The sequence below is a fragment of the Silene latifolia genome, chromosome 4 (genome assembly GCF_048544455.1).
Source record: "Silene latifolia isolate original U9 population chromosome 4, ASM4854445v1, whole genome shotgun sequence".
Taxonomy (NCBI): Eukaryota; Viridiplantae; Streptophyta; class Magnoliopsida; order Caryophyllales; family Caryophyllaceae; genus Silene; species Silene latifolia.
Window position 1 is genome coordinate 85480009 of NC_133529.1, and position 144179 is coordinate 85624187.

The 144179-nt window shown below is 39.1% G+C and overlaps 2 protein-coding genes and 1 non-coding gene across 3 annotated transcripts; 1 reads left to right on the forward strand and 2 right to left on the reverse strand.

Annotated features, from left to right (window-relative positions):
- Positions 1-8841: 8841 nt before the first annotated feature.
- Positions 8842-74965, reverse strand: LOC141651715 (uncharacterized). The gene is made up of 5 exons (XM_074459416.1): positions 74571-74965; positions 72983-74285; positions 68925-69159; positions 9231-9332; positions 8842-9107 (listed from the first exon to the last, which is right to left on the reverse strand). Exons 1-5 carry the CDS (start codon positions 74963-74965, stop codon positions 8842-8844), a joined length of 2301 nt encoding a protein of 766 aa, XP_074315517.1.
- An 8922-nt stretch (positions 74966-83887) lies between these two features.
- On the reverse strand, positions 83888-86384 carry LOC141651716 (uncharacterized). The gene is made up of 2 exons (XM_074459417.1): positions 85157-86384; positions 83888-85038 (listed from the first exon to the last, which is right to left on the reverse strand). The coding sequence occupies exons 1-2, from the start codon at positions 86382-86384 to the stop codon at positions 83888-83890; spliced, it is 2379 nt and encodes a 792-aa protein (XP_074315518.1).
- Positions 86385-134706: 48322 nt separating this feature from the next.
- On the forward strand, positions 134707-134813 carry LOC141654086 (small nucleolar RNA R71). Its single transcript, XR_012547662.1, has one exon. It is a non-coding gene; the product is annotated as a small nucleolar RNA R71 (small nucleolar RNA).
- The last annotated feature ends 9366 nt before the right edge of the window (positions 134814-144179 follow it).

Sequence of the window (144179 nt, forward strand, 5' to 3'; positions counted from 1 at the left end):
CAGTAGGAAGCTTAGATAAAATGAAAGATAACTAATAACCTAGTTAACATAGGTTTAAATTGGAAAAGTAATAAGTTTAACGAAAATAAACAACACACGGGCTGTTTAAAGCCCATAATCAGCGAAACCACTCGATCGAGTGGATTAAAACCACTCGATCGAGCAAACACCTCAGCAAATCTACTCGATCGAGTAGATAATCAGTCGATCGAGTAACTCGTCTTTCTGCAACTTCAGGATCGAGTAGTAAACTACTCGATCGACCATCCTGGGACGTAAAAACCAATCGATCGAGTGGTAAAAACTGCTCGATCGAGTACTTTGACTTCAAATCAGCTCAAGTCCGCGCCTAAATACCTCGTAATCCGTGCCATGATGCTTCCAAATGCAGTATCTCACTCTGGAACAATCCCGTCTCCTCTAAATGCATGCAAAAAGGACGAAAAAGGGTACGATTCCACTACTTTCGCGTTCATTTCTACAAAATGGACAAAACGAACGAAAGTAGCCAATTCGGGGCAAAATACCATAGAAACAGTATAAAAATGTATAGAAATACGTGCTGAAATAGGCTAAAAAGACTATTTATTTGGCACGTATCATTCATCATTAACTTTTGTTTTCTTCCCTCGTTTGGTAATCCAAGCAGGGTTACCCTCAGTCTTATCATCATCTATGTCATCAAAAGCCAATCAAGGAATTCCTGTAACCTCCTGCATGGGCTTTGTTTTCAATACGTCCTCCTCTGATGGTCCTTTCTTACATGGTTCCTTCTTCTTCTCAGCACTCTTCTTCGTACCCATTGCCATGGTTAATCTACTAGATCTCTTATTCTTAGTCTTGCTTGATGAATTTCTAGCCATGGTAAGGGATCCAAGAAGCAAAACGAAGGTGTTCTAGAGTCGCCTAGCTAGGGTTTTCTCTAGGGCACATTCAAATAAAAAGACTTCAAACTGAACGTTTTAGAAACAAGTTTTAACGGTTATTTAATGGTGATTTTTGAAAGTTACAGCTTGACTTTGATTTCCGAAAACGCGAGTTTACCAAAGTTCAATATAAATGCTTAGTTGGCGTAAAGAGTACGGAAGCGAATAAATTCAACCAAAGATTTAAGAGAAATAATAAAAAAACAATAAAAATAACACCAAGATTTTTAGGTGGAAAAACGCTCTTTGAAATAGAGGTAAAAAACCATCGGCGAGAGAGCTAAATATTTCACTATAATGATTTATGGGAGAACAAGTATTTCCCCGATGGCCTATATAAAATGACCAAATAAATTACTCTGAGAGGGTTAAATGATATTGAACACCCACAATGATATAATATAGAGAGTAGGAATAAAGAGGAATTATAATGAGAAGTTTTATGTTGTAGTTTTGCTGTGTGTTATTTTGCGGAGGATTGAGCATGTATTTATATTGATTTATGAAGTAAATGTAATGATTCGTTAGTCTTTGATTTCCATTTGTTGCACACAATTTCCTTTACTTCAATTACGTTGCTTGTGCATTCCATTATTCCACCATATGTTTCATGCACTTCCATTATCATGCCATAAGTTAGAATAAGTTCTAACATCTTCTCATTAAAGGAGAGGCATAACTCCAACAACCTCCACCTTGACTCGCCTTCCCACTGAAACAGTCTCTCTCGCCAATGAAGCCTTGTTAAGTGTGAATAATACCAACTAAGTCTAAGCAATGGTCAAACTTAGCTGCTGTGAGTGGTTTGGTTAACATATTTGCAGGATTCTCAGTGAATGAACCTTTACAACAGTTAAATTTCCTACATCAACAATATCTCGGATAAAATGGTGCTTGATATCAATGTGCTTGGTTTTTGAGTGATGCTTGCTATTTCTGGTCAAGTGGACTGCACTTTGACTATCACAAAATACTCCAACAAACACCCGATGATTATCGGACTACAACATGTTTTGGAATCGCGGCGTTTGATCGACAGTTTGTGTACAACTTTACATCGGAAAACTTAAAACGATTTCAAAAATAAAACATTTCAAAACATTTCAAAAATACCTGGAGTGTTTAATGCACGACGACGGGGTCGCAATGACACTAACTAGAGTCAAAACCGACACCGGACCAAAAACCGACTCAAAAATTCAAATCCCGACTCCAACAACGAGTCAAACCGAGTCAACCACCAAAAACAAAACATTTCAAACCTTCTACCTTAAGTTTTCCCAGATTCATGAATGGTCAAGTACCAAACATGTGACTACAAAACCTAGGATAGAACAAATCATGATTGCGTTTGTTGTGAAAGCGACAACACACCTCGAAGACCCGCGACGTGGCTCGCGCCTCTTTGAGCAGCCCAGGTGGCCACGTCGCTTAAAACTCACACAACCACTCATTCTCCTATAAATACCCCTCAAATGCCACCCATTTGAGAGTTAAGCGAGAGTCCGCCCCCTCCTTCTCCCTTAAACTTCTAGACCCGACTTCCTGAGTCACAAAATCGACACGTGTTTACGACCTACCGATCGTAAACACAAGCCTTACACATTTTGTTTGGTACCGTCGCCGTGCATTCGACCGACCCATTCGACCAACTTAACTCATCAATCAACATATTTTAATTAACATATTTTCAACTCATTTTCAAAACAAAATCCTTTTTTAAGGCACACTTTTTAAACTTCTTGATCGTGAGTAGTTGCTACGAGAAAACTTGTCTCTAAAGTCGTCTACATTGCAAAATATCAATACACGTAAGTTTGAGGGTGTAAACAACTCACTTTATTTCATGTATTTACTGTTTTTATAAGTCTATAAGCATGAACAATGCATAACACGATTCAAACATAGGATAGACGAGCCAAAACCGAGTTTTGGCCTGAGACAGGAGCTCCTTGCTATGCAGGGAAGCTCGCGCCTCATGTAGGTGTCCAGGTCAGACTCATCCGTGTTTGTTCTCGTCTTTCCTCTTTATTTCATCTTCATATCTGTAATCGGTTTTACCATTTCAAACGTTCGAAATCATTTTTATGACAAACTTTTTAACCATAAATCATAATTACCCTTGGTTCCATATACCATAACGGTTAAATCCGTGACTCGGTGATGTTAATTGGTTAATTACATTTTAAAGGAATCTCTATTCTTTTATTTACCATTTTAATTCATTTTTATGATAAACATGTTTTGACCATTACAAAAATCATCCTTGGTTCTTTATACCATGACGGTTTATTCTGTGACTCGATGATATTATTGGTTAATTACATTTTAATGGGTATTTTAACCCCCTTTTATTTTATTTACCATTTTTCTCATTTGTTTACATTGGTAAATATATTAGTCATAATTCATAGTCATCCTTGGTTCTTTATACCATGTCGGTTTAATCCGAGTACGATGATTAACTTGACTAATTACAAATAATCGAACTTAACATAATTAGTTCAAATCAAATATTTTCCTTTTACACATTTTGCTATGCTTTTCAAACATGCAAATCCGACAACGAATATTACTAATATAATAGTAATTATTCCGAGTCATGCAAACAATACTTGCAAATTATTTAATCACAAATACGGTTTTAAACAACCTTTTCAAAAACCAGGAGACGCCCACTTGGGTCGGCTCATGGCTCGCGCCCCGAGTGGCCGCCTGTTTTCACACTTTAAAACCAGGGCAGAGCCCCTTCCATCGCCAATAGGCTCGCACCCCTATGGGGCTGCCTGGCATTGCTCTGTCTCGTTTTTAGCATTTGTCTAGGACCATCCCGATTACGGTTAATCCGAATACATGACGGATCAGATTGACAAGCTTACGTTTTTACACTGTCATTTGACACCCTTTTTCAATAAATGGATCGTGTTAAGCATCATAACCCGAATTTGGTAAATGGATGTTTAATTTCCGTTTTCACATGCAAATCAATCTAAATCAAACTTGACATCTTATGCTTGATATTTGGATTAACAAACCGACTTAGGAAAGCTCTCACATGTTAGGTTAAACTTTGATGTGCATTCATGCATTTACACCGTTTTATCAACTATTGCACTTAAACAACCACGATCGATCAGTAGAGGCCGCTAATGCTGGCGGGATTGGGAGTCCGATTAATAGGCTTCCCAATACGTACCCTCACCCCTTACTCAGAACCTTTGGATAGTGGATGGCCTTATCCAAGGCGTACGAGAGTCATTTTAGGCATATAATGCTAAAAGGGGGACGAGTCCTTATCTTTAGTACCTATGTCAAACACTGCTTTGTGCTTCGTTTGACCGAGGTATAAAGTGGATTCGAACGGGTTCCAAGCATCCCACAAATGCTTGGTGGCGACTCCGAACATCTCTAATCGATTCGAGACCTTTACCGAGACGAAACCGACCGATCTAAAGCGATCCGGTCGAAAGCATTTTTACGCCGCCGAGCGTGGCTTTCAAAAGACCGCTGCATGTCCACAGATTGGCCTGGCGTGCAGGTGGCCCGTGACCGCAGACCGGTAGGCGGCCTAAATCCGCAGACCGAGACGTGGCCCATATCCACAGTTTGGCGACTCCGCTGGGGAGAACTATGGATACGTAGGCAGCCCCCGACAGGGACACAACCGCACACCCGTTTCAATCTCAACCATCAACATCAATCCTCAAAACCAGCCCACCCAGCTGCAGAAAATTAATCTCATAACTCTTTACTGGGGGCTTCTTCCTTAAGACGTCGCCCATCCGTTGTTTAGTCAAATTCCCACCTTCTCACTCTGGGGGCTTCTCTTTCGAGACGCCACCCATCCTTTATCCTCAAACATCCTTTGAGTCTCAACTACAGTCCAAAATAAAACCGCCTTTAGCCTGGATGCATGTCGTTGTGTGCACCAAAAATAATATTTATAATACCTATTAAAACTAACAGAAGTTAGTGGTAACAGGGTCGAACCACAGAGAGGCGGGGGAGTTTCTATTGTTTAATATTCTAGTCTTAGGGTAACAATGAGGGGGATTTTGATTTGAAACTAATTCTAAGGCAAATAGATTAAAAACTAAATGCAAATAAAAGACAAAAAGCGGTAAAGAAAATGATGTAAACCAATAATAAAAAGGAGCTAGAATGATTGGGTCACTACAGCTTCGATGGCACATAAGTCTAGGTAGGTCTCGAAATACAGTCGTGGGTGATGGGTATGACAAGTCCTCTCGGTCCAAGTCAACTAATAGCCCCTCTCGGTCTATGCTATTAGTCCCTAGGTGTCACTAATACTAACTTTCGTTCTTGATTAGTAATCCTAATGCCTAAATCGCTTACCTTTCAGTCTAGCAATTTAGCCGTCTTAATTCATTAATCTAAGCCCTTCCCTATCTTTCGATCTACGGGTTGGTCAAAACTAAGCATCTAACAAGTCTCCGCTAGGTCTCATTGATAGATATTGCACTTAACGAATCAAACGAAGCAAATCAGACACGAAGGTGGTCGACCGACCAGCTACCCCAGTCGACCGACCACCCGACCCAGTCGACCGACCAGGTAAGCCAGTCGGTCGACCAAGCCTTAATCCGGGAGTCACCTATTCTAGTGCCATCTACGCTATGTTCGCCTACATCCTAGCAAGGGTGTTTTAGCTAGACATATTAATGATAATAACAACTATAAAATTGGTAATTAAAGTATACGAATTCATAATTGAAATACTAGAATAATTAAAGTGCATAAACTAAATCTAGGGTTCCAGGATTCTAAGCTAGCAATTTCTAAACTATAAACAAAGTAAATAAACTGTAGAATAAGAACAAGGATTACCGAAATTGGAACAAGTGAAGAATAGATCCGAAAGCAGTAAACCTTTATTGTGAATGAAACGTAAGCTAGATTATTGTTTTCTAGGTCTAAACTAAGGATGATGAAATAACTTGATACCGTTTACAAAGCATTGAGTTACGTTATATAGAGTTTCACGTAACACCTCCTCACTAAACCTAATTACAATTGGCTTAAATCACGTCTTTTAGTTTCTCGTCAGATTGTGGAGTGGTCTATCGACCACATGTATCAGTCTACCGACCAAATGCCAGGGTAACTGTAGCTTCTGACTAAAAATAAATCTCGTGCTTCAGTATACTTGGTCGGTCGACCAATGTATCCAGTCGATCGATCAAACGTGCTGTACAGCAATGCATTCTGACGAATTCTGCAGCGCATTCCGATCTTAAAACAGCTGCCATTTCTTCGTTACTTGGTCAGATCAGGAATTCTATGCTGCGTTGGAAAGCTAAGAGGATAAGCTTTCACCTCCAATTGGAATCACTCGATTATCAGCTCTAGAACTCGAGATATTGACATCTGAAGCAGGCTGCAATATCGTGAAGTGCTTCTTTGCTTGTTAAACTCGTACGCAACCATGCTTTTGCTATCTTTAGGCCTTGAAACGCGCACCAAGCTCATTCCTCGAGTCAATACCTCATGTCAAATCCTATGCTAAACACTCGGGAACGGATTCGGCTCATTTTCCGCTGGATTCTTCACATTTCTGCAATATTATACAAAAACACGAAAGTAGACGGAAATAGGGAAAATAGTAGCATAAACTACATAATTGAGCTCTGAAATGCGTGTAAAATAGGGTGTAAAACATCATATAAATGACACGTATCAAACTTCCCCAAACAAAACCCTAGCTTGTCCCCAAGCAAGAACTAGACTCGATCCTAAAACCTAGTGGAACGAGTTCAATCTCAGAGCGAAATGCAACCATAAAGCCTAAACCAATTTAATGCACAACTAACAATCAATTAGCATTGTGAATCATGCAAACGAGTTATGGAGTCGTTAAAAACTGCAGAACCGTCAATTATAGAGACTTATCAAATTGGACTCTCACGGGTCGCTCAAATCACTCAAATAAGCACAAGGTGAATATATGTAAAGATAGAAAGAAGTAATATTGTAATGACTCTCACCTAACTACGACCTATAAGAACATGCCTGCAGTTTAATATGAAAGTAATCTCTACAACCGTACATATGCATTCCAACCATCAAAGACCATTGACACATGCCGAGGCAAAATTTGGATATGTGAGGTATGGGTAAGAAAGGGCTAAGATAAATTTGGATAGAGGAGTTAAAGCCAAGCTAGTAACTACTAAATCAAATTATAACAACATCCACTTCCTTACTCAAAATTAAATCGATGAAACGGTGCTAATGACTAGCACTAAACTCACAACCCAACAACAAGTCAACTCCCCAACAATTAGAAATAATACATGGGAGTACAAAATCACCAACTCATAAGAATTGCAACATGTGATTTTTTCGAATTTTCTTTTTCTTTGAAGTACTCAGTCGATCGACCAATGTAGCCGGTCGATAGACCGATCTTTTTTTTTTTCGAATCTCTCCTTTCTTTTTTCTTTCGTATTCTGTTTTTTTTTTCTTTTTTCTTTCTTTTCAAACCTTTTTCTTTCCTTCCCTTTCACCATTTCACCAACATCTCAATAAAGAGTAAAATAACCAAACCGCAATAAACACATTCCCAAAAACTAAGACCACTAGCTTGACAAAGGCAGGCTAAATATAGGATGTAGTTAAGGGACAAAAGGCTAAATTTGGCTATGAGGGGTTTATGGGTAAGAATGGAATAAAGGGGACCTCTACCACATGTGTCAACAAACCACAAACCGAATGCATACATGTATTAAGCAGATTAAGTTCATATTTATGCAAATTTATGTAACATGTCTCATAAGGAGTGACTACTCACATCCTAGATAAACTGGTCATGAATGACACCAGTTATAAGCTTTAATAACTCAGAAAATGATGTAGTTTGCCAAAATTTAAGTCAAGTCTCAAGATTCAGCGAATGAATTAACGAAAACTCGTAGATTATGCATATATGATTCTACTAATAACATGTCAATAAAGCAAGGCTTAGGCATAAACAGCTGAAAATGCAATGTCATCATTAAAATACTACCGTTCCGACTCGACCTACATGCTAAAATAAACGTGATATTTGTTTGAATTTTTTCAATTATTTCAATTTTTTTCAATTTTCTGTATATATGAGAAATGAAAAAAACAAATGTAAACTGAAGTGTAATAAACGTGAAACACAAATGTAATAAGACATGTGAATGCAATGCAAAACCCTTCCCTAAACCAAATCACACAATGTCCCCATTGTGCAAAATCATGTATAAGAAACGAAAAAAGGAAATGGGAGTTTGCAATTAAAGAACTACAACTAAATAAAACATGAGAGAAAAAGATGTCGGGAACTCACAAGACTTCATGCGCGAACGGAAACCTCCCAAACCAATAAGCAAGATAGGAGGTTTTGTAGCGATGCTACCATAAGATACCTGAAAGACAGAAAAGCAAACATGGTTCGGAAATAAACGAATTTGGGCGGGAAAAATGTGCATGGAATTTAAAGTAGAAGAAAACGAAAATAAAAGTGAAAGGGAAAGAATAGAGAGAAAAACTCCCTAGAATGCCCATTCACGCTTCACGAGACGACCAAGCATGATCGCCAAAATAGGTAACAGCAGCAAGAAGGGTCGACCGACCGCAGGTTGTGGTCGACCGACCACTGCACCTGAAGCAGAACTCGTTTTCTTCGATTTTAACTCAATAAATTGAGTTATCATGGTCTACAAACCTGCAAATGCACAATATATACGGGCCCAAAATTCGCGCAAACCCAATAAAAACAGTCTATAGTCTTAAAAATTCTAAAGCAAACCAAACAAAGCGAAGTCTCGCGCAAACCAAAAACAGTAAAAAGTCTTAAATGCGATAAATTGTCTTAAAAACTCAAGCAATAAAATGTTTATCCGCGAAAAATGCGGAAAATCTCCGATCATGGCTTCTGGCTACACGAAGTACCCTCCACGGTGGTTATCTTCTCAGCACTCCAATCCACAACATCGTCTGGCGGATCTACATCTGACGCATCCTCCCACTTGTCATATGACTCCTCAAGCTCCAAATCAGAAACTGTAACTTTGGCTGGCTCATCCTCTTCAGGCTCCTCGTCAGTGCCATAGCTCAAGCATCCTAGGCCACCTCTCTGAACAATAGGCTCAACTAGAGTTACGGGCAGCTCATCCTTCCCCAAACCAGCTCCTGCAATAGATGAAACAGACAAATCGTCCTCCAATTTGCTCCCAATCCGGGGCGGAGGTGTCATAACAGGAATAGGCACAGGTAATGAAGGAGGAGTGTCAGTAATTACAACATAAGACTTACGAGTAGAAATCGCATTACAAGTCACATGACACATAACATCTTTCTTCCTAAAAGTCTGGGCAAAACTAATGGACTGCTTCCCCACCTTAAAGGTCAGTGTCCCTGAGCCAACATCAATAACTGCACCAGCAGTGTGCAGAAAGGGTCTACCCAAAATGATAGGGATATGGGCATCCTCGGGTATATCTAACACAATAAAGTCAACTGGGAAGAAGAATTTTCCTATTTGCACAGGAATATCCTCTAGGACTCCTACGGCCGGACCGCGTAACGATCACCATTTGCACCTTTGTCATATTAGTGACCGTAAATCTAGTCAATCCTAATCTCCTAGCAAGACTCAAAGGCATGACACTAATACTAGCCCTAAATCACATAATGCCTTCTCAATTGAGAAGGTACCAATATTACAAGGGACTGAAAAGCTACCCGGTCGCCTAACTGTGTGGAGAGCAGTGTGAGTCAAATAAGAGCTAGATTCTTCAGTTAAATTAACAAACTCGACCCTATCAAGTTTCCGCTTCTTATTTAAAAGCTGTTTCATGAATTTCATATAAGCGGGAACTTGATTTACCAACTCAAGAAAAGGTACTTGCACATTAAGACTATGAATGAGATTTTTAAATTTTTCAAAATATACCTCATCCTTCGTTGGTACTAGCCTCTCTGGATATGGGGCTTGTAAAAGTAACTTAGCCCTCTCCTCTTGGTCTCTCATACCGGCATCAGTGGACTTAGGCTGAAAATCCACTACTTTATCCTTGTTATAGCTCGAACCTTCTTCAGTCCATCTCAGGTATGAACCGTTGACCGCCGTAGGGTCATACTTTGGAATCGGAACGGACCCATCAACATCTGGATCTTGCCTCGATAATTTCGAAGCCGTCGTACCCCGAAACAAGAAGTCCCTCAAGTTGTCTGACATTGGAGGACGAAAAGGTTCAACATCAGCAGCGTTTTCAGTCGATCGACCAGTGAGGTTGGTTGATCGACTGGCTTCTTCAGGACCAGAAGATGCACTGTTGCGCGGACTGGTCGATCGACTGGGTGATGCGGTCGATCGACCGTGATTCTTGCTGATCGTCTTTTTCTCGCCCTTTTTCTTCTTCCCTTTTTTTCAGACTTTCTCGTGTCCATCAAGAGTAGACCCGCTCCTCGGCGTCATTGCATGTACGGTCTCAATACGCCGATTTAGAGTGAAATTGACTCAAGATCTCAAATTTGCATTCTTATCTAATATAGCAAATTGAGATTTCACTCCGTGATTCAGACCTCATTCGCCGCATTACTTTTCTCGTACCTCCACCATAAGCAAATGCACTAGACTCGTCAACTCGCAACTTCATTATTCGACTCTTCTTGGTTGAGTGGATGGTGGTGGGGCTACATAAGGAGGCACATATGGTTGATGCGGTGAAGTAGGAGCGTAATTATACGCATTGTCGAGCTTGAATTGATGAAAAGCAAATATCTTCTCATTAGGGCTCCTGCATGCATCAACTATGTGTCCCATTCCGCCGCATCTCCCACAAAACTCCACCTGCTGCCCCTGAGAATGGAACATGGGTGGACCCTTCTGAAGTACTGTAGATAGGACCTGTAGGACCTAACAAACAACACTAGAGGAGATGGTAAGAACTGCCTCAAGGTACTCAGTCTTCCCTTGAGGCGAAGCACAGACTAAAATAAAAAACAACTAGAACTAGCGCCGCCTCCCCGGCAACGGCGCCAAAATTTGATGCCTGTCGTTGTGTGCACCAAAAATAATATTTATAATACCTATTAAAACTAACAGAAGTTAGTGGTAACAGGGTCGAACCACAGAGAGGCGGGGGAGTTTCTATTGTTTAATATTCTAGTCTTAGGGTAACAATGAGGGGGATTTTGATTTGGAACTAATTCTAAGGCAAATAGATTAAAAACTAAATGCAAATAAAAGACAAAAAGCGGTAAAGAAAATGATGTAAACCAATAATAAAAAGGAGCTAGAATGATTGGGTCACTACAGCTTCGATGGCACATAAGTCTAGGTAGGTCTCGAAATACAGTCGTGGGTGATGGGTATGACAAGTCCTCTCGGTCCAAGTCAACTAATAGCCCCTCTCGGTCTATGCTATTAGTCCCTAGGTGTCACTAATACTAACTTTCGTTCTTGATTAGTAATCCTAATGCCTAAATCGCTTACCTTTCAGTCTAGCAATTTAGCCGTCTTAATTCATTAATCTAAGCCCTTCCCTATCTTTCGATCTACGGGTTGGTCAAAACTAAGCATCTAACAAGTCTTCGCTAGGTCTCATTGATAGATATTGCACTTAACGAATCAAACGAATCAAATCAGACACGAAGGTGGTCGACCGACCAGCTACCCCAGTCGACCGACCACCCGACCGACCAGGTAAGCCAGTCGGTCGACCAAGCTCTAATCCGGGGGTCACCTATTCTAGTTCCATCTACGCTAAGTTCGCCTACATCCTAGCAAGGGTGTTTTAGCTAGACATATTAATGATAATAACAACTATAAAATTGGTAATTAAAGCATAAGAATTCATAATTGAAATACTAGAATAATTAAAGTGCATAAACTAAATCTAGGGTTACGGGATTCTAAGTGATGCGACCATAATTGGCGCATATTTAGCCCCCGAATTACCATTGTTTCTATGCTTTTTAGTGCCTATTTGGGTCATTTCTTATCTTTAGATCTTTGTTTTGCATATTCTTTGAGATTTTGATCCCTTGGTAGGAAAGGAGTAAGAATCTTGCATTTTCATGGCAAAACGAGGCTAAATGGATCGTATTCAATGACCAAGCATCAAGGAGAGACAAGACTAGAAGGCCTTTGTACATAGCTAAGTAGAAGATCAATGTTGAGAAAGGATCCTTGAGTCCCCAAGGAAATCCCCAAGGATTCTATGAAGAAAAGGAAAGAAAAGAAGAAGGAATGACGCTGTAGAAGAATCCGAACGGATCATCCATGATCCGTCCGTCCGTCCGCCAGACTCAATCCGAGCGTCCTTACCAGATCCGCTCGGATCCCCAGGCCCAATCCGAGCGTCTTCGCCTTGATCCGCCGGATCGTCCATGCCCCATCCGTCCGTCTCGACCTCCATCCGCCGGATCACAAGACAAAGCATGGTTTCGTTCTTCAAGCTCCGAGAAAGACGCCCTTCTCTCGGAGAATCCCGGAGTCTCCTTGCTCAAATCTAAAAAGTGTAATTACTAGTTTAGCCCTTAGTTAACCCTAATGCATCCACCTAATTTCCACTATAAATACCCCATTTGTAATAATCAAATCATGAAGTTTTATTAGATTAGAAATTCCTCTTAGATTAGATTAGGAGTAGATTAGAATAGATTATCATTTAATCTTTCCACAAATTACACATTAATCTTTCCTTTAATCATTGTTCAAGTTTATTATTGAGGAATTCAAGTTTATTATTGGGTAATTAGAAGATCATTTGGGTTTATTGGGAGATTGACAACCTTCCATCAATCATCAAGTTCTTCTATTATTCTTTGCATTATTATTTTGGAATCTCCATAGGTATAATTCTCTTAATCCTTGTTTTAATTATTGTTAATCTTTCTTACTTGTTCATCATGTTTGGCTTTGTTAGTATGATTGACAACCTTATTAACATGTTAAACTTGACCATGAGTGAGTAGTTACTTAGCTAGGATTAGTGGGTAATTAGGGGAAACCAACATGGGAATGATTCATGCTTAAATTAATATGCTTCCATGATCTATTTGCTTGCTTGTTTTGATCTCAACTCATGCACATGTTATGTTTGATGAAATGCTAAGCCTATGAATCCTTGCATTTACTACCATCTCTTATCTTTTCAATGAGACTCGTAAGACATAAACCAACTCGAGTCTCATTAGACCATGCATGTTGTTGAGTAGGGAAGATTAAGTCGACTTGTAGGTGTTGTACAATCTAATCGATTCGGCTCCGGGACCCAAACTTTCCTAGGATTGTAAGATATAACCCAACTCAATCCATCACAACAATAATTGCTTGCTTATAATTTGAGAACATGTTTGTATGATCAATTCCCATGAATCCCCTATGACCCCATGATATCCTAGCATTTTTAATCCATTGTTTACATCTTTCCTTTTGTTGCTTGTTTATTGCATCTATTAGATTAGAATCATCATCCCATTATAATTGTGACAACCCCAAGCACAACCATAATTAGATTGAATAATTTGAGTAACCACCGTCCCATGGATCGACCTCGACTTACCACTAACTAGTTGTATGTTGAGTATTATAAATGTGTTTGATTGGATGAGTGACGACATCGTCCACATCAAAATGGCGCCGTTGCCGGGGACGGTGTTGTTTATTTGAATTGTTCTTTTGTCTAGTTTTAGTTGTGCTTCTTCTTGAGGAATTTTGGTTCCTTGGGAATTTATTTCTTGTACTTGTTCTTTTTCACATGCCCAACATGTCTACATTCACTTTTTGGCAATATGAAAATGAATCATTTGATAAATATGTTGCAAGATTTGAAGATTATATGACTCATGCTTGGCATCATGGTTTTACTATTTCAAATTATGAAGCATGTTGTGTTGTTTATAATGGCATGAACCTTGAAACCCGCAACTTGGCATTTCACTTGAGTGGTGGTAGGATATGTGAGATGAGTTGTGAGGAATTTTGGGAATTTGTTGAGTTCATGACCACCCATTGTCTTAAGCAAACTATACATGACATCTTTGAGAATGCCAAGGAAGGTATGGAAGTGATAAAAACCACATTTCAAAAATTCATTGAGGAAAACTATGATGAAAATGAGATTTGTGAGGATGAGAAACCTTCCTATAACCTTGAGTCAACCCACTTTGTCCACAAAATTACCCCACCTTGGGAAGATGGAGTGCTAGATGAGGAGAGTGATGATGAGGAGGAGTACATTCTTGATTGTGAAACTAATGCTTGGATGCCGTCATCCTACTCTTCTTGTGTTTCAATGAAATCAACCTCCATGGAATTTGATGTTAATGGGCAAAGTGAGAATGATATGGATGAGAGCTTGAGAGAAAACTCACCCTTTGAGGATGACATATTTGAGGGAGACAATTGTGTTGAGCTTGGTGAGCCTTGCTATGACAACCCCTTTGGTAATGGACCTTGTTGGGATGAGGAATTTGATGAGGACATTTGGGAACCCCAAATAGACACCCTTAAAATCACCTTGGATGATAATGAGAGTACTTGCATTGAATGTGGTGATTTTGACTATTTGGAGGATGAGTTGAGTGAATTGCCAACCAACTACCCATTTCATGTTCCTACCATCCATCATTTCTCTTATGATTTTTGTTATAATGCTCTTGATATGCTTGTCCGGTCTTTTACTTGGGCATTATTTCATTGCATAATCTTGTGTTGCTATGCATGCCTATTCATGTCCCACTCCCAAGAATTTGACCGACTTCTACGTGCTTTGAGTGCTAGTGATGATTTTCCATGAAATTGTTTATTAATAATCTTTGGTTTAAAGGAGTTCCTCAATAAACCATTAATTTGTATTTATGCATTTAGTGTAGTTTGCATTGTACTATATCTCTCATGATTCATGTAGTTAGTTGCATATAGATTAGAATTCATGCATAGTCACTAATGGCCAAACCTATTCATTTCTACACTAGAAATATTGTTTAAATCGGTTTGGGGAGGTTTGATCATAGGTGACCTAATCATGCATCACATAGTATAGTTTATATTGCATTCATTTGTTATATATGTCATATAGAATTGCATTTAGTTAGAGCATGCATTCATTCATACCATATCATTGCATTTGTACTTTATTTCAAAAATCAAAAATCCAAAAACATGTATTTCTTTTTTTATTCCTACTCCTACATGTACATTGAGGACAATGTCCAAAATAAAGTGGGGGATGGGAATTTATATTCCAAAAAAATGATAAAAATTGAAAATTTTTGAAAAATCCCAAAAATATGTCTTTTAATTTCATAAAAACAAAAACCATAAAAATTTGAAAAATTGAAAAATCCAAAAACAAGTTCATTTCCTTTGTAGTGTAGACTTGTATATATTGTTTTGTATATATTGTGTTTGTTCATCCTTTTTCACATTGATTGACTACGCCACATCCGAGACATGAGGATATTGAAGACCGCATGGTATGATCTTTCCAATCTCCTTTTTCCTCTTTATGTTAATGACTATGTGGCTTTATTTTGATTGATGCGGTATAACAATGTGAACTTAGGACTTGCATTTAGTTTATATGTCATATTAGTTGGTAGAATCATATGCATTAGGATGTTTATATGATAGTTGCATCATGGCATGTAGTTTGCATGTTAGAAAAATTTTGCGAAACCGTCTACTTGGGAAACTTGACAAGTGTATATAGGCCCTAGAAGATGCTTTTTCTTCTTAAGACTTTGCTTGTTAGAATGCTTATAAAACACCCTAGGATGTGTCATGCTAGTATCCTTTGACCCATGGATTAAGGCCTAGTCAAGAGTACCTTGTGGTGTGATAACTCCTTGGCTACCGTTTATTCCAAGGTGACCCTTGAAACCATGCATACATCCGTCATCCATGTTCTACCACATTTTTGTCACAAAAAGGGAATGGGCACAAAAAGAAATCAATTTGAGTTCAATGAAATGAAAAGTGAAAGAAAGTTTGCAAAAATGCATCAAATGAAAAGAGGAGCAAAAATAGACTCCTAAAAGCTTCAAATATGAGGCACCCTCACTACATATGGGGTGACTTTGAAAATGTTCAAAAAGAAAATGCAAAAAGTTGAAAGTTGTCAAGTGTTGAAAAGCCAAAAATCAAAAAAGAAATGGCAAGAAAGTGTTCTCAAATGTTATTTGCCACATGAAATTGGGGGGGAAAACAAAAATGAAAGCAAACTCTCAAAGTGAAACTCAAATATCTATCGATCCCTTTATCCATCATATCCATTTTTGTGCATGGTAGAGAGGGGACGACCCTTCTTCTTGTCTAGGCAAGAGGGGGAATTCCGCGATCCTCCAGTGTTTCTAACACCATAGGGAGTCTACTCTTGACAAAAGCATTTAACGATTGAGGACAAAGGTACCCTAGCTTGACACCTTTTGGAGGTGATTTATTGGTATCCTTCTAGGCTTAGTAGTTTGAACAAATTGCATCTATGAAGGATTGTGTACCCTTGAATTGCTTCCCTTGTAGATAATTTCCGCCACTTAGATGAGGAAAGTGGCTATTCTTTTGTAGATGCATCCATTACTTGATTTTGTGTGCTTAATGTTTGGATGTGTCGCCATTTTGGCAAGACCCACCTTGCCTTGCAAGAAGGCATCCTACCTCATGGTTGTCTTGTTGTAAGTTGAAGGGGCGGAGTGAGACCCGCTAATTGTCTCATATCGGCTATTATTATTAGGTTAGGTTAGTATTGGTCCTAGTCTTTGTCACCTCTTTACTCGGGACGAGCAAAGGTTCGGTTTGGGGATATTTGATGCGACCATAATTGGCGCATATTTAGCCCCCGAATTACCATTGTTTCTATGCTTTTTAGTGCCTATTTGGGTCATTTCTTATCTTTAGATCTTTGTTTTGCATATTCTTTGAGATTTTGATCCCTTGGTAGGAAAGGAGTAAGAATCTTGCATTTTCATGGCAAAACGAGGCTAAATGGATCGTATTCAATGACCAAGCATCAAGGAGAGACAAGACTAGAAGGCCTTTGTACATAGCTAAGTAGAAGATCAATGTTGAGAAAGGATCCTTGAGTCCCCAAGGAAATCCCCAAGGATTCTATGAAGAAAAGGAAAGAAAAGAAGAAGGAATGACGCTGTAGAAGAATCCGAACGGATCATCCATGATCCGTCCGTCCGCCCAGCTCAATCCGAGCGTCCTTACCCAGGATCCGCTCGGATCCCCCAGGCCCAATCCGAGCGTCTTCTGCCTTGATCCGCTCGGATCGTCCATGCCCCATCCGTCCGTCTCGACCTCCATCCGCTCGGATCACAGTACAGCATGGTTTCGTTCTTCAAGCTCCGAGAAAGACGCCCTTCTCTCGGAGAATCCCGGAGTCTCCTTGCTCAAATCTAAAAAGTGTAATTACTAGTTTAGCCCTTAGTTAACCCTAATGCATCCACCTAATTTCCACTATAAATACCCCATTTGTAATAATCAAATCATGAAGTTTTATTAGATTAGAAATTCCTCTTAGATTAGATTAGGAGTAGATTAGAATAGATTATCATTTAATCTTTCCACAAATTACACATTAATCTTTCCTTTAATCATTGTTCAAGTTTATTATTGAGGAATTCAAGTTTATTATTGGGTAATTAGAAGATCATTTGGGTTTATTGGGAGATTGACAACCTTCCATCAATCATCAAGTTCTTCTATTATTCTTTGCATTATTATTTTGGAATCTCCATAGGTATAATTCTCTTAATCCTTGTTTTAATTATTGTTAATCTTTCTTACTTGTTCATCATGTTTGGCTTTGTTAGTATGATTGACAACCTTATTAACATGTTAAACTTGACCATGAGTGAGTAGTTACTTAGCTAGGATTAGTGGGTAATTAGGGGAAACCAACATGGGGAATGATTCATGCTTAAATTAATATGCTTCCATGATCTATTTGCTTGCTTGTTTTGATCTCAACTCATGCACATGTTATGTTTGATGAAATGCTAAGCCTATGAATCCTTGCATTTACTACCATCTCTTATCTTTTCAATGAGACTCGTAAGACATAAACCAACTCGAGTCTCATTAGACCATGCATGTTGTTGAGTAGGGAAGATTAAGTCGACTTGTAGGTGTTGTACAATCTAATCGATTCGGCTCCGGGACCCAAACTTTCCTAGGATTGTAAGATATAACCCAACTCAATCCATCACAACAATAATTGCTTGCTTATAATTTGAGAACATGTTTGTATGATCAATTCCCATGAATCCCCTATGACCCCATGATATCCTAGCATTTTTAATCCATTGTTTACATCTTTCCTTTTGTTGCTTGTTTATTGCATCTATTAGATTAGAATCATCATCCCATTATAATTGTGACAACCCCAAGCACAACCATAATTAGATTGAATAATTTGAGTAACCACCGTCCCATGGATCGACCTCGACTTACCACTAACTAGTTGTATGTTGAGTATTATAAATGTGTTTGATTGGATGAGTGACGACATCGTCCACATCACTAAGCTAGCAATTTCTAAGCTATAAACAAAGTAAATAAACTGTAGAATAAGAACAAGGATTACCGAAATTGGAACAAGTGAAGAATAGATCCGAAAGCTGTAAACCTTTATTGTGAATGAAACGTAAGCTAGATTATTGTTTTCTAGGTCTAAACTAAGGATGATGAAATAACTTGATACCGTTTACAAAGCATTGAGTTACGTTATATAGAGTTTCACGTAACACCTCCTCACTAAACCTAATTACAATGGGCTTAAATAACGTCTTTTAGTTTCTCGTCAGATTATGGAGTGGTCTATCGACCACATGTATCAGTCTACCGACCAAATGTCGGGGTAACCGTAGCTTCTGACTAAAAATAAATCTCGTGCTTCAGTATACTTGGTCGGTCGACCAATGTATCCAGTCGATCGACCAAACGTGCTGTACAGCAATGCATTCTGACGAATTCTGCAGCGCATTCCGATCTTAAAACAGCTGCCATTTCTTCGTTACTTGGTCAAATCAGGCATTCTATGCGGCGTTGGAAAGCTAAGAGGATAAGCGTTCACCTCCAATTGGAATCACTCGATTATCAGCTCTAGAACTCGAGATATTGACATCTGAAGCAGGCTGCAATATCGTGAAGTGCTTCTTTGCTTGTTAAACTCGTACGCAACCATGCTTTTGCTATCTTTAGGCCTTGAAACGCGCACCAAGCTCATTCCTCGAGTCAATACCTCATGTCAAATCCTATGCTAAACACTCGGGAACGGATTCGGCTCATTTTCCGCTGGATTCTTCACATTTCTGCAATATTATACAAAAACACGAAAGTAGACGGAAATAGGGAAAATAGTAGCATAAACTACATAATTGAGCTCTGAAATGCGTGTAAAATAGGGTGTAAAACATCATATAAATGACACGCATCAAACTTCCCCAAACCAAACCCTTGCTTGTCCCCAAGCAAGAACTAGACTCGATCCTAAAACCTACTGGAACGAGTTCAATCTCAGAGCGAAATGCAACCATAAAGCCTAAACCAATTTAATGCACAACTAACAATCAATTAGCATTGTGAATCATGCAAACGAGTTATGGAGTCGTTAAAAACTGCTGAACCGTCAACTATAGAGACTTATCAAATTGGACTCTCACGGGTCGCTCAAATCACTCAAATAAGCACAAGGTGAATATATGTAAAGATAGAAAGAAGTAATATTGTAATGACTCTCACCTAACTATGACCTATAAGAACATGCCTGCAGTTTAATATGAAAGTAATCTCTACAACCGTACATATGCATTCCAACCATCAAAGACCATTGACACATGCCGAGGCAAAATTTGGATATGTGAGGTATGTGTAAAAAAGGGCTAAGATAAATTTGGATAGAGGAGTTAAAGCCAAGCTAGTAACTACTAAACCAAATTATAACAACATCCACTTTCTTACTCAAAATTAAATCGATGAAATGGTGCTAATGACTAGCACTAAACTCAGAACCCAACAACAAGTCAACTCCCCAACAATTAGAAATAATACATGGGAGTACAAAATCACCAACTCATAACAATTGCAACATGTGATTTTTTCGAATTTTCTTTTTCTTTGCAGTACTCAGTCGATCGACCAATGTAGCCGGTCGATAGACCAATCTTTTTTTTTTTTTGAATCTCTCCTTTTTTTTTCTTTCGTATTCTGTTTTTTTTTTTCTTTTTTCTTTCTTTTCAAACCTTTTTCTTTCCTTCCCTTTCACCATTTCACCAACATCTCAATAAAGAGTAAAATAACCAAACCGCAATAAGCACAAGGTACAACTCAAGGACGTATCCCGAAGATGCCTCGGATACGACTCCTTATCACAGCTGGCGAGCCTTTGCACGCACATAAGAAACAATTCAAGGACATATCCCGAAGATGCCTCAGGTATGACTCCTTCTTATGGCTGGCGATCCTTTATACGTAGTCTAATGGACTTTAAATGACCCAAATCGGAAGTCGACAGACTGTAAATGACCCAAATCGGAAGTCGACAGACTCTAAACTGTTCCCGACGGCAGGTCCTTGACTCGCAAACCCGAGTCGCCTCGACGTCGCCCTTCCCGACGGCAGGTCCTTGGCTCAAACCCTTTTGAGTCGCCTTGACGTCGCAATGGTCTTCAGGTTGTAATCTTCGATTGACCTGGAGATCATACTTTGATTTTCGCCCTGTCCAAGCCTCAGTCAAAGTGGGGGCTCTTTAGATACCCAGTATCTGCACCTTCCAAAAACCACCCGATGATGATCAGACTATAACGTGTTTTTGATATGCGTACGTGGATTGGCTATACATATGACGGTTTAATGCACTACTCGAATATGAAAAATGATTTCAAAAGTTTTCTAACTTCATTTGCATTAAAATAACCCTATTTAGAGTTAAAACTGTCTTCGGACCCAAAACCGACTCAGAAACCCGCAACTCGAGTCAACCTGAGTCAACCCGAGTTAACCCAAATCTCGGATGTCAAAAATAATGCCATGAATGTCTTTATCATGTCATTTACATTAAAATGACCCTAATTAGAGTCAAAACCGTCCTCGGACTAAAAACCGACTCAGAAACCCGCAACTCGAGTCAACCTAAGTCAACCCAAATCTCGAATGTCAAAAATAATGCCATGAATGTCTTTATCATGTCATTTCTATTAAAATGACCCTATTTAGAGTCTAAACCGACACCGAGCCAAAAACCGACTCGAAATTCAAATCCCGACTCACACGGGTCAAACCCGAGTCAAAGACACAAAATACCTACCCCAAATATCACCTAAGATGAAGCTTACACGGCTAAGCAACCATCAAAGACCACAAATCACAACCAACAAAACATTGGTTAGAACAAATGCAAAATCCAAATTTGCGAAAGGGACAGTACACCCCATTGAGTCACGGGGTGGCTCACGCCTCAATGGGGTGTCTCCTTAGTCTCCAAGCAAAATCGACCGACCTACCATCCCACATTTCTCTATAAATACCCACCATCACACACTATAATCCTCACGCGAGTGTCCGCCCCCTCACCTCTCTCTTAAATTTCTAGACCCGACTTCCTAAGTCATAAAATCGACAGGTGTTTACGACCTACCGATCGTAAACACAAGCCTTACACATATTGTTTGGTACCGTCGCCGTGCATTCGACCGACCCATTCGACCAACTCAACTAATCAATCAACATGTTTTAATTAACATATTTTCAACTCATTTTTAAAACAAAATCCTTTTCTAAGGCACTCTTTTTAAACTTCTTGATCGTGAGTAGTCGCTACGAGAAAACTTGACTCTAAAGTCGTCTACGTCGCAAAATATCAATACACGTAAGTTTGAGGGTGTAAACAACTCACTTTATTTCATGTATTTACTATTTTTATGAGTCTATAAGCATGAACAATGCATAACACGATTCAAATTTAGGTTAGAGGAGCCAAAACTGAGTTTTGGCCTGAGGCAGAAGCCCCTTATGGTGCGAAGTGGCTCGCGCCTCAATGGGGTGCCCAGGTCAGACTCAAACGTGTTTGTTCTCGTCTTTCCTTTTTATTTCGTTTCTTATTTGTAATCGGTTTTTACCGTTTCAAATGTTTCAAATCACTTCTATGACAAACTTTTTAACCATAAATCATAATCACCCTTGGTTCTTTATACCATGACGGTTTAATCCGTGACTCGGTGATATTAATTGGTTAATTACATTTTAAAAGAAATCCTTTTCTTTTATTTACCATTTTAATTCATTTTTATGATAAACCTATTTTGACCATTATAAAAGTCATCCTTGGTTCTTTATACCATGACGGTTTATTCCGTGACTCGATAATATTATTGGTTAATTACATTTTAATGGGTATTTTAACACCCTTTTCTTTTATTACCATTTTTCTCATTTATTTACATTTGCAAACATATTAGTCATAATTCATAATCATCCTTGGTTCTTTATACCATGTCGGTTTAATCCGAGTACGATGACACACTTGACCAATTACAAATAATTGACCTTAACATAATTAGTTCAAATCAAACATTTTCCTTTACCATTTTATTATGCTTTTCAAACTTGCAAATCCGACAAAGAATGTTACTAACATAATAGTAATTATTCCGAGTCGTGCAAATAATATTTGCAATCATTAATCACAAAAACCGGTTTTAAACAACCTTTTAAACAACCAAGAAACGCTCCTTGAGTCGGCTCAAGGCTCGCGCCTCAAGGCAGCTCCTGTTTTCATCTTTTATAAACCAGGACAGGCCTTATTGACTCGCCGTGTGGCTCGCGCCCCAATGGGGCTGCCTGGCACAGTTCTGTCTTATTTTGGCACTTGTCTAGGACGATCCCCATTACGGTTAATCCGAATACATGACGGATCAGATTGACAAGCTCACGTTTTTACACTTTGTCATTTGACACCCTTTTTCAATAAATGGATCGTGTTAAGCATCATAATCCGAATTTGGTAAATGGATGTTTAATTTCCGTTCTCACATGCAAATCAATCTAAATCCAACTTTGACATCAATTACTTGATATTTGGATAAAAAAACCAACTTAGAAAGCCCACATGTTAGGTTAAACTTTTGGATGCGCATTCATGCATTTTACACCGTTTTATCAACTTTTGCACTTAAACAACCACGATCGATCAGTAGAGGCCGCTAACGCGGGCGGGATTGGGTGTCCGATTAAAGGGCTTCCCAATACGTACCCTCACCCCTTACTCAGAACCTTTGGATAGTGGATGGCCTTATCCAGGGCGTACAAGAGTCATTTTAGGCATAGAATGCTAAAAGGGGGACGATTCCTCATCTTTAGTACCTATGTCAAATACCGCTTTTTGCCTGGATTTGACCTAGGTATAAAGTGGATTTTGAACGGGTTCCAGACATCCCAAAAATGCTTGGTGGCGACTCCGAACATCTCTACATCGTTTCGCGGCCCTTGCCGAGACGAAACCGACCGATCTAAAGCGATCCGGTCGAAAGCATTTTTACGCCGCCGAGCGTGGCTTTCAAAAGACCGCTGCATGTCCACAGATTGGTCGGGCGTGCAGGTGGCCCGTGACTACGGACCGGTAGGCGGCCTAAATCTGCAGACCGAGACATGGCCCATGTCCACAGTTTTGCGACTCCGCTGGGTTGAAAATATGCAGTCTTGACCGCCAAACAAGTGGCCAAGTTCATTCAAAACAACATCATCTGCCGATATGGGGTACCCCATGAAGTCATTAGCGATCAAGGCTCTCACTTCCGGGCGGAAACTCAAGCTTTACTGGACAAATACAAGATCAAACGACATCGGTCATCCCCCTACCGTCCCCAAACTAACGGAGCGATGGAGGCAGCGAACAAAACTCTTGTCACCATTATCAAGAAAATGCAAGACAACTACCGCGATTGGCCGAGCAAACTCCCATTCGCACTCTGGGATACCGAACCTCCATTCGAACGCCGACAGGCGCCACACCCTTCTACCTAGCATACGGTATGGAGGCAGTTCAACCAATAGAATTAGAGGTCCCATCTCTACGCATCCTACTTGAGAGTCAAGTCCCTGAGGCGGAATGGACCCGTCGAAGGTACGAACAACTCACTCTTCTAAACGAACGGCGACTCAACGCCTTACACAACGTCCAGCTATACCAACGATGTATACAACGGGCATTCAACAAGAAGGTTAAACCCAGAAACATCCAGGAGTGCGACTTGGTCCTCAAGTCAGTTCGAGCACCATTACCCGTCGATCCGAGGGGAAAATTCAAACCCAACTGGCCGGGCCATACCTGGTCAAGAAAATACTTTTGGGGGGCGCAGTGAGACTGAGTGACCTAGATGGGGAGGATTTTACCAACTCGACCAACCTAGACCAACTCAAGAAATACTACCCTTGAACCATAGCAACCAACGACCTAGCCTAGTTTTACAACTAGCAACGACCTCAACCCTTTTCAAGTCAAGTTCCTCAACGTGTTCTGATTTGAAATTGCATGGTTTATCGAGTCTAAGCTGCGGCACCTTGCCCGTTTCAAATGTCCTTTGATCCGTCAAAGGCAACGTCCATTTCCACTAAAAACAAAAAACCCCCTGAACTATGAGCATGGTTTGATTTCACCTCTTCAGGTGGATACGTAGGCAGTCCCTCTTATGCATGAGGGATACAACCACAGAACCCAATTCAAATTCACAAAACATTTCGAACTACGATCATGGTTTGATTTCACCTCTTCAGGTGAATACGTAGGCAATCCTTCCTTATACAAGGAGGATACAACCATTCCCACAATCAAAAACATTACCCACATACAAAAACATCCCAAAAAAAAGAGAAAGGGAAAACCATTCCTTTTCCCACCAAAATACAAAAAAAAAGCCTTTCTCCCTTTCCACAAAATACCACTTTCCCAAGTGCAAATGTTTAGGACGATTCAAATCGAATTGCCTTTACCAAACGGATGGAAGAAACAAGCGTCCACAATTTTCGACACGGGCGATTCTCTTATTTAATTAATAATGGGAGGGATTACAATTTCAACAACAAATAAAGCTCGACGAGTCTACAACTTGTCAAAGCTAAGGTGTCAACTAAAACACCTCACATAATAAAACTAGCACAAAACACACAACAACTAGCTAGTACAACATAATGAAAACTCACAACAATAATACAACATAATAATAAAGTGGGTAATGGAAGTCTTTACTCTTCCATTCTATCCTTGCCTTTTCCCTTGGGGTACATCTTCCCCTTGCTCTTCTTGTTGGCCCGCCTAGCATGGACTTCTTCCTCGGAACGGATCCTAAACGGATCTAAGACGGCGACGGCCTCCGGTCTAGCACAAGACCCCATATTCGACCCAAGAGAAGCCAATGCACGGCCCACCATATTCTTGGGACCGGAACTCCTCCTCTTCGGTGGTCTCATCACATCGGGAGTAGCTCCATCAACACACTCCTCGAAGAAGGCACGGTTGGCCTTGCCAACCTCCCGGTACTTCAAATCGACAACCTCGTCCTTACGAAATTTGGACCTCTCTTCCAAGGACGGAGCTCGTGACCACTTGACATAAGCGGGAGTCACCCATGTCGTGGCAACGGGGTTTGGTACCTCCCAAAGCGGCCGAGTGGCCCACCATCTTTTGAAGAACTCCACAAGCTCGGAGTTCCGGAAAACATTCTCTTGGACAAGAGTATCTTGAGCGGGCACCTTTTGTTGACGCCCCATTTGCCTCGTGAGCCTTTCGGGATAAATGAAGGAAACAACCTTCAAGCCCACCACCATCAAAGAACGAGGACTAGCACCCGAAGCGGGCAACCCCGTGAAGGACCTCAAGTGCCACCACGGCACCACCCAACGGATATGAGGACCACCCTTCTCCGCCAATCTTGCGGCCCAATAGGCCTCGGTGGAAGCAAAACTATCCGGGTACAACTTCTTCCTCATAGTAAGGAGACGTAATGAGTAAGAAGAAGGATTAACTGGAGGCTCTACATACCTTAGCCTCTCCAATAGCCACACTTGAAGGATCCTCGGGGATCCGAAAGAGGGAGCTTCTCCACAAGAGCCTTCCTTGTCCAAAGCTTGGATAATCTCTCCAAGCACCAACCATGATGGATCTCTACCATGCTCCATTTGCTCAATCACATGGATAAGGGTCATGCTACCATGGCATCTTGGCCCCTCCTTCTTCAAGACATCAACAAAGAGGTACACATGGACAAGGCAAAATGCAAGAGCCCTTCTCCTAGACACCTCCGAGACATTAGCATCTAATCGGTTTGAAAAGATGTTGATAAGAGCTAACATATCCACACCATGTGGAGCAAGAAGAAAGTTGATTTGGCTTGTTGATAAGCCCAACATGGAACGGAATTTCTCCTTGTAGCACAACCGAGTCGGAGGAAGCACCGGAACACAACCCGGCCACCCACCAATGGCACCAACTTCTTCGGCAAGAGGACAAAGCTCACCTTTCGAGAAAACGAAAACATGATGTTTCGAATCCCAAAACCGAGAACATGCTTCAAGAAATGAAGGTTGCACCTTGACTTGACGAAGCACCAACAATTGACCAACTCCCATGCAAGCGAGTTGATACTTTTCGGGAGGCGACAAATCCCGGCACCATTGTCGCAAGGCGTTCTCAAAAGCATCCATGAAATATTTTTGTGGAAGAAGAAGAGGTTTTGTAGAGATGATTTTGTGTTTCGGATGATGAAACAATGAAGCGCAAACGTCCCTATTTATACAAAATGATCAGCGCATTTTTCAGAAAAAGGGGAGAGCTGGCTTCCATCGCCAGGCTGCTCGCGCCTCTTTGAGGCTTCTCCAGGATTCCCGCTGTTGACTTGTCTCTTTCAACATGTGTTTTCTCCTGACACCTCAAACCTCCCGCCAGGAAGCTCGCGCCTCTTCGGGATAATCCGGGACATTTTGTGTTTCCTCACACTCACATTTCCTTGTTTTCGCGTTTTTCAAAATCCGACACGGTTTCCATGACGCAGCTTTAAACATACGGATTTTTCTTTCTCTTTTTTTAAGGGGGAAGGTCTAGTCGCCCCGATCCGCGATGGATCGTTTCCACGTCAGTCGAAATTCCGAAAATTTTTCGCTTTTTCGCAATTCAAAAATCAAAATCGAAGATTGATAACACGACATCAATTTTCCACAAAAATTCAAGCACTCACAAATTCGAGTCTTGACCTCAAAAATCAAAAATCAAATATACTCGCAAAAATCCTTTTCTAAAAATTCTTTCCTGACGGTTTGAGTTTGAATTTTCCGAGTCAATTTCAATAATTTCGATGCAATTTAATTCACGACACGAGTTAATTGCTCAAAATTTCAAATCAATTCATTTTGAATTCCGAACGTGACGAGTTGTCACAGAATTTTCAAAATTGATTTCAAAATTTCAATTTTAACTTCAAGTCATCTTGGTTAATTTTGATTTTCGATCAAATGCTTTACGTGTTTTCAATCAAATGCTTTTACGTGTTTGCGTTTATGCGTATGTGCTATCTGTTGCTTGTTTTCTACACTAACGATGCAAGAACTGGTGCAAAGCAAAAGGAGAATCAAACAGCCGACAGCGCTCCTACGAAACACAACACAAAAAAGCAAAAAATCACAAAATAAACCACAATCCAAAAACACATATATACAAACCGCCTTACGCAAAATACATCGACAACCGTCTATCATACAGACACTGGCCTAAAACAAATGTCTATCATACAAACACTGGCCTAAAACAAACGTCTATCATACAGACACTGGCCTAAAACAAACGTCTATCATACTGACACTGGCCTAAAACAAACGTCTATCATACAGACACTGGCCTAAGACAACGAACTGGGGGCTATCCGCCACCTACCGAACTAAGCACTCTCTATCCTCTTAAACAGAAAGGAAAGGGAGCAACACAAGAAACAAAGGAGCAACAACGGAAGCAGAGGTGATTACCATTATGGTAATACCCCATTCCTGCTCCACAACAAAAAAGAAGACAGTGCCTTGCAGACTTTGGATGATGAGGAGGCCAAAAACCATGATGCGATGCACCGCTCCGATACTGAACCCCACTCATCAGCAACCTGTCTATGAGCCACAACGAAAAGGACAAGCCGGCCGTATCAGCCGCCTCTCCTCCTCTACGGAAGCATCCTCCACCACCGCCTCGGATACGGCAGCCTCCTCGTGTAGGGTAATATCCGTATAAGACCCTTTAAATTTAGGACTATAACGTAAATTTAACATGCGATTTATGGTCATAAACGAAATACAATAGAAAACGATAAAGCATAAGAATCAACCTCGGGTCCTTTGAAATGCGGCGTAATGAACAAAAATCAAAGTAGATTTCCTCCTAATCGTTGCACCCAAGACCGTCTGAGACTATGCCCCTTGTGCTAGAAAGTACTCTCTAATTGCCTTGCAATATTGAGAGAGTTTATGTGAGGTTTTCTGATGTGAGATCTAGGTTTCAGAGAGAATTGCCCCGAAACCCTAGTTTTAGTGCAAATGAATTCCCTTAGGTCAAAAGGAGAGAAACTCCCCTTTTGTTCCATTCGGTCGACCAAACCGTGGGTTAGGGAGGAAGTGGGCTTTCCACTTTCTCCTTATTTTAACTCGTGGTTTGACTCGAAATTGCTAAAATGTATATGACGGGTTTTCAATTATAAATCGTCATCGGTTATCGGTTATTAACGTATCAACTAGTAACATGACTCAGTCGATATATTAATACATGTCCGACAAAGACAATATTGTATAATTAAATAAATTCAATATACATTAATTAAATATAAATCGTTTATATTCAATTTTATGAATTAACTGCTTAATTCGTCTTAGCCATTATTATTTAATCCGTATTAAATAAAATATCTCAACATCGCGTTTGACTAAATATTAGTCAATAACTCTGACTAACTGGTTAGTCATATTAGGCATCAACATGACAGTATTTTCATACCGTCACATCTCTCAAACGTATCCTATAGGTGTGACTTTTAGGGACCAGTTGATCACCGCCATCTGTATGACAATAACGTCAAACTTATCTAGCAAGCCAACCGTTATTGATAAACGTGGACCAACTGATAATAATACAAAAGTATACCCTTTGATCCTTTTAGAGATTTATAAGTCCTTGCACTAACTGTTAAGGACACCAGCCCCAACAAGCTCCCACTTGTCCGTACAAGTGTATGTGCAATGACGTTATCCGCACTAACTGGAGGACACAGCTCCAACAAACTCCCACTTGTCCGTACAAGTGTATGTGCGATAACCGATTCTCATATTCATTTAAAAATTTCTCCCACTCAATGTAAAACAATTTGCAGATCCGGATCCGCAAAGGTCGTATTTTACAATCGATCTGTATCAAGAGTGGTTTCCCCGACTAGAGAGTAACTTAACTGATAAAACGAATCCGTATCCGAGCATGGCCATGCATTTCGATTCTGACTCCTCGAGTGGCCCCGAGAAATATCGAGTGCACGATAAAGGCTGAATATTTCCTTCAACTCGACTCCTTCCGATCTAAGCACATCATGAAATGACCCAGAAAAAATCTACTTGGCCCCCTGTTACGGATGACCGTGAGAAAGAAACCAAAGTCACCCAAAATCTGCCTTAGTCTCAAGAGACAGTCGATAGTCAAAAGAATCGACTCTTAGGATCACCATGGAGGTCCTATCCACGACCTGGCACCGAATGTAATAAAACATTTAGGACTCCACGTCGATGTCACAATTGTGTCCTACGAGATATCCGTATAACTCACCTCTGTGATTGGTCAGTCAACCGTTTGACTTATGGCTTGTTGAACCCACCATCAACCAACGTCACAAAATAATTGCCTGAGTTATCAGCTCACGTGGGCAATTAAGGACTAAAAATATAATGTTTGTTCAGTTCACTTTGTGGTGTTCAAAATTGTCGCACAATTCCACATGAAAAACAAAATATATAAATATCAAAACGATGATGTCGTATAGAGTACAAAAGAGAATGAATCTAATCGATAAAAGAGTACTACAACTCAGGAACACGTTCAATTCTCATGGAATTAACATGCCCTTCATGCTTATCTTGTCGTAATGGTTTAGTGAGAGAATCTGCTACATTATCATTTGTAGGAATCATTTCTATTTCTACCTCCTTTTGCTCCACGTAATCTCGGATTAGATGAGCTTTCCGTTGTACATGCCTAGACATAGTACTCGGACTCAGTCGTAGAATCTGCTGTAACACTTTGTTTGGAACTCTTCCAGCTGACGGCAGCGCCATTAAGAGTAAAAACGAATCCAGACTGAGATTTCGAGTCATCTCGATCCGTTTGGAAGCTAGCATCGTAACAGGTTCGGTTGCGCATAGCTTTTGATGGCCTCCATAAGTCAATGCCCAATCTTTAGTCCTCCGTAGGTACTTAAGAATGTTCTTGACAGCCAGCCAATGTGATTCACTGGATCTTTGTTGGAATCGACTTGTCATACTCAATGCATATGCCACGCCCGGACGTGTGCATATCATGGCATACATGATTGATCCTATAGCCGAGGCATAAGGAATCCGTGTCATGCGCTCTTTCTCTTCCGGTGTCTCCGGTGCTCGAGACTTGCTCAAATGCACCCCGGAGCCATAGGAAGAAACCCTTTTTGGAGTTAGTCATGCTGAATCTCTCTAGGATTTTGTCTATGTAAGACTCTGGTGAGAGATAACATCCGACGTGATCTATCTCGATAGATACGGATGCCCAAAATTCTTTGTGCCTCACCCAGATCTTTCATCTGGAAATGGTTTTTCAACCATACTTTCACCGAAGTTAAGAGAGGTATGTCATTCCCAATTAGGAGTATGTCGTCAACATACAATATTAGGAAGACAATCTTGCTCCCACTCGACTTGATATATAGACATGGTTCCTCGACCGATCGAGTAAATCCATTTTCTTTTATCACTTGGTCGAAGCGATGATTCCAACTCCGAGATGCTTTCTTAAGTCCGTAAATGGAACGCTTAAGCTTGCACACTTTCTTAGGATGTTCTGGATCGGTGAAACCTTCGGGTTGTACCATGTACAACTCTTCCTCCAAATAACCGTTTAAGAAGGCGGTTTTCACATCCATTTGCCAAATTTCATAGTCATGAAAGGCGGCAATCGCTAAGATAATCCGAATGGAACGCAGCATGACTACGGGTGCAAAAATTTCATCGTAATGCAAACCTGGCACTTGGGTGAAACCTTTAGCAACCAGTCGTGCTTTATAGATATCTTGTTGACCTTCCACTGAATGCTTTATCTTGTAAAGCCATTTGCATTGAAGGGGACGAACCTTAGCAGGTAAGTCAACAAGATCCCATACATTGTTCTCATACATGGAGTCCATCTCGGATTGCATGGCTTCAAGCCATAGCTTTGAGTCGGAACTAGTCATGGCACCTTTATAGGTTGCGGGTTCGCTACTCGTTAAGAGTAGAATGTCATCTATGTCATGTTCCTCGACCATACCAATGTATCTGTCCGGAGGAATAGAGACTCTTCCCGACCTCCTAGGTTCCTCAGGAATATCAACCGCAGCCGGGATTGAAGGAACAGGTTCCTCCAATGGTTGCTCGGTATTTGGTTCTCTGGAATCTCCGACAGTTCGAAGGTTCTATCACTCTTTGCATTCTCGAGAAATTCCTTCTCTAAGAATGTCGCACTAGCCGCAACAAAAACACGTTGTTCGGTTGGCGAATAAAAGTAATGACCAAGTGTTCCTTTAGGATAACCTATAAAGCATGTCTTGACCGATCGCGGGCCGAGCTTATCCTCGTGTCTCCACTTGACATAAGCCTCGCAGCCCCAAACCCGTATAAAGGACAAGTTAGGGACCGTTCCCTTCCATAGTTCATATGGAGTCTTGTCAACAGCTTTAGACGGACTTCGGTTAAGTATTAGAGCAGCTGACAGAAGAGCATAACCCCATAATGAATCAGGTAACACCGTGTGACTCATCATGGATCGAACCATATCAAGTAGTGTTCGATTTCACCATTCGGACACACCATTCAACTGAGGTGTTCCATGTGGAGTTAACTGTAAGGCAATCCCACAGTCCTTAAGGTGTTGATCAAACTCGTGAGAAAGATACTCGCCACCACGATCGGAACGTAGTGTTTTAATCTTTCTACCCAGAGGTTCGTACCACTGTTCGGTATTCTTTGAATTTCTCAAAGGATTCACTTTTGTGCTTCATTAAGTAGACATAGCCATATCTACTTAAATCGTCCGTGAAAGTGATGAAATACCTATAGCCTTCTCGTGCGGTGATTGACATAGGTCCACATACATCCGTGTGTATGAGCCCTAATAGGTCAGCAGCGTGCATTCCAACACCTTTGAAGGAAATCCGAGTCATCTTACCGATGAGACATGATTCACACGTGCCAAATGATTGAATATCAAAGGCCGAGATAGCTCCATTTTTGATGAGCTGTTTTACGCGTTTCTCATTAATGTGTCCCATACGGCAGTGCCATAGATACGTTTGATCTTTGTCACCAACCTTTAACTTTTTATTCATTACGTGTAATATTTCGGTGGTCTGATATAAAACATAAATTCCGTTCATGGAGACTGCCTTGCCATAAATCATATTGTGTAATGAGAAAATGCAAGAATTATTCTCTATTACAAATGAAAAACCAAGTTTGTCAAGTGCGTAAATGAAATAATGTTTTTAGAAAGACTGGGTACATAATAGCGATTATATAAAGATAACTCAAATCCGCTAGGAAGAAGCTGGATCACATATGTTCCCCTCGAGACGGCAGACCACTCGTGCTCCATTCCCGACACGCAGTCCACCTCACCCTTTATTAGGGGTTCGATGTTTGAGCCCCGCACATGATTACACGGATGAGAACCACAACCAGTATCTAGTACCCAAGTTCCGTAACTTGCGTGGTTAATCTCAATCATATGAATAAAAGTAGAAGAAGAAGACATACCAACAGGTTTAACGCGACCTGCCTTTATGTCCTCATGGTATACAGGACATGTACGCCTCCAATGCCCAGTCTTGTGGTAATGATGGCATTCCATGTTACCATTCTTGCTCTTTGTCGCGCCTGATGAGTTTCTTGCCTCACCAGGCCCACTCTTACCTGATCCTGACTTCTTAAACTTCGGTTTACCTACTGCTAGGTTTTGCTGAACTTTGCCCTTACTCTTGCCCTTGTTTGAAACAACGAGAACATCATGTTTAAGGCTCCCACTAAACTTCATGTCCTTCTCGGTCTGTACGAGAAGGGAGTGTAGTGCGTGAGGACTTTTCTTCGAATCATTCATATAGTAATTGGCTCTAAAGAGCGCAAAACCATCGTGGAGTGAATGAAGCATGCGGTCAATCACGATGTTCTCATTGATCTTACAATCAAGTGCCTCCAGTTTCTCGACATTCTCAATCATGCTGAGAATGTGTGGGCTAACCGGTTTGCCCTTCTGGAGTCTCGCATCAAAGAAGCGAGTGGTATGCTCATAGGTCACGATTCTCGGTGCTTTCGAGAATTCCTTAGTGAGCGTGGTGAAAATCTTGTTTGCACCTTGGGCTATGAAGCGTTTCTGCAAATTGGGTTCCATTGCAAAAATGAGTACGTTCTTTATCGCACCCGCTTCCATGGCGAATTCGCTATACTTGGCGAGGTCGTTAATTCTAGCCGTGGGACCTGGGTGTGGCGGCATGGGCTCAATCAGATATTTGAGCTTTCCGTCAGCAGTGGCAGCATTCCGTAATGCTGCCTCCCAGTCCGCGAAGTTTGATCCATCATTCTTCAGTCGCGTAGACTGATTCATCTGATTCATGAAGATCCGAAGCCAGGACTCACGGTCCAATGTGACACTTGGCATTGGGTCGTCAGTAAGACCAGCCATTATGTTATAAGCAGTTTAAATGATCGTGTTCTACACTGAAAAAAGGAAGAAAAACAAACACGAAATAAGCAACTCATCAAGGTGATTTAAGTCTATTTAAAATTTATTTTAACGTGTAGACTCAAGCACTTGCATAATTGATCTTCCTCAAGAATGATACAAGTGATCCCAAGACTCAATTTCCGTAAATTGATAAGCCAACTGTTTAGCTAATTCTTCCGTAAGAACTCTTGGTCGATAGATTTCCGTAAATCCTATCTATAGTCCACCATAATCACAGGATCGTACGAGTGACCATAGTGTTGAGATAAAATAGGTCAATCGGTTCCAACTTACCCGACGTAGAAGGGGTCATATTATGCCTACCGACGAAGAAGGGACTCATTGGAGTTTGACCTATAAAGACAATTCTCAATTTTGGTTTATACGAGGAAGATCCCATCAACTTAATTTTAATTCATTTTAAGTGAACAAATAACTAGCGTCTGCGTGAATGAATTAATTTAGGTGATGGCTTAGCATAGATCGTGTGACATGAGAATGTCAAAGAAAACTAACTCGTGACCTCTATATGTGTCAGTTTTCATGCAATAATTAGGTGGTTTGGTTTTAGGCGGAATATGATGCAAATTATCGTTACGAAAAATAAATAAAAGAATGCAATACGTAAATAAAATTCCTAGTGTGGCCTATCCTAGTAAAAAGAACATGATACAACTTTGGAATCCACCGTTGGACCCGAAAAGCTTGTCTTGATGTTCCATCTTTGACCTTGCAGCGGGAGTGAGCATCCGATCTCCATCTTTGGTCTTCTCAAAATTACAATTTAAAATTTACAAATATAAACCTATTTACATTCTAAATACAAAAAAACTGTAATTACAAGTGAAAAATCCAAAACGGAGATACGCGATCTCAAAATACAACCAAGACCGTGTTCCATCATTACGGTAACACGTTCTACTAAGGCCACACTAAGTTACAACCGTTTGTAAAATAAATAAATACGTAATAAAAACATTCAAGACATTCAATAATTAACGATAAATAAAATGCGTCAACTAAAACAAATTTATTCGTGACATAATTCCGTAATTATGTTAAATTTATCCAAACCACCTTTTAACGATTAAAATTTATGTGATAAAACTGCTTCTATCAGTTTAATTTTAATCTATTACAATCCGTTACTTTAAATACGCTTTAAAATAACTCTATGGTACGTGTGTGAACCGTTTCACAATCATAGCGAGTGTACAATATCCGTATAAAGTACATATTAAGGCCAAAAGAAAATTTAAAACAAAAAGAATAAATTTTCAAAGTCGCCGAACAAAAATCCCTCGATCCGGGGACAAAAGTGCTCGATCGAGGAACAAAAGGGCTCGATCGATGAACGCTAGTCGATCGAGAGGTATGCTAATCGAAAGTACTCGATCGACGTGATCTTTGGAGGTCGATCGAGGGCTTTATCAAATCTGCTCGATCGAGTACGAGGACTTCTCGATCGAGCGGTGGGGTTTTAAACAGAGGTCGATCGAGTCTTCGCAATTACTCGATCGAGCAAAAACAACAAGGAAGGGCTCTCGATCGAGTAGAAACATGCTCGATCGAGGGCAAAACATTCTGAAAACATGAAACCCTCGTGAAGACGGTTTTTGTGAAACAAAAACATCTCAATTTTGATCAAAACCGCATCAAAACAATTTTACAATCTGACAAAACTTGACATATTGCTATAATCTCCGTATAAAATAACAATATGTAAAAGAACAAATCGAAAATAAGATAAATCAACCGTGTAAAAACATGTCACGGTTTCAACAAAAAAAACGAAGCACCGTGTATACATGGCACGGTTTTCGAGACAAAAACAACCGTTTCAAAATCGTTTTATGAAAAATCACAATGAAAATTTACGTGGCCTCGCTCTGATACCACTTGTAGGGTAATATCCGTATAAGACCCTTTAAATTTAGGACTATAACGTAAATTTAACATGCGATTTATGGTCATAAACGAAATACAATAGAAAACGATAAAGCATAAGAATCAACCTCGGGTCCTTTGAAATGCGGCGTAATGAACAGAAATCAAAGTAGATTTCCTCCTAATCGTTGCACCCAAGACCGTCCGAGACTATGCCCCTTGTGCTAGAAAGTACTCTCTAATTGCCTTGCAATATTGAGAGAGTTTATGTGAGGTTTTTCGATGTGAGATCTAGGTTTGAGAGAGAGAATTGCCCCGAAACCCTAGTTTTAGTGCAAATGAATTCCCTTAGGTCAAAAGGAGAGAAACTCCCCTTTTGTTCCATTCGGTCGACCAAACCGTGGGTTAGGGAGGAAGTGGGCTTTCCACTTTCTCCTTATTTTAACTCGTGGTTTGACTCGAAATTGCTAAAATGTATATGACGGGTTTTCAATTATAAATCGTCATCGGTTATCGGTTATTAACGTATCAACTAGTAACATGACTCAGTCGATATATTAATACATGTCCGACAAAGACAATATTGTATAATTAAATAAATTCAATATACATTAATTAAATATAAATCGTTTATATTCAATTTTATGAATTAATCGCTTAATTGTCTTAGCCATTATTATTTAATCCGTATTAAATAAAATATCTCAACATCGCGTTTGACTAATTATTAGTCAATAACTCTGACTAACTGGTTAGTCATATTAGGCATCAACATGACAGTATTTTCATACCGTCACATCTCTCAAACGTATCCTATAGGTGTGACTTTTAGGGACCAGTTGATCACCGCCATCTGTATGACAATAACGTCAAACTTATCTAGCAAGCCAACCGTTATTGATAAACGTGGACCAACTGATTTTAATACCAAAAGTATGCCCTTTGATCCTTTTAGAGATTTATAAGTCCTTGCACTAACTGTTAAGGACACCAGCCCCAACACCTCGGCCGCTACAGCCCCTCCAGGATCGACTTCCTCCCCCAAAGCCTCAACGACGGACCACATAGGTCCCAGACGATACCCTGCGGAAAAAAAAACACAACAACAAACAAACACGTCAGCCGAAATTTCGGCATTACGACGGCATGAAATGGATAAATCCAAAAAACAAACAACAACCTGCAATGCAAAACAAGGGCAATCCCGCCCAAAATTCAACAAAAAGACATTCACAACAAACAAACAAAAACGACTCGCCCATCTTTTCAAGCAAAAGACGAGTCAAAACCACAAAAAAACGGCATTTCAAGACCCCTACAAGGTCCGCCTACAAACCAAAATACATTCCCGACACAATGGGGTATTTTTCTACGGCTCAAAAGGCAATTCATACGCTAGTTCGAGCCCAAACCAGTCAAAATTCGAAAACGACCGCAAAAAGGCAAACGTGATTTTATCACACCTCAAAGTGACCTACACTACCGATGAGGTCCACTTCAAGGCAAACTGACTCAATTCAAGCCCAAACAGACGCTTATTTTGTCAGACGTAAGACCGTCGCAAAAGGCAAAAATCCAATTTTGCCCACAATATCCAACGAAGGTCCATGAATGGCGAATACGGGTTTTCCCAACTACAATGCAACCTAGTGGGACCCACTACCCAAGCAAATAAACTTGGCATTGCAAAATGAGACGGTTTCTCGCCTCACTCACGTTTTTCGAGCCTAGGGAGCGGGAACGGGGACCAAAATGCAAACTAAAAGCACCCTTATACTCCTAAACAGGTTTCTAACCTAATGCAAGCATCAATTTCACTCGAAATGGGCTCAATCAAAAACGCCCAATTCGATTTTTAGGGTAAATCTCGCCCTAATTCAATCAAACTAAAGATCAACAAATTTGAATGGATTCAAGAGGAAATACTTACCTTGAGATGACATTGTTGATGATGGCACGAGTAGAAGCTAACAAAGGTCCTTCAAATGGCGGTTTTGCGGGTTTTTGTGTCGAAAGGAAGAAGATGAAGTGAGGTTGACATGCGAACCAACCTCGCGTCTTTTACAGAAAAATAGGGAAGCCCCTTTGGTTCGCCAGGTGGCTCGCGCCTAAACCAGGCCTGCCCTTTGCTCTTTCAGCGGATTTTGGGCTTTAACCCAATTTGCCGTAATAAACTTCAAGTTTTCATTCGACGATATATAAGGTCGTCATTTTCTCAAAAACAAATAGTGAAAATTCAAATTCGCTATTTTCGAAAACTTTAAACGACGGCACATAAACCGTCCCTCCAATCGAATAATGAAAATTTAAATTCACTATTTTCGAAAATTTTCAAGCAAACGGCGATCAAAACCGCCAATTTCAAAAATAATGGTGAAATCAAAATTCACCATTTCCCTTCAAAATTTCAAAATTAATAGCGAAAATTCAAAAACCGCTATTTCTCCAAATTTTAAGCGACAACAATTAAAACCGTCATTTTCAAGATAATAGTTGGGAATTGAATTCCACTATTCTCATCAGATGTCAACGGCGGCACATAAACCGTCACTTCAATTAATAGTGAAGATTCCAAATTCGCTATTTCCACACATGTCAACGGTGGCACATAAACCGTCACTTCAATTAATAGTGAAGATTCCAAATTCGCTATTTCCGCAAATGTCAACGGCGGCACATAAACCGTCACTTCAAACGTAATAGCAAACTTAAAATTTGCTATTTTCCTTCAAAATTCAAACGAACGGCGATCGAAACCGCGACCCCAAATTCAAAGAAGAACGGCGAATGGTGAAAATTCAAAATTCACTATTCCTTCAAATACCAGCAGGGGGCTTCCTCGCGGAACCCGCTCATTCCAAACAAAACAGCGGCAGTGAAAATCCACACTCACTATTCCCACGGCGGCATCATGAGTTCGCTACTTTCAAAACAAGCCCATTCGACGCGGCTATTCCCGTGGTCCATTAATCGACCGCCTTACCTATGGCTGGCGAGCCTTTGTCCGCAACCTTTCGAGGACAGATCCCGAAGATGCCTCGGGTACATTTCCTTACCTACGGCTGGCGAGCCTTTGTCCGCAACCTTTCGAGGACAGATCCCGAAGATGCCTCGGGTACATTTCCTTACCTACGGTTGGCGAGCCTTTGTCCGCAACCTTTCGAGGACAGATCCCGAAGACGCCTCGGGTACATTTCCTTACCTACGGCTGGCGAGCCTTTGTCCGCAACCTCTCGAGGACAGATCCCGAAGATGCCTCGGGTACATTTCCTTGTCACGGCTGGCGAGCCTTTATCCGCAACCGTCCAAGGACATATCCGAAGATGCCTCAGGTATGACTTCTTCTTATGGCTGGCGAGCCTTTGTACGTAGTCTAACGGACTTTAAACGACCCGCACGGACAGTCGACAGACTCTAAAATGTTCCCGACGACAGGTCCTTGACTCGTACCCTCGAGTCGCCTTGGCGTCGCCCTTCCCGACGGCAGGTCCTTGGCCCGAATCCTTTCGAGCCGCCTCGACGTCGCTTGGGTCTCCAGGTTGTAATCTTCGATTGACCTGGAGGCTCTACTTTGACTTTCGCCCTGTCCAAGCCTCAGTCAAAGTGGGGGCTCTGTAGATACCCGGTATCTGCTGAGACTCCAACAAACATCCGATGATTATCGGACTATAACATGTTTTGGAATCGCGGCGTTTGATCGACAGTTTGTGTACAACTTTACGTCGGAAAACTTAAAACGATTTCGAAAATAAAACATTTCAAAACATTTCAAAAATACCTGGAGTGTTTAATGCACGACGACGGGGTCGCAATGACACTAACTAGAGTCAAAACCGACACCGGACCAAAAACCGACTCAAAAATTCAAATCCCGACTCCAACAACGAGTCAAACCGAGTCAACCACCAAAAACAAAACATTTCAAACCTTCTACCTTAAGTTTTCCCAGATTCATGAATGGTCAAGTACCAAACATGTGACTATAAAACCTAGGATAAAACAAATCATGATTGCGTTTGTTGTGAAAGCGACAACACACCTCGAAGACCCGCGACGTGGCTCGCGCCTCTTTGAGCAGCCCAAGTGGCCACGTCGCTCAAAACTCACACAACCACTCATTCTCCTATAAATACCCCTCAAATGCCACCCATTTAAGAGTGACGCGAGTGTCCGCCCCCTCTTTTCTCCCATAAAATTCTCGACTCGACTTCTTAAGTCACAACCTGACGCGTATTTACGACCTACCGATCTTAAACACGAGCCTTACACATTGTTTGGTACCGTCATCGTGCATTAAATCACTTGACCGACCATTTCGACCACTACACCATCACTAAACTTTTAAAACACTCTTTTACTTACCAAAACGGTTTTAAACCGAGTTTTTTCCGATCAAACGAGTTATTACACTTACGTCGGTCACTCGCCATAACCAAACATGTAAAGTATGAGGGTGTAAAAAACCTCTTTTATTATGTTTTTAATTGTTTCATGACTCTAACATGCTAAAACATGCATAACATGAACCAAAACATGGAATAAACGAGCCAAAACTGATTTTTGGTCTGACGCAGAAGCCCCTTAGGTCGCCAACTAGCCCGCGCCTAAATGGGGTATTCAAACCAGAGATCAACCGTGTTTGTTCTCGTTATTTCCCTTAATCCATTTTTCATATTTGTAATCGGTTTTCACCATTTCAAGTATTTTCGAACCATTGTTATTTCATTTCACATGTTTTAACCATAAAGCATTTTTCACCCTTGGTTCCTCATACCATGACGGTTAAGTCCGTGTTTCGGTGATAATATTTGGCTAATGACATTTAGAAGGTATTTTAAAGCCTTTTATTTCATTTCTTTATATTTTCAAACAAACATATTAGTCACCAACACAAAGTCATCCTTGGTTCTACATACCATGCCGGATTTTAACCCGGGTACGATGATGAGTATCGACTAATAACATTCAAATGGACTTAAAACAATTAGTCCATAATCATTTTCAAAACTATTCATGTCATGTTTGTCAAATAGAACCCGACACCGAATATTGTCAAAATAATGACGATTATTCGAGTCTAGTTCTCCAAATAAACAAATGCGGTCTAAACGACCCCTTCAAATCAAACCGGGTTCAAATAACCATTTTCAACACGTTTTATAACGTTTTCTAAAAGGTCAGAACACGGCATATAAACCGTGGGCTAACCCGCACCTAAACAGGCTCTCCATTTCTCATTTTCAAAACCAGAGGGAGGCCCCTTACACCGCCGGCTGGCTCGTGCCTCATATAGCCGTCTGGTACAGGGCCTGTTACCTTCCAGCATTAGTCGATGACGATCCCGACTCCGGTTAACTCGGATATAGGACGGATCAGATGACTATTTGATTATCCAAAACCATATTTGCAAAATGCGTTACTAAGACAAATGGATCATGTTATGCACCCTAAACCTAATATGGTAAATGGATGTTTAATTTCCGTCTTGCATGCAAATCAACCATTAATCCAACTCGACATCTTATACTTGATACTTGGATTAAATAAACCGACTTAGAAAGCTCCCACATGTTAGGTTTAAATTATTGGATGCGCATTCATGCATTTAAACCGTTTTATCAACTTTTGCATTCAACCAACCAAGATCGATCAGTAGAGGCCGCTAAACGCGGGCGGGATTGGGTGTCTGATTAAAGGGCTTCCCAATACGTACCTTCACCTCTCACTCAGATACTTTGGATAGTGGACGACCTTATCCAGGGCGTACGAGAGTCATTCTAGAGATAAGTTGCTAAAGAGGGACGATTTCCTTATCTTTAGTACCTATGTCAAACGCTGCTTTGTGCTTCGATTTGACCGAGGTATAAAGTGGAATTCGAACGGGTTCCAGGCATCCCACAAATGCTTGGTGGCGACTCCGAACATCTCTAATCGTTTCGAGACCCTTACCGAGACAAAACCGACCGATCTAAAACGATCCAGGCTTTTCACCAAATGGGTGGAAGCACAGTCATATGCAGTCTTGACCAGAGGGAGGCCCCTTACACCGCCGGCTGGCTCGCGCCTCATATAGCCGTCTGGTACAGGGCCTGTTCCCTTCCAGCATTAGTCTAGGATGATCCCGACTCCGGTTAGCCCGGATATAGGACGGATCAGATGATTATTTGATTATCCAAAAACATATTTGCAAAATGCCTTTCCAATTCTTATTTGACATAGTTACTAAAGATAAGGAAATCGTCCCTCTTTAGCATCCTATCTCTAGAATGACTCTCGTACGCCCTGGACAAGGTCGTCCACTATCCAAAGTTTCTGAGTAAGAGGTGAAGGTACGTATTGGGAAGCCCTTTAATCAGACACCCAATCCCGCCCGCGTTTAGCGGCCTCTACTGATCGATCTTGGTTGGTTGAATGCAAAAGTTGATAAAACGGTTTAAATGCATTAATGCGCATCCAATAATTTAAACCTAACATGTGGGAGCTTTCTAAGTCAGTTGATTTAATCCAAGTATCTAGTATAAGATGTCGAGTTGGATTAATGGTTGATTTGCATGCAAGACGGAAATTAAACATCCATTTACCGTATTAGGTTTAGGGTGCATAACATGATCCATTTGTCTTAGTAAGGCATTTTGCAAATATGGTTTTGGATAATCAAATAGTCATCTGATCCGTCCTATATCCGAGTTAACCGGAGTCGGGATCGTCATCGACTAATCTTTGGAAGGGAATGTGCCCTGTACTGCACGGCTATATGAGGCGCGAGCGCCTTGGCGGTGTAAGGGGCCTCCCTCTGGTTTTGGAAATGAGAAATGGAGAGCCTGTTTAGGCGCGGGTTAGCCCACGGTTTATGTGCCGTGTTCTGACCTTTTAGAAAACGTTATAAAACGTGTTGAAAATGGGTATTTAAACCCGGTTTGATTTGAAGGGGTCGTTTAGACCGCATTTGTTTATTTGGAGAACTAGACTCGAATAATCGTCATTATTTTGACAATATTCGGTGTCGGGTTCGATTTGACAAACATGCCATGAATAGTTTTGAAAATAATCATGGACTAATTGTTTTAAGTCCATTTGAATGTAATTAGTCGATACTCATCATCGTACCCTGGTTAAAATCCGGCATGGTATGTAGAATCAATGATTACTTTGTGTTGGTGACCAATATGTTTGTTTGAAAATGTAAAGAAATGAAACAAAAGGCTTTAAAATACCTTCTAAATGTCATTAACCAAATATTATCACCGAAACACGGATTTAACCGTCATGGTATGAGGAACCAAGGGTGAAAAATGCTTTATGGTTAAAACATGTGAAATAAAATAACAATGGTTCGAAAATACTTGAAATGGTGAAACCGATTACAAATATGAAAAATGGATTAAGGGAAATAACGAGAACAAACACGGTTTATCTCTGGTCTGAATACCCCATTTAGGCGCGGGCTAGTTGGCGACCTAAGGGGCTTCTACCTCAGACCAAAAATCAGTTTTGGCTCGTTTATTGGTGTAATTGAGGGGAATTCTCTCAAATCAATTTTTCGAGTCACCAAACGGAATTTACCGTCTTGACCCTCACACCTCAAGGTCCTAACAGTTAGCTTAGGCACACAAACACATTTAGAACTATAATCTGGTTTGATTTCGCAAACACGCGAATACGTAGGCAGTCCCCCAACAAGGACGCAACCGCATACCCCTTTCAATCTCAACCATCAACATCAATCCTCAAAAGCAGCCCACCCAGTCGCAAAAATTAATCTTATACTTCTTTACTGGGGGCTTCTTCCTTAAGACGTCGCCAACTCCTCAATTTGTCAAATTCCCACCTTCTCACTCTGGGGGCTTCTCCTTCGAGATGCCACCCACCCTTTATCCTCAAACATCTTTTGAGTCTTAACTACAGTCCAAAATAAACCACCTTTAGCCTAGTGCTCGATTCGGACGATGACGAGGTCTTGGTTCCGCTCTCCGAATCATCATACCTCTAGAAGGGATCTCAAACGAGCAAATGGTGGCGAGGATGTCTGGAGAAGATAATCAATTCATGTTCCCCAGCCGAGCGAACCTTCTACTCCAGGGATTTGATACGCGTTGTCACCCTTTCTTGGCTAGGAGTTGCACTTACATGTGAAAAGTCTGTCAGAGTCACCCTCGTGTTGTGTCGACACTGACTTTGTGTCACGTTCACGACTGCCCATTTGTCAGTCTGTCAGTGTGCGTCCGTGTGAGTCAATGTCACAACGGTCACATGTTTCCGATCTGTCAAATCGCGGATCTACGAGCAACAAATTCCAACTCTTAACCGCTTTTAAGCTTCACAACTTTCAAAACTCATATCTCCTCTCACGCGAGATATTACGTGCTAATTGCTTACATACTTATGTAATCATATGCTTATATTCTTACATGCTAGTTGCTTATATGCTAACTGCTCACATGCTCACATGCTTACATGCTTATGTGCTTATGTGCTTATATGCTTGCATTCAACGTGCTTGTCTATGCGACTGCGGATTTGTGTGGTCACTAACCATGCAGGTAATCTTGAAAAGGTAAACTCACTCCAACTGAGTACTGGGTTCTTTCCAACAAACGGCGACCCGTCAAGTCCAAGGGCTTTAACCACATCAATTACATGGCTTATGCTACCTCCCAACGAGCAGTAACTCATATCCCCGGCGAGTCCTGAGAAGTTTCTAACTCCCCAGCGAGTGCCGATTTTCAAATGGAAGTCACACAGGCTATTTTCCACAGTCGATCATTCGACCATAGATGGCTGGCGAGCCTTAAAACGCATATGGCTGGCGAGCCTTTGTCCGCAAACAAGATACAACTCAAGGACGTATCCCGAAGATGCCTCGGGTACGACTCCTTTTCACAAGCTAGCGAGCCTTTGTCCACAAATAAGGTACAACTCAAGGACGTATCCCGAAGATGCCTCGCGTACGACTTCTTTTCACAAGCTGGCGAGCCTTTGCACGCACACAAGATACGACTCAAGGACATATCCCGAAGATACCTCAGGTATGATTCCTTCTTATGGCTGGCGAGCCATTATACGTAGTCTAATGGACTTTAAACGACCCGAATCGAAAGTCGACAGACTCTAAACTGTTCCCGACGGCAGGTCCTTGACTCGAATCCCCGAGTCGTCTCGACGTCGCCCTTCCTGACGGCAGGTCCTTGGCTCAAACCCTTTTGAGTCGCCTTGACGTCGCAATGGTCTTCAGGTTGTAATCTTAGATTGACCTAGAGATCATACTTTGACTTTCGCCTTGTCCAAGCCTCAGTCAAAGCGAGGGCTCTGTAGATACCCAGTATTTGCACCTCCCAAAAACCACCCGATGATGATCGGACTGTAACGTGTTTTTGATATGCGTGCATGGATTGGCTATACATGAGACAGTTTAATGCACTACTCGAATATGAAAAATGATTTCAAAATTTTTGTAACTCCATTTACATTAAAATAACACTATTTAGAGTTAAAACCGTCTTCGGACCCAAAACCGACTGAGAAACCCGCAACTCGAGTCAACCCAAGTCAACCCGAATCTCAAATGTCAAAAATAATGCCATGAGTGTCTTCATCATGTCATTTCCATTAAAATGACCCTAATTAGAGTCAAAACCGTCTTCGGACCCAAAACCGACTAAGAAACCCGCAACTCGAGTCAACCTGAGTCAACCCAAATCTCGAATGTCAAAAATAATGCCATGAATGTCTTCATCATGTCATTTCCATTAAAATGACCCTAATTAGAGTCAAACCGACACCGGGCCAAAAATCGACTCGAAATTCAAATCCCGACTCACACGGATCAAACCCGAGTCAAGCACACAAAACACCTACCTCAAGTAACACCAAAATCATCTTATTAGATGCCCATATTGTTACACGACATCCTATTTGATTACCACAAATCAATAATGGATGGGGATTAGGCCACGTCCAAATTGAAAGGAACAGTACACCCCATTGAGTCACGGGTGGCTCGCGCCTAAAGCAGGTGTCTGCTTAGCCTGTAAGCAAACACAACCGACCTACCATCCCACATTTCTCTATAAATAACCACCATCACACACCACAATCTTCACGCGAGCGTCCGCCCCCTCCTTCTCCCTTAAACTTCTAGACCCGACTTCCTAAGTCACAAAATCGACACGTGTTCACGACCTACCGATCGTAAACACAAACCTTACACATATTGTTTGGTACCGTCGCCGTGCATTCGACCGACCCATTCGACCAACTCAACTAATCAATCAACATGTTTTAATTAACATATTTTCAACTCATTTTCAAAACAAAATCCTTTTTTAAGGCACTCTTTTTAAACATCTTGATCGTGAGTAGTCGCTACGAGAAAACTTGTCTCTAAAGTCGTCTACGTCGCAAAATATCAATACACGTAAGTTTGAGGGTGTAAATATCTCACTTTAATTCATGTCTTTACTGTTTTTATGAGTTTATATGCATGAACAATGCATAACACGATTCAAATATAGGTTAGACGAGCCAAAACCGAGTTTTGGCCTGAGGCAGAAGCCCCTTATTGTGCAAGGTGGCTCGCGCCTCAATGGGGTGCCCAGGTCAGACTCAAACGTGTTTGAGTTCGTCTTTCCTTTAACACTTTCTTTTATTTTTACTTCATTCCTTTTACGGTTTTTACCATTTCGAATGTTTCAAACCATTTTTATGACAAACTTTTTAACCATAAATCATAATCACCCTTGGTTCCTTATACCATGACGGTTTAATCCGTGACTCGGTGATATTAATTGGTTAATTACATTTTAAAAGAAATCCTTTTCTTTTATTTACCATTTTAATTCATTTTTATGATAAACATATTTTGACCATTATAAAAATCATCCTTGGTTCTTTGTACCATGACGGTTTATTCCGTGACTCGATGATATTATTGGTTAATTACATTTTAATGGGTATTTTAACACCCTTTTCTTTATTTATCATTTTTCTCATTTATTTACATTTGTAAATATATTAGTCATAATTCATAATCATCCTTGGTTCTTTATACCATGTCGGTTTAATCCGAGTACGATGATTAACTTGACTAATTACAAAGAAATGAACTTAACATGATTAGTTCAAATCAAATATTTTACATTTTTACTTGTAAACTATACTTTTCAAATATGCAAATCCGACAACGAATGTTACTAACACAATAGTAATTATTTTGAGTCATGCAAACAATACTTGCAAATTATTTAATCACAAATACGGTTTTAAACAACCTTTTAAAAAACAAGGAGACACCCCCTTGGGTCGGCTCATGGCTCGCGCCCCAAGAGGCCGTCTGTTTTCTACATTTCAAAACCTGGGCAGAGCCCCTTGTATCGCCAATAGGCTCGCGCCCCAAAGGGGCTGCCTGGCACTGTTCTGCCTCATTTTTAGCACTTGTCTAGGACAATCCCAATTACGGTTAATCCGAATACATGACGGATCAGATTGACAAGCTTACGTTTTTTTACACTTTGTCATTTGACACCCTTTTTCAATAAATGGATCGTGTTAAGCATCATAAACCGAATTTGGTAAATGGATGTTTAATTTCCGTTCTCACATGCAAATCAATATAAATCCAACTTGACATCTTATACTTGATACTTGGATTAAATCAACCGACATAGAAAGCTCTCACATGTTAGGTTAAACTTTTGGATGTGCATTCATGCATTTACACCGTTTTATCAACTTTTGCACTTAAACAACCACGATCGATCAGTAGAGGCCGCTAACGCGGGCGGGATTGGGTGTCCGGTTAAAGGGCTTCCCAATACGTACCCTCACCCCTTACTTAGAACCTTTGGATTGTTGGGAAATATGTCCTCAACAATAGTGCGATCACATGATTTAAATATCATTATTAAATCTCATACCAAGAATACGAAAGGGATGATACATAATATATATAGTCAACTGGTCCACACATATCGGTAATGATTGGCTGGCTAGAGTTTGACATTCTTGTCGTGACGGTGGTGATCGATTGATCCTCGAGGTCACTCCTAAAGGACGATTCCCTTAATTGAAAAGGTTAATTAGTTGTATACCGATACAGATTAATTAATTCCTTAAAATTGAACAATTCAATTTGTGAGAGATAATATTGATATCTTATTGTAATGGGATTAAATAAGATTTATTTTAGTAAATAAAATGCTTTATTACTAAAATTGTTTATTGTTTGAGAAACAATAAAGAAAAGAATGAATGGTTGATTATAATTACAAGATATTGTGAATTATAATTATATGACCCATTTTATTTATGTGATCAAGTATCACTAGTCAATTTGTTGAATGTAATTTAATTAATTTATAAAATGATATTTATGTGATAAATATGCATTTAATTAATTAGTAACATGTATCATACTACATGTGACATATTGTGTGACAAATGACCAATTGACAAAAATAATATGGTAGTCCATTTTATATAGATGGACCGAAATATGAGTGTTATGGGTGTTAATGGGTGAATTATTTTATGAGATAAAATAATCTAATGATACCTAACCTACACCTAGTCTTACAAGTCTAAGATTTAGAAAAGAACAAAAGAAAAGTAAAGGACCATATATTGGTCCTCCTCTAACCCACAAACCATGTGGCTTGCTCTCTTAATGAGAGTTTTGTTCTTTTATTATTTTACACACTCAACCATTAGAAAGACATGCAAAAAATTCTCTCTCACATGTTCATCTTTCTCCTTCATCAAAACATGAATTTTTGATTGAGTTTGTTCATAAGAGATTACTAAAATTATTAATGTAATATATGAGTATTAGTAATCAATTTTAAGGTAAACCACAATGTAAATATCTAGTACATATTAGTTTGTGGGATTAAGGGATAGTTATGGGTGCAACTAATTGGAGGGCTTCTATTTTGAGGTCATGTATGTTCATCCATTAATGGAAAGCTCAAGAACTAACAAGAAGGAGATCTTGTTGGTGCCCTATATGACCGAAATTATTATGGTGAGAAAATGTTTTCTTCTCTTATTTATTTTAGTTTGCATGCATAAGATTTGTAATTAATTTTATGACTAAATTAATTGAAACATATTTGAATATGTTAAATAATGAGATATAGATTTTCAACAAACGGTATCAAGAGCACAAGGTTGTTTGCATGCAAATCGGTTAAGTTTTTCCGAGTTATACGATTAACATATAAAACTTGTAATTTTGTGTTATTATGAAATATCACGAAATTAATTTTTCATATTAAAGTTTCTGATCCTAAAATGTATTTAGGATATTTTGGTTAATTTATGGATTTTTTATTGTTCATTTTATATAATATTGGCCTTAAAATGTGATTTTTATGATAAAAATGTCATTTTTGGACGAAAATTAGCTAAACTTCGAATTTTCCAGTGGTTTTTGGATATATTTTCACATATATTATCTTTAGATGATCTGGAAATTTTCATAATTTTATGAGTTCTTATGCTCGAAATATGGATTTTTCATGTTAAAAATCGAATTTAAATGAAAAATAGGTTAATATGAGAAATATTTCGAATCTGGTCATAGAAATTTAGTATGTTGTCACATGCAATTTTACAAGATGTGTGTAAAATAATAGGCTATAATGAAGTCTTCATGCATGATTTATGGATTTTTGATGAAAAATAGCATAAATAGTGACTTAATTAGTGAAAAATTGCTAAAACATACTCCATGACTTAGGAAAAACGTCAAATGTTGCATTTTATTATCTTTTTCAAATCTAAAATTGAAAAGTTGATGAATATAATTTTTCTCATGTTTTTATGATTTTTATTGATAAATCCGATAAACCGCAACATTGTTTTTCCCGATAACTTTCGAAATTTTTAACCTAAGTTTTTCAACATTATGAGTGTCATGGTATTTTTCCAGAATGTTCACAAGTTTTAAATTTTAAATTTTGAATTTATTTGAAATTTTGTGATTTATTTGAAGTTTATAGCTTTTTATTGTTATTTCAAGTCCTTTTATGAACAATAATAAGAAATATGAGTTAATTATGGTCAAATAATTAGTGAAGACTAAATTTTGAGTCCTAAGTGGTTAGGGTAATTAACTTATGCATAAATATGAATTTATGTATTTTTGTGATTATAAAATGTTGAAATCACGCAAATCCGTAAAAACCGAGTAATATACGATATTGGCTAATTAAAGGCGATTTAGCATAAAATTGGGCATGTTCATACATATTATAATGCTGCATTTTCTTTATGATTGTCATAATTTTACTTTATGTAATTTTGAATTATGTAATTTTTACTTAGTATGGCCTTAGTTTTTAATTGGTATTACCCGAAATGTATGGGAATATCGATTCGGTTGTAATTTATTGTGATCTCGTATCACCGTTTTGTAATTTAATAGATTTATTTTATTTTAGTTACAAATGTATAATAGGAAATTATGTAATTTGTTATGTAATTTTATTTATTTCGGAGTTCCCAAAGACGGATTTCTTCAAGATGGCGATACATAAAGACGGTGTTACCTCGAGATGCGTGTCACAACCGAAGTTCAAGGGACCAATGGAGTTGGTTTCCGAATATGTAATAGTTAAATAGTTTTTCTATTCTAGGAGGGCCATACTAGGATTTATTTATTTTATGCTTGCATTTTATTTTATGTCACATGCATCGCTAAATCGCCATAACTAAAACATGCATCTTCTTTTATCGAGTTTATCGACCGTGTCAATTAAAATTATCGTAGTTCACCGATTTAGTTCACTTAAAACGTGATAGATAATAAATTGACATGACCTCTCGCTAAAACAATTAATTGAGACATAGCCTTACCAAATAGTAGAAACCATGAAAACCTATTTCGCGAGGGAGTGCACTCGGCTACCCCGGGGTACAAACCTTGTTACGTAGGGGAAGTGGGTGATAAATGTCTATCCACCGAATTCATGTTGATGAGGGTTTCATCGGCTACCCCGTGCCTAAGTTAATGTGGGTTTGGATAATGGACACATTTATTCGAAATTTGGATTGAACTCAACAAAAGTTATTGATAAGGGTTTCATCGGCTACCCCGTGCCCTTGTTGATGTGTTTTGGGCTATAGATAAACATTAGAGTAATTTTATCGACCAAGAGTTCTAAAACTAGAATCGATTAAAAGGTTAATCCACCGAGTTATATTAATAAAGGTTTCATCGGCTACCCCGTGCCTAAGTTAATATGAATTTGGATCTTGGAATCATTTATCATAGTTGGGTAGAGGTCACTATGTAAATGCTTTACTTGTTGTTTACAAGTATTATTAAAACGATAAATGTTAAGTTTTCCACTATTCCGTTGTTATATTTTTCTATTTCTTTACCACAATTCATTACGATATCATTTCAATTTTTGATTCAAATCTCCATTAAAACATCGTAACTAAAGAAAAAATTTGAATTTTCTTCTAAAACCTCAAATGAACCATTGCTAAGGATCTCTTGTAAAGAGTATAGATTAAAGTTATTCATTATCAAACAGGTTTTTGATTCTTGACTAACACTTCTACTTACAATCGATTATGTTTCATATACTTAATTGAATTAAGTACCTTGAAGCGATAAATTGTTTTGGTAATTAGTTTTGTCAGAATTCGTAATTGACCAAAATAACGCAACCACTTCAATGAAAGTAATCTTTATAAGATTCACCTTTGCTTCTCTAAGTAAAGACTCATTGAAATGAGTGGGAGCATTCTCTTAAACCGTTAAGATGAGGACGAGGTTAAAGAAGTAAAATTAGAATGGAATTGATACAAGGTTATGTTAAAGGTAAAGTTGTTGAGAATGACGATACTAAACCTATCAATCCCGACCGATAAAGTTTCCATTGTCTTAAATGTTGGACACGAGAAAGGAAAGTACCCCAAATTATTGAAGAATCAACAAGTTAGTTGTGGGACATCTAATGGGATCTTCTTCTTTAAATGTTTATTTGATTAAACATAAATTTTGCTAGTACTACTTCGTCAATATTAGAAACTAGTTGAGGTTTTCATCATTGTATTCGACACATAAGATGATTAGAATATGACGACTAGCAACAATAATGTCGAGAGATAGAGTAATTGTGTACTCAATCTAGTTTTTGGATTTGAAGTTGTACTTAATTGTGACTATTAAGTGCATTAACTCTAAATAAGAATATAAACTTGTTAAGATACAAAAGAGGTTTTCACTTTTGTGACCCTATACACCACAATTTAATGTATGGCTAGCCCATTATCAAGGTGATAATATTCTAAACCAAACTAGAATGATATATCATTAAGATGATGCAAGACTCAATTTGGTAACCCAAGATTAAACCTTAAATTTTGGAATGATGAACGCAAAGAGTTATCGAGTACTCTTGAAACCATTAGATTGTTAATGGTATATGCGTATCTTGTATTCAAAGCAAGATGTCTCGTGCCTTTTGGTTAAAAAGGAGAACGAGGTTGTAAATCATCGATCCAAAATAGGTTGATCATTTTCTTTTACCAACGATTTAAGTTGACGCTAATGTGTTCACTTAATAAGGTAAATAGAAAAATCTTTGAAGAAGTTTAAAGAGTTCAAGGAATCACGATTTAATCGTGATGGGATTATCAAAGTGAAGACTTTGATATAAGTCAAAGGAAATGTGATATAATATCACAAGTTAAGCTCTCTTAGCACGCATTATGAAATAATGTGTGGTTGGATAAGAAATCAAACGCTATTCGATATGGTTTGGACTTCAATCAAGTTACTTTGAGTTACTTGATCCTTTTGGGGATTTTATCATTTTTGTCTAAATTATTTTTCCACTAAATCGAATCATATGAGATATGAAATGGTAAGGATACCATGTTTGTAAGTTTTCACAAGAAACAAATGCTCATTTTTCCCTTTTCAATTATCACGAGTACGACGGGTTTGCGGCTCGTGAAGCTGTCTTTCTAAAATACAAGTTTATTTCTAGAAGACAGAGTGGGAGAAATTATTCAAGAGCCACAAAGAATGCCACGGAGAATGTTATGTCGCAAGAAACTGGTCTTTGTTGGCTACATGAGACGGTCTTTCTTGGCTACATGAGACGTTTTGTGTAAGACATTGTTTCTTCAAAACCTAGGAGGTTAAATTCGTCACTTTTTAAAAATGCTGAATTCATGCTACTTTTAATAAAGTAAAGAGCTTATAACTTACAAAAGAAATTGTTTGATTCAAGTTGATTACTTCTAGAAAGTAATGAACATATGACTTACATAAGAGTGTTTAAGACACAACTCAATACAAGGCTTAGAGCCATGAAAATCCGAAACAAAAGGGCTTGATTAGTGACAAAGGGTTTTGCACTAATAAAGAGAGATTTCAAAGCAAGATTGGTTGCAAAGGGTTTTTGCACTAATTGAAATGCTTAAGTCTATTTTGATCTTCTTAGGGATTGTCTTTCATTATGAGGATACGCATACAGCATGTGAATCTAAAACCCACTTCTTCAAAAGAAGGAATGTATTCAATACAAGTCATGAGTTTTATAGATTCTTGCAATCCTAAGATAATGTGCAACTTAAGAGATGGTCTTAAGTAGTACATCAATGAGTTAGAATCAATGTTTTGATCATGTTATAAAACTTTTCTCGATAACTCGAGAAGTTGTGTTTATACATGGAGTTTAGTGGGAGTTACGGAAATTTTTATTAGTCTTATATGTGTATGACATATTGATCATTGCGAGTGATTTAAGACTTTTGGAGTATTATAATACATCTTGAATATCAGGTTTTATGAAGATAAATCCACATGATATTAGCGTCAATAAGAAGTCTTATGTTGATAAGATTCATGACTAGTTCAATTAAATTGAACATATTTGATTGATTTCATTTGCTTCCGCTGCCGGATCAATTAAATGACTAATGATGTATAACACTTCATATACTTTGAGTATGATGAGTTGTTTTCAAAATCGAATTTAAGTAATCTTTTCCAAGTAAGCCATAAAGATTACCCTTAAGTGCTTGCAGTAGCATTAAGGCATTAAAGCAAAGTGTTTATGATGCAATTTTGTGTAAGGGTGTTACACAAGTGACAATTGACAATTGAGATTGTGCATGGTTTCCGACAAAACCATAATCAAAACACATTTGGATGGTTAAGATACCATTGTGGTTATGTTATTTAAGAAATAGATTTTCTAGAATCGTTCTAGGAACTAAAGAACAATGAGAGATATTTATAACGGAAATTGAGTACACTTGCAATCATGAGATGTGCAAGAGAATGAGTCCCGCACACTGTGAAAACAGTGGGAGCTATTCTTAGGCTAGAGGGCCTATGTCTTGATTGGATCTCGACACGTACTCAGGAAGTTTTGTAATGCAAATGTATACATTACAAAGAAAAACGAGTATGTAGTAAGGTTGAGTAAGGTACAAGAAGTTGATAAAACCTACTAACCAAAGCCTTCTCAAAGGCAAAACATGATGAGTCATGTCATTTCAATTAAATTGAAATGAACAACTGCGTACAAGATCAAATTAGATTATAGAACATGAAATAGTAATCAGGCATTGACTATTCATATGTGATAATCACATTTGTCGTTCGAGTTTTACTTTAAAACTCTTTTGTTATACTTTGTTACATCCAAACGGGTTGTAGAGACAACATTGAACCCCGTTAAAGTGAACACGGATTAGCATTGTATTCGCCCATAGTCACTTGTATGAGGTGACGTCTCGAAGTGACTAGAGTGTGATGCGATTGATGGCAAGTTCAAGTGCCATAGAGTCATGTGAGATGACTAGTCGATCACATAGGCAGACTGTTAGGAACACTTTATCGGGTAGTGACCGCTTATAGAGTTCTGGCAAATTTATATAGCCTGGTCGTGGCGAGAGCTACTATAGTATTCTAATGAGTCGATTCTTTTGACTAAAGACTGTTCACCTAAGATGGCACAGTTTCAGATTAACTTTGATTTGTGTTACTACGACCTTCGTAAATGGGGTCAAATGGGCATATTTTGGGTTATTATGGATGTGGCTAGTCGAAGGGAATAAGTGCGATATGAATTGTCCACCCCTTTGTCAGGGTTAAAACAATATCTCAGGGCCACTCGAGGAGTAATGAACTGGAAATGCGTGGCCACGCTCGGAAAGTATCTATGACAGATAAATCCGGTCAATCAGTTATTCTCCAGATCGAGGAAACCACTCTCGATATGATCACTTGCAAGTACGACCCGAAAGACACCTTGCATTGAGTGGGAGATAGTAATAGGACAAGAGAATTAGTGACGCACACTTGTCGAGAACAAGTGGGAGATTGTTGGGAAATATGTCCTCAACAATAGTGCGATCACATGATTTAAATATCATTATTAAATCTCATACCAAGAATACGAAAGGGATGATACATAATATATATAGTCAACTGGTCCACACATATCGGCAATGATTGGCTGGCTAGAGTTTGACATTACTGTCGTGCGACGGTGGTGATCAGTTGATCCCTTGAGGTCACACCTAAAGGACGATTCCCTTAATTGAAAAGGTTAATTAGTTGTATACCGATACAGATTAATTAATTCCTTAAAATTGAACAATTCAATTTGTGAGAGAGAATATTGATATCTTATTGTAATGGGATTAAATAAGATTTATTTTAGTAAATAAAATGCTTTATTACTAAAATTGTTTATTGTTTGAGAAACAATAAAGAAAAGAATGAATGGTTGATTATAATTAGAAGATATTGTGAATTATAATTATATGACCCATTTTATTTATGTGATCAAGTATCACTAGTTAATTTGTTGAATGTAATTTAATTAATTTATAAAATGATATTTATGTGATAAATATGCATTTAATTAATTAGTAACATGTATCATACTACATGTGACATATTGTGTGACAAATGACAATTTGACAAAAATAAAATGGTAGTCCATTTTATATAGATGGACCGAAATATGAGTGTTATGGGTGTTAGTGGGTGAATTATTTTATGAGATAAAATAATCTAATGATACCTAACCTACACCTAGTCTTACAAGTCTAAGATTTAGAAAAGAACAAAAGAAAAGTAAAGGACCATATATTGGTCCTCCTCTAACCCACAAACCGTGTGGCTTGCTCTCTTAATGAGAATTTTGTTCTTTTATTATTTTACACACTCAACCATTAGAAAGACATGCAAAAAATTCTCTCTCACATGTTCATCTTTCTCCTTCATCAAAACATGAATTTTTGATTGAATTTGTTCATAAGATATTACTAAAATTATTAATGTAATATATGAGTATTAGTAATCAATTTTAAGGTAAACCACAATGTAAATATCTAGTACATATTAGTTTGTGGGATTAAGGGATTGTTTTGGGTGCAACTAATTGGAGGGCTTCTATTTTGAGGTCATGTATGTTCATCCATTAATGGAAAACTCAAGAACTAACAAGAAGGAGATCTTGTTGGTGCCCTATATGACCGAAATTATTATGGTGAGAAAATGTTTTCTTCTCTTATTTATTTTAGTTTGCATGCATAAGATTTGTAATTAATTTTATGACTAAATTAATTGAAACATATTTGAATATGTTAAATAATGAGATATAGATTTCCAACATGGATAGTGGATGGCCTTATCCAGGGCGCACGAGAGTCATTTTAGGCATATAATGCTAAAAGGGGGACGAGTCCTTGTCTTTAGTACCTATGTCAAACACCGCTTTTTGCCTTGATTGACCTAGGTATAAAGTGGATTCGAACGGGTTCCAAGCATCCCATAAATGCTTGGTCGCGACTCCGAACATCTCTGTATCGTTTCGAGACCTTTACAGAGACGAAACCGACCGATCTAAAGCGATCCGGTCGAAAGCATTTTTACGCCGCCGAGCGTGGCTTTCAAAAAGACCTCTGCATGTCCACAGATTGGCCTGGCGTGCAGGTGGTCCGTGACCGCGGACCGGTAGGCGGCCCAAATCCGCAGACCGAGACGTGGCCCATGTCCACATTTTGGCGACTCCGCTGGGGATTGTGGTGCAAAATGGCTTCAACATTATGGAATGTGGAGCTTGGTAATAATGGTTTGTTTGACAGATAAAAATATGGAGTTGAGCGTCACGACGGAAAATTCCGTTTGGTGACTCGAAGTTTGAATGGAGATAAATACCTCTTGATCATGAATCGAAGAGGTGTAATTTGTGAAAAAGTTCCTTATCATTTGAGCACACTAAAAAGTGGACTCTAAGGGTAGATTAGGTATGTCCCGTTCTCGATAGCAAAGCATTCGAGGACTCCGTGGGGATTGTGGTGAAAAATGGCTTCAACATTAGGGAATGTGGAGCTTGGTAATAATGGGTTTGCTTAACAGATAAAAATCTGGAGGAAGAATTTTGTGGTGTTTAGGGCGAAGGGTAACGACTTGTAGTGTGGTGCGGAATGGGGTCTCCGGCTTGATGTGGCCTGAGCACGAAATGGTTGGTAAATAACATGGGATCAGATTTCCATGTCTGGACCTTAAAGGTTAAGGTGTGATATTACGAGCTTGAGCGAAACCCTCAGAAGCCTAGATAGGTCTCCCTGTAACAGTCTCTAGAAAGACTTAAGGGTGAAGCGATGTTGGTTATGATCTTGAGGGAAATCCCCAGGATCCTAGATAGGTCTCCCTGTAACAGTCTGTAGAAGGACTTAGGGGTGAAGGCGTTTTGGTTGAGGTTTTAGTGTTTGGTGTTTGGTGTTTTGGACTTGTCGGTCCGGGGTTTGGTGTGTTGGACTCGTTGGTCCTGGGTTTTGGACTTGTTGGTCCTGGACGTGGTATTTTGGACTCACTTGTCCAGGATTTGTGTGTTGGATGCTTTCTTTGGATTTTGACCTTTTTGGGAAAAGGGTTTCAATTTTGTTTTGTTTTGATTTTGGCTTGGGTCTTGGCTATGACGTTGGGTGAGTAGCCTTTGGCTTTGGTTTTTTTTGCTTTGAGAGAATTGATTTTGTCTTTGTCTTTTGCCTTGAACTTTGGCTTTGGGTGAATGGATATTGGCTTGGCCCTTTGACTTTGGCCTTTCACTTTGACTTTGGGTGGATGGCCATTGGCTTGGGCCTTTGATTTTGGCCTTTCGCTTTGGCTTTGGGTGAATGGATATTGGCTTGGGCCATTGATTTTGGCCTTTCGCTTTGGCTTTGGGTGAATGGCTGTTTGCTTGAATGGCTTTTGGGCTTGGGCTTTAGCTTTGGCTTTCGCCTTTCGCCTTGGCTTTTGATTTATTGGTTCTTTGCCGTCCTTCGTTCGAGGTAGGTAAAGGTGCGGACGGGGATGTACCCGTTGGTGAAAGGTTGATAATTTGTGATGGGATGTTTTTTGTGGGGAATGGGCTTGCCTTCCGTCATTGATATTAACAAGGAGATGTTCTGGTTTGTTATCTATGTTTGTCGTAGAATCCCTTTGATAGAAGCTCGTTCTAAATTGGGTGCTAATGAAAGGTTTCTATTGCCAGACATGGATTAGGTAAAGAGAATGGACACGGAGTTTCGAGTCCTCTGCTTACTCGGTACGGAACGTCACTCGAGTGTACTCACATTGAATTGGAACATGTTGTTTGTTTTAAATCAATTCTCAAATCAATTCTCGTTGTCAACGGGAAATGGTAAAGAGGAGAATATATGATAGCTGAAAATCGTGCTTTTATTTAGATAAATAAGATGTTAGTACAGACTCGATGAATACATGTGACTCATGGGGACAGCCCCCAGTTGCGTTTAGGAATAAAAGGACAGACCCTAAGACTCGGACTCGGACTCAGACTTAATCGTAGATACAAACTCCTAATCATCATCTTCCTCCTCGAAGGTCTCTTCCGCAGTGTCCAGCGGCTTGAATGTCTGGTCTTGAGCATTGACCCACTTGAGCACTTCACTCTCATTGTTGGGAATGATATGAGGACAATAGTTGATGAGGCTTTTATCTCCTTGCAGAAAGAGATATTCATGAGGGTTATTTTCATCACTTGGTTGGCATAGGGATGAAGCTATCAGTTCATGATTGTCGATCATATTTTGAATAACATGTTTTAGTTTGAAGCATGTTTCCGTATCATGACCTTTTCCTTGATGATATTGGCAATAGGCACTGTCGTCCCAGAAATAGCTTTTCTTGCATTCAGACGGGTCCGGAGTGGGCCTGATTGGTTGTAGCTTCCCTTCAGTCATGAGCTTTTGAAGAGTTGCGGCATAGGTTGTGTTGAGGTTGGTGAATGTCCTTTAAGAACGTTCAACCTTGCTGTTTGATTTGAGACATTCAGGAGGATTGTCTTGACTGAGAGGTGCGACTATGATTTTGCCAGTTTCGATCATATCTTGAATGGTATGCTTGAGTTTGAAACAGGTTTCGGTGTCATGGTGATGTGACCATAATTAGCGCACATTTAGTCCCCTAATTGAGCCTATTTTGCATACTATTATAGCATTTCTTGGCCATTTTATCCGTCAAAACCTTCCTATTTGCTTTTCTATCGCATTTCATATGTTTTGTAGAAAAGAAGATAATAAGGCGGAAATTCCCGTCTTCCGTGCATATTTGGAAGCTACTTGACGATAATAGATGGACTAGTATGAAGAGGAAGCAAGGACTAAAGACCAATCTCGAAAGACTAAAATGGAAATGAGCAAAGAAATGAAGAAAAGAAGAAGGACCACGACTGAAGAACAATCCGAGCGGATTGTACCTCAATCCGCCCGTCTCCGCTGAACAATCCGAGCGTCTTGCTCTCTGATCCGCTCGGATTGCCCCACCTCAATCCGCCCGTCTTGCTCCCTGATCCGCTCGGATCCCTTTGACCAATTCCGGCCGTCCCAACTCCCAGCCGCACGGATTTCTTCTCAGCACGGTTTCATCTTCTCCAAGTTACAAAGAAGGAAGCCCTTCCCTCGAAAGATACCGGCTTCTCCTTGCTCAACTTAAAAAGTGTAATTACTAGTTTAGCCCTTAGTTAACCCTAATGCATCCTCCCTAATTTCCACTATAAATACCCCATTTGTAAATAATCAAAGGGGGCTCCTTTATCAAGTTTTATTAGATTAGAAATTCCTCTTAGATTAGATTAGGAGTAGATTAGAATAAATTACTCTTTAATCTTTCCACAATTTACACATTAATCTCTCCTTAATTATTGTTCAAGTTTATTATTCAAGTTTATTATTGGGTAATTGAAGATTATTGGGTTATTATTGGGAGATTGACAATCTTCCATCAATCAATCAAGTTTCTTCTATTATTCTTTGCTTTATTATTTGGATCATCTCAAGTTGGTATAATTCTTTTACCCTTTTACTCTTTATTGTTTATTTCTTCATTCTATTATCATGTTTATACTTGTTGTGATGATTGACACCATTAATGACATGTTTCCCATGATAATGAGTGAGTAGTTTCTTTAGCTAGGATTAATGGGTAATTAGGGGAAACCAACATGGGATTGATTCATGCTTAATCTAATGTGTTCACATGATCAAATTGCTTGCTTGTTGTGATGTCAACTTTATGCACATGTTATGTTTGATGAAATGCTAAGCCTATGAATCCTTGCATTTTTACCATCTCTTATCTATTCAACTTGACTTGTAAGATATAAACCAACTCGAGTCTTGTTAGACCATGCATAGAAGTTGAATAGGAGGAAAGTAAGTCGACTTGTAGGTGTTGTACAATCTAATCGATTCGGCTCCGGGACCCAACTCTTCCTATGAACCGTAAGATATAACCCAACTCGGTTCCTCCACAACATTAATTGCTTGCAACCTTGTGAACATGTTTGTATGATCAACACCATGAATCCCCTATGACCCCATGATATCCTAGCACTCTTAATCAATTGTTTACATCCTTCTTTTATTGCTTGTTTTACTATATTGCTTGCATTAGTCTAGAACACAACTACAAACCCCATCAATTGTGACACTAGCATAAATTGAGATAGATAGACTTAGAACCCAAAGCACACCGTCCCATGGATCGACCTCGACTTACCGCTAACTAGTTGTATGTTGAGTATTATAAATGTGTTTGATTGGATGTGACCCGACGACACCCCACATCAAAATGGCGCCGTTGCCGGGGACGGTGCTATGTGATTAAGTTCTTACTTGTTTGTCTATTTTAATTGTGCTTTCACCTTGAAGAACTTGTTCTTCAAGGATTGTTCTTACCGTTTTTGTGTAGTTTCCATGCTTGTAGTTGTTTCCTTATCTTAGTAAAGATGACTCAAGACATGTGTTATGGAGTATGTGGTAGATCTTTTGAGTATAATTATGGGTATGGGGAGTTTGAGGAGCAAGTCAACACAAACCTACCTTATTATTTGTACAATGAAAATCCTAACCACTACCCCAATTTTTCTCACCAAAATTACCACACCCAATATCAACAAACACCCACCCAATACCCATTTCACAATGAACTTCAATTGCCACAATACAACCACTCTCGCACTTACCCACAACAAAGAGATGAACCCATTCAAAACATGATTCTCCGAATGATGGGAGATCAACAAAACTTCTTCAAACAAATGCTAGAGGAGAGCCAAAAGAGGGACAATGTCCTTCAAGGCATTGTTACTCATGGTGAGGAGTTGGAAGTTCAAATTGCCCAATTAAAGGAATTCCAAGCAATTACTCACAACCGTTCTTTGGATATTGAGCATAAATGCGAGTTTGAAGTAGTAACCTTTGACATGAAAAATGAGAAGTGGGAAGAGCCAAGTTCCTTGAGCTCTTGTGACTATGAGAGTGTTGTGTTTGATGAGGAAGACATGAGGTTGAGTAAACCAAATGCTCTTAATCTTTGTGAGTATGAGGGTGTGTCCTTTGATGTGAACATTGAGGTGTTGGAAAGAGAGCTAGATGAAGCCCCCATTCATGATTTACGTGAAGATAGCAACAATGATGGCGAACCTAGAGGAGGAATTCGTAATATCACCTTGCTTGAGGAGCCTATCCTTGAGACATTTGAGATACCCTATCATGAAGAAGAACGTCCTTCCTTTACCCTTCATGAAGACCATTTGGCACCTATCATGGAGCCAATAATCATTGAAGAGGACATGTTAGATCTTCTCCAAAAAGCCAAAGTGTCTTACAAAAGTTATTTGGTGAAAAAGCTCAAGGAGAAAATTGCTCGTGAGGCTACTTGTGAAGATTTGGCACCCATAATCTTAACTCCCATGGTATCCAATCATCAAAGTCACGAAAATTCTCCTTCCACCTTGGAAGGATTGAAAAATCAAAATGCTATCACCGTCACCAAAATTGAAAAAGAAGGTGGTGAGTTGAAATCTCCGGATGAAAATAAGCCACACTTCATACCTTATGTTGACCTTGCTAAGAATCATGGGCTTCTTGGTTTGAAGCATTGCAAAGACTCAAGTGCTAAGGGTAAGGTGAAGAAGAGAATGGATGACAAGCTCCCTTGGCCAAGCTTCATTTTGAAATGGTTCAAACCTTATTCATGCCTATTTGAGGATTATGCTCAAGCCTTTGACCGGTTATTGAGAGCATTAAGCAACATGGACAACAACAAGAATCTCTACTATTTGAACTAGTTTGGTGGAGTCCTATCTCAAACCACCATTTGTAAGATATTTCTTGAACTCTTTTATTTTGTGCATTTGCATTTGTATTTAATTTCTTGCATAAAAGAGAGGAGAGAGAGAATTATCTTACATGATTTTTGAGCAAGCTTCAGAAAAAGATAAGGAAAGAGAGAAAATCAATGCAAAAGGGTTTACTATTTCACGAAAGAAGAAAGAAGAAGAAGAAAGAAGCAGAGACGAGCGTATTCAAGAATATCCGCCCGTCCTGGACCCACGGAAAAGAAAAAACTGAACTGATGAAGAATCCGTGCGGATTCAAAGAAATCCGCCCGTCCCAGGAGATCCGTCCGTATTCTTTGCGGGACGCCCGTCCCAAATGTCGTCCAGAAGCAAGATTTTATTATACGGCAGAACCCGTGCGGATTTTTAAGGATCCGCCCGTCCTGTTGAATCCGTGCGTCTTACAAGAGATCCGTCCGTCTTCTTCCTGCTTCCCAACAACGAAATTTTCTCTGTCGAAGAATCCGTGCGGATTCTATAGAAGACGCCCGTCTTGCCCAACAAGGATCCGCCCGTCCCGTGACAAATCCGCTCGGATCGCACTGTTCATACGGATAAAATCGGTTCAGCCCAACCCTATCCGTTCGGATTCCCCTTCTTTTTCTATAAAAACACCCCCTTTCTCCCTCATTCCCTCATCTCACCAAACCCTAAAACACTCCCCTAAATCCTCAAAACCCCATCAAAATCATCTTCAATCCTCAAAACACCCACATCACATTACCAACATGAGTTCCAAGGGAAAAGCCAAGAAATTGTTTGATTCGATCGGAAAGAAGCGCAAGGGATCCACTTCTTCAACACCACGAGAAGTGATAATGAGGGGAGGTATTGAGCAGCTCCACAACTTCCAAGAGGTGATCTTTACTTCCGACGACCAACGCGAGACTTTCGTCAAGCTTCTAGGTAAGAAATTTGAGCCTACTCAATTTGTTGATACTAGGGTGTTGGACATCCTTCAAATAAGGTACCCTACCGAGGCATTCTTCAATGGCCTTGGCATTGGGGACTTCTTCCATGCTCATGAGGAGACTTACCTTAGTCTAACGCTTGAGTTCTTGAGTAGCCTCAACATTGTGGCGGATTCCCGCAACAATTTAGGGATGGAGTTTAGGTTGTGCAACCGAGACCACTCCCTCTCTCTTGAGGAGTTTGCCTATGTTTTCGGTCTTGAGATACCCACCAACTATACCGAAAAGCCAGACAATTTTAATGTGGATCTCCTTTGGAAAGCTATCTCCGGGAGGGACTTTGGCAACATAAAGCGTTGCTATACTTTTGCCATTCAACACCCGGTGATCCGATTCACCGAACGCTTTGTTGCCGGATGCATCAATGGGAGGTACGAGCAAGATCGGTGTACCCTCCTAGACTTGACCTTTCTTGAGTCTCATTTAAATGTTCGAGCGGTGAGGCGTTATAACTTCAATACGCCACTTGAGATACTCACTAGGTTCCATGACTTTGCCCAAGGGACTTCTCCACTTAAGACCTTCGTGATGGGAGGTCTAATTACAATTTTGGCTAAGCAACTTTGCCCCGGGTTCAATGCCCGAGGTACCTATATTCCTCTTGAAGGGAGGACTTTGATTGATGAGCACACCATCTTCCATAGTCATCGATGGTGCACTTACACTCAAGATGGGAGTGTAGAATGGTTCACCAAGGGTTGCTCTTCTATGATCCTTGAAGGATGGAAAATACCGGGCATTGACCCAAGATTGAGTCCATACTCTCCCCCGCCAAGCTACCTCCTTGATATCCAAATTTTTGAAGATCCCCCTGAGAGGGAAGAGCCACGCCGTCAACCACTTCGTGGAGGGCCGGGGATACAAATGCGCCCATCTTCCTACGTCCCTATCCCACCTTACCCCTTTCCACATACCCCTTTCCAACCGGCAATCCCCAACACCCCGGGTATTAATGATTTGATGGCACTCATGAATAGAGTGGACCTTGGGGTGCATAAAGGGAGGGAAGACGACTACTTAGCCCTCTACCCCCAATTCTATACCATGGCTCAACAAGGGTATGTTGACCCTAACGGTCCTTTGCCCTCATGGGCACAACCGGAGCTCTTGTTCCCAAATTATGGGGACCAAACTAGGAGTCGCGGCAATGGAGGGCATTCTAGCCAAGGTGGAGGGTACTCGGGTCAAGGAGGAAGTTTTGACCAAGGAGGCTATTGGGGTCAAGCACCCGGACATGATCAAGCCGGGAGCTCTCATGGTTATGGCTATGACCACGATGAGGATGACGAGTGAAAGAAGCCTACTTCACCACTTCCATTTGTATGATACCCATCTTCCCTCCCTCTCTTTTATACCTTTATATTGCATCTAGTATAGTATTTAGCTTGCATTTGTATTGCATTTGCATTAGTTAGTTCATATAATATAGTTGCATTGTATATACCTCACATGATTCACATAGATAATTGCATATAGATTAGAATTCATGCATAATCACTAATGACCAATCCTATTCTTTTCTACACTAGAAATAGTGTTTAAATCGGTTTGGGGAGGTTTGATCATAGGTGACCATAGTTTACTAGAAATCATGCATCATATAGTATAGTTTAGATTGCATTCATTTGTTATATATGTCATATAGAATTGCATTTAGTTAGAGCATGCATTCATTCATATCATATCATTGCATTTGTACTTTAATTTCCAAAAAAAATCAAAAAATCCAAAAATATGTTTTCCTTTTTATTCCTACTCCTACATGTACATTGAGGACAATGTCCAAAATAAAGTGGGGGATGGAAATTTATATTCCAAAAATGCATAAAAATTGAAAAATTTCGAAAAATCACAAAAATATGTCTTTTAATTTCATAAAAACAAAAAAAAAAAAAAAAAAAAAAAAACCATAAAAATTGAAAAAATTGAAAAATCCAAAAACAAGTTCATTTCCTTTGTAGTGTAGACTTGTATATATTGTGTTTGTTCATCCTTTTTCACATTGATTGACTATGCCACATCCGAGACATGAGGATATTGAAGACCGCATGGTATGATCTTTCCAATCTCCTTTTTCCTCTTTATGTTAATGACTATGTGGCTTTATTTTGATTGATGCGGTAAAACAATGTGAACTTAGGATTGCATTTAGAATTATTTGGCATATTAGTTGGTAGAATCATATGCATTAGGATGTTTATATGTTAGTTGCATCATGGCATGTAGTTTGCATGGTTAGAAAAATTTTTGTGAAACCGTCTATTTGGGAAGCTTGACAAGTGTATATAGGCCCTAGTAGATGCTTTTCTTCTTAAGACTTTGCTTGTTAGAATACTTGTAAAACACCCTAGGATGTGTCATGCTAGTATCCTTTGACCCATGGATTAAGGCCTAGTCAAGAGTACCTTGTGGTGTGATAACTCCTTGGCTACCGTTTATTCCAAGGTGACCCTTGAAACCATGCATACTTCCATCATTCACCCATGTTCTACCACAATTTTGTCATCAAAGGGAATGGGCACAAAAAGAAATCAATTTGAGTTCAATGAAATAAAAAGTGAAAGAAAGTTTGCAAAAATGCATCAAAAGAAAAGAGGAGTAACAAAAAAATGAAAACTCCTATGCTTCAAATATAAGGCACCCTCCCTACATATGGGGTGACTTTGAAAATGTTCAAAAAGAAATGCAAAAAGTTGTCAAGTATTGAAATGCCAAAAATAAAAAAGAAATGGCAAAAAGAAGGTGTTCTCAAATGTCAAATGCCACAAGAAATTGGGGGGAAAAACAAAAACAACAATGAAAGCAAACTCCCAAAGTGAAACTCAAATATCTATTGATCCCTTTATCCATCGTATCCATTTTTGTGCATGGTAGAGAGGGGACGACCCTTCTTCTTGTCTAGGCAAGAGGGGGAATTCCGCGATCCTCCGGTGTTTCTAACACCATAAGGAGTCTATTCTTGACAAAAGCATTTAACGATTGAGGACAAAAGTACCCTAGCTTGACACATTTTGGAGGTGATTTATTGGTATCCTTCTAGGCTTAGTAGTTTGAACAAATTGCATCTATGAAGGATTGTGTACCCTCGAATTGCTTCCCTTGTAGATAATTTCCGCCACTTAGATGAGGAAAGTGGCTATTCTTTTTGTAGATGCATCCATTATGTGTTTTTATGTGCTTAAAGTTTGGATGTGTCGCCATTTTGGCAAGCCCCACCTTGCCTTGCAAGAAGGCATCCTACCTCATGGTTGTCTTGTTGTGAGTTGAAGGGGCGGAGTGAGACCCGCTAATTGTCTCATATCGGCTATGTTATTAGGTTAGTTTAAATAAAGGTCTAGTTTTAGTCACCTCTTTACTCGGGACGAGTAAAGGTTCGGTTTGGGGATATTTGATGTGACCATAATTAGCGCACATTTAGTCCCCTAATTGAGCCTATTTTGCATACTATTATAGCATTTCTTGGCCATTTTATCCGTCAAAACCTTCCTATTTGCTTTTCTATCGCATTTCATATGTTTTGTAGAAAAGAAGATAATAAGGCGGAAATTCCCGTCTTCCGTGCATATTTGGAAGCTACTTGACGATAATAGATGGACTAGTATGAAGAGGAAGCAAGGACTAAAGACCAATCTCGAAAGAATAAAATGGAAATGAGCAAAGAAATGAAGAAAAGAAGAAGGACCACGACTGAAGAACAATCCGAGCGGATTGTACCTCAATCCGCCCGTCTCCGCTGAACAATCCGAGCGTCTTGCTCTCTGATCCGCTCGGATTGCCCCACCTCAATCCGCCCGTCTTGCTCCCTGATCCGCTCGGATCCCTTTGACCAATTCCGGCCGTCCCAACTCCCAGCCGCACGGATTTCTTCTCAGCACGGTTTCATCTTCTCCAAGTTACAAAGAAGGAAGCCCTTCCCTCGAAAGATACCGGCTTCTCCTTGCTCAACTTAAAAAGTGTAATTACTAGTTTAGCCCTTAGTTAACCCTAATGCATCCTCCCTAATTTCCACTATAAATACCCCATTTGTAAATAATCAAAGGGGGCTCCTTTATCAAGTTTTATTAGATTAGAAATTCCTCTTAGATTAGATTAGGAGTAGATTAGAATAAATTACTCTTTAATCTTTCCACAATTTACACATTAATCTCTCCTTAATTATTGTTCAAGTTTATTATTCAAGTTTATTATTGGGTAATTGAAGATTATTGGGTTATTATTGGGAGATTGACAATCTTCCATCAATCAATCAAGTTTCTTCTATTATTCTTTGCTTTATTATTTGGATCATCTCAAGTTGGTATAATTCTTTTACCCTTTTACTCTTTATTGTTTATTTCTTCATTCTATTATCATGTTTATACTTGTTGTGATGATTGACACCATTAATGACATGTTTCCCATGATAATGAGTGAGTAGTTTCTTTAGCTAGGATTAATGGGTAATTAGGGGAAACCAACATGGGATTGATTCATGCTTAATCTAATGTGTTCACATGATCAAATTGCTTGCTTGTTGTGATGTCAACTTTATGCACATGTTATGTTTGATGAAATGCTAAGCCTATGAATCCTTGCATTTTTACCATCTCTTATCTATTCAACTTGACTTGTAAGATATAAACCAACTCGAGTCTTGTTAGACCATGCATAGAAGTTGAATAGGAGGAAAGTAAGTCGACTTGTAGGTGTTGTACAATCTAATCGATTCGGCTCCGGGACCCAACTCTTCCTATGAACCGTAAGATATAACCCAACTCGGTTCCTCCACAACATTAATTGCTTGCAACCTTGTGAACATGTTTGTATGATCAACACCATGAATCCCCTATGACCCCATGATATCCTAGCACTCTTAATCAATTGTTTACATCCTTCTTTTATTGCTTGTTTTACTATATTGCTTGCATTAGTCTAGAACACAACTACAAACCCCATCAATTGTGACACTAGCATAAATTGAGATAGATAGACTTAGAACCCAAAGCACACCGTCCCATGGATCGACCTCGACTTACCGCTAACTAGTTGTATGTTGAGTATTATAAATGTGTTTGATTGGATGTGACCCGACGACACCACCCATCACATGGCCCTTGCCTTGATGGTATTGGCAATAGGCATTAGGGTTCCTGAAACGAGTTCTTTTGTGTTCAAGTTTGTCCGGAGTCGGACCAATAGGTTGGAGCATTCCTTCTGAAGCAAGTATCTCCAGAGCGGTGCCATATGTTATTCCCAGATCTATGAATACCCTTTGATGTTTTCCCAAGGTTCCAACATTGGTGTTTTTTGGGATGTTTTTGTTAGTTTTGTTTTTGTTTTTGTCAATCCTGGGCGGAAGCAAGATTGGGTTGTTGTCAGTGGGAAGTTTTTGGGATGTTGCTTGATATTTTGAAGGGTATTTTGGTGAGGCAATTTCATGTTCTTTGTTTGTAGGTTTGTGGATGTGGGAACCATCAGATGACTCCTCAATTTCAACATCTGTTGGTTGGTGAATAGAGGGTTGGTTTTCTCCTTGATGGCCAGGTTCATTTTCGGCATTACCAATCCTTTTCCCCAAATTAGCTACTTGAGTGTTCAAATCATCGATAGCCACTTGCAGCTTTGAGAATATATTATTGGTGGAGACGGACATGTAAGTGCAACAGACACTGGCTATCGATAAGGTGGCTCTACTTTGACTTTCGCCCTGTTCAAGCATCAGTTAAAGTGGGGGCTCTGTAGATACCCGGTATCTACTGAGACTCCAATAAACACCCGATGATTATCGGACTACAACATGTTTTGGAATCGCGGGGTTTGATCGACAGTTTGTGTACAACTTTACGTCGGAAAACTTAAAACGATTTCGAAAATAAAACATTTCAAAAATACCTGGAGTGTTTAATGCACGACGACGGGGTCGCAATGACACTAACTAGGGTCAAAACCGACACCGGACCAAAAACCGACTCAAAAATTCAAATCCCGACTCCAACAACGAGTCAAACCGAGTCAACCACCAAAAACAAAACATTTCAAACCTTCTACCTTAAGTTTTCCCGGATTCATGAATGGTCAAGTACCAAACATGTGACTACAAAACGTAGGCTAGAACAAATCATGATTGCGTTTGTTGTGAAAGCGACAACACAGCTCGAAGACCCGCGACGTGGCTCGCGCCTCTTTCAGCAGCCCAGTTGGCCACGTCGCTCAAAACTCACACAACCACTCATTCTCCTATAAATACCACTCAAATGCCACCCATTTGAGAGTTACGCGAGTGTCCGCCCCCTCTTTTCTCCCTTAAAATTCTCGACTCGACTTCTTAAGTCACAACCCGACTCGTATTTACGACCTACCGATCGTAAACACGAGCCTTACACATTTTTTGGTACCGTCATCATGCATTAAATCACTTGACCGACCATTTCGACCACTACACCATCACTAAACTTTTAAAACACTCTTTTTACTTACCAAAACGGTTTTAAACCGAGTTTTTTCCGATCAAACGAGTTATTACACTTACGTCGGTCACTCGCCATAACCAAACATGTAAGTAGGAGGGTGTAAAAATCCTCTTTTATTATGTTTTCATTTGTTTCATGACTCTAACATGCTAAAACATGCATAACATGAACCAAAACATGGAATAACCGAGCCAAAACTGATTTTTGGTCTGAGGCAGAAGCCCCTTAGGTCGCCAACTAGCCCGCGCCTAAATAGGGTATTCAGACCAGAGATCAACCGTGTTTGTTCTCGTTATTTCCCTTAATCCATTTTTCATATTTGTAATCGGTTTTCACCATTTCGAGTATTTTCGAACCATTGTTATTTCATTTCACATGTTTTAACCATAAAGCATTTTTCACCCTTGGTTCCTCATACCATGACGGTTAAATCCGTGTTTCGGTGATAATATTTGGTTAATGACATTTAGAAGGTATTTTAAAGCCTTTTATTTCATTTCTTTATATTTTCAAACAAACATATTAGTCACCAACACAAAGTCATCCTTGGTTCTACATACCATGCCGGATTTTAACCCGGGTACGATGATGAGTATCGACTAATAACATTCAAATGGACTTAAAACAATTAGTCCATAATCATTTTCAAAACTATTCATGTCAAGTTTGTCAAATCGAACCCGACACCGAATATTATCAAAATAATGATGATTATTCGAGTCTAATTCATCAAATCAACAAATGCGGTCTAAACGACCCTTTCAAATCAAACCGGGTTCAAATACCCATTTTTAACACGTTTTATAACGTTTTCTAAAATGTCAGAACACGACACATAAACCGTGGGCTAACCCGTGCCTAAACAGGCTCTCCATTTCTCATTTTCAAAACCAGAGGGAGGCCCCTTACACCGCCGCCTGGCTCGCGCCTCATATAGCCGTCTGGTACAGGGCCTGTTCCCTTCCAGCATTAGTCTAGGACGATCCCGACTCCGGTTAGCCCGGATATAGGACGGATCAGATGATTGATTGATTATCCAAAAACATATTTGCAAAATGCCCTACTAAGACAAATGGATCATGTTATTCACCCTAAACCTAATACGGTAAATGGATGTTTAATTTCCGTCTTGCATGCAAATCAACCATTAATTCAACTCGACATCTTATGCTTGATACATGGATTAAATCAACCGACTTAGAAAGCTCTCACATGTTAGGTTTAAATTATTGGATGCGCATTCATGCATTTAAACCGTTTTATCAACTTTTGCATTCAACCAACCAAGATCGATCAATAGAGGCCGCTAAACGCGGGTGGGATTGGGTGTCTGATTAAAGGGCTTCCCAATACGTACCTTCACCTCTTACTCAGAAACTTTGGATAGTGGATGACCTTATCCAGGGCGTACGAGAGTCATTCTAGAGATAGGATGCTAAAGAGGGACGATTTCTTTATCTTTAGTACCTATGTCAAACGCTGCTTTGTGCTTCGATTTGACCGAGGTATAAAGTGGAATTTGAACGGGTTCCAGGCATCCCACAAATTCTTGGTGGCGACTCCGAACATCTCTAATCATTTCGAGACCCTTACCGAGATGAAACCGACTGATCTAAAACGATCCGGTCGAAGGCATTTTTACGCCGCCGTGCGTGGTTTTCAAAAAGACCGCTATACGTCCACAGATTGGCCTGGTGTGTAGGTGGCTATGTCCACAGATTGGCGACTCCGCTGGGGATTGGTAGGTAATCTTCCAATCTGTGGACATCGATGATTCATAGGTAATGCAAATTTGCCGTCTTTTCCGAGCTTTTCGCTCGTGTCAACTTAATGAACGCTAAGTTTGCTTATGACTCGTCTCAATTTAATTGCAATGCAATTCTGAATGACTATGAGGAATTTGACTTGAGTGACTACCCACCTCACTTAGCCAAAGAACTTGACAAACGGTAAACCAGAACCCCCATCATTGAGTAAACCGAACCTATTAACGTAGGAACCGAAAACACACCTCAAGAACTTAGGATAGGGACAACCCTGGACCCCTCGGAAAGACAACAGTTCATTGACCTACTCCACGAATACAAGGACGTGTTCGCCTGGTCTTACAGAGACATGCCTGGGATTGAAAAGAAAATTGCAGAGCACCGGATACCCATTAAACCCGGGGCTAAACCTGTGAAACAGAAGCTACGCCGGATGCGTCCCGAGTGGGCCCTAAAAATCAAAGAAGAAGTGGACAAACAGTTCAAGGCTGGGTTCATCAAAGTATCTGAATACTCGGATTGGGTGGCCAACATTGTGCCCGTACCAAAGAATGACGGAAGAATTCGGGTTTGCGTCGACTTCAGGGATCTGAACAAGGCGAGTCCAAAGGACGACTTCCCTTTGCCACATGTTGACATTCTGGTGGACAATACTGCCGAGCACGCTCTCCTATCATTCATGGACGGGTATGCTGGGTACAACCAGATTAAAATGGCTGAGGAGGACATGCACAAGACTGCGTTCACTACACAGTGGGGTACATATTGCTACACGGTCATGCCTTTCGGCCTCATCAACGACGGAGCAACCTACCAGAGAACCGCTACAACTCTCCTACATGATATGATGCACAAGGAGGTAGAGGTATATGTCGATGACATGATTGTCAAATCAAAAGAACGGGACGACCACATCAGTGCCCTCCGGAAATTCTTCGCTCGTCTGCGGAAATATAACATGAGACTAAATCCTGAAAAGTGTGCATTCGGGGTCGCCTCCGGAAAACTCTTGGGACATGTCGTCAGCAAGAGAGGCATTGAGATTGATCCAACCAAAATCAAAGCCCTTCAATAAATGTCTCGGCCTAGGAACGAGAAGGAGATTCGGGGATTTCTCGGTTAGGTCCAATACATCAGCCGCTTCATTGCCAAAATCACTATGATTTGTGAACCAATATTTTTTTTTTGGTGAAATGTGAGCTTTGATTAATGAAATAATCAGAATTACATGTAGTCCACTTTGGATAATACAACTAAGCTTTAAAAAACATTACATATTAAGTCCTAAGCTTACAAGCCAATCCTTATCCCCTACTAAAACAGGCCGAGTAACAACTTGTATCAGCCTTGCCTTCACTGTAGCTTTTATCTCGTCTGCAACAATATCAGGTCTTCTCAGTTTAACATCAACAAGATAATTGTTTCTCTCCATCCAGACTGCATACCAGCAAGCCAGTCTGATCACTCTATAAACCTTCTTCTGTATCTTAGATATACCAGTGACAGTGCTCAAATTAATATGTAACCAATCCTCTAGCACAGCAACAACCTTAGAGCTATAATCACAGCTCCCAAAGAGATGACCATGCCCTTCTTCTTCCTTCTCACAGAGAACACACCTGTTAGTATTACACAGGCCTAATGAGAACAACTTAGCTCTAGTGTTCAATGCTTCATGTTTGATAAGCCAGCCTATGAGAGAATGCTTAGGAGTAGCCCAGCCATCCCAAACATCCTTATACCAGTGGACAGGGGGGTGTGTTCCCTGTATCCACTGGTAACCAGAAGTGACAGTATAACCATTGGGACTTGCTAACCACTGAGTGCCCTGAAAACCAGCAGCTAGCATAGTCCTAACCTTACAGATATTCCTCCAGTTCCAGTTTGAATCTGGAGGAGGTTGATAACTGTTCCAATCTATCCCTTTCATATACACATGGTCAATCCATAGAACCCATAGACGATCAGCTTTAGTATAGATCCAATTGACAAGTTTACCCACTGTTGCAATATTCCACACCCTAGCATCTTTCACACCTAAACCACCTTCCTTCTTGCTGCAGCAGACTTTCTTCCATGCTACAAGAGGAACCCTTTGATACTCAGCATCACCAGCCCATAAGAAATTCCTGCAAATAATTTCAATCCTACTTATAACTCCTTTAGGAATCAGAAATATTGAGGCCCAGTAATTATGCAAAGTGTTAAGAACTGAGTTAATAAGAATAAGTCTGCCTGCATAGCTTAACTTTCTAGCTCCAATTCCCCTGATTCTGCACACAATTTTCTCAATCAAAACCTTGCAGTCACTTCTTTTTAATCTCACTGCCTGCACTGGAATACCCCAGGATTTGAAAGGCAAAGAGCATTCCTGAAAACCTGAGACTTGAATAATATCCAACTTGAGGGAAGCAGCTACACCATTGAACACAACTTCAGATTTTGAAGCATTAACCCTCAGTCCAGAGGAGGCAGAGAAGGTAGATAAAGCCCTAAGAAGTAGCATAATAGATTGCACATCCCCTTTACAAAACATAAGGAGGTCATCAGCAAAAAGTAGGTGAGTCAGCTTCAAGCTTTTACAAAGAGGATGGTATCTAAAGAACCATATATTAGTAGCATAATCCAGTATCCTTGATAAGTACTCCATACAAACACATAAGATAAGGGGGGAAATAGGGTCACCCTGTCTAAGCCCCCTCTTTCCCTCAAAATATCCAAAATGTGCACCATTCAAACTTAAAGAGTATGTAGGAGAAGAAATGCAACACATCACCTAATTCTTAAACTTGCTAGGAAAATTCAAAGCATCCAACATTTGTTCCACAAATTGCCATTCAATTGAGTCATAAGCTTTTTACAAATCTAATTTGAATAAGCACCTAGGGGACACCATACTTCTATTATAGAGCCTTACCAGGTCTTGGCAAATCAGAATATTCTCCAGAATACTTCTACCTTTAACAAATGCCCCTTGGTTCTTACTAATAATGTCTGGAAGTATAGCAGCCAACCTATTGCACATGATCTTTGAGATAGCTTTGTAAAGAACATTGCAACAAGAGATTGGACGAAAGTGTTTCACATTGGTAGGCATGTCCATCTTAGGAATGAGTGTAATTGTTGTAGCATTGATCTGAGTTAGTAGCTTACCAGTATCAAAAAAATATCTAACAGCATCACACACTTCATCACCCACAATATCCCATGCATCTCTATAAAATTGCCTAGTATAACCATCTGGACCTGGTGATTTTGTTGGAAATCTATATCTCATTAAACAACATATTCTTATATGTTACAAATTAATTTAGTCATAAAATTAATTTAAATCTTATGCATGCAAACAAAATAAGAAGAGATAAGAAAATTAATTTCTCACCATTTAAATTTCGGTCAAATGGGCACCAACAAGATCTCCTTCTTGTTAGTTCTTGAGCTTTCCAATATTGGATGAACATTCATGACTTCAAAATAGAAGCACTCCAATTAGTAGCACCCAAGACTATCCCTTAATCCCACAAACTAATATTTACTAGATATTTGTAATGTGGCTTACCTTAAAATTGATTACTAATACTCATATACTACTACTAGTATTATTAGTTATTGATTCATACAAATTAGATTCATCATACTTGATTTTATGATGAACAAGAGAGAAATTTATGTTTTTCTTAAAACATGAGAGAATAGGAAAAATTAAGAGAAAAACTCTCTAAAAACCCCTCACAAAACCGGTGGCCTCTTATGGTTTTTAGACCATAATTATTTTTCTTTTTGTCTTCACAAGACAAAATGTGTAAGCCTTTGTCCATAGTCATGTCACTATCAAGCATATTGGACAAATGAATAAGACAAATGGAAAAAGACAAAACTTCTCACAATGCCCATCAATTTCGGTTTATATGTGTAATATGGAGTCCATTTTATTTTTGTCAATTGTACAATTGTATGTCATGTGACATGTGACATGTCTTATGTCATGTTTTAATTTAAAATACATATTTAACAAATTAAATATCATTTATAAATTAAATAAATCATATTTAACAAATTGACTAGTAATTTAAAATTACTTTCTCATAAAATGGTCATTTAATTACTAGTTAGTATAATTCACAACATTTTGTAATTATAACTAACTTATCATTCTCATTTGCGTGTTTCGCAAACACCGATTAATTTTTAGTAATATAACTTCTTAAATTACTAAATAAAATCTCATTTAATCACATTATAATAAGATGTCATTTTCTCTCTTATGATAATAATTTGTTCAATTTTAAGGAATTAATTAATCTGTATCGGCATACAATTAATTTACCTTTTCAATTAAGGGAATCGTCCTTTAGGTGTGACCTCAAGGGATCAACTGATCACCACCGTCGCACGACTGTAATGTCAAACTCTAGCCAGCCAATCATTACCGATATGTGTGGACCAGTTGACTATATATGTAATGTATCATCCCTTCCGTATTCTTGGTATGAGATTTAAATATGTGATCAATATGATCAACAATTGTGATCGCATTATTGTCGGGGACACTTACTCCAACAATCTCCCACTTGTCCTCGACAAGTGTGCGTCACCAATTCTCTTGTCCTATTACTATCTCCCACTCAATGCAAGGTGTCTTTCGGGTCGTACTTGCAAGTGATCATATCGAGAGTGGTTTCCTCGATCCGGAGAATAAGCGATTGACCGGAGTTATCTACCATAGATACCATCCGAGCGTGGCCACGCATTTCCAGTTCATTACTCCTCGAGTGGCCCTGAGATATTGTTTTAACCCTGACAAGGGGGTGGACAATTCCTATCGCACTTATTCCCTTCGACTAGCCACAACCATCATAACCCAAAATATGCCCATTTGACCCCATTTACGAAGGTCGTAGTAACACAAATCAAAGTTAATCTGAAACTGTGCCATCTTAGGCGAATAGTCTTTAGTCAAAAGAATCGCCTCATTAGAATACCATAGTAGCTCTCGCCACGACCAGGCTATATAAATTTGCCAGAACTCTATAAGCGGTCACTGCCCGACAAAGTGTTCCTAACAGTCTGCCTATGTGATCGACTAGTCATCTCACATGACTCTATGGCACTTGAACTTGCCATCAATCGCATCACACTCTAGTCATTTCGAGACGTCACCTCATACAACTGACTATGGGCGAATACCATGTTAATCCGGGTTCACTTTAACGGGGTTCAATGTTGTCTCTACAACCCGTTTGGACGTAACAAAATAAAATAAAAGAGTTTTAAAGTAAAACTCGAACGACAAATGCGATTATCACATATGAATAGTCAATGCCTGATTACTATTTCATGTTCTATAATCTAATTTGATCTTGTATGTAGTTGTTCATCTCAATTTAATTGAAATGACATGACTCATCATGTTAAGCCTATGAGAAGGCTTTTGTTAGTAGGTTTTATCAACTTCTTGTACCTTACTCAACCTTACTACATACTCGTTTTCCTTTGTAATGTATACATTTGCATTACAAAACTTTATGAGTACGTGTCGAGATCTAATCAAGACATAGGTCTTCTAGCCTTAGAATAGCTCCCACTGTTTTTCACAGTGTGCGGGACTCATCTTTCTTGCACATCCCATGATTGCAAGTGTACTCAATTTCCGTTGTAAATATTTCTCATTGTTCTTTATTGCCTAGAACGATTCTAGAAAATCTATTCCTTAAATAACATAGCCACAATGGTATCTTAACCATCCTAATGTGTTTTGATTATGGTTTTGTCAGAAACCATGCGCAATCTCAATTGTCAATTGTCACTTGTGTAACACTCTTACACAAAATTGCATCAAAAACACTTTGCATTATTCCTAAATGCTTCTGCAAGCACTTAAGGGTAATTAATATGGCTACTTGGTAATTATTTCTTGATTTCGATTTTGAAACAATTCATCATACTCAAAGTATATGAAGTGTTATACATCATTTCTTATTTAATTGATTCGGCAGCGGAAGCAAATGGAATCAATCAAATATGTTCAATTTTTGATTGAACTAGTCACGAATCTTATCAACATAAGACTTCTTATTTGACACTAATATCATGTGGATTTATTTTCATAAATCCGGACATTAAAGATGTATTATAATACTCCAAAAGTCTTAAATCATTCTCAATGATCAATATGACATCCACATATAAGACTAATTAAAATTTCCGTAACTCCCACTAAACTTCCTGTATAAAAACAACTTCTCGTCTTATCGAGAAAAGTTTTATAACATGATCAAAACATTGATTCCAACTCATTGATGTCCTACTCAAGACCATCTCTTAAGTTGCACATTATCTTAGGATTGTAAGAATCTATAAAACTCATAACATGTATTGAATACATTCCTTCTAATTGAAGAAGGGGGTTTTAGATTCACTCGCTATGTATTACATAATGAAACACAATCCCTAAGAAGATCCAAATAGACTTAAGCATTTCAACTAGTGCAAAACCCTTTGCAACCAATCAAGCATTGAAATCTCTCTTTATTAGTGCAAAACCCTTTGTCACTAATCAAGCCTTTTATTTCGGATTTTCATGGCTCTAAGCCTTGTATTGAGTTGTGACTTAAACACTCTCATGTAAGTCATATGTTCATTACTTTCCAGAAGTAATCAACTTGAATCAAACAATTTTTTTGTAAGTTGTAAGCTCTTTACTTTCTTAAAAGTAGCATGAATTCATCATCTTTAACAAGTGATGACTTTAACCTCCTAGGTTTTGAAGAAACAATGTCTTACACAAAACGTCTCATGTAGCCAAGAAAGACCAGTTTCTTGCGACATAACATTCTCTATGGCATTTTTTGTGGCTCTTGAATAATTTCTCCCACTCTGTCTTCTAGAAATAAACTTGTATTTTAGAAAGACAGCTTCACGAGCCACAAACTCGTTGTACTCGTGATTATAATAAGAAAAATGAGCATTTGTTTCTTTTGAAAACTAACAAACATGGTACCCTACCAGTTCATATCTCATATGAATTGTTTTAGATTTAGTGGAAAAATAATTTAGACAAAATGAAAAATCCCCAAAAGGATCAAGTAACTCAAAGTAACTTGATTGAAGTCCAAACCATATCGAATAGCGTTTGAATTCTTATCCAATCACACATTATCCCATAATGCGTGCTAAGAGAGATTAATTTGTGATACTATATCACATTTCCATTGGCTTATATCAAAGTCTTCACTTTGATAATCCCATCGCGACTAAATCGTGCGTCTTTGAACTCTTTGAGCTTCTTCAAAGATTTCTCTATTTACCTTATTAAGTGAACATATTAGTGTCAACTTAAATCGTTGGTAAAAGAAAATGATCAACCTATTTTAGATCAATGATTTACAACCTCGATCTCCTTTTCAACCAAAAGGCACGAGACATCTTGCTTTGAATACAAGATACGCATAAACCATAAGATTAACAATCTATTGGTTTCAAGAGTACTCGATAACTCTTTGCTTCGATCATTCTAGAATTTTAAGGTTTAATCCTGGGATACCAATTTGAGTCTTTCATCATCTTCATGATATATCATTCTAGTTTGGTTTAGAATATAATCACCTTGATAATGGGCTAGCCATACATCAAAATATGGTGTATAGGGTCACAAAAGTGAAACCTCTTTTGTATCTTAACAAGTATATATTCTTATTTAGAGTTTATGTACTTAATAGTCATAATTAAGTACAACTATAAACCCAAAACTAGATTGAATACACAAAGACTCTATCTCTCAACATCATTGTTGCTAGTCGTCATATTCTAATCATCCTATGTATCAAGTACAATGATGAAAACCACCATTGGTTTCTAATATTGACGAAGTAGTCTTAGCAAAACTTATGTTAATCGAATAAACATTTAAAGAAGAAGGTCTCATTAGATGTCCCACAACTAACTTGTTGATTCTTCAATAATTTGGGGTTGTTTCCTTTCTAGTGTCTAACATTTAAGACAGTGGAAACTTTATCGGTCGGGATTGATAGGTTTAGTATCGTTATTCTCAATAACTTTACTTTTAACATTACCTTGTATAAATTCCATTCTAATTTTACTTCTTGAACCTCACCCTTTTCTTAACGGTTTAAGAGAATGCTCCCACTCATTTCAATGAGTCTTTGCTTAGAGAAGCAAAATTGAATTCCATGAAGACTACTCTTCAATTCATTTGTTTAGTCTTAAAACTTTCATTGAAGTGGTTGCGTTATTTTGGTCAATTACGAATTTTGACAAATCTAATTACCAAAACAATTTATCCCTTCAAGGCACTTAATTTAATTAAGTATATGAAAAAACAATCCATTGTAAGTAGATGTGTTAGTCAAGAATCAAAAACCTGTTTGATAATGAATAACTTTAATCTATACTCTTTACAAGAGATCCTTAGCAATGGTTCATTTGAGGTTTTAGAAGCAAATTCATATTTGTCTTTAGTTACGATGTTATAATGGAGATTTGAACCAAAAATCGTAATGATATCGTATATGAATTGTTGGTGAAGAAATAGAACAATGTGATAACGGAATAATGAAAACAAAACATTCATCGTTATAATAAAACTTGTAAATAACAAGTAAAGCATTTACATAGTGACCTCTACCCAACTATGATAAATGATTCCAAGATCCAAATTCATATTAACTTGGGGCACGGTGTGCCGAAATACCCTTTATTAATATAACTCGGTGGATTAACTCTTTAATCGATTCTACTTTTAGAACTCTTGGTAGATAAAATTACATTAATATTTATCTCTAGCCCGAAACACATCCGGAAATACGTCGTGAATACTTTCGTTGAGTTCAACCCAAATTTCGAATAAATGTGTCCATGATCCAAACTCATATCAACTTAGGGCACGGTGTGCCGAAATACCCTTCATTAACATAAATTCGGTGGATAGACATTTATCACCCACTTCCCCTACGTAACAAGGTTTGTACCCCGGGATGACCGAGTGCACTCCCTCGCGAAATAGGTTTTCATGGTTTCTACTTTTTGGTAAGGCTATGTCTCAATTGTTTATTTTTAGCGAGAGGTCATGTCAATTTATTATCTATCACGTTTTAAGTGAACTAAAGCGGTGAACTATGATAATTATAATTGACACGGTCGATTAAACTCGATTAAAAGGACAATGCATGTTTTAGTTATGGCGATTTAGCGATGCATGCAACATATAAATAAAATGCAAAATATAAATTAAATCCTAGTATGGCCTTCCTAAAAATAGAAAATCTAATTAACTATTACATATTCGGAAACCAACTCCATTGGTCCCTTGAACTTCGGTTTTGGCACGCATCTCGAGGTAACACCGTCTTTATGTATCGCCTTCGTGAGTGACACCGTCTTCAAGGAACTCCGGAATAAATAAATTACATAACAAATTACATGATTTCCTATTATACATTTGTAATTAAAATAAAATAAATCTATTAAATTACAAAACGGTGATACGAGATCACAATAAATTACAACCGAATCGATATTCCCAGACATTTCGGGTAATATCAATTAAAAACTAAGGCCATACTAAGTAAAATTACATAATTCAAAAATTACATAAAATAAAATTATGACAATCATAAATAAAATGCAGCATTATAATATGTATGAACATGCCCAATTTTATGCTAAATCGCCTTTAAGGAGCCAATATCGTATATTAAACGGTTTTACGGATTTGCGTGATTCAACCTTTTAAAATCACAATAAATTACATAAAATCATATTTATGCACAAGTTAATTATCCTAACAAACTTAGGACTCAAAATTAGTCTCCACTAACTTATGACAATAATTAACTTATATTTCTTAATATTGTTCATAAAAGGACTTAAAATTACAAAATAAAATGCCATAAACTTCAAATAAATCACAAAAATTTCAAATAAATTCAAAATTATAAATTTAAACTTATGAACATTCTGGAAAAATACCATGACACTCATAATGTTCAAAAACTTAGGTTAAAAATTTCGAAAATTATCGGGAAAAACAATGTTGCGGTTTATCGGATTCAACAATTATAATCATAAAAACATGAGAAAAATTATATACACCAACTTTTCAATTTTATATCTGAAAAAGATAATAAAATCCAACATTTTATTTTTCATCAAAAATTCATGAAGTATGTTTTAGCAATTTTTCACTAATTAAGTCACTATTTATGCTATTTTTCATCAAAAATCCATAAATCATGCATGAAGACTTCATTATAGCCAATTATTTTACACACATCTTGTAAAATTGCATGTGACAACATACTAAATTTCTATGACCAGATTCGAAATTTATCTCATATTAACCCATTTTTCATTTAAATTCGATTTTTATCATGAAAAATCCATATTTCGAGCATAAAAACTCCAAAAATTCTAAAACTTTCCAGATCATCTAAAAATAATATATATGAAAATATATCCAAAAACTACTAGAATATTCGAAGTTTAGCTAATTTTCATCCAAAAATGACATTTTTATCATAAAAATTACATTTTAATGCCAATATTATAAAAAATGAACAATAAAATCCATAAATTAAACCAAAATATCCTAAATATATTTTAGGATCAGAAACTTTAACATGCATAATTAAATTCGTGATATCTCATAATAAACACAAATTTATAAGTTTTATATGTTAATCGTATAACTCGGAAAATCAATAACCGATTTGCATGCAAACAACCAAAGGCTCATGATACCGCTTGTTGGAAATCTATATCTCATTATAAAACATATTCTTATATGTTACAAATTAATTTAGTCATAAAATTAATTTAAATCTTATGCATGCAAACAAAATAAGAAGAGATAAGAAAATTAATTTCTCACCATTTAAATTTCGGTCAAATGGGCACCAACAAGATCTCCTTCTTGTTAGTTCTTGAGCTTTCCAATATTGGATGAAAATTCATGACTTCAAAATAGAAGCCCTCCAATTAGTAGCACCCAAGACTATCCCTTAATCCCACAAACTAATATTTACTAGATATTTGTAATGTGGTTTAACTTAAAATTGATTACTAATACTCATATACTACTACTAGTATTATTAGTTATTGATTCATACAAATTAGATTCATCATACTTGATTTTATGATGAACAAGAGAGAAATTTATGTTTTTCTTAAAACATGAGAGAATAGGAAAAATTAAGAGAAAAACTCTCTAAAAACCCCTCACAAAACCGGTGGCCTCTTATGGTTTTTAGACCATAATTATTTTTCTTTTTGTCTTCACAAGACAAAATGTGTAAGCCTTTGTCCATAGTCATGTCACTATCAAGCATATTGGACAAATGAATAAGACAAATGGAAAAAGACAAAACTTCTCACAATGCCCATCAATTTCGGTTTATATGTGTAATATGGAGTACATTTTATTTTTATCAATTGTACAATTGTATGTCATGTGACATGTGACATGTCTTATGTCATGTTTTAATTTAAAATGCATATTTAACAAATTAAATATCATTTATAAATTAAATAAATCATATTTAACAAATTGACTAGTAATTTAAAATTACTTTCTCATAAAATGGTCATTTAATTACTAGTTAGTATAATTCACAACATTTTGTAATTATAACTAACTTATCATTCTCATTTGCGTGTTTCGCAAACACCGATTAATTTTTAGTAATATAACTTCTTAAATTACTAAATAAAATCTCATTTAATCACATTATAATAAGATGTCATTTTCTCTCTTATGATAATAATTTGTTCAATTTTAAGGAATTAATTAATCTGTATCGGCATACAATTAATTTACCTTTTCAATTAAGGGAATCGTCCTTTAGGTGTGACCTCAAGGATCAATCGATCACCACCGTCGCACGACAGTAATGTCAAACTCTAGCCAGCCAATCATTACCGATATGTGTGGACCAGTTGACTATATATGTAATGTATCATCCCTTCCGTATTCTTGGTATGAGATTTAAATATGTGATCAATATGATCAACAATTGTGATCGCATTATTGTCGGGGACACTTACTCCAACAGATTTGTCCTTAGGTATACTGAAAATGCTCTTCTTGACCTCATCAGCAGTGATGGGAGTGTCTAAAATGTTCCAGTGTGCTGCTGTACAGCAAGGTCCCCTGGTGACTACATGATGCTGGACTGCCACTATATCAGTGTGAGAACCTAGCAGGTTCTGATAATAATCTAGAAAAAGCCTTTTGTATAGCATCACCAGTGGTACAAACATTACCATTCATATCTTCTATCTGCATTACCTTATTCAGCATCACTCTCTTCTTGATAACTTGGTGAAAATAAGAAGTGTTGAGGTCCCCTGAAATTGACCAGTGAATTTTTGCTTTCTGAGAAAGGAAGCTATCCCTGGCCAAAGTAAGATCCTTGAGTTCATTAGCCAGGTCATACTCCTGCTGAATCAGGTCCAAATCCCCAGGAAACTCAACCAACTTTTTTTGAATTTGTTGTAGTACAGTACCAGCAATGTTAGTGCTGTTTTCAATATCAGAAAAACATTTTTTTTTTAAATTCTTGAGAATAGGTTTAAGAGCCTTCAATTTCTTCACCACATTAAACATTTTAGTCCCTCTATATGACTGCTTCCACACACCATCCACACTAGCACTGAAATGCTCAGAAGCTCCCCACATATTAAAGTACTTGAAGGATTTTTTCCCATTGAATTCAACTTTCCTGTCTACAATTGTGCATGGACAGTGATCAAACATACCCTCAGGATGGAAATGGGCCATGTACTCTCCATAATGACTCATCCATTCAGGGTTTCCCGTTGCCCTATCCAGTCTACTATAAACTCTGTTAGTAGGTGCTTGCTTGTTAGACCAGGTAAACAATGCCCCAGTAGCCTTAATATCCTCCATTTCACATAAAGAGACACATTCCTGGAAGTGTTCCATCTCTGCATCTGTAGTATTACCCCCTAATCGTTCAATTGGAGATAAAACAGTATTAAAATCTCCCACCCACAACCAAGGCATAGTGCAAGTAGAAGCTGTTTCTTTCAGAAACTTCCAAAGAATAGTTCTCTCCATCAGGTCATTAAAAGCATAAATCACAGTCAGTAGAAATTTCTTGTTATCCACTTTGGATTGAACCAACATATGGATATACTGAGAGCCATAGTTCAGAAATTGCACATCAAAACAAGTAGGGTTCCAGAGCAACCAAATCCTACCTCCTTTATGCCAAATACAGTTGGTAGATATGCTCCAGCCATCACAAATTATAGTTGCTTTATTCAGTAAATTACTAGGTTTAAGTTTAGTTTCTAATAAACCAAAAAGACCTACACCATTATTATGCATGAACCACTTAACAATCTTCTGTTTATTCAGGTCATTGAGACCCCTGACATTCCAAAATCCAATGCTATGCATGATTAACTTGATAAGGAGGGTCCTTACCCCTGTTCTCTACCCTGAGTCTAGGTGTAGCAGAACCATTCAAAGCATCCAGAAAAGTGTACTGACTGAACTTACCAGAGAGCCTTACTCCCACCATATTCTCCTGTCTACTGACCCGCATAATTTGTTTTGCAGGTGTAGCTTTTAAAGTAGGAGTGGACCTCACCATTGACAAGGGGGGGAACACTTCAGGAGTAAAGGCAGGAGGGGGCTCAGAAGTCTCAGCAGGTTGAGCTTTCTGTACAGGCCTCCAAATTTGTTTAGGCTTGGGTTTAGGTTGCTGCACTTTAGACCTCTGAATCTTAGGTTTCCTGCACTGGGACATGTCATGCCCTATCCCATTACAGCTAGAACATGAGATAGGATTCAACTCATACTCCACATTAACAACAACCACATGCCCAGACTCATCCAAAAACCTAACTTTATCAACAAGCTTCTGGTTAAAAGGCACTTCAACCATAACTCTTGCATAACTCAGACGAATCTTATCCTTAGTAGCATCATCCATAGGAATAAAATTCCCCACCAATCCAACTATCTTAGGCAAACAAGCCCCCCAAAATCTCAAGGGTATACCAGATAATCTTGCCCACACTGGAACAATATCAACTTTCTCCTTAATCAACTCAGTTTCAGGAAGCCAGGGACGGATAACCACAGGCTTATTATCGAACATGTAATACCCCGAGTTTAATAAAGCCTCCCTGTTCTCAAACTTAGTAAAACGAACAAGGAAGATTCCATTGTCTAAGAAAGAAACTATGTCTATCCCAAATTGATCCCAAATACGATACACCAAATTCTCAATAATCTCAGCAGGAGGGTTAGCACCCAAAATATAGCAAAAAACAGAGTTGTTCCAAAAGGCTACCTCTTGTTTAACATCCTCGTGTGTGAATTGCAGTAAGTCTGAGAGCTCTTCCTCCTCTGAAATAGTTTCCATGATTGGGATACTTTTTCCTTGGTGTTTCAGCATCCACCCATCATTGAGCTGTTCAGGAGCACCTTCACTTAGGTTCAGTACCGGGATTCCATTAATTTCATTAACAGACCTCGTTTTACCAGTATCAATAGATGAAGGACCCTGAAAGGTAGCATCTTTACGTTTGTTTTGAGTAGTATTTTGAATAGAAGGACGTATTATTGAGTGTTTAACAGGTGTTGTAGTTTTTGAAGAGGACATTAATGGCGAAAAACGGTTTTGTGTTGCCTTAACAGCCGTCATCCTCATAGAATTTTAGGTTAGAATTTCAGAGCTTTTTCTCTCTCATGTTTCTCTCTCTCTCTGATCATGTTGTGAACCAATATTCAAAAAGTTTCGCGCCTCCGATCACACCGATTGGGACGACGACTGTCAAAAGGCCTTCGACAGGATAAAGGAAATTCTATCCAAACCTCTTGTCCTCATGCCACCTCAACCAGGGATTCCTCTGTCCCTGTACCTGACTGTTACCAATACAGCCATGGGAGCAATGTTAGCACAAACAGTTGGCAACGAAGAGCGAGCCATCTACTACATCAGCAAAAAGTTCATTGAGTATGAGACGAGGTATACCTAACTGGAAAAGACATGCCTTGCCCTAGTATGGTCAACAAAGAAGCTGCGGCATTACATGCTCAGCTACACGGTCCACATCTACTCCAGGATGGACCCGGTCAAGTACATCTTCGAAAAACCCGTACTAAACGGAAGGCTGTCTAGATGGACACTGATGCTGTCCGAGTTTGATCTCAAGTTCGTACCCCTCAAGGTTATCAAGGGAAGAGCAGTCGCTGATTTCCTGGCAGAGAATCCCGTCAACGAGGATCCAACGACCGACACATGGTCACTTCCTGATGAAGACATCCATTGTGCCGACTCCGACGCATGGGACCTATACTTCGATGGTGCATCTAATCTGAGAGGCTTCGGGGGTAGGAATCCTTCTAATTTCATCAGAGGGAGAACATGTTCCGATCTCGGTCGAGCTAGACATCGCCGACACCAACAATGCTACGGAATATGAAGCATGTCTCATCGGCCTACAAGAAGCCATCACACTTGGCATCAAGAGATTGAGGGTCCACGGCGATTCCTCGCTCATCATCAATCAGGTGTCCGGATCATGGAAAATCCAATCTGACAGCTTAGCTCCCTACCGAGCAAGGATCAATCAAGAGACTGAGTTCTTCGACCAAGTCGACTACTTCCACTTGCTACGAGAGGAAAATCAATTTGCTGATGCCCTGGCAAAACTTGCCGCGCTCGTCAACATACCTGACGACATGACATCAATGCCCCTATGTGTCGAAAAAAAGGAGCAAGCCAGCTCACATTTGTGCCATTATCGACGACGAGGAAAGCCATGATGAACCTTGGTACCAAGCCATCCTCAATTACAAAACCAAAAACGAATTTTCTCCCAACTCTGATAAAAGAGGACAAAGAGCCATCCGTTTACTTGCATCACAATTCGTGATAAACCAAAATCAACTCTACAAAAGAACACCCCAAGGAATTCTCCTCCTTTGCATTGACCATCACAAAGCCAAGAAAGTCATGGGAGAGGTTCACGACGGAGAATGTGGCCCTCACATGAGTGCGATGATGCTTACACGGAAAATCATGCGGCTAGGTTACTACTGGACCACCATGGAAGCCGATTGCCGTAACTACGTCAAGCATTGCCACAATTGCCAAATCTTCGCCAACATACAACACATACCACCATCCCTTTTATACACCATGACGTCACCCTGGCCTTTTTGAACCTGGGGCATCGACATCATCGGGAAAGTCAACCCGATAGGCACCAAGGGGCATTGCTTCGTCCTCGTCGCCATCGACTACTTCACCAAATGGGTAGAAGCACAGTCATATGCAGTCCTGACCGCCAAACAAGTGGTCAAGTTCATTCAAAACAACATCATCTGCCGATACGGGGTACCCCATGAAATCATCAGCGATCAAGGCTCACACTTCCGGGCGGAAACTCAAGCTTTGCTGGACAAATACAAGATCAAATGGCATCGATCATCCCCCTACCGTCCCCAAACTAACGGAGCGGTGGAGGCAGCGAACAAAACTCTTGTCACCATTATCAAGAAAATGCAAGACAACTACCGCGATTGGCCGGGCAAACTCCCATTCGCACTCTGGGGATACCGAACCTCCATTCGAACGTCGACAGGCGCCACACCCTTCTACCTAGCATACGGTACGGAGGCGGTTCAACCGGTAGAATTAGAGGTCCTATCTCTACGCATCCTACTGGAGAGTCAAGTCCCTGAGGCGGAATGGACCCGTCGAAGGTACGAACAACTCACTCTTCTAGACGAACGACGACTCAACGCCTTGCACAACGTCCAGCTATACCAACGACGTATACAACAGGCATTCAACAAGAAGGTTAAACCCAGAAACATCGAGGAGGGCGACTTGATCCTCAAGTCAGTTCGAGCACCATTACCCGTTGATCCGAGGGGAAAATTCAAACCCTACTGGGCCGGGCCATACCTGGTCAAGAAAATACATTCGGGGGGCGCAGTGAGACTGAGTGGGCTTGATGGGGAGGATTTTACAAACCCGACCAACCTAGACCAACTCAAGAAATACTACCCTTGAACCATAGCAACCAACGACCTAGCTTAGTTTTACAACTAGCAACGACCTCAACCCTTTTCAAGTCAAGTTCCTCAACGTGTTCTGATTTGAAATTGCATGTTTTATCGAGTCTAAGCTGCGGCACCTTGCACGTTTCAAATGTCCTTTGATCCATCAAAGGCAACGTCCATTTGCACTAAAAACAAAAAACACCCTGAACTACGAGCATGGTTTGATTTCACCTCTTCAGGTGGATACGTAGGCAGTCCCTCTTATGCATGAGGGATACAACCACAGAACCCAATTCAAATTCACAAAACATTTCGAACTACGATCATGGTTTGATTTCACCTCTTCAGATGAATACGTAGGCAATCCTTCCTTACACAAGGAGGATACAACCATTCCAACAATCAAAAACATTACCCACAAACAAAAACATCCCAAAAAAGAGAAAGGGAAAACCATTCCCTTTCCCACCAAAATACAAAATAAGCCTTTCTCCCTTCCCACAAAATACCACTTTCCCAAGTGGAAATGTTTAGGACGATTCGAATCGAATTGCCTTCACCAAATGTATGGAAGAAACAAGCGTTCACAATTTTCGACACGGGCAATCCTCTTATTTAATTAATAATGGGAGGGATTACAATTTCAACAACAAACAAAGCTCGATGAGTCTACAACTTGTCAAAGCTAAGGTGTCAACTAAAACACCTCACATAATAAAACTAGCACAAAACACACAACAACTAGCTAGTACAACATAATAAAAACTCACAACAATAATACAACATAATAATAAAGTGGGTAATGGAAGTCTTTACTCTTCCATTCTATCCTTGCCTTTTCCCTCGGGGTACATCTTCCCCTTGCTCTTCTTGTTGGCCCGTCTAGCATGGAGTTCTTCCTCGGAACGGATCCTCAACGGATCTAAGACGGCGATGGCCTCCGATCTAGCACAAGACCCCATATTCGACCCAAGACGAGCCAATGCACGGCCCACCATATTCTTGGGGCCGGAACTCCTCCTCTTCGGTGGTCTCATCACATCGAGAGTAGCTCCATCAACATACTCCTCGAAGAAGGCACGATTGGCCTTGCCAACCTCTCGATACTTCAAATCGACAACCTCGTCCTTACGAAATTTGGATCTCTTTTCCAAAGACGGAGCTCGTGACCACTTGACATAAGCGGGAGTCACCCATGTCGTGGCAACGGGGTTTGGTACCTCCCAAAGTGGCCGAGTGGCCCACCATCTTTCGAAGAACTCCACAAGCTCGGAGTTCCGGAAAACATTCGCTTGGACAAGAGTATCTTGAGCGGGCACCTTTTGTTGACGCCCCAATTGCCTCATAGTAAGGTGACGGAAGGAGTAAGAAGAAGGATTAACCGGAGGCTCTACATACCTTAGCCTCTCCAATAGCAACACTTGAAGGATCCTCGGGGATCCGAAAGAGGGACCTTCTCCACAAGAGCCTTCCTTGTCCAATGCTTGGATAATCTCTCCAAGCACCACCCATGATGGATCTCTACCATGCTCCATTTGCTCAATCACATGGATAAGGGTCATGCTACCATGGCATCTTAGCCCCTCCTTCTTCAAGACATCAACAAAGAGGTACACATGGACAAGGCAAAAAGCAAGAGCCCTTCTCCTAGCCACCTCCGAGACATTAGCATCTAATCAGTTTGAAAAGATGTTGATAAGAGCCAACATATCCACACCATGTGGAGCAAGAAGAAAGTTGATTTGGCTTATTGATAAGCCCAACATGGAACGGAATTTCTCCTTGTAGCACAACCGAGTCGGAGGAAGCACCGGAACACAACCCGGCCACCCACCAATGGCTCCAACTTCTTCGGCAAGAGGACAAAGCTCACCTTTCGCGAAAACGAAAACAAGATGTTTCGAATCCCAAAACCGAGAACATGCTTCAAGAAATGAAGGTTGCACCTTGACTTGACGAAGCACCAACAATTGACCAACTCCCATGCAAGCGAGTTGATACTTTTCGGGAGGCGACAAATCCCGGCACCATTGCCGCAAGGCGTTCTCAAAAGCATCCATGAAATATTTTTGTGGAAGAAGAAGAGGTTTTGTAGAGATGATTTTGTGTTTCGGATGATGAAACAATGAAGCGCAAACGTCCCTATTTATACAAAATGATCAGCGTATTTTTCAGAAAAAGGGGAGAGCCGGCTTCCATCGCCAGGCTGCTCGCGCCTCTTTAAGGCTTCTCCATGATTCCCGCTGTTGACTTGTCTCTTTCAACATGTGTTTTCTCCTGACACCTCAAACCTCCCGCCAGGAAGCTCGCGCCTCTTCGAGATAATCCGGGACATTTTGTGTTTCCTCACACTCACATTTCCTTGTTTTCGCGTTTTAAGAAATCCGACACGGTTTCCATGACGCAGCTTTAAACATACGGATTTTTCTTTATTTTTTTAAGGGGGAAGGGCTAGTCGCCCCGATCCGCGATGGATCGTTTCCACGTCAGTCGAAATTCCGAAAATTTTTCGCTTTTTCGCAATTCAAAAATCAAAATCGAAGATTGATAACACGACATCAATTTTCCTCAAAAATTCAAGCACTCACAAATTCGAGTCTTGACCTTAAAAATCAAAAATCAAATATACTCGCAAAAATCCTTTTCTAAAAATTCTTTCCTGGCGGTTTGAGTTTGAATTTTCCGAGTCAATTTCAATAATTTCGATGCAATTTAATTCACGACACGAGTTAATTGCTCAAATTTTCAAATCAATTCATTTTGAATTCCGAACGTGACGAGTTGTCACGGAATTTTCAAAATTCATTTCAAAATTTCAATTTTAACTTCAAGTCATCTTGGTTAATTTTGATTTTCGATCAAATGCTTTACGTGTTTTCAATCAAATGCTTTTACGTGTTTGCGTTTATGCGTATGTGCTATCTGTTGCTTGTTTTCTACACTAACGATGCAGGAACTGGTGCAAAGCAAAAGGAGAATCAAATAGCCGACAGCGCTCCTCCGAAACACAACACAAAAAAGCCAAAAATCACAAAATAAACCACAATCCAAAAACACATATATACAAACCGCCTCACGCAAAATGTAAATATGTACAGACAAGAGTCCAAGACACAGACAAAGTACAAAAACTACTCGACGTCTCCCGTCGGACCAGTCCTGGTCTCACTAGGGGTCGCCGCCAACGTAGACACCAACACCTGCTCAGGCTCCCTCTCCGGAGAACTCTCCAGCGTCTCCTCTTCCATCACAACGCGAACCTCCTCCGCCGCAGCCAACTGAGCCCTGAGGGAGGCAATCTCCGTGTCTCGACTCCGCAGCTCGTCATCACGACGCCTCAACTCCTGGTCCCGACGAGTGATTCCCAACCCCTGGGCCTCGATCATCGACCTAGCTGCCTCCAACTCACCACGAACCCGAGCAAGCTCCGCCGGATCCGCAGTGCCCTACAAAACACAATAACAGATCCTCAAGATCTAAAAAAGTGAAATACAACACCAAACACACAAAAACAGCACACAAAACGTACCTGAGAAAGCCGAGCCTCCCTCGTAGCCAGGTCACGAGCAAGCGCCCTCCAGCGGTTAGCCATCCGCCACAAGTTCTGGTGACTAACAGTCGTCACCTGCAAAACAAAATGTCCTTCAATACAATGTAAGGCAAAGTAAAATTGGAGAAAGTGTTCAAAGTCGGGAACTCACCCTCAGAACGATCAACCTCCACTCCATGCCAGCATCGGTCACCTCGGCCGCCGCGGGCTCCGGTAAGCGCAACTGAAGCTCCTCGCCACCCGGCCCCTGAAAAGTGGTTTCCGTCGGGAAAGCTGGGGGCTGAGTCCTCATCAGCAGGTCGACTCCCTACCATTTGCATCCACATCAAAGATGACAAAACCTCCTATTAAGGGAGACAATGGAAACAAAAAAGGGAAAACATACCTCAATCGGGTACCAAGCAAGCCTCGACAACCGGAAGGTGTCGTAGTCAACGCCCCGCAGCAATAGCTCCTCACCTCCCCGACCGTGAAGGTGCTCCTCAACCTCGTCAGGTGTCGACTCTTGGAACAACACCCTAGGCGGGTCAACCGGCACGACGAAAGTCTCGGTAAAGCACTGGCGAACTAAACGCTCACCCAAGTACCAAACCGGCTCAATCGCCGTCTCCAGGTACAGACGCAGGGAGCTGCGAGGCCGCAAACGCTCCCTGATGGCAGCCGGCACACCCGTGTAGTGATCCCAAGGCCGCCCAACAAACTACACTCAAAGCAAAGCTATTCAGCTAACTGGGGGCTTCATGAGCTACCTAATCATCCTATCTCTATGTATTTCTATAAAGGAGAAGGGGAAGAGAGCGGGAACTTACATCAGCAACCCAAAGCTTGTTCACGCGACGCCTGTAGTCCTCGTAAGTCGACTTCTTCCGAGCCACCGTCCAACCCCTCACGGCAGGGTAAGCCGAAGGAACACCGTCTGAGGTCCCCGGACGCAGGGGAGTGAAGTAAGCATACAACCAAGCCTGTAATCAAACACAGAAACACAAATCAGCCAATTTCCCAAAAATTGCCAAAATCAAGATCAAAATCAAACTCAAAAAACTACCAAAAAAAAACTCGTACCTCAAAGATGAGGCCGGGACCAACTAAGGCAGGAGCACTACCCGCTCCCACTGTCTCCGGACGCACCGCCGCGTGCAAGTACCGGGTGAAACTCGCCAAAGCCGGTGTAACCCAGTCAAACCGACCTAAAGTGTCATGGTCGGTGAGGAGAGGAAGCACCTTGGTCGACAAGCGCTCACCCTTGTCACCAAAGTACGTGGCACCCAAGAAGTACCACAACCACAGCCGCGCCTCCTTCGTGTCGGCCTCAACCTCCGCCTCCGGGCTCGCCAACGGCGCCGGAGTAACACCTGCCACCCTCCCAGTGAAGTGGTCCTTCACGTACGAGCTCGCAATCAAGTACGGAGTGACGTCGGAAGGCTCCGGCAAGGCAGTACCGATCAAAGCAGTGACCGCAGAAGAGGACACTCTCTCCGGCGCCTCGGTAAACTCAATGGGCAACTCGCCACAGGGAAGGTCGGATACCATGGAAAAATCCTCTAAGGTCATGCCAACCTCCCCAAACTCCATAAGGAACGACGACGTCGTATCCCAGTACCGATCCAACATAGCGCGGATCAAACACAGGTTCGCCCTAATCGAAGACCTGTGAATGTCCCGCCAAGCGGCCACCAACGGCCCAAAAGCCGACCTCTCTATCAACGCCCTCGACCAGGCTCGGAGAACGTCGTAGAAACCCAAGCAGGTAGAAAAGCCCGAGAAAGTCCTCATAGTGCCAATCTCCTGAAATCAAAAACAGACAACGTCAAAATGCCTATTTAGGCCTGACACTTCAAAAGTGACAAAATCCAACCGGGGAACACGACTCACCATGCCCTCGTGAGCACGGTAGGAAAGGTGACGGTCCAGTCGAAGCAGCAACTGGCTGCCGTCAAAACCCTCGGCCCACTCAGGCGCCGCCCGTAAAAGCAACCCCCGCGGGGCCGTAACTCGCCTGGCTCTCCAACTCGCAACGTCAGCATCATCCTCGGCTGTCTCCACTCTCCGTCTCTTATGGCCGCGAGACTCGACGTGGTGGGTAGGGCCCAACTCAACGACCCTGTTGACATCCCGCAACGACCGTCTGGTCCCCCGAGGACGACGCTCCCTCGTAGAAACCCTCCTCCCGGAGGTACTCACCTCAGCCCCAGTCTGAGCTCTCCCAGTGCTAGCAGCCCCAACAACGGGCTCCTCACGCTCCTCGACGGCCCCTGAGGCCCCAACAGTCTGCTCAGGAGGCCTCTCCTCCTCGGTGACGTTCTCCACAACCACGGCGGGCGTGCTAACCGGGGTGCTAACCGGGCCCGTCCCAAACAACTCCTCAAGAGTCGCAGCCATGAACTCGGCCTGCCCCGAACACTCTCCTATAAACAAAAAACGTCAGCCGAAATTTCGGCATTACGACGGCATGAAATGGATAAATCCAAACAAAAACAACAACAACCTTCAATGCAAAACAAGGACAATCCCGCCCAAAATCCAATAAAAAGACATTCACAGCAAACAAACAAAAACGACTCGCCCATCTTTTCAAGCAAAAGACGAGTCAAAACCACAAAAAAAAACGGCATTTGAAGACCCCTACAGGGTCCGCCTACAAACCAAAATACATTCCCGACACAATGGGGTATTTTTTCTACGGCTCAAAAGGCAATTCATACGCTAATTCGAGCCCAAACCGGTCAAAATTCAAAAACGACCGCAAAACGGCAAACGTGATTTTATCACACCTCAAGGTGACCTACACTACCGATGAGGTCCATTTCAAGGCAAACTGACTCAATTCAAGCCCAAACAGGCGCTTATTTTGTCAGACGTAGGACCGTCGCAAAAGGAAAAAATCCAATTTTGCCCACAATATCCAACGAAGGTCCATGAATGGCGAATACGGGTTTTCCCAACTACAATGCAACCTAGTAGGACCCACTACCCAAGCAAATAAACTTGGCATTGCAAAATGAGACGGTTTCTTGCCTCACTCACGTTTTTCGAGCCTAGGGAGCGGGAACGGGGACCAAAATGCAAACTAAAAGCACCCCTATACTCCTAAACAGGTTTCTAACCTAATGCAAGCATCAATTTCACTCGAAATGGGCTCAATCGAAAACGCCCAATTCGATTTTTAGGGTAAAATTCGCCCTAATTCAATCAAAGTAAAGATCAACAAATTTGAATGGATTCAAGAGGAAATACTTACCTTGAGATGACATTGTTGATGATGGCACGAGTAGAAGCTAGCAATGGTCCTTCAAATGGCGGTTTTGCGGGTTTTTGTGTCGAAAGGAAGAAGATGAAGTGAGGTTGACATGCGGACCAACCTCGCGTCTTTTACATAAAAATAGGGAAGCCCCTTTGGTTCGCCAGGTGGCTCGCGCCTAAACCAGGCCTCCCCTTTGCTCTTTCAGCGGATTTTGGGATTTAACCCAATTTCCCGTGATAAACTTCAAGTTTTCATTCGAAGATATATAAGGTCGTCATTTTCTCAAAAACAAATAGTGAAAATTCAAATTCGCTATTTTCGAAGGCTTTAAACGACGGCACATAAACCGTCCCTCCAATCGAATAGTGAAAATTTAAATTCACTATTTTCGAAAATTTTCAAGCAAACGGCGATCAAAACCGCCAATTTCAAAACTAATGGTGAAATCAAAATTCACCATTTCCCTTCAAAATTTCAAAAAATAATAGCGAAAATTCAAAAACCGCTATTTCTCCAAATTTTAAGCGACGGCAATTAAAACCGTCATTTTCAAGATAATAGTTGGGAATTGAATTCCACTATTCTCATCAAATGTCAACGGCGGCACATAAACCGTCACTTCAATTAATAGTGAAGATTCCAAATTCGCTATTTCCACACATGTCAACGGCGGCACATAAACCGTCACTTCAATCAAAAGTGAAGATTCCAAATTCACTATTTCTTGCAAATGTCAACGGCGGCACATAAACCGTCACTTCAAACGTAATAGCAAACTTAAAATTTGCTATTTTCCTTCAAAATTCAAACGAACGGCGATCGAAACCGCCACCCCAAATTCAAAGAAGAACGGTGAATGGTAAAAATTCCAAATTCACTATTCCTTCAAGTACCAGCAGGGGGCTTCCTCGCGGAACCCGCACATTCCATAAAAACAGCGGCAGTGAAAATCCACACTCACTATTCCCACGGCGGCATCATGAGTTCGCTAATTTCAAAACAAGCCCATTCGACGCGGCTCTTCCCATAGTCCATTAACCGACCGTACCGTGGCTGGCGAGCCTTTGTCCGCAATATTTCAAGGATAGATCCCGAAGATGCCTCGGGTACATTTCCTTGTCTTGGCTGGCGAGCCTTTGTCCGCAAAGATTCGAGGACAGATCCGGAAGATGCCTCGGGTACATTTCCTTGTCTTGGCTGGCGAGCCTTTGTCCGCAAAGATTCGAGGACAGATCCCGAAGATGCCTCGGGTACATTTTCTTACCATTGGCTGGCGAGCCTTTGTCCGCAACCTTTCAAGGACAAATCCCAAAGATGCCTCGTGTACATTTCCTTGTCACGGCTAGCGAGCCTTTGTCCGCAATCTTTCAAGGACATATCCCGAAGATGCCTCGGGTACATTTCCTTATCACGGCTGGCGAGCCTTTGTCCGCAACCTTTCGAGGACAGATCCCGAAGATGCCTCGGGTACATTTCCTTACCATTGGCTGGCAAGCCTTTGTCCGCAACCTTTCAAGGACAGATCCCGAAGATGCCTCGGGTACATTTCCTTTTCACGGCTGGCGAGCCTTTGTCCGCAACATTCAAGGACACATCCCGAAGATGCCTCGGGTACATTTCTTTCCCACAGCTGGCAAGCCTTAGTCCGCAAACGCGCAAGGACATATCCGAAGATGCCTCAGGTATGACTCCTTGCTATGGCTGGCGAGCCTTTGTACGTAGTCTAATGGACTTTAAACGACCCGCACGGATAGTCGACAGACTCTAAACTGTTCCCGACGATAGGTCCTTGACTCGTACCCTCGAGTCGCCTTGGCGTCGCCCTTCCCGACGGCAGGTCCTTTGTCCGAATCCTTTTGAGCCGCCTCGACGTCGCTTGGGTCTCCAGGTTGTAATCTTCGATTGACCTGGGGGCTCTACTTTGACTTTCGCCCTGTCCAAGCCTCAGTCAAAGTGGGGGCTCTGTAGATACCCGGTATCAGCTGAGACTCCAACAAACACCCGATGATTATCGGACTACAACATGTTTTGGAATCGCGGCGTTTGATCGACAGTTTGTGTACAACTTTACGTCGGAAAACCTAAAACGATTTCGAAAATAAAACATTTCAAAAATACATGTAGTGTTTAATGCACGACGACGGGGTCGCAATGACACTAACTAAAGTCAAAACCGACACCGGACCAAAAACCGACTCAAAAATTCAAATCCCGACTCCAACAACGAGTCAAACCGAGTCAACCACCAAAAACAAAACATTTCAAACCTTCTACCTTAAGTTTTCCCGGATTCATGAATGGTCAAGTACCAAACATGTGACTAAAAAACCTAGGATAGAACAAATCATGATTGCGTTTGTTGTGAAAGCGACAACACACCTCGAAGACACGCGACGTGGCTCGCGCCTCTTTGAGCAGCCCAGGTGGCCACGTCGCTCAAAATTCACACAACCACTCATTCTCCTATAAATACCCCTCAAATGCCACCCATTTGAGAGTAACGCGAGAGTCTGCCCCCTCCTTCTCCCTTAAACTTCTAGATCCGACTTCCTAAGTCACAAAATCGACACGTGTTTACGACCTACCGATCGTAAACACAAGCCTTACACATTTTGTTTGGTACCGTCGCCGTGCATTCGACCGACCCATTCGACCAACTCAACTCATCAATCAACATGTTTTAATTAACATATTTTCAACTCATTTTCAAAACAAAATCCTTTTTTAAGGCACTCTTTTTAAACTTCTTAATCGTGAGTAGTTGCTACGAGAAAACTTGTCTCTAAGTCGTCTACGTCGCAAAATATCAATACACGTAAGTTTGAGGGTGTAAACAACTCACTTTATTTCATGTATTTACTGTTTTTATAAGTCTATAAGCATGAACAATGCGTAACACGATTCAAACATAGGTTAGACGAGCCAAAACCGAGTTTTGGCCTGGGACAGGAGCTCCTTGCTATGCAGGGAAGCTCGCGCCTCATATAGGTGTCCAGGTCAGACTCATCCGTGTTTGTTCTCGTCTTTCCTCTTTATTTCATCTTCATATTTGTAATCGGTTTTTACCATTTCAAACGTTCCAAATCATTTTTATGACAAACTTTTTAACCATAAATCATAATCACCCTTGGTTCCATATACCATGACGGTTAAATCCGTGACTCGGTGATGTTAATTGGTTAATTACATTTTAAAGGAATCTCTATTCTTTTATTTACCATTTTAATTCATTTTTATGATAAACATGTTTTGACCATTACAAAAATCATCGTTGGTTCTTTATACCATGACGGTTTATTCTGTGACTCGATGATATTATTTGGTTAATTACATTTTAATGGGGATTTTAACTCCCTTTTATTTTATTTACCATTTTTCTCATTTGTTTACATTTGTAAATATATTAGTCATAATTCATAGTCATCCTTGGTTCTTTATACCATGTCGGTTTAATCCGAGTACGGTGATTAACTTGACTAATTACAAATAATCGAACTTAACATAATTAGTTCAAATCAAATATTTTCCTTTTACACATTTTGCTATGCTTTTCAAACATGCAAATCCGACAACGAATATTACTAATATAATAGTAATTATTCCGACGCATGCAAACAATACTTTCAAATTATTTAATCACAAATACGGTTTTAAACAACCTTTTCAAAAACCAGGAGACGCCCTCTTGGGTCGGCTCATGGCTCGCGCCCCAAGTAGCCGCCTGTTTTAACACTTTAAAACCAGGGCAGAGCCCCTTCCATCGCCAATAGGCTCGCGCCCCTATGGGGCTGCCTGACATTGCTCTGTCTCGTTTTTAGCATTTGTCTAGGACGATCCCGATTACGGTTAATCCGAATACATGACGGATCAGATTGACAAGCTTACGTTTTTACACTTTGTCATTTGACACCCTTTTTCAATAAATGGATCGTGTTAAGCATCATAACCCGAATTTGGTAAATGGATGTTTAATTTCCGTTTTCACATGTTAGGTTAAACTTTTGGATGTGCATTCATGCATTTACACCGTTTTATCAACTATTGCACTTAAACAACCACGATCGATCAGTAGAGGCCGCTAACGCGGGCGGGATTGGGTGTCCGATTAAAGGGCTTCCCAATACGTACCCTCACCCCTTACTCAGAACCATTGGATAGTGGATGGCCTTATCCAGGGCGTACGAGAGTCATTTTAGGCATAGAATGCTAAAAGGGGGACGAGTCCTTATCTTTAGTACCTATGTCGAACACTGCTTTGTGCTTCGTTTGACCGAGGTATAAAGTGGATTCGAACGGGTTCCAAGCATCCCACAAATGCTTGGTGGCGACTCCGAACATCTCTAATCGTTTCGAGACCTTTACCGAGACGAAACCGACCGATCTAAAGCGATCCGGTCGAAAGCATTTTTACGCCGCCGGGCGTGGCTTTCAAAAGACCGCTGCATGTCCACAGATTGGCCTGGCGTGCAGGTGGCCCGTCACCGCAGATCGGTAGGCGGCCCAAATCCGCAGACCGAGACGTGGCCCATGTCCACACAAACCAATATCAGAAGAACCCTTCAGATAACGAAGAATCCATTTAACAGCTCCCCAATGTTCTTTGCCTGGACTGTGTATAAATCTGCAAACCACAATAACAACATAAGCCAAATAAGGCCGAGTAAACACCATGGCATACATAAGACTCCCAACGGCATTTGAATATGGGACATGTGACATTCGCCTTTTGTTATGATCCGTCTTTGGACACTGTTCAGATAACAACTTAAAGTGAGTAGCAAGATGAGAATTGACAGGTTTACTCTCTTGCATATTGAATCTGTCGAGCATTTACAGAAATGCATCTCTTCTGTGATAGTATTAAAGTGAGCAGCAAGAGGAGAATTAACTTTCACCCCCATTGATGATTATATGGTGAATAATGTTAATAATTTTAATGTCTTTAACTCTTCTTATGAACCACGTCACTATTTTTCAACACAACTTTCACGCTCGTTATGGCAACCTATACGACACCATGTGAATTCTAGTAATGGTTGTGAGGTAGAGGTTATGATGATTGAATGTGATTATGGATTGATTGAGGCAAATTGTTTACTTGAAGAGAAAGTTGTGGAGCAATTACATTTGAATGAGTTGGAGTGTGTATCATTTAAGGTTGATCATGAGTCATTGGGAAGAGAGTATGTCGAGAGAATGATTCTTGAGTTAGAAAGGAAAAATGATGGTAAATATCGTGAGGAATTTGAGATTATTGATAAGCCTTATGATGAAGTGTTTATAGGCTTGACTTATGATGCGGTCGTTTCTGTACCAAAAATAAATACTAAAATATACTAACGGAAGCTAGTGATAAGTAGGGTCGATCTCCACAGGGAGGCAAGATATCTATCTGAAAGTCCGTCTATCTAGGTCACAAATGGGTGGTTTTGAATTGATTTTCTAAACTACTGAAGATTAAAGGCAAGAGAAGTAAAGCAAGAGTAATAAAGCAAGAAAATGAGATCAAAGTGATCAGATAAAAGAGAGTATGTCAGGATTTCGGTTCACCATGGCAGTCTATCGACTCAATCGTAAATAGCCTAGACAATCTACAGTGAAAAGGACAAGAGAAGGTCCTTTCGGTCCGCTATCCACCCTAGACAACTACTAACTTAACTTTCACCCTCATTAGATAGTCTACTGTTCATAGCAGGTCTGTTCTTCCCAATCTTTCGATCCAGGGGCGAAGTTAACCGAATTAATGTTATTTAGAAGCGTGCACTCAACTAAATAGCTGTTACAGTTATATTGCTATGGGGACAGATTCTCAGCAGCAAGTTATCTAGTCTATTTACTACATCGTCACAATTCTACCATGGATCCCCTAATCCTAACATAGAGAAATTAGCTGCTCATGTTCTTAGGGCAGTCAATAATAACAACAAAGAGCATGCTAATAAGAGACATAATAAAGAGATGATAATTAACCATAAACAAGGATAAAGGAATAATTAATGAAAGCAAATAAAGTTTAGATTAAAGAGGGAAGAATGATTACAATCCAAATCCGAGAGAGAAGAGGCAGAAAAGTTTTAGCAGTCAAAAGAGAGCAAGAAGGTAATTAAGCAGAGTTTTGGAAGTGTCCAAGTCTGTTTATTAACCTAATCCCGACTCCCATATATAGGGGAGCGAAAATTAACTAAAATAAACCTATCACGGATTAAGATGACCCGTGTAATCTAACAAATCACTCGATCGAGTACTTTCAGACTACTCGATCGAGGTCTTCTCCTGTAAATATACTCGATCGAACACTTCAGGCTCTCGATCGAGTAACTCCATAAAAGCTCATTTCGATCGAGCAGAAAGAACTACTCGATCGACCTTCTGTTCCTGCCAAACCACTTGATCGACTTCCAAAACACCTCGACCGAGTGGAATTCCAATGCATCAGCCTCAAACTCGTCTTGGCAGCTTCTTTTGACCACCCTTCACGCACTCCGAGGTACAACTCTTGCACCAAAATCTCCGTCTCCTTACAATGCATGCTAAATGGGACGAATAAGGGTCGATTCCGCTACTCTCGGGTCCATTTCTGAAATTAAGACAAAACAAACCAAAGTAGCCAATTCGGGGCATTTTGCAATACAAAGCGATACAAAAAGGCATAAAAATGCGTGCAATAAGAGGCTAAAAAGTCTATATAAATTGCACGTATCAAATCTCCCCAAACCGAACCTTTACACGTCCTCGAGTAAACTAAGTGCAAACTAATGGAACGGATATGAAAACTCAGAGCTAGCTATAACTTGTCCACTTAAACCATTTAATGCAATCAAAATTAACAGCTATAGCTACAGCAGTCGATACACAAACGAGTTGTATGATGTCTATAAATAAGCTGACCTATCGACCTTGCGAGACCATAAAAATCGGACTCTCACGGGTCAGTCTCCTATCATGAAGCATAGGGTGAAATTATATGTGTAAGAGAGAAGGAAAAAATAGTCACTCACCTAAACTACGACCTACATAACATGCATGCAACAAAAATGATAGACGATTCAAGTACTATACATACATTCCAACCAACAATGTCCGTCACAGCCGAGGGCTTACAAAAGATATGGGAGAGTGAGGTTACAGGGAAGAAAAGGCAAAACAGATTATGGAAATGTGAAGGTAAAGCGTCAAGCTAGAACCTAAACAGGACCATTCACGACCATCTAATTCTCAGCTGTCTAGAAAATAAAGGACAAGTGCCCTTCATTGGCACACAACTCACTACCCAAAACACTATCTCCTCAAAAAGATATAAATAAGAGTGGAGGGGTAGACCGTCACAAACTTCCCTTTTTTAACACGGTCTAATTTCTATTCAAAACAACTAACTCTTTTTTTTTTCTTTTCTTTCTTTTTCTTCTTCTGTTCACATTTTTCATCTTTTTTTTCATTTCTTTTCCTTTTTTTTTTTGTATTTTTCATCCTTCTCCATGCTTTTCTCATTTTCCTGCCCACGTTTCTTTCTTTTTCTACTAACTCCATATAAATAAGAATAAACAAACTAGCAGCAATAAAAATATACCACAAAAATTACACTAAACTAGCTTGGCAGGCAGGCTTAATTTGGGTGTAGCTAATGGGTCAAAAGGCTATTGTGGCTAATGCGGAGCTAAATTGGTGAAAATGAAAGAAAGGGGGAAATTGTAAGCACCTCCCTACATGTGACACCGACCACAAACCCGAATGTATGCAAGTCACAAGCAATCGAATTTCATAAACGTGCAAAAGTGATGAACATGTTGTGCAAGGAGTACTACTCTCAATTCCTACATGAACCGGTCATGAATGACACCAGTTATATGGCTCTAAAACTCAGAAATTGTAAAGTAGGTTGCCAATTTATCAGGTCAAGTCTACACAGTCAGCTATATTTTCAACATTAACTCGTAGATATACGCATGACTAAACTAATAACTGTCAATTAGATGCAAGGCCTAAGTGATAGGACAAGTTAAAGTGCCTTTTCATCATGGAAATCTACAGTTCCGACTCAACCTATGTGCAAAATGAAACGTGATTATTTTTGAATATTTTTGAAATTTTCTAATTTTTTTTTAATTTTGATGATTTTTTGAAATAAATAAATACAAATGCAAACAGAAAAGTAAACGTGAATGCAAAATCAATGCAAAATGCAGACTCAAAGGATGCATTACCCTCCCCAAACCAAAACGGACAACGCCCTCGTTGTCCTCCAGCATACACCAGCAGATATATAAAGGGAAAGGGATATACAACAAATAAATGAATGAAATACAATAAATATAAAAAGGAGACAAAAATAGATAAACGAGCAAAAGTACATACAAAATGACGAACTTCCCCAAACCAGCCAGAAAACTGGGGAAGTGAGTAGACCAGCAGGTACTCGTCGTCCTCCTCCTCTACCACCACGAAGTCAGGATCCCGCTCTTGCTCCCTCCTCCTCCCCTCCTCCCCTCGTACTCTCCCCCCCTCCTCGGCGGTGTCTACCTCGCTGGCTGGCTTAGGGTACCCCTCCGCCGGGTACCGGTAGAAATATGGGTGTGGCCAGCCCACAGGAACAGGGCATCCTCGTCTCATGTGATACTCGTATAGAGGGAACAAGGTAAGTGCAATATCCCGCTCCATACGAGCTTGCCTGGTAAGAAGCTCGAAAAGCAAACCGTCACGGCGCCCTTGGTCAATGACCTCGGATGCCTCAAAAGGTGGAGGAGGAACAAAATTAGCCGGGTAGACCGGCTGTGTAGGAGTAGGAGTGGGAATAGGGATCGGTTGAGGCGTGGGCGTCGAAGACTGCCCAGCCTCAGTGGTCTGTGTGGATCCCTGTCCAGTCTCAGGTCTCTTCCGCTTCTTAGCAGCGGAAGTAGTGGTAGGTGGAGCGAGTGGAAGGTGGTAGAAGGGCAAAGGTTAAGGTATCCTACCCCTAACAGTAGGTAAAGAGACAAGACGGGGTAGGGTGGTGCAAGGTAAGGTCTCGGACAAGGAACCACAAATCTTCTAAGTCTGCTGGTCAAAAGCTAGCCAAAACATATACAACATGGCAGGAATATCAAGGTACCTATCAGTATCAACATGTTCCAGGTCACGAGGGAAGACAGGGAATATAGAACGGGCAAGAAAGGTAGCTATGCCACCGCAGACAATGGTGCCCGACTTCTTCTTCCCAACAGTGTTAAAATACTGAGCAGTCAAATAAGCAATGTTAAGAACAAAGGGGCCCTCGCTATCGATGTTCAGATAGCCCCCAAGAATAGACAACTCGACATTGTTAATGTTGTTGGGCTCTTTACGGCCGAAAATCGTCCCACCAATGAGACGCAAAAAGTAACGGGCTGGGGGGAGGTGGACATGAGCGAGTCTGCGCTCCTCAAAGGCTGTCTGTGCTAAAGTCCTCCAAAGAATATGCAGGACCTTCCTAGGAGGGTCCGACTCACCGTGGCAGGAAAGTCCTAAACTACTACCAAACTCATCTAGGGTCCAAGTCGTAGTCCGGTTAAACAACCGGAAAAGACACACCAGCTACCCTGGTCAGTGGCGTAGGCAGCTGCAGAAAAAGTGAAGGAGCTGAAAAACTCGAGGGTCAGCTCCTTATAGGTCGTGGCACTCATGGTAATCAGTCCAGACATCCCCGTCCCGTTCAAAATCTAAATTACAGGCTCGTAAATTCCTAACTTCTCAAGTGATTTCCGACACAAAATTTTAGTCGAAGCAAAGTCACAGCTCTCTAAGTTAAAGAAACGGGTACGATGAATATCATTAACGAAACGTACTTCTGGGTAGTCAGGATGCTGGTTGATGCGTGTCCAATATATAATGTTTTGCACCTCATTTCACACGCATTTCAGAGCTCAATTAGTAGTTTATTCTACTATTTTTTCCTATTTCCGTCTACTTTCGTGTTTTTGTGTAATAATGCAGAAATGTGAAGAATCCAGCGGAAATCGAGCCAAATCCATCCCTAAGTAATTAGCATTGCATTTGACATGGAGTAGTGACTCGAGAGATGAACTTGGTGTGCATTTCAAGGCCTGAAACATGTATTTGCGAGAGTTTTACAAGCGGATTGCCAGCTACAGTGGTCTATAGACTGACCTACATGGTCTATAGACCGTCAGAATGCTTCTCGACATTGCAGGCTGCTTCAGATGGCTATATCTCGAGTTCTAAAGCAGATGATCGAATGATTCCATTTTGAGGTGAAAGCTTATCCTCTTAGCTTTCCAACGCCGCGTAGAACGCATGATTTGACAAAGTAACGAAGAAATGGCAGCTGTTTTAAGATCGGTGCGCGCTGCAGGAATCGTCAGAATGCAATTCTGTACAGCGCTCTTGGTTGATCGACTGGTCCAAGTGGTCGATCGACCACTCCACGAGTCTGACGAGAATTTAAAGACGAGAATTAGAAATCCCATTGTATATTAGGTTTAGAAATAAGTGTTACGTTATATTCCTATATAGCGTAACCTGATGTATTCAGTTTGGGATTCAGTTTTGATTATCAAATTTTAGGGTTCATTCATTAGCTTAATTTCCGTCAATAAAAGTTACTTTCGCTTTCGGTTTTGATCCTTTCTCTGTAATTCCATTCGGTATTTTTCTGTCCTTATATTCAAGTTCATAGTTCTATTTCGTTCGTAGTATAGAATTGCTAGAATAGTTACCCGAAAGCCAATTTATCGTCTCATGTTAATTGTTTGTTTAGCTATTTTAATCATGAATTCTATTGTTTTATTAGTAAATTTCGTTGTTGTTATTATTTCCAGTATGAGTAGCTAAATACCTTGTGCTAGGATGTAGGGGACGTATAGCGTAGATGGCGTAGAATTCGGCGACCTGAATTAGGGCATTGGTCGATCTGTTGGGAAATGTGTCCTCAACAATAGTGCGATCACATGATTTAAATATCATTATTAAATCTCGTATAAAGAATACGTAAGGGATGATTCAATTATATAGTCGACTGATCAACATTAATCGTTAACGATTGGCTTGCTAGAGTTTGACGTTACTGTCGTGGGACGGTGGTGGTCAGTTGATCCCTTAAGGTCACACCTAAAGGATGATGCCCTTATCTATAAAGTTGATTAATTGTATGACGATGCAAGTTGATCAATTCCTTAAAATTGAACAATTCGATTTGTGAGAGATAATAAATATCTTATTGTAATGGGATTAAATAAGATTTATTTTAGTAATAAAATGCTTTGTTACTAAAATTATTTATTGTTTGAGAAACAATAGAGATAGGAATGAATGGTTAATTATAATTACAAGATATTGTGAATTATAATTACATGACCCATTTTATTTATGTGATCAAGTATCACTAGTCAAATTATTGGATGTAATTTAATTAATTCATAAAATGATATTTATGTGATAAATATGCATTAAAATTAATTAATAACATGTAGCATACTACATGTGACATATTGTGTGACAAATGACAAATGACAAATTGACAAATGTGACATATTGTGTGACAAATTAATAACATGTAGCATACTAAATATTGTGGGTGGTAGGCTTTAGTGGGTGATTATTTTATGTGATAAGAATAATTTAATAAAACCTACTCTACCTATTCTTACACACCTATAATATTGAGAAGAGCAAAAGAAAAGAAATGATGCCATTTTGGCACTACCAAAACCGTGACACTCCCTTTGTGTGGAGGGGTTGTTGGTTATTATTTTCACTCTTACACATTCATATGATGATAATTCATTCACATGCTTTTTCTCTCTTCTCATTCATTTTCTCTAAAAACTTGAGAAACTTTGATCCAAATTGTTCAAAGAAATTACTAAAATTATTAATGTAATATATGAGTGTTAGTAATCAATTTTAAAGTAAACTACTAAACTAATATCTAGCTAATATTATTTAGTGGGGATAAGGGATAGTCTTGGGTGCAATCAAGAGGAGAATCTCTACTTTGGGATTTTGAATGTTCATCCAATATTGGAAAGCTCAAGAACTAACAAAAAGGAGATCTTGTTGGTGCCTATTTGACCAAAATTTAATTGGTGAGAAATTGATTTTCTTATCTTATCTATTTTAGTTTGCATGCATAACATTTGCAATTAATTTTATGACTAAATTAATTAGAACATATATGAATATGTTGAGTAATGAGATATGGATTTCCAACAAGCGGTATCAAGAGTTTTGGTTGTTTGCATGCAAATCGGTTATAGTTTTTCCGAGTTATACGATTAACATATAAAACTTGTAAATTTGTGTTATTATGATATATCACGAAAATAATTTATTCATGTTAAAGTTTCTGATCCTAAAATGTATTTAGGATATTTTGGTTAATTTATGGATTTTTATTGTTCATTTTATAAAATATTGGCATTAAAATGTGATTTTTATGATAAAAATGTCATTTTTGGACGAAAATTAGCTAAACTTCGATTGTTTCAGTGATTTTTGGATATGTTTTCACATATATTATTTTTAGATGATCTGGAAATTTTCAGAATTTTTGGAGTTTTTATGCTCGAAATATGGATTTTTCATGTTAAAAATCGGATTTAGATGAAAAATAGGTTAATATGAGATAAATTTCGAATCTGATCATAGAAATTTAGTATGTTGTCACATGCAATTTTACAAGATGTGTGTAAAATAATAGGCTATAATGAAGTCTTCATGCATGATTTATGGATTTTTGATGAAAAATAGCATAAATAGTGACTTAATTAGTGAAAAATTGCTAAAACATACTTCATGACTAAGGAAAAATGTCACATGTTGCATTTTATTATCTTTTTCAGATCTAAAATTGAAAAGTTGATGGATATAATTTTTCTCATGTTTTTATGATTATTATTGATAAATCCGATAAACCGCAACATAGTTTTTCCGATAATTTTACGAAATTTAACCTAAGTTTTTGAACATTATGAGTGTCATGGTATTTTTCCAGAATGTTCATGAGTTTAAATTTCAAATTTTGAATTTATTTGAAATTTTTGTGAATTATTTGAAGTTTATAGCATTTTTATTGTAATTTTGGGTCCATTAATGAACAATTTTAAGAAATATGAGTTAATTATAGTCAAATAGTTAGTGGAGACTAATTTTGAGTCCTAAGAGGTTAGGGTAATTAACTTGTGCATAAATATGAATTTATGTAATTTATTGTGATTTTATAAGGTTGAATCACGCAAATCCGTAAAAACCGTTTAATATACGATATTGGCTCCTTAAAGGCGATTTAGCATAAAGTTGGGCATGTTCATACATATTATAATGCTGCATTTTATTTATGATTGTCATAATTTTATTTTATGTAATTTTGAATTATGTAATTTTTACTTAGTATGGCCTTAGTTTTTAATTGGTATTACCCGAAATGCATGGGAATATCGATTCGGTTGTAATTTATTGTGATCTCGTATCACCGTTTTGTAATTTAATAGATTTATTTTATTTTAATTACAAATGTATAATAGGATATTATGTAATTTATTTATTCCGGAGTTCCATAAAGGCGGATTCATTCAAAAGGGCGATACGTAAAGACGGTGTTACCTCGAGATGCGTGCCACAACCGAAGTTCAAGGGACCAATGGAGTTGGTTTCCGAATATGTAATAGTTAATTAGATTTTCTATTTTAGGAAGGCCATACTAGGATTTATTTTTATGCTTTTGCATTTTATTTATATGTCGCATGCATCGCTAAATCGCCATAACTAAAACATGCATTTTCATTTTAATCGAGTTTATCGACCGTGTCAATTACAATTATCGTAGTTCACCGCTTTAGTTCACTTAAAACGTGATAGATAATAAATTGACATGACCTCTCGCTAAAATAATCAATTGAGACTTAGCCTTACCAAAAATTAGAAACCATGAAGTACCAGTTTCGCAAGGGAGTTGAGCCGGCTTTACCGTAAGACAAACCTTGTTAAGTTGGTGAAGTGGGTGATAAATGTCTATCCACCGAATTCATGTTGATGAGGGTTTCATCGGCTATCCCGTGCCCAAGTTAATGTGGGTTTGGGTCATGGACACATTTATTCGAAATTTGGATTGAGCTCAACGGAAGTATTCGTGACCGTAGTCTCATGTGTTCCGGGCTATAGATAAATATTAGAGTAATTTTATCGACCGAGAATTCTAAAAGTAGAATCGATTAAAGAGTTAGTCCACCGAGTTATATTGATAAGGGTTCCATCGGCTATCCCGTGCCCAAGTTAATATGAATTTGGATCTCGGAATCATTTATCATAGTTGGGTAGAGGTCACTATGTAAATGCTTTACTTGTTATTTACAAGTATTAATAAAACGATAAATGTTAAGTTTTCCACTATTCCGTTATCACATTGTTCTATTTCTTTACCACAATTTATATACGATATCATTTCGATTTTCGATTCGAATCTCCATTAAAACATCGTAACTAAAGACAAAATTTGAATTTTCTTCTAAAGACCTCGAATTATCCATTGGAAGGATCTCTTGTAAAGAGTATAGATAAAAGTTATTCATTATCAAACAGGTTTTTGATTCTTGATTATCACATCTACTTACAATGGATTGTTTTTCATATACTTAATTGAATTAAGTACCTTGAAGCGATAAATTGTTTTGGTAATTAGATTTGTCAGAATTCGTAATTGACCAAAATAACGCAACCACTTCAATGAAAGTTTTAAGACTAAAACGAACAAATGAAGAGTAATCTTCATGAATTCAATTTTGCTTCTCAAAGCAAAGACTCATTGAAATGAGTGGGGGCATTCTCTTAAACCGTTAAGATGAGGACGAGGTTCAAGAAGTAAAGATTATAATGGAATTGATACAAGGTAATGTTAAAAGTAAAGTTGTTGAGAATAACGATACTAAACCTATCAATCCCGATCGATAAAGTTTCCATTGTCTTAAATGTTGGACACTAGAAAGGAAACTACCCCAAATTATTGAAGAATCAACAAGTTAGTTGTGAGACATCTAATGGGATCTTCTTCTTTAAATGTTTATTTGATTGACATAAATCTTGCTAGAACTACTTCGTCAATATTAGAAACCAGTGGAGGTTTTCATCATTGTATGCGATACATAGAATGATTAGAATATGACAACTAGCAACAATGATATCGAGAGATAGAGTCATTGTGTAATCAATCTAGTTTTGGGTTTATAGTTGTACTTAATTATGACTATTAAGTGCATAAACTCTAAATAAGAATATAAACTTGTTAAGATACAAAAGAGGTTTCACTTTTGTGACCCTATACACCATAATTTGATGTATCGCTAGCCCATTATCAAGGTGATTATATTCTAAACCAAACTAGAATGATATATCATGAAGATGATGCAAGACTCAAATTGGTAACCTAAGATCAAACCTAAGATTCTGGAATGATAAACGCAAAGAGTTATCGAGTACTCTTGAAACCCTTAGATTCTTAATGGTATATGCGTATCTTGTATTCAAAGCAAGATGTCTCGTGCCTTTTGGTTGAAAAGGAGATCGACGTTGTAAATCATTGATCCAAAATAGGTTGATCATTTTCTTTTACCAACGATTTAGGTTGACACTAATGTGTTCACTTAATAAGGTAAATAGAGAAATCTTTGAAGAAGTTCAGAAGTTCAAAGAAGCACGATTTAGTCGTGATGGGATAATCAAAGTGAAGACTTTGATATAAGCCAAAGGAAATGTGATATAGTATCACAAGTTAATCTCTCTTAGCACACATTATGGAATAATGTGTGTGATTGGATAAGAATTCAAACGCTATTCGATATGGTTTGGACTTCAATCAAGTTACTTTGAGTTACTTGATCCTTTTGGGGATTTTATCATTTTGTCTAAATTATTTTTCCACTAAATCTAAATTGAATCATATGAGATATGAAATGGTAGAGTACCATATTTGTAAGTTTTCACGAGAAACAAATGCTCATTTTTCCCTTTCAATTATCACGAGTACGATGGGTTTGCGGCTCGTGAAGCTGTCTTTCTAAAATACAAGTTTATTTCTAGAAGACAGAGTGGGAGAAATTATTCAAGAGCCACAAAGAATTCCACAAAGAATGTTATGTCGCAAGAAACTGGTCTTTCTTGGCTACATAAGACGTTTTGTGTAAGATGTTGTTTCTTTAAAACCTAGGAGGTTAAATTCGTCACTTGTTGAAAATGATGAATTCATGCTACTTTTAATAAAGTAAAGAGCTTATAACTTACACAAGAAATCGTTTGATTCAAGTTGATTACTTCTAGAAAGTAATGAACATATGACTTACATGAAAATGTTTAAAGTCACAACTCAATACAAGGCTTAGAGCCATGAAAATCCGAAATAAAAAGGCTTGATTAGTGACAAAGGGTTTTGCACTAATAAAGAGAGATTTCAAAGCAAGATTGGTGGCAAAGAGTTTTGCACTGGTTGAAATGCTTAAGTCTATTTGGATCTTCTTAGGGATTGTGTTTCATTATTATGAAATACATAGAGAGTGAATCTAAAAACCGACTTCTTCATTTAGAAGAAATGTATTCAATACATGTCTTGAATTTTGTAGATTCTTGCAATCCTAAGATAATGTGAAACTTAAGAGAGGGTCTTAAGTAGGACATCAGTGAGTTGGAATCAATGTTTTGATCATGTTATAAAACTTTTCTCGATAAGTCGAGAAGTTGTGTTTATACATGGAGTTTAGTGGGAGTTACGGAAATTTTAATTAGTCTTATATGTGGAAGACATATTGATCATTACGAATGATTTAAGACTTTTGGAGTAATATATTACATCTTTAATATCTAGATATATGTAGATAAATCCACATGATATTAGCGTCAATAAGAAGTCTTATGTTGATAAGATTCATGACTAGTTCAATTAAATTGAACATATTTGATTGATTTCATTTGCTTCCGCTGCCGAATCAACTAAATAGGAAATGATGTATAACACTTCATATACTTTGAGTATGATGAATTGTTTCAAAATCGAATTCAAGTGATCTTTATCAAGTAAGCCATAAAGATTACCCTTAAGTGCTTGCAGAAGCATTAAGGAAGTAAAGCAAAGTGTTTATGATGCAATTTTGTGTAAGGGTGTTACACAAATGACAACTGACAATTGAGATTGCGCATGGTTTTCGACAAAACCATAATCTAAATACATCAGGATGGTTAAGATACCATTGTGGCTATGTTATTTAAGAAATAGATTTTCTAGAATCGTTCTAGGCAATAAAGAACAATGAGAGATATTTATAACGGAAATTGAGTACACTTGCAATCATGAGATGTGCAAGAGGATGAGTCCTTTGCTTTGTGAAAACAGTGGGAGCTATTCTTAGGCTAGAGGGCCTATGTCTTGATTGGATCTCGACACGTACTCAGAAAGTTTTGTAATGCAATTGTATACATTACAAAGGAAAACGAGTATGTAGTAAGGTTGAGTAAGGTACAAGAAGTTGATAAAACCTACTAACCAAAGCCTTCTCATAGGCTAAACATAATGAGTCATATCATTTCAATTGAATTAAAATAAACAACTACATGCAAGATCAAATTAGATTATAGAACATGAAATAGTAATCAGGTATTGACTATTCATATGTGATAATCGCATTTGTCGTTCGAGTTTTACTTTAAAACTCTTCTATTATACTTTGTTACATCCAAACGGGTTGTAGAGACAACATTGAACCCCGTTAAAGTGAACACGGATTAGCATTGTATTCGCCCATATTCACTTGTATGAGGTGACGTCTCGAAGTGACTAGAGTGTGATGCGATTGATGGCAAGTTCAAGTGCCATGACTAGTCGATCACATAGGCAGACTGTTAAGAACACTTTGTCGGGCAGTGACCGCTTATAGAGTTCTGGCAAATTTATATAGCCTGGTCGTGGCGAGAGCTACTATAGTATTCTAATGAGTCGATTCTTTTGACTAAAGATTATTCGCCTAAGATGGCACGATTTGATTAACTTTGATTTGTGTTACTACGACCTTCGTAAATGGGATCAAATGGGCATATTTTGGGTTATGATGGCTGTGGCTAGTCGAAGGGAATAAGTGCGATAGGAATTGTCCACCCCTTTGTCAGGGTTAAAACAATATCTCAGGGCCACTCGAGGAGTAATGAACTGGAAATGCGTGGCCACGCTTGGAAGGTATCTATGATAGATAAATCCGGTCAATCAGTTATTCTCCAGATCTAGGAAACCACTCTCGATATGATCACTTGCAGGTACGACCCGAAAGACACCTTGCATTGAGTGGGAGATAATAATAGGACAAGAGAATTGGTGACGCACACTTGTCGAGGACAAGTGCGAGATTGTTGGGAAATGTGTCCTCAACAATAGTGCGATCACATGATTTAAATATCATTATTAAATCTCATATAAAGAATACGTAAGGGATGATTCAATTATATAGTCGACTGATCAACATTAATCGGTAACGATTGGCTTGCTAGAGTTTGACGTTCTTGTCGTGGGACGGTGGTGGTCGATTGATCCCTTAAGGTCACACCTAAAGGATGATGCCCTTATCTATAAAGTTGATTAATTGTATGACGATGCAAGTTGATCAATTCCTTAAAATTGAACAATTCGATTTGTGAGAGAGAATAAATATCTTATTGTAATGGGATTAAATAAGATTTATTTTAGTAATAAAATGCTTTGTTACTAAAATTATTTATTGTTTGAGAAACAATAGAGATAGGAATGAATGGTTAATTATAATTACAAGATATTGTGAATTATAATTACATGACCCATTTTATTTATGTGATCAAGTATCACTAGTCAAATTATTGGATGTAATTTAATTAATTCATAAAATGATATTTATGTGATAAATATGCATTAAAATTAATTAATAACATGTAGCATACTACATGTGACATATTGTGTGACAAATGACAAATTGACAAAAATAAAATGGTAGTCCATTTTATAGAAGTGGACTAAATATTGTGGGTGGTAGGCTTTAGTGGGTGATTATTTTATGTGATAAGAATAATTTAATAAAACCTACTCTACCTATTCTTACACACCTATAATATTGAGAAGAGCAAAAGGAAAAGAAATGATGCCATTTTGGCACTACCAAAACCGTGACACTCCCTTTGTGTGGAGGGGTTGTTGGTTATTATTTTCACTCTTACACATTCATATGATGATAATTCATTCACATGCTTTTTCTCTCTTCTCCTTCATTTTCTCTAAAAACTTGAGAAACTTTGATCCAAATTGTTCAAAGAAATTACTAAAATTATTAATGTAATATATGAGTGTTAGTAATCAATTTTAAAGTAAACTACTAAACTAATATCTAGCTAATATTATTTAGTGGGGATAAGGGATAGTCTTGGGTGCAATCAAGAGGAGAATCTCTACTTTGGGATTTTGAATGTTCATCCAATATTGGAAAGCTCAAGAACTAACAAGAAGGAGATTCTGTTGGTGCCCATTTGACCGAAATTTAATTGGTGAGAAATTGATTTTCTTATCTTATCTATTTTAGTTTGCATGCATAAGATTTGCAATTAATTTTATGACTAAATTAATTAGAACATATATGAATATGTTGAGTAATGAGATATGGATTTCCAACACGATCGACTGTGCCAGTTGGTCGATCGACTACCTGTAGTGGTCGATTGACTGACGCGTGTATGATTAGCACCATTTTTAATTTATTGAGTGCAATATTTGACAGCGAGACCGAGAGGGGACCTGTTAGATCCTCAGTATTGACCAACCCATTAAGATCGAGAGATAGGGGAGGGAAATAATTAATGAATTAGAACGACTAAATTGCTAAGATCGAAAGACAGGTAATTTAGGATTTAAGAATCACTTTTCAGGGCGAGAGCTAGCATTAGTGAGACTTAGGGGCTAGTAGCATAGGCCGAAAGGAGCTACTGGTTAACTTGGACCGAGAGGACTTGTTATTTACCCATCTACACGACTTTATTTCAGACTCACCTAGGACATGCGCCGTCATAGCTATAGTGAACCGACCATCTTAGCACCCTTTTTATATTTGATTTAATCCAGTTTCTTTTATAGTTCATTTATTGCCATTAGTATAGAACAACTCAAAACACCCCCCCTTATTTGTTACTTCTAGACTGAAATATAGAACAACTGAAATTCCCTTCCTCCATGTGGTTCGACTCGTGCTACCGCTGTCTACAATAGTAGTTTCGAATTTATAAATTTAAATTTTGATACTTTACGACGGTATCAAATTTTGGCGCCGTTGCCGGGGAGGTAGCGCTAGTTTTAGTTGTTTTTATTTTGGTCTGTCTTTAGCCTCAAGGGAAGACTGAGTACCTTGAGGCAGTTCTTATCTTCTTCTTTAGTGTTGTTTCGATAGGTCCTACAGGTCCTACTAGCAGTACTTCAGGAGGATTCACCATGTTCCGTTCTTGGGAGCAGCAGGTGGAATTTTGTGGGAGATGTGGTGCTGAGGGGCATGATTCTGCTATTTGCAGAGCAGATATGGACCAAGTCTATGATTACAGGCAATATAAACAAGGTCATTATACGCCGCCACATCCGTACTATCAACAAGGCTTTCAAGAGCCTTCATATTCTTTTGCACCACCTCCGCAAATCCCTCTTCCCTCTAACGAGATCGTGGATCTCAAAGCTATGATACGAGAGCTTGAGGCCAAAACTGCCAAACATCGTGAGGAATATGCAGCATTGTTTAAAACAACTCAGTCCCGAATGGCCAATCTTTCTTCTCCTCAACACATGGAGACCGTGCATGCTATGCGCGTCCGTATTGGGTCAGCCCCTGAAGAGCCTGTTTTGGAAAGGGTAAGCCCAGAAGTTAACGGAGATGACTCGGGAAGAAAAGAGGTAGAATTACCACAACTGAAGAACAGCGTTAGAAGTCGAATTGCGGCATTTGAAAGTCGATCGACCAGCCCTGTTGGTCGACGGATCAGCCCTGTTGGTCGACCGATCAGCCCTGTTAGTCGATCGACTGGTGCACCGGTACAGAATGCAAAACCATCATTTGATTTGCAAGATTCGACAGCTAATGATGATGTGACGAAGGTTTTGAACATGCGCAAGTTCGATATTGTTGATTTACGTGATACTTCGGCCCGAGTTATTGATGGGTCGTTCATTTCACGAGCCATGAAGTTGCTTCCACGTGTTGATAAGGACAAGGTCCTTAATTCAAAGGGTATTTCAACGAGGGAAGTAGAAGATCGAGCTAAGTTATCAATAAAGCTTCCACTTCCTGAGCAACTCCAGAAATCAGAAGATGAGGTACGTTTCGTGATTATTGATGATGTCCCACCTCTATTTCCTACCCTTATTCCTGCTCTAACACCTCCGCCCCAGATTGGGAGCAAGATGGAGGAAGATTCTACTGTTTTGACTGTTGCAGGGTCTGTTTTGGGGAAGGAACTATCGTATATTGCTCCAGCTGTGAAGAAACCAATTGTTCAGAGAGGCGGTCTAGGATGTCTTAGCTATGGCACTGACGAGGAGCCAGATGAGGAGCCGGAGAAAGAGCCACCTGATTTTCCAGCTTTGAAAAAGTCAGAGCGAGGCATGGAGTATGATCTGGAGTTTGATGAGCCGGACGATACTAGAGCATGGGAGGCCAAAGCTGCTGATGATCCATTGAGATGCCTAGATGATCGAGATGGGTGGAGTCCAGCTGCCGAGATTAGTATTGCTGAGGGAGTTTCTTATAGCCAGAAGCCGTATTCTAAGCTATATGGCGGCATGGATTGACGGATTTGATAGTTATTGAACTTTTAGACCATTTTATTTCTGTTTTAGACTATTTACTGTTTTTGGTTTGCGCGAGACTTCTCTTTTATAAGTTTGCTTAGGATTTATTTATGCTTTAGACTATTACTTTGGGTTTCGCGCAATTTTTGGGCGCGTTATTATGTGCTTTTTGCAGGTTTATAGACCATATTAGCTCAATTTATTGAGCTAATTCGAAGAAATCAGAACTTACAGCAGGATTTTTAGTCGATCGACTGGCCTATTTGGTCGATTGACTGACTGCTACAGTTACAGAAGCTCCTGTTCGTGTCACCTTGGTCGATCGACTGGGTGATGTGGTCGATCGACCACCCAACGCTGCTGTACCTATTTTTGATCACTCCCCTGCTGTGTTTGGTCGATTTGCGGAGTTGAGGGAGTCTTTTCTCCACTTTATTCTCCGCTTAGTTTCTGTTTTCTTCCGTTTCTCTATTTTACACATAATTACCGCTTCAATAATTGTTTTCTCGGATTTACGCATTGTATTGTTTGTCTTTTCAGGTACTTATTGGTAGCACTGCTGGCTACTGAAACCTCCTAGCTCACGCTGGTTTGGGGAGGTTTCCTTTTGCTACGCTTAAAGTCTTGTGAGTTTCCGAGTTCTTACTTCATGTCTTATGTAGTTAATTTTCGCAAATTCCCGTTTTCCTTTTATTTTATATACATGATTTTGCACAATGGGGACATTGTGTGATTTGGTTTGGGGAAGGGTTTTGCGTTGCATTTCATTTGCTTGCATTCACATTTACAATTTTGTCTTGCATTGTTATTTATTTTCCCTTATATATACAAAATTCAAAAAAAAAATTGAAAAATTTCAAAAAAATCCAAAAAAATATCACGTTTACTTTTGCATGTAGGTCGAGTCGGAACGGTAGTATTTCATTGATGACATTGCATTTTCAGCTGTTTTTGCCTAAGCCTTGCTAATTAACATGTTATTAGTAGAATCATATATGCATAGTCTACGAGTTTTCGCTAAATTTCTTGCTGAATCCTGAGACTTGACTTAGATTTTTGGCAAACTACACCATATTCTGAGTTTTAGAGCCTATAGCTGGTGACATTCATGACCAGTTTATCTAGGATGTGAGTAGTACTCCTTATAAGACATGTTATATTAATATGCATAAATATGAACTTAATCTCCTTAATACCTGTATGCATTTGGTCTGTGGTTTGTTGACACATGTGGTAGAGGTTTCCCTTTATTCATTTTACCCATGAGCCCCTCATAGCCAAAAATAGCCTTTTGTCCCTTTTACTACATCCTATATTCAGCCTGCCTTTGTCAAGCTAGTGGTATTAGTCTTTGGGAATGTTCTTATCATTTTTGGTTGCATATGCTCTTATTGGGATGATGTTGGAGGAAAGAATAAAGGAGGAAAAAGAATTGAAAAGTTTAGAAAGAAACAGAAAATAAAAAAAGAAGACGGAAAAAATTGTTCAGTCGACCGACCGTCCCCAATGGTTGGTCGACCATGGTTACTGTAGTTCGAAAAATCGCATGTTTCAGTTATTATGATTTGGTGATTCTCACTCCCATGTTATCATTTATATTCTTTGGAGAGTTGACTTTTATGGAGGTTGTGAGTTTTGTGTCTCGGATTGGCACCGTCTTGTATCGTTTACATTGAGTTTGAAGTTGGGATTCGTTTATAGTTTGGATTGTAGTACTAGCTTGGTTTATTACTCCTCATATCCAAATTCATTTTAGCCCCTTCTTACCCTTTACCTCACATATCCATATTTACCTCGGCATCTGTCATGGTCATTTGTTTGGTTGGAATGCGTATGTACGGTTGTAGAGATTATTTTCATATTAGATTGCAGGCATGTTCTTATAGGTCGTAGTTAGGTGAGAGTCACTACAAAATTATTTCTTTCTATCTTTTACATATACTCACCCGTATTCATTGAGTGATATGAGCGACCCGTGAGAGTCCGAATTGATAAGTCTCTATAGTTGACGGTTCACCAGTTTTTAACGACTACATAGCTCGTTTGCATGATTCATATTGCTAACTGATTGTTAGTTATTGCATTAAATTGGTTTAGACTTTTCAGTTTGCATTTCGCTCTGAGATTGAACTCGTTCCATTAGGTCCTAAGATCGAGTCTAGTTCTTGCTTGGGGACAAGCAAGGGTTTGGTTTGGGGAAGTTTGATGTGTGTCCAATATATGATGTTTTGCACCTCATTTCACACGCATTTCAGAGCTCAATTAGTAGTTTATTCTACTATTTTTTCCTATTTCCGTCTACTTTCGTGTTTTTGTGTAATAATGCAGATATGTGAAGAACCCAGCGGAAATCGAGCCAAATCCTTCCCTAAGTAATTAGCATTGCATTTGACATGGAGTAGTGACTCGAGAGATGAACTTGGTGCGCATTTCAAGGCCTGAAAGATGTATTTGCGAGAGTTTTAGAAGCGGATTGCCAGCTACAGTGGTCTATAGACTGACCTACATGGTCTATAGACCGTCAGAATGCTTCTCGACATTGCAGGCTGCTTCAGATGGCTATATATAGAGTTCTAGAGAAGATAATCGAGTGATTCCAATTGGAGGTAAAAGCTTATCCTCTTAGCTTTCCAACGCCGCGTAGAACGCCTAATTTGACCAAGTAACGAAGAAATGGCAGCTATTTTAAGATCGGTGCGCGCTGCAGGAATCGTCAGAATGCAATTCTGTACAGCGCTCTTGGTCGATCGACTGGTCCAAGTGGTCGATCGACCACTCCACGAGTCAGACGAGAATTTAAAGACGGGAATTGGAAAGCCTATTGTATATTAGTTTTAGGAATAAGTGTTACGTTATATTCTTATATAACGTAACCTGATGTATTCAGTTTGGGATTCAGTTTTGATTATCAAATTTTAGGGTTCATTCATTAGCTTAATTTCCGTCAATAAAAGTTACTTTCGCTTTCGGTTTTGATCCTTTCTCTGTAATTCCATTCGGTATTTTTCTGTCCTTATATTCAATTTCATAGTTCTATTTCGTTCGTAGTATAGAATTGCTATAATAGTTTCCCGAAAGCCAATTTATCGTCTCATGTTAATTGTTTGTTTAGCTATTTTAATCATGAATTCTATTGTTTTATTAGTAAATTTCGTTGTTGTTATTATTTCCAGTATGAGTAGCTAAATACCTTGTGCTAGGATGTAGGGGACCTATAGCGTAGATGGCGTAGAATTAGGCGACGTGAATTAGGGCATTGGTCGATCGACTGTGCCAGTTGGTCGATCGACTACCTGTAGTGGTCGATCGACTGACGCGTGTATGATTAGCACCATTTTTAATTTATTGAGTGTAATATTTGACAGCGAGACCGAGAGGGGACCTGTTAGATGCTCAGTATTGACCAACCCATTAAGATCGAGAGATAGGGGAGGGAAATAATTAATGAATTAGAACGACTAAATTGCTAAGATCGAAAGACAGGTAATTTAGGCTTTAAGAATCACTTTTCAGGGCGAGAGCTAGCATTAGTGAGACTTAGGGGCTAGTAGCATAGGCCGAAAGGAGCTACTGGTTAACTTGGACCGAGAGGACTTGTTATTTACCCATCTACACGACTTTATTTCAGACTCACCTAGGACATGCGCCGTCATAGCTATAGTGAACCGACCATCTTAGCACCCTTTTTATATTTGATTTAATCCAGTTTCTTTTATAGTTCATTTATTGCCATTAGTATAGAACAACTCAAAACACCCCCCCCCTTATTTGTTACTTCTAGACTGAAATATAGAACAACTGAAATTCCCTTCCTCCCTGTGGTTCGACTCGTGCTACCGCTGTCTACAGTAGTAGTTTCGAATTTATAAATTTAAATTTTGATACTTTACGACGGTATCACTGGTGAAGAGACTCATCGGCACAAAACGTGACACGTCCGGCAGCATGTGTGCGCCGTCCTCCACCCCGTCCACACCCTCCAGTACCTGAAGAAGAAGCCCGTCCAGTAGCGGGGCGAGGTACTAGGGCAGCCCGGAAAGCAGCTGAGACAACTGGTGACGACGCAGAAGGGGTCGTCACCGTAGAAGAGACGGTACTAGAAGTAGATGTAGTAGCAGCAGCTGTACTAGTAAAGGCAGCAGAGACAGAGCTAGCAGCAGTACTAGCAGAAACAGTAGAGGCAGTAGTAGTACCAGTAGTAACAGCAATAAAGACAGCGGTACTAACAGTAGAGGTGACGGTGGTAAGAGCAGGGACCACCGTCTCAGTCAAGGATAGGGCAACAGTCGAACTGGTCGAAGGGGAAGTGCTACTGTCCATCCTAAGCGATCAAGTAAGGGGGAAATCGATCAATTAAGCAGAGAAAAACGAATTCCCTTAATTAAACTCGGATTTTCGAAAACAATTTCGAAAAAAAAAATCGAACCCTAATCCTTCAAATATGTCAAAACAACAATAAATCAACAAAAGGAAAGAGGGAATTACTTACTTGATGATTAACCCACAATAATAAGCAAGAAACCGACAAAAATCCAAGCAAAAGACGGATTTCGAACCGAAAACCCGACAAACCCTAATTACCCGAATTGAAAGTAACCAAGAAGAATTTTAAGGGGAAAATAGGGGGCTAATGTCGAAAAATGCACAAGGAAAATAATGTGGGTGATTGATTTGGTATTAGGGGAAGATTAAGGGAGAATTTGAGGTTTTATCGCACAAAATATCGCACAAGAGAGGAAGAAATAAGTTAGAATGAAAAATAGAAGAAGAAACGAAGTCTTCCTGTGTATTATAAGCACATTCACTCTATCGAGTGATTTAAAACTACTCGATCGAGGACTTTAAAATCAACTCAGCTCAATCGAACAAAATTATTCTCGATCGAGTATTCCTCATTTTGACATTTCGATAGAGTGTCTGGAATCACTCGATTGAACAGTTTTGCAGGGCATTCTTCTCGATCGAGTACAAAAAGTACTCGATCGAGTTGTTTTCTCGTGGAACACATCCCAATGTGACCTGTCTTCCCCAAACCTGCATAGAAACACGGGAAAACAATTCCCAAAAATACCAAATCACAAAAATAAGCAGTCTATAGTCGGTTTTCGCTAAACTAACTAAACTATTGTCTAACAGTCTAAAAACGAAATTAAAAAGTCTTAAAGGAAATTCAAAATTCCAAGTTATTACAACGGGGCATTCCCCGCTTATGGACCAAAACACTTTAGTAGCCCACATGAGGGCTTTTGACTGGAGGAGGTCCCTTCAGCATCTCGGACCGTCCTCTTTGATCGCCACGAAGTTGAATTCGAACTGATGGAAGGAGAATAGTTGGCATCCACATACGCCCGGACTTTCTTCTTCTTCTTGACATTCCCATCAACATTGGCATCTCCATCACTTTGATTGACTTTAACTGTACCTTTGTTGGAATATGTGTCCTCCGACAATAATGCGATCACAACTGTCGATCATGATGATCACATGTTTAAGTCTCATTCTAAAGAATACAATTGGGAAGTAATATTTTACTGTCAACTGGTCCACACATATCGGTAATGATTGGCTGACTAGAGTTTGACATTACTGTCGTGCGACGGTGGTGATCATTGATCCCCTTAGGCTATACCTAAAGGGTAACACTCTTAATTGATTATTTAATTGATCGTATGACGATACGGGTTAATTAAATTACTTAAAATTGACGGACGATTTTGGAAGTAATATTTACGTATCTCATTATAATTTGATTAAATAAGATACGGTCTAAGTAATCGAATTGTTTTATTGCTTAGATGAAATTATTGTTTACGAAAACAATTGAACTGAATGAATAATTATTATAAATACAAGATGTTGTGATTTATAATTGAAAAATTATTTTGGTACAAGTAATTATGAATTACTAAGTCGATTTTGTATATGACGTATTTTTATTAATGCGTTGATTTTTAATATGTTAAAAATACATAACAATTTTACATGACATGTAACATGTGACAAATTGACAAAGATAAAATGGAGTCCATTTTATCTCATATGGACCGAATAAGTGGGAGTATTAGGATAAATATTATGTTGATTAATTAAGTGGAAAACATAATCATTCTTCCTAAACCTAGCCATGCAAACCTACTTGCTCTTGTGAAGAACACCTTGCTCATGCATTGGCCCTCACAACCCCTCCCTCTACCCGGTTTTGTCTAAGAGAAAACCATGGGTTTTTTTCTATAATTTTTACCATATACACTACTTGAATACTAGTGTAATATTCATTCATTCACATCATCAAAAATAGAGTTTTTAGAGAGATAAAAATTATTCTTCCTTCTCCTTCTCTTAACCGAAATTAAGAGACCTAAATAATTATTTTTGGGTCAATTTTATTCAAATTAATATTGTTCTAGTATTAATAATATTAATTTTATTAAGAGATTACCTTGGGTATTATTCTTTGGGAGGGATTCTATACTTGAATCCTTTGTTCTTTCATTTAAGGAGTGCTTAAGAACAAGTAAGAAAGAGATCTTACTTGTGCCCAATAATCCGAAATATCAATGTAAGATTGATGATTTCTCCTTAATATTTACTTATGTTTGCATGCATAAGATCTAATTAATTTTATGACTAAATTAATTTTGAAACATATATGAATATGTTGTAATAATGAGATATAGATTCCTAACAAGCGGTATCAAGAGCCTTAGGTTATTTGCATGCAAATCGGTTATAGTTTTTCCGAGTTATACGATTAACATATAAAACTTATAAATTTGTGTTTATTATGATATATCACGAAATCAATTATGCATGTTAAAGTTTCTGATCCTAAAATGTATTTAGGATTTTTGTTTAATTTATGGATTTTTATTGTTCATTTTATATTATAATGGCATTAAAAATGTGAATTTAAATGAAAAATGGGTTAATATGAGATAAATTTCGAATCTGGTGATGGAAATTTAGTATGTTGTCACATGCAATTTTACAAGATGTGTGTAAAATAATTGGCTATAATGAAGTCTTTATGCATGATTTATGAATTTTTGATGAAAAATAACATAAATAGTGACTTAATTAGTGAATAATTGCTAAAACATACTTCATGACTAAGGAAAAACGTCACATGTTGCATTTTATTACCTATTTCAGATCTAAAATTGAAAAGTTAATAAATATATTTTTTCTCATGTTTTTATGATTATATTTGATAAATCCGATAAACCGCAACAATGTTTTTCCCGATAAATTTTCAAAACTTTAACCTAAGTTTTTTGAACATTATGAGTGTCATGGTATTTTTCCAGAATGTTCATGAGTTTAAATTTTAAATTTTGAATTTATTTGAAATTTTTGTGATTTATTTGGAGTTTATGGCATTTTATTGTAATTTTGAGTCCATTAATGAACAATTTTACGAAATATAAGTTAATTATAGTCAATATGTTAGTGGAGACTAATTTTGAGTCCTAAGTTGGTTAGGGTAATTAACTTGTGCATAAATATGATTTTATGTAATTTATTGTGATTTTAAAAGGTTGAATCACGCAAATCCGTAAAAACCGTTTAATATACGATATTGGCTCCTTAAAGGCGATTTAGCATAAAATTGGGCATGTTCATACATATTATAATGCTGCATTTTATTTATGATTGTCATAATTTTATTTTATGTAAATTTTGAATTATGTAATTTTACTTAGTATGGCCTTAGTTTAATTGGTATTACCCGAAATGTATGGGAATATCGATTCGGTTGTAATTTATTCTGATCTCGTATCACCGTTTTGTAATTAAATAGATTTATTTTTATTTTTATTTTAATTACAAATGTATAATAGGAAATTATGTAATTTGTTATGTAATTTATTTATTCCGGAGATCCTTGAAGACGGTGTCACTCGAGAAGGCGATAAATTAAAGTCGGTGTTGCCTCGAGATGCGTGCCAAAAACCGAAGTTCAAGGGACCAATGGAGTTGGTTTTCGAATATGTAATAGTTAATTAGATTTTCTATTTTAGGAAGGCCATACTAGGATTTTATTTATGTTTTGCATTTTATTTATATGTTGCATGCATCGCTAAATCGCCATAACTAAAACATGCATTGTCATTTTAATCGAGTTTGTCGACCGTGTCAATTATAATTATCGTAGTTCACCGCTTTAGTTCACTTAAAACGTGATAGATAATAAATTGACATGACCTCTCGCTAAAAATAAACAATTGAGACTTAGCCTTACCAAAAAGTAGAAACGATGAAAACCTATTTCGCGAGGGAGTGCACTCGGCCCTACCGGGGTACAAACCTTGTTACGTAGGGGAAGTGGGTGATAAATGTCTATCCACCGAATTCATGTTGATAAGGGATGAATCGGCCCTACCGTGCCCAAGTTGATGTGGATTTGGATCATGGACACATTTATTCGAAATTTGGATTGAGCTCAACGGAAGTATTCGTGACCGTAGTCGCATGTGTTCCGGGCTAAAGATAAATGTTAATGTAATTTTATCGACCAAGAGTTCTAAAAGTAGAATCGATTAAAGCGTTAATCCACCGAGTTATATTGATAAGGGATGAATCGGCCCTACCGTGCCCAAGTTAATATGAATTTGGGTCTTGGAATCATTTATCAAGTTGGGTAGAGGTCACTAGATAAATGCAATAAAACTTGTTTAAATTAAATTTTTACGAGTATTATTATTTTGAAAACGACATATGTTTTATTCCTTTAATATTCGTTTTGTAGATCGCATTTATTTCTCATAACAAATGGCCACTCCAAACACCAACGCCACACCTCTCACTAATACTTCATGGCTCCGATCCTTCATGGATCGTTGTAAACTTGAAAAGAATGGGTCAAATTTCTCTGTTTGGGATGCCGAACTCAAATTAGCCGCCCAAGGTGACGACAAGCTTCGTTACCTCACCGAGGCCTCTCCACCCGAACCTAATGCTAGGTCGAGTGCCGCTACTAGGGAAGCATATGAGGCTTACCACAAGGAGTCCGCCGCAATGAAAAATGTGTTAATCTTTGCTATGTAGGCGGATCTCCAAAGGAGAGCCTTTAAAATGGGCACCGCTAATGAAATATATTCAAAGCTTGTGACAATGTTTTCACAAACTCCGCGGATCGTCCAATATGAGGCGACCGCGGCATTCTTTGATCTCGACTTTAAAGAGGGCTAAAAGGTTAGCCCTCACGTGCTCAAATTGATGGAGCTAGTCGAGACCTTGAAAATTCAAAAGGTTGAAATCCCCAAAGAACTCATTGTAGATAGGATTCTACACTCCTTATCCAAAGTCAAAGCGTATGTTCAATTCCGGGTGAATTTTAACATGCAAGACAAGGACGTGTCTCTTGAAGAGTTGCACAAGTTACTTGTGCAAGCCGAAAGAGACATGGGATCAAATGTTAACCCACCTAAGGATGTGCTTAACATAAGCACCAAAAGCAAGGGGAAGTTCAAGAAGAATGGGAAGAAGGGTAAGAAGCAAGCTCCCACTTTCACCAAAGCTAAGACTTATGAAGCTAGCACTTCCAAGATCAAGAAGGGTCCTCTTGATAAATGCCATTATTGTAATGGTGTTGGACATTGGAAAAGAAATTGTTCCAAATATCTTGGTGACATTAAAGTTGCAAAGATCACTCCAATAGGTAAATGACTATCCTTTCTTTTATGTTTCTAATTCAACTATGGTCTTGTGATACAAAGTTGTGATAATGTATCCCCTTTTTATTGTAAATAGGGCCTCCACCAAGCAAGGACAAGGGAAAAGAAAAGCAAGCTTGAGAAACCATCAAGAAGCTAGGAGTAGCTTCCATGAAGCTTGGCTTTTTATTGTCTTATTTTAATTTATGTTTCGGATTTTTAGAACCTTTTGATTTCAGTGTTCGACATGGAAATGTTTGATCCTTTCTAAAACAATTGTTGTATTTTGGATTATGGTGGCTTGGTTTGCAACCCAATTCACCCGTTTTATCGTATTTTATCCTTGTTCTAAAAATTCGTTTTTATATGCTTGCTCATAGAAATATATGATCATTCACTTAAAGTGATCTAATGGACAAACTATAATGATGGGATTCATTATATGTCCACAAGCTTAAGGCTTGTGTATTATCAATTATAAAGTGATATTGAGTTGATGAACTCTCTTAAAGGAATGTCAATCACCAAGTACACTTATCAAATCAAAAACAATTAGTCACCCTATGAGATAGTCCTCCTTATACTTCAAAAAACATTATTTGTGTCTCATATGCTATCTTTGAATCTCTAGTATATTCATTCGAAAGATAGAGTGGGAGAAAATGATGACACAAAGAACACCAAGCAAAATTTGTGTACTTGTGTAAATGAGATCTACACAAGAAAGAATGATTTGAATACCTATACAGATAGTATACTCGAATAGATGAGATCTATGGTCTCGAATAGATGAAATCTACATGACAAAAGAGACCAAGTGAAGTAATCAAAAGAATATGTTCTCCAGATAACTACACGAGGAGACCAAAAGGAAGTTTTTGGAAAAAGAATGACTAATGTGAAGTCTTAACAATAGATTTAACTAGTTTATGATAAAATTTGACAAATAGTTTCAATATTGATATTTACTTAAGAGCCTAAATGAATCAAAGTTGCATCCTCGAAAATAAATGAGATTTATGACTAAAAGTTGCAAAGAATGATATGCCGATATCCACAAGAGCTAAGTTAAGTATTAACCACGCTAATGTCATTACTTAACGTCATTATGAAAATGAAATGGTTAAACCTCCTTCCGAAAAGGGTATTTTGAGAAGGACGTGTATTTGATATAATTCACATTTAAATAATGACATTGCTACGCATCATTATAAAATGAATGAGTTAGAGATTAAAATCTCTTTCCATAAGGTTAAGATTGAAACCTTCTCAAAATAGGTATTTTGAAAGGATATGATGGGAACTTATATGGTTTTATCTTAATAACTTAGCAAAGCAATAAATATTTCAATTCTTAAAATGTTTCGATTGAGTAGTCAATTGCGAAACATGTGGAATTAAGTGGGAGTTGGAAATTATCATGTGAAGACATGGAATTTAGTGGGAGCAATCATCTTGTAAAAGTTTATAACTCATTACTCATTGAGAATGACGAGCTAATACTTTCTTTCACAAAGAAGTATTTGAGTTTTCAATTCTGGATGAAAATGGACTATGATAATCCAATCACATCATGAGATGTTGGATAGGTATTGAGATATACACATCGAATCAACGAGAAACGTAGGTTATTCATGTCAATGAAAATGGAATTGCCATTAGCAGTCATGGTCGCTCATTAAACCTAAGAATGGTTGATGACATGATTAAAAGTTAATAATGTTTCCGCCATTAGAATAATCATGCACATGTCCAATAATGAATCATATGCATAAGAGCATGATGATTCATTGGCAAGCCATAGAAGAATCGTCATGTATTCTCGAGGAGAATCCGATGAGCGATTTCAGTGTTGGACAAAACACTCTGTTATGTGTCAAGAGGTTGCACATATTAAAGTTCGAACACGCGTAAGGATTTATGAAAATCCTAAGCTTTTCAAGCTAAAAGGAGAAATAAGAAGTTGGGAAAGATACTTAGTTGAAGTAAGAAGTTACTCAAAACTAATATTTTCTAAAATGCTAGGACTTGTGAGAAGTGCTAGGCTAATCATCTTGACAATTGTTGCAAGACTCTACAAAACATATACCTAGTGCATTGTGAGTGGGTAGAGTACTTGACCAGTGCAAGTCAAATCATCCACCACAAATTCGTTGGTTGTGTGATAAACAACCAGAAAGTTCTTTCAAGATAAATAACCCAAACCGAGGTTGGGAACCTATATGTGTACTTGGTAAGGTTCATGCTATGAGAGATAACATGAATATAAAGGATAATGCAATATAAGAAGTTTGAACACATGGACACATAGTATGTTAAACTTCTATTGCAATCGACTAGTGTTTACACACTTACGATATGCATCACAAGGTTGTAATATGGTATTGACTACCTGAATGTGATGTCGACATTTGTCGTTTGAGTTATTATTAACTCACCTTATACTTTGTTACATCCAAACGGGTTGTAGAGACAATTGAACCCCGTTAAAGTGAACACGGATTAGCATTGTATTCGCCCATAGTTACTTACATGAGGTGACGTCTCGAAGTGACTAGAGTGTGATGCGATTGATGGCAAGTTCAAGTGTCATGGAGTCATATGAGAATGACTAGCCGATCACATAGGCAGACTGTTAGGAACACCTTGTCGGGCCTAATGACCGCTTATAGAGTTCTGGCAAATTTATATAGCCTGGTCATGGCGAGAGCTACTATAGTATTCTAATGAGTCGATTCTTTTGACTAAAGACTATTCGCCTAAGATGGCACAGTTTCAGATTAACTTTGATTTGTGTTACTACGACCTTCGTAAATGGGGTCAAATGGGCACATTTTGGGTTATGATGGCTGTGGCTAACCGAAGGGAATGACTGCGATAGGAATTGTCCACCCCTAAACAGGGTTATAACAATATCTCAGGGCCACTCGAGGAGTAATGAACTGGAAATGCGTGGCCACGCTCGGAAGACATCTATGGTAGATAAATCTGGTCAATCAGTTATTCTCCAGATCGAGAAAACCACTCTCGATATGATCACTTGCAAGTACGACCTGAAAGACACCTTGCATTGAGTGGGAGATAGTAATAGGACAAGAGAATTGGTGACGCACACTTGTCGAGGACAAGTGGGAGATTGTTGGAATATGTGTCCTCCGACAATAATGCGATCACAATCGTCGATCATGATGATCACATGTTTAAATCTCATTTTAAGAATACAATTGGGAAGTAATATTTTACTGTCAACTGGTCCACACATATCGGTAATGATTGGCTGACTAGAGTTTGACATTACTGTCGTGCGACGGTGGTGATCAGTTGATCCCCTTAGGTCATACCTAAAGGGTAACACTCTTAATTGATTATTTAATTGATCGTATGACGATACGGGTTAATTAAATTACTTAAAATTGACGGACGATTTTGGAAGTAATATTTACGTATCTCATTATAATTTGATTAAATAAGATATGGTCTAAGTAATCGAATTGTTTTATTGCTTAGATGAAATTATTGTTTACGAAAACAATTGAACTGAATGAATAATTATTATAATTACAAGATGTTGTGATTTATAATTGAAAAATTATTTTGGTACAAGTAATTATGAATTACTAAGTCGATTTTGTATATGACGTATTTTTATTAATGCGTTGATTTTTAATATGTTAAAAATACATAACAATTTTACATGACATGTAACATGTGACAAATTGACAAAGATAAAATGGAGTCCATTTTATCTCATATGGACCGAATAAGTGGGAGTATTAGGATAAATATTATGTTGATTAATTAAGTGGAAAACATAATCATTCTTCCTAAACCTAGCCATGCAAACCTACTTGCTCTTGTGAAGAACACCTTGCTCATGCATTGGCCCTCACAACCCCTCCCTCTACCCGGTTTTGTCCAAGAGAAAACCAGGTTTTTCTCTATAATTTTTACCATATACACTACTTGAATACTAGTGTAATATTCATTCATTCACATAATCAAAAATAGAGTTTTTAGAGAGATAAAAATTATTCTTCCTTCTCCTTCTCTTAACCGAAATTAAGAGACCTAAATAATTATTTTTGGGTCAATTTTATTCAAATTAATATTGTTCTAGTATTAATAATATTAATTTTATTAAGAGATTACCTTGGGTATTATTCCTTGGGAGGGATTCTATACTTGAATACTTAGTTCTTCCATTTAAGAAGTGCTCAAGAACAAGTAAGAAGGAGATCTTACTTGTGCCCAATAATCCGAAATATCAATGTAAGATTGATGATTTCTCCTTAATATTTACTTATGTTTGCATGCATAAGATCTAATTAATTTTATGACTAAATTAATTTTGAAACATATATGAATATGTTGTAATAATGAGATATAGATTCCTAACAACCTTGACCGTTAGCATCTCCAGCAAGGAAAATAGAAGAATGGTCCTCCTTTTCGCTCTCAGTCTGAGGCGGAGGGATTACAATTGCATTACAAAATTCAATGTTCTCAGCTGGAGTGTCTGTATCTGAGTCAATAGAGGATAGGGCATTGCAAGGTTAAACTTGCATGGGAGCCCTACGAGATTTGGACTGATGAAATATCAGCTCCTCGTCTCCTACCTGAAATGTAAGTGTCGTCGCCCCGACGTCAATTACCGCAGGAGCAGTAAATAAAAATGGTCGCCCTAAAATAATAGGAGTGTGAGTGTCCTCGGGGATGTCAAGAACCACGAAGTCTACGGGAATAAAGAATTTCCCGATTTTGACAGGTATGTCCTCTATAACTCCTAGTGGCCGTGAAATACTACAGTCGGCCATGTGAATGGTCATATTAGTGCAGTTAAATTTGGTCAAACCGAGTCTCTTAGCGAGAGACAAAGGTAAGACACTCACGCTAGCACCTAGATCGTATAGCGCGTTATCAATCAAATGGGTCCCTACATGACAAGGAATTGAAAAGCTACCCGGGTCTGACTATTTAGGCGGTGTCTTATTCTGAACTAAGGCAGTCCCTACTTCAGTTAAAGCTACCATTTCATGGTCATTTATATGCCTCTTACGCGATAAGATTTATTTCATAAATTTCATATAAGAGGGTACCTGAGTAAGCAATTCGGCGAACGGAACGTTGACGGGAAAGCTTTTCAGGAGCTCAGCAAATTTCCCGAACTGCTGGTTAACCTTGTTATTCTGCAATCGCCTTGGAAAGGGTACAGTGATAGGAATTTCAAGCCCTTTATTCCCTTCTTCCAAAGTCTCGACGGGTTCAAAGTCAATCTTGCTCGATCGATCCTTTTTACCTCTCGATCGAGGTCTTTCAGCAGATTTTTCACTCGATCGAGTATTCTCAGCCTCTCGATCGAGTCCCTCATTATCAGCATTGTTCGATCGAGGAACAATATCACTCGATCAAACACTTTTCCCTGAATTTTCACTCGATCGAGTAGTTTCTGTTGGAGTTAGTGTCCTCCACAATAGTGCGTTTACATAATAAATCTCATTAAAGGAATATTATCAGATATTTAATTATTTTATCCTCGTCAGTTGATTAACGTAAATCGATAACGGTTGGCTGACTAGAGTTTGACGTTATTGTCGTGAGACGGCGGTTATCAACTGACCCCTTTCGGTCACACCTAAAGGAACGAACCCCAATAGACAACTAATTAATTGTGTGAGATACAATTTATTTAGTCCCTTGATTTATAGACTAAAAGGTTAGTCGATTATTTTAGAGAGATTTCGAGTTGCGAACTCGAGGCACGACAGTTATTATTTAATTATGCGATAATTGAATAATAAATTATGGGAGACGGGTTTTAGTTAATTAATTGTTAATTCACTAAAATTGTACTAATTGATTAATGTGATTAATATTAGTACGTAAAATAATATGTGTAGCGGTACACGTATATTTACGGAGTGATTTGGACGAAATTAATTGGAAGCATTTAAACATGAAGCGATGTTTAAATAAAATTTACACGTATTTGTGAGACAAATATAAGAACCAACATGGACCCGTAAATGGGACATTGGACCGTTAAAATGGAGTGTAGTGGATGATTATAATCATAATGATTACACATTACTTGTTTTTTCTTCCATAAGTTGTCATAACATCTTTGTGCATGCGATAAAGATTGGACAAAAATAAAAACAAGTGCACTCCCTCACTCCACCAACTCCCACCTGGTTTTCCTCCTCTTTATGGACCAACAATTGCTTATTTCTACACACTACTTCATTTTGTGTATTTGCATGTGAAAAGCTTGTTGGTCTTTCTCTCTAAAACCATAATTTACTAAGATGTTAGTACACAAAATTATTACTAAGATTGTTAGTAATATTTACATATTATTAAGGGTAATCTTACTAATATCTAGTTAATATTAGTAAGGTTGTTGGGTAAGTTCTTGGGTGCTTAAGAAAGGAGGTGTTCTTTTTGGACACTTGAAGATGGAGGATCTTGCCATTTATTTTAAGCTCAAGAACAACCAAGATGGGTGATCTTGGTTGTGCCCAAATACTACCATTTCTCAATGTAAGGAAAATTGTTTTCCTCTTCTTTTATATTAATATGCTTTTATATTGCATGCATGTTACATAGATCACATAAACTTAAGTTATGATATAATTTGACATTTAATTAGAGTGTCTAATTAGGATCTATGATCTTTCAGTTTCAGCCCCTCGATCGAATCCTTGAATGTCCAGTTTACTCGATCGATCAATAATTCCACTCGATCGAGTAATATCATCAGCATTTCTAATCGATCGACCTCCAGAAATCTATCGATCGAGTATTGTCTTCGGATTGAGCATATTTTCAGCAGGGGATGACTGTTCATCGTCAGCAACGACATCCTTCGGGTTTGATATGTCCTCAACAGTTGACAATTTGGGTCCTTCATAAGAAAGACCACTGCGCAGGTTAAACAAATTTATCGTGTCATGTGGATTCTTCTCAGATTGAGACGGTAAATGACCTGGCTTTCTCGTGGACTGGCTAGCGGCGATTTGGGCAACTTGGGTCTCGAGTGACTTAATTGATGCTTCTTTTTGTTGGTCACTCATCTGCATCTGCTTAGTCAATGATTGGATCATCGACTTCAACTCAGCTAACTCACTAACTCCAATAGAGGAAGCTCCTTGATGCGGCGGTGGAAAGGATGGAGGCTTTTGAAAGCCTTGTTGAGCTTTATGAGGAGGGACATAAGCTTGTTGCTACTGCGGAGGAGTAGGATTGAGCACATTCTGGCTGGTCCATCTCAATTTGGGATGGACTCCACTTTGATTATTGTAATAGGAACCCCCTCCTTGCCTATATTGCAGAAAGGTAAGGACGTTCTCCTTCTCTGTTAGACAATCAACAGCAGTGTGACCGTCATTACTCCCACATCTCTCACAAGTAATGACTTCCTGTCTAGTCAACAAGTGAACCGTCTGTTGATCACCAGCAGCTTGCAACTCTAAATTGTTAAAACGGGCATTCATAGCTTCCAGCTGAGCCACAACAGCATTATCAACCGAATGAACTGTCTGAATGCCATCTTTCGGGTTCCCATACTCAGCACAATGGGTAGCCATCTCCTCAATAATTCCCCATCCCTTATCATCATCATTGTTCTTCTAAAATCGCCCATTAGATGAGGCGTCCAATATAGCACAGTGGTCATCATACAACCCATTGTAGAAGTGGTTGCATAAAAACCACTGATCAAAGCCATGGTGAGGAAGAGACCGCCCCAACTTTTTCAAACGACACCATGCTTCTTAAAAATTCTCATCAGGTGCCTGCTTGAAACTTGTAATTTTTCCTCTCAGCTGATTGGTACGTTGTGGAGGAAAATACCTTTTATAAAAGGCAAGGGCAAGAGTCTCCCAGTTGGTGATACCGGCTGCAGTACGATCAAGATCAGTGAGCCACTCACGGGCTCCGTCGGTCAGTGAAAAAGGAACAAGGACTTCCTTTATCTTATCCTGGGTCACTCCCTTAGTGGCGGGAATGGTAGAGCAATAGTCAGTAAAGACCTCCATATGTTTTCGCGGATCTTCACTCGCCACACCCCGAAATAGATTTCGTTCAACCAGATTAATATAGGTCGGTCTAATGTCGAAAGTATTAGCATCCTCGGTCGTAAGCTTGAAACCTTTAGGAATCGAGGCAGCTGTGGGCTCTGAGTGACTCGCAATGTTAGGCATCTTTACTGGCTTGATAGCAGTAATAAAGTTGTCTTCTTCACAAGTTGGATCTTCTGCAAACAGGAAATGTTGTAGCTCGGGTTCAAAAGTACTCAAGTCTTCCCTTTGAATCTTTCTTTGCAGTCGGAGTCTATGCCGAAATGATCTCTCTGGCTCAGGATCAGCAGGAACTAATTCTGACCTGTTAGTCCTGGGCATACACAATACTGAAAGAAATAAGTGAGAACTATCTCAAGGAATAAAAATTCCCTGAGACGAAAAGAGACAAACGAAATAAACAAGACAGGCAGGGCTATTGCCTCCCCGGCAACGGCGCCAAAATTTGATACGGTCGTTTCTGTACCAAAAATAAATACATAAATATACTAACGGAAGCAAGTTATAGGTAGGGTCGATCTCCACAGGGAGGCAAGATATCTATCTGAAAGTCCGTCTATCTAGGTCACAAATGGGGGGTTTTGAATGTGTATTCTAAACTAGTGAAGATTAAAGGGAAGAGAAGTAAAGCAAGAGTAATAAAGCATGAAAATGAGATGAAAGTGATCAGATATAAGAGAGTATGTCAGGATTTCGGTTCACCATGGCAGTCTATCGACTCAGTTGTAAATAGCGTAGACAATCTACAGTGAAAAGGGCAAGGGAAAGGTCCTTTCGGTCCGCTATCCACCCTAGACTACTACTAACTTAACTTTTGCCCTCATTAGGAAGTCTACTGTTCATAGCAGCTCTGTTCTTCCCAATCTTTCGATCCAGGGGCGAAGTTAACCGAATTAATGTTATTTAGAAGCGTGCACTCAACTAAATAGGTGTTACAGTTATTTTGCTATGGGACAGATTCTCAGCAGCAAGTTATCTAGTCTATTTACTACATCGTCACAATTCTACCATAGATCCCCTAATCCTAACATAGAGAAATTAGCTACTCATGTTCTTTGGGCAGTCAACAATAACAACAAAGAGCATGCTAATAAGAGACATAATAAAGAGATGATAATTAAGCATAAAAAAGAATAAAGGAATAATTAATGAAAGCAAATAAAGTTTAGATTAAAGAGGGAAGAATGATTACAATCCAAATCCGAGAGAGAAGAGGCAGAAAAGTTTCAGCAGTCAAAAAAGAGCAAGAATGTAATTAAGCAAAGTTTTAGAAGTGTCCAAGTCTGTTTATTAACCTAATCACGACTCCCTTATATATGGGAGCGAAAATTAACTAAAATAAACCTATCACGGATTAAGATAACCCGTGTAATCTAACAAACCACTCGATCGAGTACTTTCAGACTACTCGATCGAGGTCTTCTCCTGTAAATATACTCGATCGAACACTTCAGGCTCTCGATCGAGTAACTCCGTAAAAGCTCATTTCGATCGAGCAGAAAGAACTACTCGATCGACCTTCTGTTCCTGCCAAACAACTCGCCGACTTCCAAAACACCTCGATCGAGTGGAATTCCAATGCATCAGCCTCAAACTCGTCTTGGCAGCTTCTTTTGACCTCCCTTCACACACTTCGAGGTACGACTCTTGCTCCAAAATCTCCGTCTCCTTACAATGCATGCTAAATGGGACGAATAAGGGTCGATTCCGCTACTCTCAGGTCCATTTCTGCAATTAATACAAAACAAACCAAAGTAGCCAATTCGTGGGATTTTGCAATACAAAGCGATACAAAAAGGCATAAAAATGCGTGTAATAAGAGGCTAAAAAGTCTATATAAATTGCATGTTTCAACTTACAACAATCTTGATGTGGATTTAGATGAGAACTGTGTGCTTGCGGAGATTGGAAAACCCACCCTTCTTTGTGATGATGTTAAGATTTGAAACTTGATAAAATAGGAGGGTATTTCCTTAAGGATGATGTTTGTTATAAGTAAAGATGGAAATGGGTTTGACATAGATGATGGTGCTAGTGAAGAAGAGCAAGTGCGGGGTTATGATGTGCATCCACTCGATGAGCCTCTTCTTGAGAAATTTGAGGTTTGCTTTTGTGTTGAGGATGATTCCTACACATCAACCAGTGGTCATTTATACCTCATTTCTCTTACCCCTTTACTTGAGTTTATGACTATTGAGTATGATTATGATGATCTCCTCAAAGAGGTTGATTTATCCCGCGATGATTGCTTGTTGGAGACATTTGAAAATAGGGATAAAATCAACACTATTGGAGGAGATGCGAATGAAGATTGTGATGATGTGCATGGCTTGAAGAGTCTACCTCTTGTGCCTTTGGAACAAAATTATAAGGCTTGGGGTGAGTATGACACATTTGGTGTGCTCACCTTTTCTTACAAATTGCTTATGACTCATCATGTGTCTTATGTATGCTATTTTTCATGCTTGTTGCTCTTCATTGCATATAACCATTTTGTTGAAAATTGGTCATCTTTATTTGATAAGTTAATGAGATCTTTGATGGGATTTTTAAATGACTCACTTGTTTGTTGTGTTTGATTGCAGGTTTGGCGGTTTTTTAAAACCGCTTTTCTTGAAAGGCAACCCAAGCTTTTTGAAATTTTTTCCTAAAAATCCAAAAAAATTGAAAACCCAAAAATATTTACAAAAACATGTATTTTATTTCCGAATTTCCTCCACGCATTTATTTCCATTGGAAATTATGTAAATAAATATGTGTGGGGAAGAAATTCTATTATTTAAAAATACAAAAAAATATTATTTATTTTTAAAATATTTAAAACTCCAAAAACATGTTGTTTACTTTCACAAAAAATTGCCTCCTAAGTATACTTCATTCGTCATTGAATGTTGTAAATATCAAGTGTAGGGAGGAGGCCCAAAAAAATACATCTTTTATTTTCCCTATTTCCTCCCTACATTACGTTCCATCGAGGACGATGTAAATTTTAAGTATGGGGAGGGAAATATCCACTTTGTGTATATTTTTTTATATTTATATATATACTTATAAATTTGAGAAAATTTCAAAAAATACCTAAAAATTTCAAAATTTCAAAAATTTTTAAAAAGACGGCATTGTAAATATATGTTTGTCTAATAAGTGGCGTATGCACATACAGGACATTTGAAGCATTAAGAGACTAGAAGACCACTTGGTTTAATCTTTCCTATGTCTTTCTCCTTTACTATTGTTTTCCTTTATATTGTTGGATATATGGAGAAGGATGGGCTATGTTGATGAGGATGTTCCATTTTGGAACTTGGTGTGTGTTGCTTACGTGCTGCTAGGTTTAGACAATTGTTCCATGTTTATTTATGTTGCTAGTACTTAGAAATAAATTTCGTATCTTGTGAACATGAGTTTGTTGCTTTATTTACCATTTTTATCAAGTTTGTACATAAATGTGGTCTAGGAAGGGAGCATGATACCCTTAATGATGATATTGTCTTGGCCGTGTCTTCCCCCTCCCATTGGCTTGCACCTTGTGACCCCCTCGTTATATGCGGTAAATGCGGCTTGAAAGAAAAGTGTTGACCGCCTTGTGAGACCAAGAGGACCGTAGGCTAGGCCTAGACTTCGACCTAGCTACATACATGTGAGGTTTAGAGCCTTCTATGGGTCGGTACATTCATACCTGGCCCCTGTTTAGGATTGTGAGTAGGTCTCCTCACGAGACGTGTCATGTTCATAGGCATAAATGTGTCATTCGGTCCTTAGACCATGAGGTGTTCATTTGTGTGCACATTTTTGAAACAAACTCGTTGCAAGTACTCGTTTTAACCTTATGTTGCCAAACTAAGCTCTCTTTCGACCCTTTAGATTAGGACCACCTTTTCCTTAACCCCCTTGAGCCTTGCCTTTCCTTTTGGAACCTACTATATCAACTATATTCCAAAACACCCTTCCCCGATCAAGAAGTTGTCATGGTTGTGGTTGCATGAGTCGGGGTATTGAGTCCTAATTTAGTGAATTGGAGCTCAATTGACTTGTGTTGGAACATTTGTATCTATTTTGGCAAGAAGTTGAATAAAGAGGTTTTGAAAAAGAAAAAACAGAAAAATATGAAAAGAAAAATATGAAAAGAAAAGAAATTTACTTGTTATGTATTTAAATTATGTTTGATGAGAAAAAGCTGAGCAACATTCCTTATGCATCATTAAAGGAGTAGAAGAAGGCGTTGCGAAATAAAAGGGAAATGGTATTTTTCCAAATGAGTCGGATTTTCAAATTTTTGTGTAATTTAGGTTACTAATATCATGTTCGTTTTTATTCATTCACTTGTTGTAATAAGCCGGGAGGAATTGGAATTTTCACAATTTCTTGATATGTAACTTCTCATTATCCATAACGTTGCTTGCACCAATCCCGTTTCGACCCGTTCCCCAAGCCCATTTATAACCTTTTGTTTCAACTTGTGTGCATTCTTCCTTTTTGCATCTCACATGGTCATAGGATAGAATTACACGTTAGATTGCGGACACGTTTCACGAGTCGTAGTAGGTGAGTGTTTTTGGTTACTTTTTGTCACATGAAAACACCCGTTCTTCAATGAGTGACGAGTGCAAACCGCGAGGAAGTCGGTAGTCTAGGTCCCCTTAGTCATGGGTCTCTCTTGGTTGAATCTTGAGTCGTATCATGTAATCCTTGGACGTTTAGCTTTGCTTCCCCTTTCCTGTGATACTACAATTGTTTTAAGTTACTATAACTTTTCTTATGTGGTTTTATACGATTTTTATCGATGCTTTGTATATTATACATGTGCGATTGTCTTTATAATATAAGTGTGTGATGATAACATTTCTATTGGAATGTATGGAGTTAATGTTTTGAGTGTTTGTGTGAACTCCGGGGACGGAGTTCTTTTTAAGGAGGGAAGATTGTAATACCCGGTAATTTAATTATACAAATATGACTTAGTCGTTGGTATATAGTACAATATATATTATATACTATGTTATAATAAAGAGAAAAGGAACCCATCTAGAAAGACTATACTAATAATACTTATTAATCACATAATATTTATATAATAATAATATAACAATGCTATAATACTATTATATAATAATAATAATAATAAAACCAAACCAATATTAAACACTTACTTTCTGTATTCTTCATTCTCCTCATTCAAAAGAAAAAAGGAAAAGGAAAACAAAAAGGGAGATAAAGAGAGGTGCGGCTAGGGCAAAGGAATGAGAAAGAGAGTCACCGTCGCACACATCGTGTTAACTTACTCATCTTACTGGTTTTCTTCGCTGCTATTCTGTACTCGTTATTAATCAAGGTACCACGCTATTATGTTACTAATATTTGTTGTCTTTTATATAAATCATCGAGTCGTTTTATGTCTAAATTTATACCTATGTCCTCGGTTAATCTTCAGTGTATTATAGGGCATTTCAGGTTCATTTTAGTGTGAGTGTGGAGTCCATACGGACTGTAATACTCCGTATTTATGAGTCTCTGGGTACTCTATCGAGTAGGCCTTACTCTGTCGAGTAAGGGTGAGTTGCGTTTTAAAATAGTTTCTGACCTGTTGGGTACTCGATCGAGCAACTAGGATACTCGATCGAGTAAGGGGGTACTCGATCGAGTAAGGGGGTACTCGATCGAGTACCTTAGATACTCGATCGAGTAGCCGGCTTACAGGGAGTTTTTCTCGGGTTTTGTTAATTATGCGATTAAGATATATAACCTTTTCCGTCATCATTCTAAACACTTTTTCAAAACCTAATTTACTGTCAAAGAGAGAAAGAAAGTACGTTCATCATCTTAATCGCATTGTTAGCAAACCCCGGAGTTTGGAAGGTCGGTTTTCATCGTTTGTTATACCGTTGAGATCCTTGCGTCGAGGGTAAGATCTATGTACCCTTTTTATTGTCTTTCCTTTAAGTTGGTTAAACCCTAATCTAGGGATTTGGGGGTTTTTGAGTAGTTTGTGATTTGGTAGTATTTGTATGTTGTATGATAGGAGGAGGTTTCGTAGAAGAAGCTTTTGATACATTTTGTAGAGACCGTCGATAGTTGTGCTTTCGGGTAGGATTTCTACTCGGTATTAGTCCCATAATGGGATGATTGTTGATGTGTTGTGGTTGATTGAATAATATAGTAATTGTATTGTGACGGTTTGTTGATTGTGATTGTTTGTCTCTGGTTCTCGAGGCGTGTCCTCGGCTGAGTGGGGTCACTTGCGGGAGTGGCTTCCCGCCCTAGTTTCGCCCTTTGTGGAACCCGCCACGGAAGGGGATGTGCACATTAATGGACAGGGTTGTCGCTCATTATGAGGAGCGGGGATTTGGTGGGTACGGTTGCGGTCCCCCACTGGCAGGGCTGGTCCAGTGGACAGTCGGGGATTGAGATTGTTGGAATTGGTGTGGTTGTGTGTGTGTGACGGTTAAGCTGTCTATTTATCTTATTGTTGATATATATTGAGTTGTGTGATTAGTACTGACCCCGGTTGTTGTTTTGTAAACCTGCGGTGATCCATTCGGGGATGGTGAGCGATAATTGAGTTTGAGTTTGAGTTAGTCACCGGGATAGTGGGATGTGCCACCGTCTGACGATAGAAGTCTTCCGCTGTAGTTTTATTAGTTTTATAACATTTCAGTTAATTCAGTAGACATTTGGTTTGAGAACTTGTACCCGTATTTTGGGATTTGGTTTCAGTTGTACTTTTCACTAAAGTTATATTATTTAAAGTTGTTTCGTTATTGTCTTATGAATATCATGCCTCGGGTAACCGAGAGGGTAGCATTCTTATACCTGAGTGGTCCTGGTAAGGCACTTGGAGTATGGGGGTGTTACAAAATGTATCAGAGCGACGATCCTGAAACCTGTAACCAATGAACCTAATGAACATAGGGAGTCAATTAAAATGAACCCGGGGTAAAGGTTGTAGGAGCTAATGCAAAGTCTTGGGAGACGTCCTGAAGCCGCGAACTCGCCCTACAATTTTGAACCGGTCACATGGGGGGGTGTATGTCAAGGTCGTATGCGTTGTTTGGTTAGCTTGTGTGTGAATGTGATGAAGTGTGTGTAACCGTTGGATGTTTGTAGTAAAAAGTTGAGAATGTGAAAGAAAGGTTGATGATATATGTAGAACTGTTGCTGGAATGAGAAGCATGATGGATGTTTACAATGTGGCGTTTAATAACATGATATAATGATTTCGTAGATCGTATGAAAAGATGCGTAGCAATATATGCTTAGTTATGATATAACGTTGGTTTTATAAAGTTTTTAGCATGTCGGAATATGATATAGCATGCGGGTAGTGTTTTCGAGTTAGCATGACTCGATCGAGTGGGACTGATTTGATCTGGTGGGATTTTGACGATTTTCAGTCCAGAATCGTGTTTTTGGGCACTCGATCGAGTACCTCGGGCACTCGATCGAGTAGGGGGTCACTCGATCGAGTAGCCTACTCGGTCGAGTATGTTAGAGATCAGAAGGTCTGTTTGGGGTCTGATGTTGGGGCACTCGATCGAGTATGGTGGGCACTCGATCGAGTAGCCTGTTACTCAATCGAGTATGTTTGGGAACTCGATCGAGTAGGGTCTGGGCAGCTTGTTTTCGTGTTTTGAGGTTTTGGCGCGTATGTTTATATCCACCCCTTTTTCTGATATAGCTTCAAGATGCCGCCTAAGAAGAATGCGTTATATGCGAGAGCTGAGCTTATGAACATAGATGAAATCGTTAAGATGTTGGAGCATCAGGATGCTCTTACTAAGGCTTTAAAGACTGTGGGGAAAGATAAGGATAAGGATAAGGAGAAAGAGGTTGATCACTCTAAAATCAGCCTCTATATAGCGAGGTTTAACCCGAAAGAGTACAAGGGGGTTGGGGAGCCTAACCTTCTTGATAGCTGGCTTAGAGAGATGGAGAACATATTAGATTTGGTTCACTGTCCTGATGAGATGAGAGTGGAACAGGCTGCATTCTATCTGAGAGAGGCAGCTGGTAAGTGGTGGGATACGGTGAAAGTGAGTGCTAAGGAGTTATATGCGAACCAAGGTTTACCTGCTATACCTTGGGAAGAGTTTCGTAGGGCTATGAGAAAAGAGTAAGTTGAGAGAAGAGTTTGACAGTTTTAAGATGACCGCTGAGATGTCTGTGGCCGAGTACTACAGGCAGTTCAATGACAAGTCTAGGTATGCTGAGGATATGGGTTTGAGTGAGGAGAATTTGGCGCTGAGGTTTGAGAGGGGGCTGACCCCTAAGATCATGGACAAGTTACCCGAGGGAGTCCTTACTGATGTTAAGGAAGCTTATGAGAGGGCTGGGAGAGCTGAGAGGTTAGTGGAGATGGCTCAGGAGAGGTTAGGTGGCGAGAAAAGGAAGTCTGAGAGCGAGGGTGGTGGCCAATCTAATCACAAGAAAGGCAACCACAATCAAGCTAAGGGGTTCTCTTCTGGGTCAGGATTCAGTGCTGGGGCTTCCTTTGGGCGTGGCCGTGGAAGTGTTAGTGGTAGTTGGGGAGTGACCTACTATAGTTGTGGTGGTGTAGGCCACAAGAGACATGAGTGCACAAGTGCACCGGGAACTTTCCAGAGACCTACGCAGAGCTACGCGAGCAATAGACCGGCTGGGTCGTGGGCAAACCGGGGAAGTTAGAGCTATCAGGGTGGTGGTAACCGCAACGGCGGTAATTCTTATCAGAAACCACCAACGAACAACAACAACAACAATCAAGGGTCGGGTGCTAAGCCGACCACATCAGCCAGTACTGTCCAGGGAGGTGGGCAGAAGACCAGTGGAAAGTTATTTATGATGGAGAAGAAAGCAGCTGAGGAGGATGCACACGTTATCACCGGTACTTTTCTTGTTAATGGTATTAATACCTTTGTTTTGTTTGATTCGGGGGCTTCTCAGTCGTTTGTATCTTCGAGTCATGTTAAACGGTTGGGTTTGAGGGTGTATGAGTCTGTTAGTGAGCAAGTCTTTATACCTTCGGGTGAGTCTGTATCTTGTGGGAGGTTATATAGGGATGTACATATGATAGTTGGGCAAGTTGTTTTCCCTGTAGACTTGCTAGAGTTTCCTTTTGACGGTTTTGAGATGATAGTT

Excerpts from the sequence above, each read along its gene's own strand:
- LOC141651716 (XM_074459417.1), bottom strand. The coding sequence starts at position 86,384 with ATGACGGCTGTTAAGGCAACACAAAACCGTTTTTCGCCATTAATGTCC. Across the intron at positions 85,039-85,156 it reads ACTCAGGGTAGAGAACAGGG|GTCTTTTTGGTTTATTAGAA; the intron begins GTAAGGACCCTC and ends ATAATGGTGTAG.
- LOC141651715 (XM_074459416.1), bottom strand. The coding sequence starts at position 74,965 with ATGAGATATAGATTTCCAACAAAATCACCAGGTCCAGATGGTTATACT. Across the intron at positions 69,160-72,982 it reads TAGGGGATAAGGATTGGCTT|GGCGAAAGTCAAAGTAGAGC; the intron begins GTAAGCTTAGGA and ends ATGCTTGAACAG. Across the intron at positions 9,333-68,924 it reads AATTGAGGAGTCATCTGATG|GGACACTGACCTTTAAGGTG; the intron begins GTTCCCACATCC and ends ATGTTGGCTCAG.